This window comes from Eublepharis macularius, chromosome 5 (assembly GCF_028583425.1).
Source record: "Eublepharis macularius isolate TG4126 chromosome 5, MPM_Emac_v1.0, whole genome shotgun sequence".
Classification (NCBI taxonomy): domain Eukaryota; kingdom Metazoa; phylum Chordata; class Lepidosauria; order Squamata; family Eublepharidae; genus Eublepharis; species Eublepharis macularius.
Window position 1 is genome coordinate 22,079,556 of NC_072794.1, and position 144,179 is coordinate 22,223,734.

Here is a 144,179-nt window from a genome sequence, read left to right on the forward strand (position 1 = left end):
TGACATCAGAAATCATGCCATGAAGATGCCCTCGTTCCGTGAGTTTAGCGCTATGCCGAGACATGTGAAAAAGGTCGAACATGTGTCAAAAGTATTGCGTGGAGTCTGCTATATTTGCCAATGTGCAGCCACCCTCACAAGTGCCAGACAGCAACTAGTCGGCAGCCATCCCGAGGGCTTGGATGATGCTTCTTTAGATTGCCCAAGCATACCCTAAGTGGATAGGGACCCCTCAAGGCACCAGGTGCAACCAGAGTGATGTCTGTGAGAGGGTTAGCCCGTCTGGCTCAACCCCTGCTGGACACTGCCCTGGGCAGGCTTTGGCTTTCACTGGCCATTTTCCAACATGGATAATAGGGATGGTTATGGGCATCGGTGCCAGGCTGCAGCAGGGGAGCTCAAAGGGAGAGGGGCCCCAGGACCCCCACCAGTTGTGCACAACTGCACCAAACCAGGATCAGCTCTGCAGACAATCCTTTCCCTCCTCCTCACACCTTGGGAAGAGGCACGGCACTTGTCATAGTAAAGGGAACAGGAAACGGAAGGCAGACATCTGAATGGGAAGCACAGTGCCTTGGTGTTTAGGCTACCAATCAGGTTAATCCCCCCCCCTTTTTTTGAAATGCATTTAGAACAGGGGCAACAAGTAAGAGACGTAGGAGGTAAGCGACTTAAAAACAGGGTCTGTGGCATCTCCTGCCGCTTCATAAGGCGGGCTAATCATCTTAACTTACATGCTGCACAGCTGGCACTGATTTCTCTTCACATGGCAAGCTGCTTTTTGCTTTAGCAGATGCCAAAATGGTGCTCAGCTTATGCTCACTTACTTCTATGCAAAGGCACACGGTTCTTCTGCATTTTCATCCAGCACTCTCCTTTTGTAAATATTTTAAAATAGTCTTTTCCTGCAGATTTCCAAAACGCAGGAATGCATTTAGTAAATCTAAGACCGGGAGAGTATGCATCATGATTCATGAGCCGTTCTGGCTATATGTGGGCGACGAATAGTAAACTAGTAGTAAATTTGCAGGCAATTAATGCAATTGTGGGTAATTTTATGCACCTGGTAGGTGGCAAACTACAGGTAACAGAGATTTTAAAAACACCTGCTCTGATATCATTATACTGTATTAAAATGTGAAAAGATGCCTAGCAATCTTTGAAAATTATGGGCAAATCATGAGTTGAAATCCTGTGAATTTGAACTTCTTGCTTGCTCCCTGGCTGCCGTTCTTTTCAGCGCTCTTGTAAATTTCTTTTTCTGATATTCTATGAGAAATAAAAAAACCATACTATAGAGCCCAGGTTATTGAGACTGACAAGAGCCTGCAGAGAAATTCTTTGTGATCTTGGTGCAGCCTTCAAATGTGCATTTGCTAATGTAATTTTACTGTTCAGGGATAACAACTCTTTTTCTTCACAGGTGGTTTTTCAATATTTCAAGAAATGTAATTGGACTGGGTATAAAAAGAGCCTGGAAGCCTATTACCTAAAAACGATGTGACATTCCACACAGGCCGCACAAAATGAAACATCACTTGGCTTTCTGGTGCCTGGGGATTTGAGAGAACATCCTCCGCTGAACAGATCGGAAGAGTTGTTCAGGCTCCCAGCTCCAGATATGCGGTAATCAGCAACTGCATCCAGGATGCACGGCCAGCTACTGTGTGAGCAACAGACTTCTCTCGGGGAAGTCTCCAAGAGGCTGCAGCCCAGAGGCAGGGATAACACTGGATGTTTCTCACAATGCCACAATGCTGGTAGGGCTCAGAAAGCTGCTAAGGAGTGGCGGAGGGGGGTGGGGGAATCCCTTTCTGTCGCATCTGACTTGCTCGTTCTTGTAACGAACGAGCAAGTCAGATGCCACAGAAAGGGATTCTTGTAAAGAACTAGCATCTCTGGGGATGGTGATGGATCTGGGGTTGGTCATATCTGGGGAACCTATCGGGGGACTTATCTGAGCAAACCACTCTCACCCTTCTAGAGGGGAAAACTGGAGCCATGTTTGCTTCTAAATGACAAGTCAAACTCTAGGAGGGCTGTGCCATCAACAGGCAGAAAGGGGAGGGGGCAGAGTTAATCCCACTTGAAAAAATCTTCCCAGGGAAACGAATGCACCCAATGAGTCTTCTTCATTAAAAAAAGTTTGCCCAAAGCCAAAATAATTTTGTAACTTTTACGGCAGAGTTCCCTGGAGAAGAGTCATTCTGTGAGTTCATTTTCAGTTAAAGATCTTCTTTCTTCTAAGGAGCTCCTGCTGAGATTTATTCCCTTCCCCTCTGCTTTTCTGCATATTCTTTGTGCGGCTCATCTTGATCTGACTTCATGGCTCCCATCTTGCCCTCCTCCATATGGTGGTGGTTTCACTTACCCTTCAGATTGATCACTGAGTGGAAGCTACATGCTCTGAGTCACTTAATCGGTGCCAGCCATAGCTTTTCTCGCCCAAGACCCTGGCACTTCCTACAGCAGGGAAGCAAATGGAACCCAGCGATGCCCTTGAGCAAGAGTGTTTGCCAACCCCTTTGGATGCTCCCATCACAGTTCAAGTGCTTTGCCCTGGCTGCTTATCTAATCTGTGCTGCCCTTTCTGTTTATGGGGCTTTGAACACAGTGATGGATTTAGTCCCACTTATGAAAGCACCGCCTTAAAGGTAATGGTAGTATTTTTAGAGAGAAAAGGAATGGCACCAGCACTTCTGCCTCAGCCTAGATGTGATACTGGAATCATTGTCCTCCTTGGGGCTAAAAGACTATGCAGGATGTCGCAAATACTGAAGACTAAATTATGACTTCTCTTTGATAGCTGATTGGCAAGCCCTGAGGACTCTAAGGATAATCTGCAATTCAGTTTTGGCATTAGGCTTAGACTTCAGCAGTGCCACAAAGGAGTTTTCTCTGATAACCTAATGAGTAATAACAACATTCAATTTATATACTGCCCTTCAAGATAACTTAACGCCCACTCAGAGCAGTTTACAAAGTATGTTATTATTATCCTCACGACAATCACCCTGTGAGGTGGACTGGGCTGAGAGAGCTCAGAGAGAGCTGTGACCGACCCAAGGTCACCCAGCTGGCTACAAGTGGAGGAGTGGGGAATCAAACCCAGCTCTCCTGATTAAGAGTCCCGCCGCTCTTAACCACTACACCAAACTGGCTGAGGGTGGATTTCTAGACTGGAATGACCTTAGCACTTGGTTGCTTCCACACAGAGATGAAGTTTTTTGGGAGCAACCACATGACATCATCCCTTAATCATCCACTTTCCAGGTTTTCTCTTGCTTTGCTGTGGTCTTTCCTAAGCTTGGTTTGATACATTTTTTTTAAGGAGCCCCTTTGTGCGCTGTGTGGATGGGAAGGTGTGCCTTTTTTAAGGTCCCAGCCACACCGGTGCCATTTTCCTTGCCTCAGCCTCCACTCTGGGCTTCCATTTCATTTCACTGCAACGAAAAAGGCAAGAGACTTGCTTTTTTTTAAAAAAAAGAAAGGAAGCTGGGAATTCAGAGCATATAGCAAAAACTGCGGCAAAAGACCATGATAACATTATTGCGCAACAGCGATCTAGCGATTGCCAATTCAAAACAGAAAGAGAAGCCGGAAAAGCCTTCCAGTGGCATGGAGGAAAATGGCGGCTGCATGGGGCTGAATCGAGGGAAGTGCCGGGAACATGCTGGGTAGATGCTCCACTGCCACTGAGAAAGCTTCTGCAGTTGCAACATCAGCAAGAACTACACAGACAATCATAGCTGGGTAGAAGACCTTGAGGTCTGACCTGCCACCATTACTGATTATGTTTTGCCTAGTGCAGCTGAACTTTGTTTACTCCTACTCTTCTGGGGAATTTTCTAAATGTTTAAGAGCTTAGGTTTGCAAGAAGTCCTAGGATGTACCCAAAATGCTGCAGACTTGCTACCATTTGGCTCTGGGCTTGCACATACATATTCCTTTTTGCCATACTTTGGACCTTAAGACCGAGTGGTTTACCTGTAGAAAATAAAAAGCTCTTGTGTGTTCTCTTTTCGCCCCTGCATTGCTGTTTGTGAGCAAACTGGATTTCTCTCTAAGTGTCTGAAGGTAAGAGAAAGAAAGTTTGGGGAGATGACAGAGAAAGCAAGCAAAGAAAGGAGAAACAACAGAGAAGCTTTAGTAAAAAGAAAGATTTATTTAGCAAAAGCCAAGAAGCAAACACCACCACCCCGGAGGTTAAGTGCACTTACAGGGGAAGTCATTCTGTAACAGCAAGTGTTGAAGTCTGAGAAAGAACAAAATACAGAAAGCTCCAAAAGGCTTTGTGAAGAAAGAGTCTGAAGAGGAAATATACAGGAGTACCAGAGGGCCCAGGAAAGTGGAAAGTCAAAAACCTTCCCACGGACTACGGCTCAAACTGACAGGTCAGCCACCACTGCTGCTGGATCATGTGCGAGGGACACCGGACGAGCAACTAGCCCACAAGTTAAAGCAAATATGCACACATCCTGCATGTACATTTGTACATCTGTTCGTAAGAAAGAGCCAATGCATGTTTACTTTTGAAATAAAACCGGAGAGACCATTTGCCATGATACATATGGGATTTAAACCATGACTTCTGCCGTACATGCATTGAACATAAGAACTATGCATCGTGTGTACAAACAGAAATCATGTGTGCACTGTACATAGATTGTTATGCACATTCATTGCTAACGTGGATAGGGCTGCCGTCAGGTCATAATCTCAATTGAAACAGCAGCCTGTCCTGTGACTCCTAAACTGGGCATTTGCTGAGCTGCGTAGGTGGCTTTTCCCCCCACAACAAACCTTCTTTTGTCTGAGGCACTTGCCCAGAGTGCTGCAGACTAGGCCAAATTTCTAGACTATCATCTCTTGTGAGCCTCCTCCTGCTAAATCTCTAGCTTTTCTCAATATCGTAGACTTTTTTTGCCTATTCAGCCTGCACATACTTCCCCCTTTTTAGACACTCACTTCACATACGCTGCATCACTCTTACGCTCACCAAGGCCCCGGTCTTAAATTTTCAGAGTTGGGGCTCAGTGTGAGGGGTGTGTACAAAACATACCAGGGCCGTTTCCAGACGGCTTACCTGCCTCCGGAACGTCGCACCATCTTGCGGGGAAAACGCGAAATATCACGTTCTCTCGCGCGAGTTTTGCGCGACGTCGCGCAAAACTCGCGTGAGAAAACGCGATTATTTTGCGATTTCCCCGCAAGATGGCGCGACGTTCCGGAGGCAGGTAAGCCGTCTGGAAACGGCCCAGGAGTAAGCGGCTATCACATCTTGCACCAATTTAGTTATTTGCCACAAACTCCAGAGCATTCCTGTCACTCCTTTCTTAGCTTTGTTTAGATTAGCAGCGTAAAAGACACCAGTGGGGAAGGAAGCCCTCCCCTCAAATCGTTCCAAAGGCACTTTCTCCCTGAGTTGAGTCCCAGCCAGCCCTGCTGATCAGTAAACATTGCGCCTAGTTTTCTTCAGCTTCGCCCAGCCTGCTGTGTGGCAGACATTGCCTGGGGGTGGAGAACTGGGCTACTACAGATTAATTTTACCACAGATTCACCACAGATTAATTTTGTTTTAATGTCAGGCCTTAGCTTCAACCTCAAGCATCTTTCTCAGGTGACATTCTGTGACAGCCATTCAATAAAGGAAAGAATAAAACATGGGAATCCCTAAAGGGCTTTAAGGAAGTAGCCATCAGTCATGTGAATATACAAGGGATACAATCTGAGGGTCAAGATCCCAGAAACTTGAGCTCAAATGTCTCCTGCTGCTGTGAGGGCAGCAGCTGTCCAAGCACTTTCCGACTCCAACCATCAACAAGTGCGTATCACTCACTTAACTGCACAAAATCCACATGAAGAAGAAGAGTAAGAAGGAAAAAAAGGATTCGCTTCACGAGACAGAACTGCAGGACAGCCCACTTTGCAACAATAACGGCAATACTAAACGCCGCTCCTCCTCAAGTGATGGCATGGACACCACTGCAGGTGTGTCCTGCCACACATCCCATAATCAGTGCCTGCATGGGAAGGCCCTGGCAAGCGTTCGCAGCATGTGTTCCTTTGGTCTCCTTATTTCCCCCAATTTGGAGGATCGGCTACAATTGCTCCTTGCAATCTACTCATCTGTGAATTAAGGAACGGCAAATCCGTTTATCTAACTAGCACGTTTTTAGCCTGCTCTTTCTCCAAGGAGCACAGGGCAGGGTACACGGGTCTCCCTTCCTTGTCGTACCCTCACAAAACCACCCTGTGAAGTAGGTTAGGCTGAGAGCGGGGGACTGGTCTAATGTCACCTGCCGGGCTTCATGGCAGAGTGGGCATTTGAACCTGGGTCTCCCCGATCCTAGTTCGATACTCTAAACCACTATACCACAGCGGTGAAGTCCACATCAACAGCAGCAGAACAGCATGAAACAAGTCTAAGTTTCTAAAGAAAGATCAAAACATATTTGGGATCATTGTTTCACTCGAGAAAGTTCACTTGAGAAACGAAGTATTTACATGGAGGGCAGCACCTCCTACACCGCTCCTGCTCCAGTGATGGGCCTGATGATGGGGGTGGGGGCGGAAGCAGGGTACTTCTGCTGTCTGGCTATTGCCATGTGGTGTTCCACAGGCATATGAATGTTCCAAACCTCTCTGAAATCTTGCCCGAATGAGCGCTAGTTTGGTTTACGTCACACTAACATTATTTAGGAAGCTGCGCTCCCTCAAGCATCACCAATGCTAGTGGAAAACAAGCCCGCATGGCAAATTGTTGTGACTGAATTCTAGACACACTATGGATGGCGTTCACCTCCTCTTGGAAAGAAACAGGAGAGAAAGGCAAAGGAGGAAAGGCGAGCTCCCATGTAGGAGTGGAGGGAAAAAAGGCCTTAACAAGGAAAGGAACAGGGAAGAAGTGTGTGTGTATGACACTGCTTGAGGAGCCGTTAAAAACCGTTAAAAATGGTTGCCACCTCTGCCTTGAGGAGAAGTGTGTGTGTATGTGTGCGCGTGGCCAGAAGGATGGAGCCCTCCTATGGGACCTTTCTAGAAAATCAAAAGCACCCAAAAGGAAGGAACTGAAAGAAGCAAAATAAAAAAAAAATCAGATCAATCTAAGTTTGGTAAATATCTGAATACACATGAAGCTGCCTTGGTCTATCAAGGATGTGGTTGCCCACTGACTGGCAGTGGCTCTCCAAGGTCTCAGATAGAGGTTTCTCACATCACCTTTTAACTGGAGATGCTGGAGATTGAACCTGGGACCTTCTGCATACGAAGCAGATGCTCTCCCACTGACTCATGGCCTCTTGTTGGACCACCTCTCTGTCAAAGTCAGGACTGTCTACTCGGCTTGGTACCAGCTCTTCAGGATCTCAGGTAGGGGTGATTCATAACACTGACTACCGGGTCCCTTTAAATGGAGCTGCCGGGGATTGAACCTGAGGCCTTCTGCATTCCAAGCAAATGCTCTACCAATTAGCTATGCCTGATTAAGCCCTGTGGTACTGCCTGTGCCAGGACGTCACTGGGTCCTGCATAACAGAAGCATGGCAGACACGGCTTCTTAACATTGGATTCACTCTGGCCAGTGCTTTGCAAGGCAACAGCCTGCTCCTCTGTACCCAGTAGCCCCCATTGTATGTAGCTACAGAAGCATGGGAGTAGTTTTCCTGCGACTGCATGCAGCTGCCTGCGAAGCACATAGTGATGTGAATGGAGTCATTCCTGGGCAATCAGCACACAGCCAAAAGGGAAGATGCTGACCATGGGTAAAAGACCTGGGCAACTGTCTCTGCCCACAAGGATGTGTCATCACACACAGAGTGTGACTACAAGTGACTTCTTCACGTGGAGAACACTAGATTTTTCTTGCAAGGCTACCTGGGAAGTGAAGTCCGAGTGGTCCTTCCCCTCTCCGTTAGAATCGCTGCCTGAAGAGCCACAAGAGGGCTTTGTTTGGGGGCGGGCCGCTGCTACTTTCTCCCAGGGCGTCCTGCAGGCTGCCACCATGTTGGTGAAGCTCCAGCTGCAGCGACAGTGGAAGGATTTGCTGCAGATTCTTCTGCTGTCGCTGCGGCTGAAGCTTCACCAACGCTGCCGCTTCCAGAGCAGCTCCCTGGGAGCAGGCAGCCTGCAGGACGCCCTGGGAGAAAGTAGCAGCTGCTGGCCCCCAAACGAAGCCCTCTCGTGGCTCTTCAGGCAGCGATTCTAACAGAGAGGGGAAGGACCACTCGGATTTCACTTCCCAGGTAACCTTGCGAGAAAAATCTAGTGTTCTCGATGTGAAGAAAGTCACTTGTAGCTTTGCTCGCCATCTCAGCAGCATGGAGAGGCATTATGGGGAAGATGTTGCCTGTCTCTGTGGCTACATGTGAAAGGAGCCTTAAAGAATCTGGAAAATGTGATTGATAAATGATTACTTTGATACACACGCCTGCGCGCACACACAACGGAAGGCGATTGCCACAACAAATTAGTTGGTCTTTAAGGTGCCACAGTCACTACACAGCTGCTCTTCTGGAATCAAGGCTAAGGTTTCAAGGATTTAAATCCAGAGGAGTTAGCTGTGTTAGTCTGTAGTTGCAAAACAGTAAAGAGTTCAGTAGCACTTTTAAGACTAACCAACTCTATTGTAGCATAAGCTTTTGAGAACCACAGCTTTCATGAACCAGGTGCATCTGATGAAGAGAGCTGTGGTTCTCAAAAGCTTATGCTACAATAAAGTTGGTTAGTCTTAAAGGTGCTACTGGACTCTTTACTATTAAGGATTTAAATGGGACTGATGAATGATATGAGAAATGATGGCCATGTCTCCGGTTGCAAGAGAATTCCCAAAGCATGTTGGCAATTACTCCTGGCAACTCAGATCACAACAAAACTGTACCTTTCATGCAGCCTGGACAAACTTAAGGTCCAAACACACTTCCTTTGCCAAGCTCAACCTAATTCTCTACCAACAGAAGCAGAATTTAGCGACCTGTACACATCATACGCCTATCAAACTAATTTTGCATTTGCATTCTGCTTCTGTGAGTTCAAGGGAGGGGCCCTATGCATTCCATGTCCTTATGCAGAAGAAACTTCTGCATGTTTCCACCTCCCACTTTTGAGATCTCATCAGCCATTATCCACAGACTTTCAAGACCCTTTTAGCAGCCTTAAGGGTTGGCATTTCTGTCCATTTAAAAACAAATAGCTGAGATACTCACGATGCTTAGATTTGAACTGAACACCGATTTCTGCATTCAGTGTGATGGCAGACTCACAAAATATACACAGCCCTTACACTGACCCCTGGCCTATGGCTATTTTCACTTGATAGGAAAACAGGTACATTGAGACCTGCTACAAACAGGAGGCCGAAGAAAAGGGAGGAAAGGGCCCTTGTCACTGTAGCTGTGCTCCCCAAAGGGACCTTCTCCTTCCCCACTGGGGAAATCCATCCCCAGGCATAACACACAGCTCTGTGGCTACCTGCAACCAGCACAGGCTGGTTCAAGCCCTTTCACAAGGAGACCCAAACCCCAGGGATTCTCAGCTGTCACTTGCTGCAGACCCTAAGCTGTCTTTGCTGCCTCTTACACGGCAATCTCATCATTCAGGCTGTCTCCCAGCCCCTGCTTGTGCAAGACATTGAGCAGTCGGAGTGGCTCCTCCTGGGCCCACGAATCCCAGTCCTCGCTCTCATCCGTGTTGGACTCGTACTCAGAGGCGATCCCTGACTCACGGAACTTGATGAACTCCAAGCTGCCCAGTGGAGGTGTGGTGCTGGGGAGGAAGTGGAAGCGTTCCAGCTTGGCCAAGCAGTCACTCCTACCTAAAGGGCTGCCCAGGGAGTTGGCAGCGCCGGGGAAGCTGTGGTCCAGCTGAAGCAGATGGGTGTCCACAGGCATAGGGGTGGTAGGATCACACAGCATGGGCTGGGCGCCTGATCGGAACGTGATTTCCAGCAAACTGTCTTGAGAGCCCACTGCAAAGCAGAGACAGGGGGAGAAAGAGTTGTCAGATCATCGCTCTTAAGGGAGAAAAGAGAAGGTGACTCCCCCCCGCACCCTGATCCAGGAGTCCCCCACTTGAGCACTGCTCTCTCCTGAGCAAAAAACAGCCTCTCTCTAGTTTAGGTCCCAATAATATTTCTACCGCCCCCATTCCTCGCAGGGCCTGCTAGCACCACACCAATGAGGAGGCAGTTCATGTATATCTTATTGTTTTAGGCTGAGAAATGCTCAAAGATGAGACACATTCTGCAGAAGCAAAACAAATGAAGTGCAATTCAGCAAATTAAATATATTTGCTTCTCTACCCTAGTGCTGTCCCTTGAATCCAGTATTAGGGAGTGGGATGCTGAGACATTTTAAGGAGATCTAGCTAGCAACTGCATTTTCATTTGATTTACTAGATTCAGCATTATTCCATCTATCTATAGGTTGTCCCCAAACATCTGGGTTTTTTTAGTATGCATGCTCAGACCTTAAAACCTGAGGACTAGTTTTCGGGGCAGGACTTTTGGGGAACGATCTACCCATGGGCAAATGGCTTCTTGGCCACAAACCAGCATTATTTTTTAAAAAGAACTGAAGAAGAGCAAAGATGATGGTAAACGAAGAAGGAAAAAGTCAAGCCTCCTGTACACATAGACATGCACACGCATTTGAATTTGCATCCCAATATGGAAACACAGAAGATAACCAGAAATAATATTTGGTCTGGTCTAATACTGATCAAGGCCCATCCCAATAAGCATGCACAGTCCCAATGTGTGCCTGCACAGAAGATACTCGACGAACAACAGTTACAGGTAAGTGCAACACTGTTTTGACGGCAACTACCAACATTTATTCCGAGATTAAAAGCCAAAAGGAACACATTTTTAACAACAGATCTTACCTTTAACACCCTTACAGTGCAATCCTAAGGAGAGTTACTGCAGTCTAAGACCATTGAAATCAATGGGCTTAGACTGGAGTAACGCTGCTTAGGATTGCACTGCTAGTGTGCTGGACCGATACTTCAAGACAGTAGGGGGAGCATCTGCGGGGTACAGGGTGAGAAGTCATAACTCAGTGGCATGTTTTCAAGCTTCTCTCTGCACCCAAGAGGATTAGAATATAAAACTCAAGATTCTCAGGACCTGGCCTTGGACATCAAGATCCATGCTTACGAGGCACAACTGAAAATGCAAAGCATAACCAGAGTTCCAACCTTAGGTGATCTTAGCATGGCAAGATTCCTAAGAAGTAGGACAAATGACTTCAGGACCAAAGTCATGCGGTGATGTGCAAGAGTGTGGGCACGGCTATAATTTGTTCTGGAACTGAGAGTTACCGATGTTGATGTTGTCTAAATATGTGAATATAACATTACTGTTGGAATAAAAAATGTCATGCACTGTCAAGAATTAACTTACAGGAACCTAAATTTTATTCAAAATAAAAAGAAAGTAATCTAATTCGCCAAATCCTGTATTTTACTCTTTGCATTTCGAGGCTGCCTACAATACAACAATAGCTTAAGAAGTACCTTTGACTCTCTCTCAAAATGGTGGATGCCAGAGGTGTCATCCACTCACCCACTCAGCACCCTGACTTAGTGGTTTGCGTGTTGCTAATATTCAGTATCTTAAGTTTCCGTGTGATTCTGCTTTGGTAACATCCTTCACAGTGGATCTTTTAGACCAGCACAGCATATGATGTTGACTAGCTACTATGCCATACATTCAAATATTCTCTTATTTTCAAATAAAGTGTTTTAAAATTTTTTAAAAATGTATTCAAATGTTTGTAAGAGAATTCTAGTCATGAGGGCTTGCTAGAGAATTTTGGTCTCCCAGCTCAGTGTTCATTCCGCCAGTCACAGAATTCTCAAACTTACTTTGATGGGGTGTGGATTTCATCAGGCCAAAAGATCCTTTAATGGTACTATTGTCCCTAGAGGTACTTTGGGGGGTTAGAACAAGGCCAGCTAGAATGATGACAATTTCCAGAACTACTGCTCAGGTAAAGCAGCAGCAAGGATTTCCTGAAAAGCTAAAAGATATTTTTAGAAATAACTTTAGCAGAATTACTCGAGAGTAGCATGAAGTTCTGCACATGTCTAAATTGCCATGCACAATTTTGCCTTCAGCTTGGATGGTTCTGCGAGGGAAAGCAGCGTAGTATAGTCTGAGCTTGTCAGATCTCAGAAGCTAAGCAGGGTCGGTTCTTGGGTAGGGGACCACCAAGGAAGATTATACAGAGGAAGGGAGGCAACGACAAACCACCTCTGCTTCTCGCTTGCCTTGAAAGCCCCTTGCTGGGGTCACCATAATTTGGCAAAATACTTCTAAGGATTTCCAAGGAAGGAAATAGAATTCTAGTAAGATTAGCAGCATTTTTTCAAGGTTGTTTTCACACATCTCTCTCTGAAATGTAAAAAAGGCTCAGTTGAACCAGAAATGAAAGTCAATGCTGGAGTCTTCCCTGTATGCTCTTTCCCTCAGTTACCTCTCCATAAAATGACAGGTATAAACATCAAAAAGTTGCCTGATTCACCTCATACTACCCTTTGCCTGGTGATGCTAGGAACTGGAGTGGAAACCTGCACTCATCCACTGACATATCTGACAAAATTAATGTTGACTCAGGATGTCAGTTTAGCTAACCAGAGTAACGCCATCTTGGAGTTGATGTTTCTCAGTGTTTAACAGTTCTAAAGATTTCCAGTGTTTTTCTCCTGCAGGTTCGGCTGCTTTCCCAGACGGTTGTTATCTATCCGGACTAGACAATGACCTTGGGACTCCTGCTCCTTCCCAGGCCTCCGCAGACGAGCCGCAAGGGGGGAGGCAGGGAAGGGATGTTTGATGTATTGCTACTTCTAACTAACACGTCATTCTCAACCAAGGCTTTGTTCAGCCAGAAGCTATCCGGCTTCTGGAATACTCATGGACACCTGTACTCTGAATATAATCTTTCAATAAAACCTTTGAGCCAAGAAACCTTGACGTTCTTATAATCAAGGGGTGGGAGATGAAATCAAAGTAACTGGACTTTCATGATCTGACAGTTATGCCTGGGGAAATTTTGTTGGTTTTTAAGGTGCTCTGGACTCGAATTTTGTTCTACTGCTACAGACTAACAAGGCCCCCCACTTGAAACTCTACCACTGAGTGATGGTCCCATCCTCGTAACGATGTCCTACCATGCAGATGATGAAAGGGAGCAGCAGATGTCAGAGGAAATGTATGATATACAATGAGGAGCAGAATGAAGGTTCTACCACAGGGGCAGCAGCAGAGGGAAGCTCTTACTGGTCTGGGGTCCCAACAGCTTCGCCTCCAGTTCCTGCACCTGCTTCACTAAAAGGGAAATATGTTGGAGGAGGTCCTTATTCTGCAGCAGGAGTTGGTGCACCCGGGCTTGGGCTTCAAGGCGGGCAGCTGCCTCTGTCGCCAGCTGGTCCTTCAGCAAATGCACCTGTGGGACAGACACAGAAGAAGGCCACTGGCATGAAGGGAGTGCGGCGGCTGGTGCAGAGCTGGCAAACGAGACCTCTCACTAAAGGTAATGTTACATTTTTGCATGGACATGCGTGTGCATACTTATATGACTGGGCACATCTATAATTTGGTCCCATGGCCATCCGGGCCCAAACGCTCGGGGCTGGGGGCAATGACTGTATTTGAAACCAACGTTGCGATCTCTGAAGAAGCTGCCAAGAGCGGCATCAACTCCAAACATTCAACATTCATGAATCGGAACTAAGCAGCCAAAATATTGTTGTCATAAACTGCATGCCAAAAGAAAAAAAAAAGGAGGAGTGGGAAACAACAACAGAACTCTAAACCTGCAGACAAGGAATGAAGCCACGGCAATGGACCTAAGGGACCTCTTGGCTCAGTCAAAAGATGGGGAAAATATAATGATAGACAGCAACAGATAAGGAAATGGCTGAGGAAGATGCTCTGCTAAAGGGATAGGGACTGTAGATTATTCTACTGGATACTGCCTGTTGCTGTAAGTATGCTCCTACTAGCTAATTTCTGCATCATTTCACATCATGTTAAATTGCTTATGCTTTCTTTCACTACTGTTTTAGCTCTGTATCAGATTTCTGCTTGTTTTCGGATTTCTGTAAGCCAAATCCTAATGCATTATGAATCGGATGTTCCATCCTGTCGATCATATTGACTTATACTATGTAATCCACCTTGAGTCTCAGCAAGACAGGCAAATTATACTAATGTAAGCAAACAAACAGATCAAAACTGATCAATACTGAAGCACAAATCCAACACACATAATTGCAAAAAGACCTTTTTCTGTTCAAGTGCTAACAACTGGGTAAGGCCCCAGGGTGTGTGTGGAAGTTTAATAACCCCTACCTCCAGATCAGCCCTGATCTGAAGTGGAATAACGGAGGGCTGTCACTAGCTTTCCAAAACTGAGCAGAAATCTCTGATTTGTCTCCTGTCTCGCCTGACCCTCCAGTTCAGACCGCAACGTTACATATACTCATTCTGCTTTGTGCATTAGCATGGAGATTTCTCTGCACTCTGCTCTGCATTCTCAAGGTGTGGACAGTAACCTGGGCCACAGCAACTTCGGCCTGCTGCTGCTGCTGCTGCAAGAGCTGCTGCAGAAGCTGCATTTGATGGTGAGTCGACAGAGGGACCCCTGGCTTGGGTAAGTGGGAGGAGGAAGGCAGTAGCATCTTGGGAGAAGCCAGCAGGATATTCTCTGAATGAAGTAAGCCCTGAAAAATACAAACAGATGAATGGATGGCAAGAGTCCTTTGGCACCCATTGCCTCAGCCTCCCTACCCCTGAAAGTGAACATTTTTAATATTAACTACTCCCCCCTCCCATTCACACAAGCATGGAATGTGTGGGTGAAGTATAAGCAAGCCTGTCCTCCCCCCGCCCCCCCAACTACCAGACAGAATCCACAGCAGTTACCACAGCTACATCTACAGGGAGATCAGAGCACAGCCCGGTGAAGAAGGAACATCTGGCCTGCTTCAGACCAAATGGCCCAAATGGTTCTGATTCATATGTATGAGGGTCTGAGCCAATCTGACCTGCAGAAAATCCTGCATTGCCATTTCCCTGAATGAAAGCGCTCCCCTCCTGCCCAACATAGCTCTCATTCAGGCTGTGGCTGCCTTCCGGCCTCCTAAAAGCTGTCTTTAAGGGTAATAGATAATACAAGGACCTCTAAGCTAATGCTGGACCGCAATTTTTATTTTATTTATTAAAACACTTACATCCCGCCATTCCACACAGTTCAAGGCAGCTTACAGTAATAGGCAAAACAAACCCAAAGTCTGTCCCTTCTGGATTCTTTTTCTGAGTAACTGGTTACCATTCTTACAATACTAGAGTAATGCTTAAAGGAATGGAAATGTTAAGTTTGAACCTGAAGCTTCTATCGTTATGATCTGGACATTGTTTTTGGTTATACATCTACTCCTTTTTAATAAGTGAACAGATGTATTAGAACTATTTTGGCATTTTTTTGTTCTTTCTGTTATGTACTTTTATAAACCTTTATTTGTGTATTATACACACACATCCCAACTTCCCCTAGGGCAGCTACTAGTACCTCAATAATAAACAATACAAGAGGCAAATTTTCTCAAATACATCAGAAGCAGGAAACTGGCAGTAGGACCTTTGGATGAAAAAAGGGCAAAAGGCTTGCTAAAGGATGAGAGCACATGTCACAAAACCACTTCATTACGCCCTTTGAGAAATGTGTTCTAGGTTTGAATATGCCTGTTTAGAAGAGGTGCTGAGTTCCATTTGCTGGAATTGTAATATAATAGATGCCTGTTTAAAAAGAACTGGCGTATGATTGACTGATTTTAGAATGTTGGGCAGATGAGAAGCAGAAACTGACAGTTAGAGAATGACAGTTGGGGAATGACAGTTGGAGAGTCCACTGAAGGAAAGTATTAGGGACTTAGATTGATCCAAAATGGATTCAATGACCTTTCAAACAGTTCCTCTCCTGTTCTTGAAGCTACAGCAACGTCCCTTCATGTCTCTGTGAACGCTACAGCATCTGCAAACGAAACAAGCAAACCCGTAACCAGAGAAAATGATCCTAGCCCACAGATGCTGAGAAGAAATCAGGCACCAGCCAAGATTAAGTCATACCAAGTCATATAAAATCACGGATTCAAGGTTTAATTCATTCTTCAGAAGGTTTCACTCATAAGAACGGAGGTGCCCCGCTGGTTCAAGACCAGCGATCCTATTTGCATTGCGGAATCAATTTGTCATTTCTAAGGACTGAAAAGATCCCCCTCATCAGATCTGCTAGGGAGCCAAACACATTCTAGATCCCTAATGCTAGGATGACTTGAGTCATTTGACTGGGCTGTCTGAAGCCTTCTGCTCCGCTGATACCATGTTGGTATCTGCTGGTTGGGGCCAGCTGTCAGAAACATGTGACCCCAAAATGACTGAAATTACATTGTCTACCAATCCACTCTCGAGTCCAATTCAAGGTGTTAATTTTGTCCTTTAATGGTTTGGGACTGTGGTGCCTGAAGGACTGTGGGCCCCATATATTCCTGTCCAGGAATTAAGGTCACAAGGAGAGACCTGCCTGGTCAGTTAAAGAAGCTTCTCTGATGGCTACACAAGACACGCCCTTTCTAATGACAGTTCCACAATTATGCAACAACCTCCCCAGGGAGGTGGGCATGGCCCCCTCACGGTCGATTTTTAGAAGGCAAAGACAATTTGATTTAAAACTGCATTTGATTAATTTGGTTTTTCTCTTTAGTGATAGTCTTAAACTGTGGTTTTAAATTCTGGGTTTTAAAATGTATTTTTATAATTGTTTTTACACTGTAAGCTGCCTTGAGTGCTGTAAAGTAGAAATGCGGCTAATAAATATTTTAAATATAAATAGGTAAAATATTTGCTTCCGTTCTGTGTTTGTGGCACACTTTTATCCAGCTTTGGGTGCGGGAGCAGGTGTGTATGGTGGACATCCTTCCCAGCCTTCTGATTTTCAGAGCTGGCCAGCAGGGGGACATCTGCTCATTCTTCCCAAGGGCTTCTTTAGTTCAGGCTTGCTGCACGAGGACAAGCATACCTTGTTGCAGGGCAAGGTGGGTGACTCTCTACCAACAGCATCGAGATCTGTCACTCCCCTGTTGAACTCCAAGTGCTCAGTCCCAGGCAGCCCAACGTCCACAGCATCAATGTCCGTCTCCTCTGCCGTGCTGACGGGTGGAGCTTCCGGCATACTGCTGGCTGCAAGAGATTCAACAACGTTACCAATGGGACAACCTACGTTAACCTGTCTCTGTACTTTAGCATCCTTTTACAGTGATTTACACAAACAGGAAGGCCTTGGCAGAAAGTCAAAAGAGAAGCCCAGCAGCATCTTAAAGACTAACAACATTTATTCCAGTATGAAGGAGAACTAGATAGCTCAGGCTATCCTAACCTGAATAGCCCAGGCAAGCCTGATCTCCTCAGACCTTGGAAGCTAAGCAGGGTCAGCCTTGGTTTGTAAATAAATGGGAGACCACCAAAGACGACCAGGGTCGAATCCACATTCACCCATTACCCGCATGTTTATCGGATATCTTCCGTTTGCCTCCAATCCGCGATTTTTTTCCTCTTCGTTCACATTCCTGCTTCCAATCCGTCTTTCTTGCGCGTCCCTCCGGTCACACGGCTGCTCGAAAACCGCTTTTGGGGGCGGGACCTTTTTCCCCACCCATTTTTTTAAAATTTTTTGAGCGCACTTTTCCGTTATTTCGATCTTGCCTTATAAAGAAACATCATTGAAGATAATGATGCCTCTCTTTCCCCCACTGACAGCACTGATGGCTCTCTCCCGGGTTTTTTTTTGGAAATTTGGAATCATGTGGGAAGCTTTCGTGGGCATTTCCTATGCAGGACAGTTCAGTGCCTGAATTTTACTGAAGTTTCACTTCCTTGGAGTGTCATTATTTCGATATTTCATAATTTCGATATTACAGTAATATAAAATAAAAAAAATAAAAAACAGTTAAAAAGGAAGTTTTGCAAGTCCGTTCTGAGGATGGATTCACCCCAAAATGATTTTTCAAACTACCAGATTTGATTCAGAAACAGCATAATCAATAAATCCAATGCTATGAAGTCAAAAACAGTCTTTTGCAGATTACGGAGCACTTGCAAGTTGAATCAGCCAATAGGAACTCTCGGAACGGCCGGAGAGACAGGAAGGGGGGGTGGTTTTTAAAAAAAACCCGTAAATTGCGCAATGGCCAGTTCACGGCCACTGTGAAACTCCCGTTGAAAACCTGTGACCACATATTCGGGAGAAATGCGAATGAAATGCGTCTGTTTAATGAGGTAATGTGACCGGCACTCGGGATTGTGTGGGGAATGTGGGGAACATGCGACTTAGAATGAGTAATGTGGATTCGACCCAGGGTTGTTATGCAGAGGCAGGCAATGGCAAACCACCTCTGTTTCTCTCTTGCCTTGAAAGACCCAGCAGGGGTCTCCATAAGTCAGCTATGACTTGCTGGCACTTTTCACCACCACCCAGAGCTCTCTTCTTCAGCTACAAAAGCAGAAAGTAACAATAATCCAGTGAGAGGCTTTTCTGGAGCACTTTCATTGCTGTGGAGGGGGCAGCGGAGTCAGCAAGGGCACAGAAAGGGACGCACACCCATCGTTTTGTGTTGTTCAGGACTTGCATGTAGACTCCCCCATATCTGGTCTGCTGGAGACCATCTTTATAAGCATGTTGGGGATGAGTCATTCACCACTCCACAGCACTTTTTGACAATGCTTTCACAGGCAGAGCGTCCTCAGGGCTTGAATTCTGTTTATGTCAGGCATGTTTATGTCCCCCACTTATCTCCCCAGTGGGGACCTAAAGTGGCTTGCATCTTCTCCCCCTCCTCCATTTTATCCTCACACAAAACACCCCAAGAGGCAGGTTAGGTTGAGAGTGAATGATTGGCCTAAGATCATCCAGTGAGCTTTCATGGCAGAGTGAGGATTCAAAGCTGGGCCTCCCAGATCCTAGTCTGAAACTCTAACCACTACACCCGCTAAGGCTCGTATTAACCTCCCACCCATCCACATACCTGGTGCCCCCAAGTCCTCGCTGCCCTTCTCGCTTTGGCTGTCTTCCTGGCCGTCAGCATTTTGGTGAGTGTGCTGTAAGCTCAGCTTGTGGCAGACCTCAAAAGCTTGCCCCACAGTTCGGACAATGCGCATAGCCTGACTCTGTAGAAAAAGAAGGGAGAAGGACCCCCAGAATGACGGAATCTGAGGGAATCTCCCAGGATCTGAAGAATCAAGGCTGCTTGCCAACAAAGTCTGGGAGGACAACTACCCACTACCCACTTATACCCCCCTGCCGTGAGACAGGCAGAATGCCAAGGATCAGCTGTAACTAGGAGCACAACAGAGGTCAATAGCAAACAACACAAGGGCCAAGCAACATGGAAGAGAACATGCAGCTACCCTATCCCATCCATCTCAGCTTAAGACCTGCAGTGGACTTCTGGAGCTTTTTTGGGGCACATATTGAAATCAAAAGAATTCACAGCAAAATGGATATGGTAGGAAATAGACTGGCCTCTGCGCCTTTTCCCCCTTAGGACTATCATTCCTTGCCCTGGTTTTTGATGACAGGGCTACAAAGGATCCATATTTATCTTATCTGGAAGGCCGCTGGCACCCCAGAAGCAGAGGGGATGGGAGAAGGACATTATAGGGAAGAATCCTTTTTTTGAACTGGCCAGAAGGATCCAGAGCCATCAAACCCAGCTAATCAGGGCCCTGGTTGCCACTCCAGCTTTCAAAGTGCGTGAACAGCATAGACATCATTGCATTCAGAACCTTGTTAAACATTTTGCTTGTGTTCTGGACACTATCTACATTACAACAGACATTCATGGGTTCCCTCTACACCCACAAGAAAAATAATCCTTGCATTTCCTAAAGTTTGCTCACAAACCCCACCTAAGGCCTGTTCACACATGATAGCTGAAAGGACTGCACCACTTTAGATTTGTAGATAACAACTTCCTGATTAAAAGCTCTTTCGCCTAAAAAACTTGCTGCCAAAGAAACAGCATAGCAAGAGAGAAAACGTAAAACTTTGTCCTCCCATGTGCTTGCTTTCTAGTTGCATGGAGTTTTTATACCAAAAAGCATTCTAAGCTGGAATTTGTGCTTTGAAGTGGCTCAGACTATTCTATCATGTCAAAGATCTGCCACTTCCTTCTCTTGCCCAGGTGAAGCAGGCCTAAGTATTATTCCCACGTTGGGAGAGGATGTTGCTTAAGATAAAGAGGTGAAAAACCCCACAGGACTGCTCAGTTCACTATGGAGACACTCAAGGTGGGGCTAGATGTGTCCCTCTGTCAGCCAGCTTACCTTCTTCTTGGACTTAAAGACATTGCAGCGGAAGATATTGCTTGATCCATCCCTGGCAATGTAACTGAAGATCTTCAGGTCCTGGGAATCATGGGACACATAGAATATTCTGCAGGAACAACAAAAGCATGTACGAGTAGCCTTGTTCACAAGTGACAGTGAACGCACGTTCAATCAGTGGACAGTGGACACTTGATTTTTCTTTATACATACACTGAGTAATTCTCATGCTATACTCAATGCATGAATAGCTGAACATGTGACTGAAACCACACATTTATCCAGGTACTGGTACCTGGTTTCATTTGTAAAAAGAATGTATGTTGGCTCTTTGTTATGAACAGCTGTAGGCACCTACCTACATGCGGGGTGTACATGAGTTCATTGTAACATGAGAACAGGGCTAGTGTGAATGAGAGTGCTGCCAACTATGCTGTGTTGCCAGAAACTCTGAAGAAAGCAGGGATGTAAGGGGTTCATGTCTTGGGCACTGTTTTTTTGGTGTGATCCTTGCATGAAGGCATCTGGCAGCAATGGAGGAGGCCAGGATCCACATGCTACAGGAATTCCTGTTCAGAAGCAATGCTGAAGGATTTTTCATATTAAATGTTTTTGATGAATAATTATGCCACTCTTATGTAAAATAGCCTAGATCCCTCAAGATTGCTTGTCTTGGTCTGTAGTAGAAGAGCAAGATGTGGGTCCAGTAGCACCTTAAAGACTAACTAGATTTCCAGAATGTGAGCTTTTGAGAGTCAGAGTTCCCTTTGTCGGACTTCCCCCCCCCCACTTAATTTGTTTTTATTTCAGATAGTAAACTAAAACATATACACAAAAAGCATAACTACTCATATGATCATCCGAATCGTATCTTTACAGTCATCCACTACTTCAATCATCAATGATCATCTGGATTATATATGAATCTAAACACCAGATCTAAATTCTATAAGACAGAAACATAATGGATAAACTATTATCAATTAAATCAAATTGTCATTAATTAAATCATATACCTATATAGAACTTGCGTGTAGATATTCTTAATTTCTTAATATCTTCTATTCTTTCTGTCTATTATCATATCATATTTAATAATAGTTGTTCTTAATTATTCTTAGTTTTCAGCTATATAATCAAAAATATTTTCCATTATTCCTTGGAATTCTTGGATTGGCCTGTTTTGTATATAAGATATTAATTTTACCATGGATGTATATTCATATAACTTGTCATATCTGGACATCGTTCTGCCTTCCATATTGCTACAAATACTACTTTTGCCGCTATATATTCCTCTGTCAGACTCTTGAAAGCTCATATCTTGTTGGTCTCTAAGTTGCTACCATACCCAAATCTTGCACATTCTCTTAGCATGAAATGAACTATATTTTGATTACAAAAAATTTCCTCCTCAACAGTCCACATACCAGTGACCATGTGAAAATCTGAACGGGTGAATAGTACGGGCACCTGCTGGTTGTTATGTAAGCTGAGTGGTGACATTTTACAGTTCTTAATTTTTTAAAATGCTATTTTTTGTTTCAATGATTTAGAAACTCAGTACAAGAGTACCGCTGAGCGTCTCCATCCCTGCACTTAAAAAAACTGCAACACCAATTGCCTTCTTTTGCAACAACCTGCGCCATTTCATTAATAATTGTTTTTTCAACAATTATTGTTTCGTTCTCTGAGCACCGTAAATGTCGCCTTCTCCATCGTTTATTTAAAACCGTATTACCAAGCTTCTCAGTCTAAGAAGGCTTCCAAAACACAAGAGAATAATGTTAAAACACAACAGAACCACCAATAAGAAAAAAAGTTAATCACAGACAGCCATAAAATTACTTCCCTTCCTGCGCTTTCTTCCAGGCAGCTTCCTGTGATTGAATGACCTCATTTACTGTATATGCTTCATCTAATTTCCCTTCAAAAGCCTATTTTGCACACACACACAAGACTTGCCTGGCCCACCAAAAACTCACCTTCCCTGTGCAATCTACTACTTTTTAACCCTGTCCTTCTTAGCTAGAGGCCACCTCTGTGAAATCTTGCTTGCAAGCTCTCACCTGTAGATTGGATCATGCATCACCAGCAGCTTGGTCTCGTCCCAATCCCACTCTTTCTTCTGCAAAGAAAGACAACGGTGTGTAAGCAGGATGGAAACCTCTTTGAGTGAGTGCACGGAGACCAAAGCATCCCCAAGGAGGGTCGTATCCAGTGATCATCTGATATCAGCAATCCCTAACCCTTCTTAGGGCCCAAGAGTTTTCATAACATATGATACAATCCCAAGCATGTAAACAAATCTATCAGTAATCAGTATATTTATTACGGTCAGAGACCAAAAGTAATAACATACAACCTACAATCAAGGTAAGTCATATTATTTACAGAGCTGTCCAATAAAATTCCAGAGTTCGGATTCTTAAATATTTAAAACCTTAAGACCTGAGTTCCCTAAAACCAAATTATTAAATACTTAAATCCCTGAAGTTATAAAATATTTAAATATTTCCCCTTATAAAATACTTCCTGATCTGTATGGCCTGCCCAGCGAATTTTGCTGCCTTTAGAGTAATTTCTTGATCCTTGTCGGCTAAAAGTTTTTCTAGATAAAATCTATCATTTCTTCCCGGGAACTGATTGCAGATTGGAGTTATGAAGGTTGCTCTAATATTTTGATAAAGCTCGCACTCAAAAAGCACGTGTCTCCTTGTTTCTATCTTCCCAGCCCCACATACGCATACTCTTTTCTCGAGTGGTTGTTTTGTGTATTTAACCTCTATGACCGCTGATGGTAACATATCCATTATAAGGAGAGTAACTGCTCTCCTTTAGTCAGCTTTATCCAAATTTTGTATCCCAAGCATGTATATAAGTTCCATGGAGCTCAATGGGGTTTATGACCTAGTAAAGGTGCTTAGGTCTGCAGCCCAGCAGTGCTCTCCAAAGCCAAGTTACGTGCCTTCTAAATCTATTGAAGTCAGTGGACTAAGAAGGGTATCACTCTGCTTAGAACTGCACTCCTAGTTACCTTAGTGCAATATTTTGTCAGCTGACGAGAACAGAACAGTGGGTTCAGACTTGCAAAAAGCCACAGATGAAATGGTCAGGAATCCCTGCTCTCTGTTTCCCAGGCCAATTCTGGTCTGGGAAATTTGGGGAGATTCGGAGATGAAGCCTGAAGAGGGACCTCAGCAGGGTATAATGCCACAGAGTCCACCCTCCAAAGAAGCCATTTTTTCCAGGGGAACTGGTCTCTGCAGTCCAGAGATCAGCTGAAATGCCAGATGTTCAGGCCCTACCTGGAGACTGGCTACCCTAATCTATCCACGACACAAAAAAGGACCACCTAGGACTTAATCCAGGAAACACCCAGGCATCATTTTCTCAGAGCCAAACCAGATGCTACTTTTTTTGCAACTTTCCCACCGAGCCAACTTGTGTTCCCTGCAGCTACACAGCAGTTGCTGGGAATGGCTTCTTTTTAAAAAAGGAGAGCCCCCAAAAGCCACAGGATGGGAGAGGAAAGTCACCTGCCTTCTCTCCAGGCTGTTCCTGTGCACAGAAACAGTGTGGGGTGTTCTTTCCCCATTTTGTCTTGATGTGTACACATACACCACACGGAACAGCTAAAACAGGGAAATTACCCCTCCAAACAATGTTTTTGTTGGGGGAACAGTTTAGCAGGGAGGCAGGAGCTGTCCCCACCCCTGTGGCAGCATTCCAAGCCTGTTTTGGCTCTCCCCCTTTTTTTTAAACAAGCTATTCTAAAAAACCCGGACTTAACTCATTGAAAAGTAATGTCTAGTTTGGCTCTCAGGCTATATTCAATCCCTTTTTCACATCCCAGACAGACAAACCTCTGACAGGGAGATATGGGTCAAAAGTGCAAGAGACAGGTTTGAAGAAAAACCAGCACATCTTGCATGCTGGGAAAAGCAAAGTCTGCTCAAGCATGTTTGAACAGCATTCTGGGATAATGGAGATAAGAGCAGAACTCAATCCAAGTAAAACCTGCAAAATTCAATTAGAATGATCGCAAAGGCCTCAGAGCCACTAGACTGATGAGAACCGATAATATCTATCTCCTGTTCTTAAGATTATTTTGTAAACGGGATTTGAAAAGGGAAACTAAGTTGTGTTAGGTAAGAGGTTTTACTAGAGAGAAACTTCTTTCTCTTTTATTCCAGAAGTCTACAGTGGAGTTTTGGAGTCTGGATAAAGTCCAGAAAGAAACCAGCTCTCAGACCACAAAAGTGAGGATTACTAAAAGAGAGGAAGGCTCCAATTCAAGCTTATGAGGCTAAAATGTTAACATGTTGAATAATGATGGGCAACTGGATTTGCCTGCATGTTGAGGATCCACAAAAAAATTAACAATATGTAGTTTTAAACCCACAAGATCTGAGTCCAGTGGCACCTGAGAGATCAACAAGATTTTCAGATTGTTACTAGTTTTAAACCTGTATCATAATGGAGGGGCATAGTACAAATCTGTTTAGTCTGCCTGCACTTAGGAGACCAAGATTCATACTGAATGCACACACAAACTATTAGGGTTACTATATGTGTTCAGGAATAACTATTATAGAAATAAAAACCTTAAAGGAGAAAAAGTACATGACAGGGATTGTGTTATCTAAAACATCGAAGTAATATTAGATTATTTGAGTCTTATTACCGTAAACTGTCGATAAATAATTGCTGATTTTTAACTAGAGATGGGTATGAACCAAAATACGAACCAAAATTAAGCATGAACCAGGCCGATTTATAGTTCGTGAACCAGCGGTTTCTCAGATCCCATTTCTGATGAACCGCCATGAACTTTAGGCTGGTTTGTTTGGTTCATTTTTTGGTTCGTCATTGCAGACAGCCTGGTGCCAATCAATCAGTTTCCTAGGCAACAGGGGATGGACTTCCTGCAGACCTTCTGCGGACCCAGAAGTGATGATTTTCTGACCTGGATGTGACGTTTTCAAGAACCAAACAAGCCGGTTCGCAAACCAGGGGTAGGTTCATGAAAGTTCATGGTGCGTGAAATTTGACGAATCACGAACCATGATTCGGGTTTTTTTCTGGTTTGTGCCCATCTCTATTTTTAACAACTTAAAAAATTGGTGGGATGATTTAAAAAACCTGAACAATTAAAGAATGGGCTAAGAAGGTGTGGCAAATTGCAAAATGTGCCTAACAATGCAATCCTAAGCAGAATTACTCCAGTCTAAGCCCAATGAAGTCAATGGACTTAAACTGGAGTAACTCTATTTAGTATTGCACTGTAAGTTGAGTGACTTTGTTCACTTATGGGATGGCAGCCAAGGGAAACATATTTTTGTCAATGCATGGAAATGCTTCATAAATTATTGGTGAACAGAACTCAAATCTACAAACTGATCCTTATACCTACTTTCGTGTCATTATAGCCCCACAAATGGAAATATACTGGTTTATTTGTAACAGTATACCTTTATAATTTTTTCCTTGATTTTTGTAAAAGTCATACATTGTTTTTGTAAACATTTTAGGTTTTTTGTGGGGAAAAAACTCAAATAAATTGGGGCAAGTTGCTAAGATAGCCATAAATGCTATAACATGGGCAGTAATGGTCAGGCTACAAAATGAGGATGAAAGAGAGAGCTGGGGTCTCAGAAGCATGCAGGCACATACATACACACACACACACACACACACACAAAGGAAGGGATGCTAGGACAGCAGTTCAAAACACAGAATCCCCAAGCATGATCCCTAACCCTCCATTAAATCCACAGAAAGGATTCCACATGCAGGGTCTGGGGCAAGCTTCAATGTGAGAAACCAGGAACACACCTTCTTCTTTTTCTTTTTCAGCACTACCTTCACTCCATCCACAGACACCATAAGGTTCACCTTTTTCTTCTTTATGCTTTTGGCTTTGAATTCATACTGTGGGGGAGCAAAACACAGAAGAAATTAAGTGCCTTCTGTTCAGTTCAGTACAGCTCACTCTAACCCACCTGCCACTTTGGAAGCCATTCATTACCTGTTCTGGGCATGTCCTGGTGGCCCTGTCATGGCTACCACATTTCCTACTGGCATTGTGCATGCTCAGAGGAAGGCAGTTACCATGATCAGCCAAGAAAGGGACAAGGATAGGAAAAAGGCTTAGGGCACAAATCAGAGGTTTAGCAGCCTGGATATCTGCCTAATGAGGACAAGATTCTTTCCCGCCTCCTTGGGTTAGTGCATAGTAAAAAGAAAACATACTGCCTTGAGTACACGCAGTGGGTGGCGCACAATGCATACCTTTAACTTCCTACTCAATGGTAACTATTCCTAGCCCTTGTCATATAAAAACTGCCCTCACAATTATGTCGTACTTTGTTACCTCATGGCGTTTGTTTTGGTGCCATGGCTTGTTTTCTCTCCCCCCCCCCCACTCCATCCTTGGGGTCAAGACAACATGAGGTTGGCCTTTGCTTCAAAAACACACATCCTCGCTACCTGTAACATATCCTCTTGTCTGCCACTTTGGCTGAATCATTGTTACCATGTCTCTTACTTCACACAGCAGTCATTCCCAAATTTAGTATTAGCTACCTCCCAGTGCTGTTTCCTATGTTCCCCCTATGGCTTGCATTTCACTCATCCTTTTCTAAAGACAATCTACTTTTATCTCACCTGGCACAGTCTGGGCATAGAATGGGCCTCTGTCCTCCCCCCTTGTTTCTAAACCCAGAAATCATTTTTTTTCTTTATCTACCCCACTTGGTAGTCCTATAACTGGAGACAGAACATTACCCCAAAGTGAGATTTTGCATGTCCCAAGAATACTCTTCTCATGCAAGCCAACTGATGACTTCTTTGGTGCATGATATGCAGTCCTACTTGCCCCCCTTCTTAGGTTTCCTTGATGCTTAGTCACCTCGAGATCCACATTAAACCTATTGCAACTTTAGTTACTGATCTCAATCTCTCCCTCTCCCCACCTTCTTTCCCATACTCCATCGTCCCTGTTCTTCTCCTTCAAGCAGGTAAAGTACTCATGTTCTTGGTATCTGGATCAAAAAGAGTCCAGTAGCACCTTTAAGACTAACCAATAAAATTGGTTAGTCTTAAAGGTGCTACTGGACTCTTTTTGATTTTGCTACTACAGACTAACACGGCTAACTCCTCTGGATCTATGACCTTGGTATCTGGAATAATTTTCATCTAGACTTGTTCATTTCCCCCACCTTATTCCCCCACCTTATTCTCTTTTAAGAAAACTGTCTTTCTGATTTATATTCTGCTTGGGCTCTCTGTATATTACTTTTCACCTTCCAGAATTGTGGTAGCACTTCATAACCATCAAAAGACCCTTATTGTTAACTCAAGACTACCCACTCAGGGATGTTTTGCTTCAGCCAGCCTTAAAATCCAAGCCTAAAGCTCTAAATGAGAAGGTGTGGAGGTGAAGTAGCTTCTCTCAGCTGGGTTCCTCAGGCCAGAACGTAAAAGTGGGCTCCATCTGAGGACTAAGACCTGCCTCCCATTGGCACATGTTAAAGAGTACCCTTATGCCTGACGACATGCAATAACAACTCCCACAGCAAGATCAAACTGCACACATTTACCAATCTCAATCTGCAACACAGACTGAGTTACAACTCAAGATGAACAAATTCCATGTCTGGCAACAAACTCCAAACCTCCCACTGCCTTGTTGGAAACTGTCTGTTTGCTGAGGAATGTACGAAAGTGAAACTTCCTGTTGTCTACCACCTAGCAAAAGCTGCCACCCCCTTCTTGTGATACCTTAACTTCTCGAGTATTAAGCTTTGCTAGAGGAATCTTCCTTTTCCGGCCAGGCCAGACCACACCTAGGTGTGAAGTGGCCAATGGCAGTCGCTGTCAAAGGGATGGCTTTGGTCATTCGCAGGTGCTGGGTCTGAATTACCTTTGCATTACTCACTTGTTCTCTTATTCTGTCAAAGGAGACACATGCCAGCTAATCCTAATTTATAACCTGCCAGGAATCTTATATGGATCTTGTTAGAAGGAGGGGCTCGTTCTCTGAGTTTCCTGGAACCCATCACAATATTTAACTAATATGCTTGAACTTTCTACTCCTCCTTCATTCTGAGGAAGTGCATAGTGGGACACAGTTTTGACCAATGCCTTGAACAAAGAAAGAGATTGCAATATACTTCACTTTAGAGCCAGGTTTAATTATTTTTACATCAGGCATCAGTCCATGAATCCTTGTTTGCATTTTTTTATTCTGTTATCATTTGTCATTGTTTTTGCCCAATGAATTTTAATTTTCCTTTTCTAATACATCCCTTTGTTCATTTTATATATAAAGTATCAGGTAGGCGTGAAATTAGGTAGGCAAAGTGTGAAATGTGTATTCATGTTCAACATTAGCACAAGAGTTTATTTGGCTTTGGGGGTAAGAAGCTTTTAATAAGGGGATCTTGTTTGCTCAAAGAACCAGATTACTCATTGTTGATGGTTTTACAGGGCAGACCTTTGGTTTTTCAGTGAGAACTGGCTTGGGTGGTAGGGGTTTAGCTGGAAAGCATTCTGCACATTCCCCGAGGCTTGGGTTCTCCACAGCCATTAGTAGAGGCAGTGATGGAGATTATATACCTTACTGTCCACGGTATGCTCTTCGTTGCTGAACACTGGACTACCATACTGTATACACAGAGTTGGAGGAAAGAGAACACTGAAGAGGAACGGGGTCCCCTAACTGTGCAAGCCAGCTCACTGCTAGTAAAAAAATTTTTATAATTTACCCAGTGCCCTGCCTCCTCCAAAGGGCTCCAAAGGGCTCCTCCAAAGGGCTCTCCCAGGTGGAGTCTTAGAAGCACTGTGAAAGCAAGGACATGTTTCAGGGTTCCATGCATGTCTTTGACATTCAGCAGGATAGAAATGGCCTCCTGCTCCAAATTTGGAGGCAGTAAGTAATGCAGGAGTTTCATTTTGTAAGAGTGTTGTAAGTGGTTGAAAAACTCCACAACTTCCTTTTGGGGGAGGACAATGGCCAATGGCAAGCACCAATCAAAATATGTGGACTCTTTTCTCAAAGGAATGTAGTAAAGCCCCGTTTGATCTTTGCTTTGGAGCAGCAACTATTTTGGTAGGGATACAATCATGCCATATCCTCTTGAGACCCATTACTGGACAGGCACAAAAGTACAGTTAAGAGTTCAGGACTGGCACTGAATGGCGAGTAATAAGCAGGAATAAAATACTTTAATTCAATACCTTTTTTAAAGGAGACATTTTCCTTGTTAATTAGTGTGCGTAACTAGGGTGACTTATCCTCAGCTCTTGGGATGGAACAGACTAGAAATGTAATCAAAATAAGTCAGTAAGAAATGATTCACGTACATTTCATGTGAGCCCTCTCTCTTTTACACACAAAACTTGGCTCATGTGAAGCACAAACCTCAGTGACAGATTGGGTGTGAAGTACAGCTTAATCCTACATAGTAAGTTTGAGGGCAGCTCCAGATGGAATCCTTCTCTGGCTATGAATCTGCCAGCAGCAAGGCAACGTGTTTCACATGTTCTGGAGGAACAACCCTTGTAGGCAAGTAACTGTGGCTTGGCTCCTAAGTGCATTTCTGGTCATGGTAGACACTACTGCTCCTGGAAGACAATTCCCACATCTCACTGCAGCCCCTTTCTTTGACCTATGGTCACATAAGAGAAGACTTCAACAGAGCATGGGGAGTGGGAAAACCACCATTTATAAAGAACACCTCTGTCTGTACTTTACAGAATCCAAGCCTATACTCTGCCCAAACTTTACAGGCCATTTAAAAGGCATTACCACTACAGGATTCTGCACCACATGAAACATTTTTACCTAATTTCCAAAGCATTTATTCGTCCAGACAGCAACTCTATGAAGATGATTATTCTTAGGACTCTCATTCTGAAGTGAAGAACAGAGGGGGACCATCAGTGGTGTGCACACAAAGGAGAATTAGGATGCTACAGAAAGTGTGTGGGCAGTGCTACAGGCGGACATAATAATGGTGCCAAAATTTTAGAAGGTTCTGTTTTTCCTCAAAAGGACGAGCATGACAGGATTTATCAGTTTTAAAATGCTATATCCCCCATGTCTATGAAAAACATTCTTATCTCTGGTCTCCAAAGAGGTTTAATTTTCTTACAAAATACCAGTTGAATTTCATCTCCCATAATTTTCTGTCTTCGATACCCCTTCTTATTGTTCAGCTAATGCTGCCTATTAGGTTCACTTCAGTAAAGGATTTCACCACGTAGATGTACAGATATATTATAAAAAGCTTAGAAGTGAGATCAATACCTGTATGTTTGCTCTCGAAGGACAAACAGTGGTTTCAGCCCAGAAAAACAGCACAGGGGGTGGCTGTGGTCACAGCCAGAGGTGGGCCCCTGTTGCACTTTATTTTTAAAGAAAAAATGTTGAGAACTCTGTTCACAGAACTCTCAGTATCTCATGTAATTAATCCCTGAACCAGATAAGAAATTTCCTCTCAGACTCAGGAGTATTCGGCCTTGAGTCACAGACAGTTTGGTACGAAATCACCTTCAGTGCAGCCAAGATGGTTATGTGGGGGGTGGGGAGGTTGTCATACACCCCCAAGAGCTGCAAGCAGACACTACCTGAATCCATTGCTAAAATTTCCAACAGTTTTTTCCACAGATCATGAAGAGTATAACTTAAAAAAAAAAGTCGTAGGGGGCATACTTGCAAAACTGGCACCATCTGACCTGGGTCTAGAGTCTGAAAATGTGCAGTCTTAGGGCCAAGCTACAAGTGACGAATGACATAGGTTGGACACTTGTCAGCTTCCCTCAAGTTTTGATGGGAAATGTAGGCATCCTGGTCTTGCAGCTTGGCTCTCCGACTGCTGTCCAATGGACTTTTCAACTGTCACTTGTCCAACATTCCGCCAAGCTGCCTACATTTCCCATCAAAACTTGTGGGGAGCTGACAAGTGTCCATCCTGTGTCATTCGTCACTTTTAGTTTGGCCCTTATTGGAAGCACATGAGTCTAGGCCTGCCTCTCTTTCCTCTCCCATCCCCACCTGTGAGTCCTCCGAGCCTATTGTCCAAGGAACTGCTGGTCCTCAGAAGGCTATAAAATAGCAGCCTGAAACCCAAGTACAAAGAACCGCAGGAACATATTAACAGCCAGGAATGAGATTGCGATTTGTGATGGATGTTATGAAAAAAAACTTCTATGCACATGGGCAGAAGCTCATTCTCTAGCACCACACTCTGGTTTAGGAGAAATTTCTCAGAAAATAGCAGGGGGTGGAAATTACCATTTTCACACAGCACACTGAGATATGAAGATGATGTGTTTAGCTTTGGTTGTGATGTGCAGATGGGCAGTGGAGGGCACTGCAGGACCAGCATTAAATCTCAAGAGATTCATTTGTGAGGGACAGGTATTCAGAGTGAGCATGGAGCGCAAATGTCTCATAAGGGTTTGCCTGTGGTATCCAGATCTGGGCAAAAAAAGAAAGCCTCCAAGGTGTAGAAGGACACCTGATCCATGTCAATCATTCCTTCAACCCCAACTGATGCTACATTTCTTGAGCTAGATTCAAGTCCAGTAGAACCTTAAAAACCAACAAGATTGTCATCAGACTTCAAATGTTGATGGTTTTGAAGGTGCTACTGGACTCAAATCTTGCTCTTCTAATGCAGATCAATTCAGCTATCCACTCACAACTACATTTCTTGCGGTGATAATTTCTAAAAATTGTGCAATAACTGTTCCAATACTTTGGACCACAACTGTGCAATAGTGATGGGTAAAAGCCCTCAATTTGATTTAGAATTGGGTGAGAAATTACAAGATTTAGTGAAGAATGCTTTACCACCACCCCACCCCAGAGTTCTGAACTGGCCTATAAAATGAGCTACTGCCCATGTGCAGACTGCACTTTCAGTTTAAGCTTATTTTGTCCAAAACCACAGCTCAGTGAACATCTCCTGGAATGTTTTTTTTAAAAAATTCCCATTGGTACTATAGCCTCAGATGGACCTGGTCTGTGTTTTATGTTCAGGAATCGTAACTGAAAATGCAATCTTTGTATGTGCAGAATCTCAGGTTCCGTTCCAAGCAGAGGAGCTTTTCACAGAAATGATGCTTGATTCATGCGTTAGGGAGGTATGCCAATCCATATTCGAAACCCAAGTAATTACACATTTTGACAACATCGCCCACAACTCTCAGCTCTGCTCCTAGAAACCCTGCTCCTAGAAGCTGACCAAAGCAAGTTCCGCTTGCAATTCCTGGAAGACCTGGTCCTTCTATCTAATTAGACAAGCAGTAAAGGCACCTTTTGTGCTCTACGGAGAGATCAGGATCCAGAGAAATAGCTAGGATTGTTTCATCAGCGACCTCACAACACCTAAAGCTGAGAGATAATAACCATCTTGAAAACCACAATGCATTTAAGAGGTCACTTTATAGTCAAATGAAAAAAAAATACTGAGGAAAGTATAGCGTATAGCTGATGGGCGGAGGTAGACATAAACACAAGGCTCGGAAGTAGAAATAAAATACCATACACCCCACATATAATTTCAGAGAATCCCTCCTCAAAACTGGGGTTTCATCATTATGATGGCATTGTGTAAGAAGACTATATTAGTTGAACACACCTCTTCCCCAAAGGAGTGAACGAAGTGCAAAGATAATACATTATCTGAGTATTATAGGCACTCTGGGAAAATATGGATCTACCCCCCACCCAGCTGTGCTTTGTGGAGGGTAACAACAGTTTAATTTCTGTTCTAGGTTTGTTGGCTACCCCTAACCCCCCCCCCCCCGAGTTTGCTCTAAAAAAATCAAGACTTAATTCTGATTCTCTCACCAGCCACAGCTTTCTTTTTAGCCTTCCCTTCTTTGGAAAGGTTGCTGAGCAACTAGCTACCCCGCAGCGTCATGCATGGGACATGATCCCCTTTTTAGACTGCTGCTGGGCACATTTAACATGAGCCTGCACCAAGGTGGCCCTTGTGACTCGAGGTCACCTTTGAGACAGAAGATCACAAGACTGTGGTGAGCCATGCAGGAGCACTCACAGCAAGGGCCCTGTCTCAACGTTTCCATTTGCTTGTCAGGGAAGTTGGGGGGAAGAAGGGAAGTGACCATTATCTTCCAGGCACACTGTGGTTGCTTTCTGTTCCCCTTCCAGTTCAAAGACACCTAAGAGTTGAAATCAGGCACAGAACTGCAACCAAGACCAATATCACACAACTGCCAGCCCAAGGGTCTTCGGGATCAAAAAAAAGAGACCGAATTATCATTTATTAATGGTGTTCGTTTCTTGCATCGTTCAGGGTCTAACAATGTGTTCTGTATCTGGAGTACCCAGTTTTTTAAGCATTTTCTTACCAGGAACAATGAGGCCCGATGTGAACTGGAACCACATCACAGAGGTAGCTTTTAAGCATTCACTCATGCCATTTCCCTGTTCTAAAATGGCTGCAGGGGTAGTACTGCTTCCATGTGATTCCATGTGACATGTACTCAGGGAAAAGAAGTGGTGGAACTCAGTCGGTTGCCCTAGGAGAAAATGGTCACGTGGCTGGTGGCCCCGCCCCCTGATCTCCAGACAGAGGGGAGTTTAGATTGTCCTCCGCGCCACATGGTGCGGATGGCAATCTAAACTCCCCTCTGTCTGGAGAACGGGGGGGGGGGGGACCAGCCATGTGATCATTTTCAAGAGGTTCCGAAACTCCGTTCCACTGCGTTCCAGCTGAAAAAAAGCCCTGCATGTACTGATTCCATGTGACATGTGCATGCACATTTTTTTAAAAAAAAATCCCCCTATTTTTTTTAAATTTAAATATGCTTTGTAAACAGTTACAAAGTCAAGAAAAATAGCCAGTGGCACAAAATAAGTTTTTCACTACATACATTTAGAGTAACTTAGATATTGCTAACTCAAAAATATTTTTTTATACAAATATATCTTCATTGATTATAAGTAAAGTACTATAATTTGGCATCTCTAAGACAGGTAATAACTTATATCTTAACATTATTCCTAACTATTATCTAAACTACTATCTATTCATAAATGCTTATAATTCTACTTCTTTTCTGTGGTAATATTTAGATTAGTGAGAAACAAATTTAAATATGCTTTTAACATGTTAATGAATATCCAAGAATATTACAGTGAATAGCCTTTATAAATTGCTTGCATGCACACTTTTACAACAGGAAAAAAGAGTGCTGCTCGGGGGTCTGTTTGGCTATTGTAATATATGCCTCACTATTCTCCAAACTGGATTACTGCAATGTGCTCTCTGTGGGGCTCCCCTTGATGAGCACCTGGAGCCCTCAATTGCCTCCGAATTGCAACAGTAAAGAGGGATCTGCTGTGATGTGATTCTTATACCCAAACTCGAGTGTTAAAATAGCTCCCTGTGCATGTTCATCCCCAACTCAAGGTGCTGATTTGAGTGGGCAACCATGGCCGTCGTCACACAGGCTTTTATTTAGCACTAAAATGGCACTATTTCCCGGCAAACACCCACCTTATTCCAACACTGTAGCGATTTTCTCTCTTCTGCTTTGTGCTTGATAGTCGCGCTATTTTGTGCCTCAGCGTGAATGCCTCACATCGATGTATTTCGCCTCGCAACGTCCTATGCCCTCCCTTCAATCCCAGAATCCATTTCTTCCTGCGACTCTCCTTTTTTAATTTTATTATGTCCTTATAACGCCATAACACAATGCAAACTTTCTGCTGAAGTAAAAATGACTCAATCGCCATGGCAGAGTCTTCAGCGATGGGGATCATGCCAGACAGGGAGTTTTCTGCGGGCAAAGGGCTATTTATATAATTTCAAAGTTGGAAAGACAAAAGGGTCATAATGTTTTGCTCTAACGGAATGTTTATATGCTGTTATTCCATTATAGCGGAATTAAATGCCGGAATAATAAAAAAAGGGGGGGAAGAGCTGCTTCTGCGCGGTTAGAGAGAACAGAACAGAGTGCTTCGGTGTGGACAGCTGGTGGCGCGAAGAGCCGTTAGGTGACCCAAAGAACCGTTACTGTGCCAATAACAGGTAGGACACTATATGCTGTAAATATAACGGAAGAGATGCCCGTGTGACGACGGCCCATGTGGCCAATGAAGTTCAATGTAGGCAAGTGGCAGGCGATGAACATTGGAACAAAAAGATCTCAAGTTCAAGTATACGCTAAGACTGAGATGGAAAGAGATCCTGGGGTTGTAGTAGAATATTCAATGAAAATGTCAATTCAGTATGCCACAGCAGTGAAAAAAGCAAACTCTATGCAGTGGTTTATAAGGAAAAGGAAACGGTTACTGTTATAATGCCTCTGTGTGGCTTCATTTTGAATACTGTACGTAGTTCTGGTCACCGTATCTCACAAAAAGACACTGCGGAGCTGAAAAAAGTACTAGAGAGGGCAATCAAGATGATTAAGGGGTTGCAGCGCCTTTCCTATGAGTCTGGGACTTTTCAGTTTAGAAAAGAGACCACTAAAGGGTGGCGGGGGGGCGGGGGGACACGACAGAGGTTTTTACAATTCTGCACAGGATATGGGCAGGAGTGGGCAGAGAGAACTTTTCCTCCCTCTCCCAAAATACTAGTACTCAAAGGCATCCAACAAAGTTGATGGGCAATAGATTCAGGATGGACAAGAGGAAATTCTTTCCACAATGATTTGGAATTTGCTGCCAAAGGATGTAGTGATGGCCACAGATAAACAGCTTTAAAAGTGAATTGGACAAATACATGGAGGATAAGTCTATCAGTGGCTACTATCCATGGAGATTAACGGGAATTTGCACATTCAGAATTTGCACAAACCTCTGAATACCGCAGGATTCCCAGGTCCCTATGGGGAGGTGGGGGACCTTGGACTTATCCTTAGAAATCTCCTCGCACATGTGCAAAGTACGCATATGCTCCTGGAGAGGCATGATGACATCACTTCCGGGAAGTGACATCATCACCCCTGCCAAGGGAGTGCTCCCATACTGTGCGTGGGGATAATTCTGGCCCATTTGGGGCCAAAATTGACCCCAAGAAAGCATGGGGACATGCTTGCAGTCAGCGCAACATCACTTCAGGAAATGATGTCATTGCGCCCCTCAGGAGCACATGCACTGCACGTGTTCCTGGGGTGCCTGCCAGTGGCGGGCGGTCTCTAGGTGGCCCAAAACCTCCCACCAGTCACCAGTGACTGGTATGCAAGCAGGTAAACTGCTGGGAGACTGCCTACCACCAGCAAGCACCTGAGATCTGTAGAATACCCGTGGCAGGAGGCAGCATCAATGGAAGGCCTTGTCCTCTATGCCCTTCAGAGTAACTGGCTAGCCACTGTGTGAGATGCAGAGCTAAACTAGTGGACCAACTGGTCTGATTCAGAAGTGCTTTTCTTATGTTCTTAACACAGTTGAGGCCCAGGAGGCAATCAGAAGAAAAACACTCCCTCTTATCTTCTACCCTGTATGTAATCATCGCTGGATGAAGCCCGGTTTCGAATTTCTTTACTGTCTAACACGAACCACATGTAAGAAGTAAGACTATTGTATCATGGGGCCCTCCCTTCCGATGGAATTATGGAGGCATTTTTTAAGCAGCTAACCAGGGATCTCATCACTCCTTGCCTGTCCGCCTGTTTCTTTACAGCTGCCTCTCAGCTGTGAGAAGGTGGTTCTTCTCCTACATCCACAGTGCTTGAGAGGGAGATGAAATGAGAGAGCAGGGTACCATGGACAAGAGAGGCAGATATGAAGATAGAAATGTTTCTTTATTTTGTTGGAGTGCCACCCGTTTGAGGGAAAGGGGGTTGGCAGATGGGATTCAACTTTGCCCAGGCTCCTAGAGCTGGGTTTTAGGCTTCTCGTCTGTGCGTCTGGAAAGTCTCTTAAATACAGACGGAGGTGAAAGGTTACCACACACAGCAGCAATTCCAGGCATTCCAGGCAAATACCAGGGGCCTCCCTTCCTTGCAAGTTGTTCTTATATTTATTTATTTTAGTACTTTTTAATCCAGCCTTTCCTCCACCATGCTCAGGGCAGCATATGTGGCTCTTCCCTCCTCCACGTTATCCTCACAACCACGGTGAGGGAGTTATGCTGACTGCCCCATGGTCACCCAGTAAGTTTCATGGTAAGCAGAGCTCTGAGCCCTGGCCTCCCCAACACCAGTCTTGGCAGTTTAACTGCAGCACTAAGCTACTCTTGAAGAAAGCAGCACAGTCAACTGAGTGAAGGCTTCTATCAGTACAGTTAGGCAACTTACCCACTAAGGCAAAAAGGGTGTAAAATGAATAGATGGGTACCTTCTTCTCAACCAAGAACTATTTGATTGCAATGGCCTGAAGGAAAACCGGCAGTGTGGGAAATGGAGAGAGATAAAGGGCAGAGACACCTAGAGTTGCCAGCCTCCAGGTAGTGGCTGGAGATCTCCTGGAATTACAACTGGTCTCCAGGCCACAAAGATCAGTTCACCTGGAGAAAATGGCTACTTTGGGGGGTGGTCTCTATGGAATTATGTCATGCCAAGGTCCTTTCCCTCCCCAAACCCCATTTTCTCCAGGTTTCTCCAGGTTTCACCCCCCAGATCTCCAGGAATTTCCCAACTTGGAGCCGGCAACCCTAGAGACACCACTTATTGAACACAAGTTTGTTCAACAAGAGCTGCAACACTGCGAAGTCCAAAAGACTCTCACTATTTAACAGACCAGAACTGAAGGACAATGACTTCGACTTTTAAAAATTTGGTATTGCTGGCTCTTGTACGAGGGACTTTTTTTGGAGGGATGTTTTTACAATGAATTAGTTATACTGTTGTTACCCCTCTTAAGTTCTGGTTTCCTAGGAAAGGCAACTTTGTTTCAAATTAATCTATTGCTCACCCTTTCAACAGGTTCAGGAAGGTCAATGACGAAGTTTAAAATCAAGACAAAGTGTAAATGATAGCGAGCTAGGAGAACCAAGGTCCTCCCACTGCAGATTGTATTTTCCAGCCAGGGACTGAGCTAGGAGATAAGTATGCACAATTCTCTCTCATATTCAGTTTTCTAAGACAGGGTCCCCCAGCGTGGTAACCACCAGTAATCAATCTGGCACCTGCCCAAACCTTTTCTGAAAGTGGGCAGGACTAGTGTAAGGCAGGGCTTATTATTGGCTGCCCTCATTTAAATGTAAAGGAAATCCACAGATGCATTAGCAGGCACAACCACTGGAAGATTAGGAGGACTCATATGCAACCAGGTTTATGGTTCCATTCCACCTTCAGGCTTTCCTTCTTTTTATTCCCCGTTTCCTTGTCCCTGGAACCTGTCTTCAGTACCAGGGCTCATCTGCCTCCCTTTACACATTAGCTGGAACACTTTTGTTTGCAGCTGCCTGCTTCCTGGAGATCACCTGAGATCATGTGAAGATTGCCTTTCCCACCCACCCCTAAGTATCACAGCTGCTGTCCACATATTACGAGCAGCATGTCAGGACTGCAAGAAGGTCAGAGGCCCAGCCTCTGGACTGGCAGCAGTTACAACATAAATGGCACATGTCTGCTTAAGTGTAGGGAAAGGTGTTAATCCTCCGGGTGGTAGGAATGGTGGAGAATATAACTTAGGGAAGAAGTACACTTGAGTTTCAACTAGATGGGCTGTGGCTCACTGGTAGAGCACCTGTTTGCCATACAAAAGGTCCCAGGTTCAGTCCCCGGCATCTCCACTGGAAAGGACCAGGTAGCAGGTGATGTGAAAAGTCTGCCTGAGACTGTGGGGTGCCGCTGCCAGTATGAGAAGACAATACTGACCTTGATAAACCAATAGTTTGATTTACTATAAAGCAGCTTCATGGGACTCATAGCCAAGATCAGTCCCTCCATGGTTGACACACCAGAGTGATCACTGAGAGAAGATACCAACTGAGCTAAGAGAAATTTCCTATGAATGGCAACTTTGACTGTGTGCTCTTTGAGAAAGATGAAAATTGAAACGGGATTAACCATGATCTATACAACCTGTCAGAGGAAGAGGAGAGAAGCAAGAGGATTATTTTGATCATCTTGGAACTTTTCACAGCCACTTGGAGTAGTCTACTTTGGAGTAGATATTGCTTGGATTGTTTCTCCCTCACTACTTGGATACATAGTGCTTATATGACCCTTGAATATTATGTTTGAAGGACTTATTGTGCTGATTATGCATTTGCACTTTAATATGAATGTGCAATAATATAAGTTTGCCCAATAGCACTTTAGCACCAGCACTTTATGTATATTGACTGAATGTTGCAGGGTCTGTTGTAATATTGCACATGTGTGAATTATTATTCCTACTGTGAGTTGGAGTGCCTTAAGGTTCTCTCAATGTAAGTCTGAATTACTCACTGTGTATTTAAAGGATTTATGAATTGTAATTAAATAGTACTTAGATATTTATTACAACTTACATAAAAGGTTACTTAGTAAGTCTATGTGGGTCTTGTTTGCTTCTGAAAGGCCCAGGCTGTGTTGAGAACCATGTCTAAAAGTTGCATTCAGCATGACGGGACCAACTGGCTCTTTTCCAAGTGAATTAAAACGGATGGCAACTGAAGAGAAACAACTGCCAGCTCTATGAGAATACTCCCTTACGAGTGCCATTGACAAGGATGGACTCCTCATAAGCAAAGATCTGCAGGGACTGTTATCAGGACTGCGGCAAATGTTCTAGGTGATGAGGCAAGCCCAAATGGCACAATGCAGGACCACTAGGGCCCTCCATGACAGGCAACCCGGGAAACGAGCAAGGCCCTTGTCCTTCAAATGGACAAACTGAATAAACTCTTCAGGGGAGACTGCTACGGGGATGGACACAATAGTTTCCATCGTTCAATAATTCCAGATCAATAGCTGTGTTAGGCTGTGGCAAAAAGGTTACTTATGGCACCAACGGCACCTTAAAGAATAACAACATTTATTCCAATGTAAGTTTTTGAGTCAGAGCTCACATCATCAGATGCCATGGACTTGGAGAAACCTGTCAACTTTCCAGAGGTTGGGAATGGTTCTAATATCAACTCAGGGCAAAACTGTCCAGAGGTGCTATGCACGATCAACTCCGATGAGCTGAAGAGGAGTTTAATCTTAACCAAGCTAATTACTCCATTGGAAGGTAACATTATTGTTATCAAAATTAAATCTTCAGCGGGGGAAGGAAGCCTTGAAAGAGAGGATTAGTCTGCAAGCCTTCTCCTATCTCACTAATTTAAATCTAATGGGTGTCAAAGATAAGGAGAGATAAAGAGGCTGTAGAGGAGGAGGAGGACTGATGGCACTGTCTCTGTTTTGGGCCTCTCCCCCTCTCACTTCCTCACTAGCTCTGGGATAAAGATTCTTGCCCACAAAAGTCACGATTCCCAGAAATACATTAGTCAGGATAGCTCTCATCTTACAAATTAAGCATTGATCCTCAGATGCAAGAGAATATCATAATCAAAGTTCTTCCAAAAAATGCTAAAGCACCCGCCCCTTAAAAAAATCCTTAACCCAAGAAAAAACATTCTCTGTATATCCATATCCCCACTTCCCCAACACATTTTTTTAATAAAGACAATATCCATAGGCTGACCCTTAATTACAAGCTTTCAAAAAGTGACCATAGGTCAGATTTTAGTTCTCGCTTTTTTGCTGATTTGTTCGCCTGAATGCATCAGTCAAGAAGACTCAAAACACAGGATGAAATTAAGGCTGCAGTTCTATGTGCGAAACTCAAGAACAAGGGCCACCAATAAGACATGTTGCAACACTTCCATGCTGAATGCACGGGATTGGGCTGCAAAGGGAGGCAGTTCAGTCCTAACCTAGGATACAACACATCTTACCTTTATTCCTGTCTGCCAGGATGCCTCCTTTTATGGGGTAATAGTTTAACACCACCTAACCACCTCTCCAATTTTCCATGGCACGTTAGTGCAGGACCCCAAGAAATCACCATCATGCACTAGGAAGTTTCAGGAATCATTCCTTGCACCCCAAAAGAGGAAGAACATGAGGAGGGAATTATCACCTCCCTAACATCACTTATCAGGCACAGCAAGCCATGTACCCTTTAGATAGCCAGGCATGGCTTCTTGGTTGTTGCACATTAATCAATGATGAAGGAAACTCCAGAGGTTTCCACATATCTACTTGCTCAGTAGCCCTCGGTGTCTGTCCCTTCCTCTTCTGGGTAACTGCCCTGACCACCTCCCTCAACCAGAACCAAGAGCTCTCCCCGATGTTCTTGTGAGGTTGGGGGAGGGGAGTTTCATTCCATTTCAACTGGACTTTTAAAAACATGCAAAGTTGGAAAATGCAAGGTGGTAGCAAAAGAATCTTCTGCTCCCTCCAATGCACTCCCTCCCTGCATAACTTGTCCATCGGCTACTAGGTTGGCAGGTTGGGTCTTGAGCTCCTTTTGGCAGTACGAGCAGGTGGAGCGGGCTCCAGGGAGCAGCAGCAGCAAGCAACATGTGGGAGAAACAGACTAGAACAAAGCAGGGGTGCTCCGCTAGCTGTCCTTCTACCTTAACAAAAATGCACATCGTACCACCATGGTACTGTGTTCCTGCCCAGCATTGGCTGACAATGCAGAGAAAGGGCAGGGAAGCAAAGCAGGTGACGGAAAAAGGGAAGGAGCACAGTCGCTGATTATGTGCAGAATGTTCCTGGAGCTAGGCACGTTCGGCCTGAATTAGCCTGCTATATACTGAGCAGGCAGAGCCTTCATTCTGCTCACCCGGCTCTTTTGTATATAAACAAAACAGTATTTTTCTTCTATTTTTTTTTAAAAAATATTTACACTGTGAATTACACATGCTGCCCACCCCAATGAGGAATATGGAGCAGGGGAAATAAGATTTAGAAATCCCCCACCCCAAAGCAAATGAGTGTGGCAATTGAGTTAAAGGGCTTGGTAAGGGCTTCTCCCATCTTAAATTTATCCTAAAACAACAGGGTTCATTGAGAAACGGCTCCCATTTCTTAAGCACATTACCAAAGAGGATATCCTACCCCCACACCCAGTCTATCTGAAACTCTTATATCACTAAAATTTAGCTATCTTAACAGTATAAAATATTTAAGGTTGCTCTCTGTTGTGCACAATGTTCAGCCGTGGAGTACATACTGACATCATTAATAGAATGCTCTTATCTCTCTCATTTGCAGCTTATGTTAGCTTCAACTTAATATATTTAATTGGCTCTATGACTCGATATCCGTAATTCATTCTCAGTTATATTCAGGGCTTTTTTTCTCAGAAAAGAGGTGGTGGAACTCAGTGGTGAAACTCAGGACCACACTCTGACATCACTTTGGGTCAACTGAAACAAGGTGCAAGTTTTTTAAAGTTTAAATTGCCCTCGGCAAAAATGGTCACATGGCTGGTGGCCCCGCCCCCTGATCGCCAGACAGAAGGGAGTTTAGATTGCTGTGCGGAGGGCGATCTAAACTCCCCTCTGTCTGGAGATCAGGGGGCGGGGCTACCGGCCATGTGACCATTTTCAAGAGGTGCCAGAACTCCGTTCCACCACGTTCCAGCTGAAAAAAAGCCCTGGTTATATTGTAACTCATATGAAACGTCAATGTGATGTGTTGTAAATCTTAGAATCAAAAATAAAATTTGGGCTGGGGAAGCTTGGTAAGGGAATTTCTGCTCACTGGACCCAATCTCAGAAGTCCCTCCTTTTCTCCCTCCATTTAAGGCCAGTGGCTTACGGTACTGCTCTCTCTTCCACTCTCAGAACAACCAACCCGAGAGAAAGGTTAGGCTGAGAGAGGGAGTGACTGGCCCAAGGGTTAGGGTTAGCGGCAAGCTTCCAAGGCAGAGTGAGGATTCAAATCTGGTTGTCCCACATCCTAATCTGATACCTCTTACCACAACACTATGTTGGCTCTCATTTGGATTAGGTGCACTACAAGACTGCTTCCAACCTTATGATTCTATGATCACAGCCTAATAGGTAGTCAACGGACAGCATTTCTACAATTAATTGACCGGCATGCCAACCCATCAAGGAATGTGGCTTTTAGTAGCTAAAGAAGACCTGGTCCATTTGGTTTACAGGTGCAAAGCCTCTCCCCAACTCCTTACTAGACAGCTTGTGACTATTTACGGACTGCATAAGAATGATTTGTCTAGCACTCTGCAAGCCCAGGCTTTGAATTCCTTCCTTGTTTAAATATGGTGCCAATGGTAAGAATGTACCACTCCCCAAGTGCAACATAGCTAGCAGCCTTCTAAAGTGTTTGATCCAAAATTACTTTCTTATGCATCAGGTATCACACCTTGGCTGCATCCACCCATTGCCAGATATTGTACTTTTGTTACACAACAGCAACTTTTTGCACATAGATTATCCTGTGTGGACAAGGCAATGGAGTTGCAAATGATTGCTATAGCACAAGAAGAATGAAATATCCAGAAGGAGCGGATGCAGCCCTGGCTGGCAGCTCATCTAATGGGCAAGTTGGCTGTTTCCCCAGTTGGATAAGGAGCCTTTCACCAAACCCAAAGAGGAGGAACAATTCACGGGTTTTTTAATTCAGTAGCTCTTCCAATATGGAGGTCTGGGGAACTGAATAAATAAATAAAAATAAATAAATCCTGTAGAGAAATCCTGTTTCTTGACTCTGAAGAACCCCACTTCACTGCTTTCACCGCATTCTATGACAGAACCCCCACAGATGTACAGTCATGTCTGTCTGAGTATAAAAGATAAATTCTGAATTTTCACCTTGATCTTTATATACTGGAAAACTGAAGACTAACACACACTGAAACAAGTTTCTCAGGTCCTTTTCATTTGTTTCTTCATTGTGTGTGTGCACATCTCCAAACTCTGTTTCTTTCATATAATGCAGAAGATGGAAGACTATGAGGAAGATAAGTAATAAGGGTATTCTGTACACAGATGTTGCTGCTGTGTAGCAGGCAGAGTCCCGCAGTGCACTCCTGTACCGCAAAACTAAAGCTGCTGTGTCACATTTCAAAGTGTTTTTCTAATGTCAATTTAAATTTTGCTCCCAAAGTTTCAATTTTTGCTCCTTTCCTCCACCCCCCCCCTCCGTGTAGGTTGTCTTATTTCAAGTTACAACTGGCAATTTTTTGCACACAGTTTGAAACAGAATTAGTGAGGATATTACTGAAGTATGCATTTCAGAACTACATTAAAGGATTTATGTAACATCTGTACTAGATACGGAGCTGGAAAAAATCCCAGGCAGTTTTAAGCATTCTATTCCAGGAAGAATTAACCTCCCTCACCCCCCTCACTTCCATGATTTCTGACAGCCAGCTAGATCTCTCATTGCTTGTGACCTGGAATTAAGACAGGAATTCCAACTGCTCTCCATCCTTTCACCATCCCACAACTGAGGCTAGGTTTACCAACCTCAAGGGGGGGGGGGAGGGCTGGACTTCTCCCAGAATTACAATTGTTCTCCAGACTTCAGAGATCACTTCTCCTGAAAGGCAGTTTCAGAAGGCAGTCTCTATGGTATACCATAGAGTCTAGGAGAAAAAGGAAGTCCTAGAGTGGCATCATATCTTCACTGAGCTCCCTCTCCTATCCAAACTCTGCCGTCCTCAGCCACCAAATCTCCAGGAATTTCCTAAACTGGAGTTGACAACCCTAATTGGTTTGATTCTTCAATATTGTTGTACTATTATTGTTGAAATGAATTAAAAATTTTTTTAAAAATTGGTGTGATAAAGTATTAATTCTGATGCAGTTCAGGGCTGAGCTCAGGAATAACTGGAGCTGGACAAGAGGCTGGAGGTATTTGTGGGAAAGAAGGAACAGCCAACTCTTCCTTCGACCCAGGGACCTTCTTCTGCAGCAGGGGATACAACCACCTCTACCTACCCAACAATCAAGCCAGTTTGTACTCAACTGGGCAGAGTGGAAGACCAAACGAAAGTTAGAAGGAAGGTCAGAGCTCAAAAACAGACAGGTCCACCTTTCCATTTCTAAGCTATTATATGTTAAAGAGGGAAAGCCCTCAGCAACTGAGCCTCAGTACTTCCTTCAGGATTTACAGTATGATACATACCAGAAATGAGGGATTGTTTCTGTTGAGGAGTGCATTAAAATTTATTGAGACAGGGTGATAGCATAAAATTCTTTTTATTTTCTTCTCTAGACCTTTTAGGGAAGCTGCTTTATTTAAAGAGACATTCTCAAGAAGTGAATCAAAGAGACTTCAGAATGTGTTAATTGCTAAGACAGCACATAAAAAAGAAAAAAAGACTGATCTGTCTTGATCGATTGCTTTTTTTAAAAAAGTAGGGATAATAGTGAAAATTATTTAATACTTCCTTTTCAGAATACAAGAAGGAATGTGGTAAACAAGTATGGAAATTCTGGTTAAAGACTTTCAATGCCATCCTAAGCAAAGTTATCTACAGGCTCTTTCTATATCAGAATCTTAACCATAATTACATACTTCCTGTATTGTATGATTATTAGCAACCAGCCAGTAACGGATACTATAATCAGAGGTGGTGCTTCCCGCTTAGTGAAGACAATTGAGTCTAGGCTTGATAGGCATATCAAGGCCAAAATGTTTGCCAAGAGGAATTCTAAAGACCATCAAGTATACTGCAGTGCCAAGTATACTACAGTGCCAAGCAAGGACCCAGGACACCTGGGTGACTTTGGACCAGCCTCTCACTCAGTTTAAATAACCTCCTAATGTTGTCAGAACAAAATGTGTGAGGGGAGGAACCATGTAAACTGCCCTGAGCTCCATAAAGGAAGGGTGGGATAAAAACGTACTAGGTAGATAGAGAAAAAAAAGGCTTGGGACAAAAAGTACCAAATTGCCATGACAATATCTGTGCTTGGTTTCAGACAGGAATGAACTCTCAGAGTAGCGACTTGTTTTGTAGCGTATATGACAAGAACGGGGGCCCAGGGAGCAGGGGAGAGGAGGTTGCCAGAAACAAGATTAGCAGAACCCAAATAGTTGGAGCATGGAAGGCGGTAAAAAGGGAATGAGTGAGAATTGGCGCAGACGCACACCCTGTCATCCACATATTCTGTAGAATCCTTCCCACTCTTGAGAAAGAGACGGCTGTCTGTGTCTGTCAGGACATAGAAGACAACAGCCGCTGTGGTGCAGTGGTTAGAGTGTCAGACTAGGAATTGGGAGACCCAGGTTTGAATCCCCACTCTGCCATGCAGGCTTGCTTGGTGACCTTAGGCCGGTTGCATACTCCCAGCGTAACTGACCTCACATGGGGGTTGTTGTGAGACTAAAACAGAGGACAGGAAGACGATGTAAGCTGCTTTGGGTCTCCATTAGGGAGAAGGTGGGGTATAAATGAAGTTTTTTTAAAAAATAGGAAAGGACAGGGAAGAAACAGCTTCTCTCTTACCCCCTGCAGAGAGGATAGAGTGAAATGGCTTCACCTACCCATACGCCCACCCAAGTTTGGCTGGTGGGAAATAAACCCTCCCTTCCCTGTCTATCCTTGATCCTGCACCCCTACTTGAACTTCCAAAATCCTTTCTCTGTTTGTCCTAAGTGAGAGATCGATAAGTATAGAGTGAGGAAAACAGAATGCAGTGAGTGGCTGTATGAATTCATCAATAGAATGACTTTGACGATCATTCACTTTCCTCTTCTCATACATTATATATGTAAAATAATTTGAAAGACAAGTCTCATCTCCAAAGCACAGTTAAGTCATACACACACTTAAGACGTATATTTCAACGTGGCCTGTTAAAGTCAAAAGGTATGTACATCTTCTGTGGAAACACTGCACTTGTGGCACATATACAGACATCCCCCTATAACAGGACTCGAGGCAAAAATGATGTCTTTTTTCTGGTTTGATGAGATTTGCTGCGTTGATTTTATTTCTTTTTTTAAAAAACAGTTCTTTTTCTTCAAGGAGATCAGAGTGGCATGCGTGGCTCTTTCTCCCTCCCATTTTATCCTTGCAACAACCCTGTGAGATCGATCAGGCGGAGTGTGTGTGGCCAGCTGAATATCACTGACTGGGCTTTATGGGGAGGGGAGGGGGCCTTGAACCTAATTTTCCCTAGTCTGAATCCAATACCGCACTACATCGGCTTCATTCCTGGCCTTGTGCCCATCATGAAACTTCTCCTCCCTTCCTCAGAGAGCTGAATGGCTGGCCCTTGTTTCCTTTATTACAGCCATCTTTCTTGCTTCTGAAGAGATTTCAGTGTGGTTTTAAAAAAAAAAACGCAGGAAAACAATTTGATTGTGAAAAAACCAAAACAAAGCAGGTCGTTCCTGTGTGCACCTGAATACAGCAAAGGTTTTGTTGCCCTCGTGGTCAGGAACTGAAGAAAATACCCGCCCAGAAAAGTCCCACCCAGAACATTTGTGGGATGCCACCTCTCGTCTTTCTCCCAAATAGACTCTCTCCGCCCACCCCTTCCATGAAATCTGTTTCTTCATCCCAAATTAAAATGCAACTGAAACATACTCTTCTCCTGTTTTGTCTTATCGTCACCTCCCACACTGCTCTCTATTACTCTCCTTTTATAATTACCATGCCTGTGCCAACTAGAAAAGCAGAAAAAACAGGGTAAAGAAAAAAAAGAAAACAAGAGGCATGAGGCGGGCAGAGAAAACTCCGGGAGGCACAGAATTTTGAGAGCATTTGATTGTGAGTTAAGGGAAGGGGAAATGGCCAGCTGAAGCCCCTGAGAATTTACAGAATCCCACCAGCGTTGTATAGCGGTTGGAGTGCTGGATTAGGGTCTGCGAGATCCAGGTTCAAATCCTCACTCTGTCAGGGAAGCTCACTGGGTGAACTTGGGCCAGTCACATACTCCCAGCCTGACCTTCCTCACTGGACTGTCGTGAAGATAAAATGGAGGAGAGGAGAAGGATGTAAGCTGCTTTGGGTTCGCATGGGGGAGAAAGGTCGAGCATAAGAGAATAAATAAATAAATACACGGGGAGATTTGGATTTGTGTGTAGAGTAAAAAACTTCCTAACCATTCTGCTCATCTGCCAGGTAATTCCTGATGAGCCCCCAGCTTCTATAAAGTTAAACAAGAAAAAGAGAGATGTACGCACCCACCCTCAGGCAGACATAATGAATCATTTCCCCCCACCACCATCCCCGTCTCTTTAGGACACAACAGAGAGCCACAACAACGCCACATCGCTACTTGCCCTGATACGCCGCATAGCAGTCACGATTTCCACTCTGCTGTTGGGTCGGGGCACATCTAGGCTGCCAATATACTGCAATAGGGGGAAAAAAGAAGAAGAGAAGTTATGATGGAAACATTCTGGACGGAACAAAGTCAAAATTTCCTAGGAAATCAGCCTTCCAGGCAGCTTCCTCCTCTGCTGGACTACTCTTATTTCTCCTTTTTTTCCCTTTGTGCTCAGTGTAAAAATAATAACTCACTTAAGATGCCCATTTCATGCATTTGAGAAAGCTGGCTCTGGCCCAGGAAAGCTTCGATCACAGCACATTTGTTAGCCTTTCAGAAGATGCTGGAAGATTCTGTTTATATTTTGGTGTAGTGGTTAAGAACGCGGGACTCTAATCTGGAGAACTGGGTTTGATTCCCCACTCCTCCACTTGAAGCCAGCTGGGTGGCCTTGGGTCAGTCGCAGCTTCTAGGAGCTCTCTCAGCCCCACCCAGCTCACAGGGTGTTTGTTGTTGTGGGATAATAATATATTTTGTAAACCACTCTGAGCAGGTGTTAAGTTGTCCTGAAGGGCGGTATATAAATCGAATGTTGTTATTTTGTGGACTCTAAGAAAGGCTGGAAATGTGAGAGGCAGTACACTCCTGGCTACCACCACTCATCACATTGAAGCTTCACCTGCGCTGGCAGCAAGCATTCAACCCAAAGGCCCTGTCCTTTGGAGTCCACTTATGAATTACGATGCAGTCAAAATATCCTGTCTTTGCTGGAGAGTTCAGCTATCATGGTACACTGTTATTTTCATTCTGAATGACTCTGTGGAGAAAAGGCCTGGCCTGCTACCAGGTAACCAATAGGCCACTCAGGAGCAGCAGATGTGGTGAATTGCCTGTTTGGAGAGCAAGGAAAACTGGGGACCAGGAAAGGCCCAATATTCCAACAGGCAATAGACAAAGACTGGGAAAAGCGTACAGAGAAGAGGAAGGAATGGCAGAAAGACAAGGAAGAATTCCCAGTGTTTCTTACCATCCAGGTTCCAATGTTGGCAAGGCAGGGCCTTTATACTGAAAAGCCAGGAGTATAAGAGGGGGAAAGAGTGCCCTGGACACAGAGACAAGGTATTTCCCCAACAACATTTCCTCAATAAAGCACAGAAGGCTTTGGCTTCGATAATTGAGTTCTAGCTGTATGCTCCGTAGGGGCGGAGAGATTACCCAGCTCCCACAATAGGGTTGCCAGGTCCAGGCTGGGAAACTCCTGGAGATTTGGAGAGGTGGAGCCTGGAGAAGGTAGGGCTTGTGGAGGAGAAAGGTGGGATTTGTGGAGAGGAGGAGCCTCAGTGGGGTATAATGCCATAGAATTCACCCGTCAGAGCAGCCATTTTCTCCAGGAGAACTGGTCTCACCTGGAGATCAGTTGTAATTCCCGGAGATCTCCAGCTACCATCTGGAGGCTGGCAACCCTACCCACAACTATTGAAAAGCTCTAACCACCATCTATCTGCTTGTAAGGGATTTGAGAGTTTGGAACAGATCAAGCACAGTGAGCCCATCCACATCAGATTTTTCATGGCTGAGGGAAGGGGGAAAAAAACCTTCAATTTTTATTTATGTCGTTTATGGTCCGCCTTTCTCACTGAGACTCATGGGGGATTACATAGTGTGAGATTAGTACACTCAATATAAAGGACATTTCAAGGAAAGAATCACTTAGTAGATTTGAGTCTTGTAGCCAGAGTCATTCTGATAAAACAAAAATACAATAAAAAGATAAATATCTATTCTGGAGCTAATGTTCAAAGTACAGAATGACATACATGTAACTCATCGAGTTTAAGCTAAGCCTTTGAAACAAAGTCAGGACTTTAAAAATGACATACAAGTAGAGTTTTGAGGTCCATAAGAACAGTGGAGCCCTTAGGCTTAAAATGAGGGGTTTGGTTAGGCTTAAAATGAGGAGTTAGCCGTGTTAGTCTGTTCCATGCATCTGACGAAGAGAACTTGATTCTCGAAAGCTTATGCTACAATAAAATTGGTTAGTCTTAAAGGTGCTACTGGACTCTTTTTGATTTTGCTTAAAATGAGGGTTAGGTTTGGTATGGAGCCTGCTGGGCCAATGTTTGGCCTTTAGCTTTCTGCTGAAGAACCTCTTTTGGCCAAACAAAACTAACACCCCAATAGCCAGAATGGCAATGGCTGCCAGTGGGTGTATACAAACTGATCAGGTATTCAATTCCCTGCAGGTTTTAAATTAAAGAATTCTTCAGAGGGAAAACTGTTTTTAAACAATTCATGATTAAGAATCTCTTGACATGTTTAAAGCCAGTATTTACACAAAAATACCAAAAGTCTTAGTATTATCCAGGGCTCATTTCAAGGGGGAACACACAGGAACGCAGTTCTGGCAGTTCCCCAAAGAGGTCACATGTCAGGTGGCCCCACCCACCTGACTCTCGGCCATTTTGGGCCCGTTTCATCCTGGATTGGGGCCGAAACGGCTCAGATTGGGCCTCTGTCAGATGGTGGATAATCTTCTGTTCAGCAACGGCCCAATCTTGACCATTTTGGGCCCCTTTTCGGCCATTTTCAGCCACTTTTTGCTGTTTTGGGCCCCAATTTCGGCCCTGAATGGCCAGGATTGGGTCCAAAGCAGCCAGGATAGGTGACGAAAGGGGGTGTGGCATATGCAAATCAGTTATGCTAATGACACATTTCTGGTGCTGTCAAGGGGCGTGGCATATGCTAATGTGTTATGCTAATGAGTTCCTCCAGCTCTTTTTTTACGAAATGACCCCTGGTATTATCACATACTATAACATATTCTTCATGAGTTCTGGCCTGTAATTCTTTCAAACAATCAAATCACAACATTAATCATCAGATTTACTCACACAACATGCACAATTACAAACTTTGAAAAAAAGAATAATTAAACCCAACAAGATACTACACAAACTGCAGTATCTGAGATTCATTCTTGCTTTTTTTTAAAAAAGCCATCCATTGATTCTTTAGATATCTTCTGTGAATGCAGGGGCATATGTCTTCAGGAGAAAAGGAAGACAGCTTCCAATATATAAACTTCTGCATTCCTGACCTCATTTTCCCACAGATACACACACTCCTACTAGTCAAAAGGCCCATTAATTGGTTTTGTACATGCATTCCATTCGGTTTAGCATTAAGAGCTGCCTCTTCTGTCTCTCTTCACTTATATAATCCCACTGTTAATGCCACTTGAACCATCTTCTGAGGGAAGGTATCACCCAACTCTTTCCAAAATAGAAATAAAAGCTTCTTTGAATTTTGTTATATTCAACAGATGAGCAGCATTTCTGTTTGTTTGTTTTTTAAAGAAAATTTATTTAGATGCATTTGTGTGAAGTGAGAACTAGGCTCCGAGAACTCAGCAAGTTATTTTAGGGACATTACAGCTTTGATAGATTAATGCTCCCTCCCACAGTAAACGGGCTGTGCTTTCACAGTGGAGAAGAGGCTGGTGGTAATAGTCTGCTCGCTTCTGTGTTGAGAAAGTCAATCCTCTTCTAGGCCAACCTTGCCCAAAGGAAAGGGTACATTTTTAAAAGTTGCACATGCCCTTTTTTTTTTTAAGTTGCATTTTTCTTCTTCAGTTATAAGCACGTCTCTTGAAAATGGCTTGGTTTACAATGAAATCAGAGTTGAATACACACACAGTTATAGAATACATTTTATCTTTTAAAGCTGAATTCGTGACCTCCTATGAAACATGAAATTGAAGGCATAAGAAACAGTAAGTCATGTATCATTTAGGGAGCCAGTTTGGTATGGTGGTTAAGAGCATGGGACTCTGGAGAACTGGGTTTGATTCCCCACTCCTCCACTTGAAGCCAGCTGGGTGACCTTGGGTCAGTCACAGCTTCTAGGAGCTCTCAGCCCCACTCACCTCACAGGATATTTGTTGCTGAGGGGATAATAACAGCATACTTCGTAAACCGCTCTGAGTGGGTGTTAAGTCATCCTGAAGGGCGGTATATAAATTGAATGTTGTTGTTGTTGTTATTACTGTATCTTGCTGGGCCTAGGAACTGGGAAGTTATCACAGGGACTGTGATCAGGGGTGGACAGGTGGCAGTTATAGCCATCTAGCAAAGTTGTGGTGTGCTGATAATCTGCGTCCCTGTCACTTGCCATTTGGCAGGCTGGTTCGACACTGTATTCAGTTCTTAAATAATGAATACTTTCCTTTATGAACAGTAAGCTCTTTTGACCTGAGGTCTTGAACCAAACAATACCATATTATATAAACACAAATCATACATCAGTAACAAGCAAAGAACAACAACTAAAGGGAAACTATCCTAGCAATACATAATTATCCCATTAATACACAGCAAAGGAATGTCTCAAAGTTACTATAATAGATAAAAAATTGGCTACAGCTCGCATAACTGGAGAGTTGACATCAGCTAGCAAAAAAATTCTACTTGAGGTTCAATAACAAATTGGTACTTACTCAAAATAGAAAAGATCCCAAGGTCCCGAAATGAAGACCAACATTGACAAAATAACAAAACGTTATCAATGGTCTCAATCATGCCAAAAGCTCAGAGCAAAGGCAGCCCAAAATGGAATACAAGCAAATAATCCCTTCAGTTCAGCTGTTGGTAAAGTGTTCAATCGGCCAAGCATAAATGCACAGTGGTTGCTAAGAATAGTATGGTATTTTAAATATGGGGGTGGGGGGAGACTAACAAGGGGAGAAATTCCAAGAGCTAAGGTGGAACATACCCGGCGCGCTCGAAACTCAGTGCTAGTTCTATCAAGTTGAATTACCCTCTATTTGATCTCTCTCAATAGCCCATATTTTGGATCATAGTGAGAGAAAACTGGAGCAACTCAAGTTTGCTACCCACCAGCCTCTCCCATTTCAAGGCATGCAAGTATATGGGACTTCATTAAGATCCACCACTTTGACCTTGGAGCTGTGTCTAGCGTGGTTGACCAAAACCTGGACTGGACAAATTAGATCATGGAATGACAAATCCCAGGCACCCAGCATTTTCAACAATGGGGTGGAATTCAGACATCCTCCAATGAATCTTCCTCCAGTCTAAGGAAGAGCCTTAGAACCACTCTAGCCAATGGAAAAGCCACTTAAGTTGGAGCAAAGACCCATAGGTTAGAGGAAGCTTTACACTTGGAATGGTAGAACAGGGACATGATCCACTGCAAAGTTTTTATTGTAGTGATCCTCAGTGATCCTTAGTGATCCTCAGTGGAAACACAAAGCTTTACATCAACATTTGTCCTGCTGCGCAATACAAAAATAAATGCATATGACGTTTTTGTCTCTGTAAGTTTTAATTCACATCCTTGAATGGCAGCAGATGAATTCATTTCTTAACCAGTTGCTGGCCCTTTCCACGTGTCCTTAAAGGGACATCCCACTCACTGAACGCTGGCGAATTTTCCCCTTGACTCCAGACGTCTCCATTTTCAAAACAGTTGCAGGCAGTTTAGCTTCTGTTTTTTCGGCACCTTTTCTGGGACCACAGAAAAGTACGCTCCTAGAAAAGGTGCCGAAAAAACCGAAGCCAAACAGCCTGCAATTGTTTTGGAAACAGAGACATCTGGAGTCAAGAGGAAAAGCCGCCAGCGTTCAGCGAGTGGGCTGTCCCTTTAAGGACATGTGGCAAGGGCTGCTATCTGTACTGGCTCCAGTACTAAAACTGAATTTTAAAAAAAGCAATAACAGAATTGGGGAGAAGTAGGTAGCTGTTTTTCTATGGCGATGGCAAACACCTTTATATTTATTTATACACTAAAACACTTCTGTCATAGCATGAATTTTTAATTTTATTTTTTAATTTACAGTCCAGCTTTCTCTCTGAGACTCAAGGCAGATTACACAGCGCAAGTCAATACGATCAGCCACAGGGACATCCAATAAACAGTACGAGAAGGATAGCAGACATTTGAAAACAAGCAGAAATCTGACACAAAGATGGAAAAAATGCCAAAACAAATCCTAAGTGGATTGATATGATATTATTAAATCACACGGAACTATTCAGTAGGATCATACCTGCAGCAACAGGCAGTACGTGTCCTGTGTTCTGCAGTCTGGCCTTGTCTCGACTCGTCTGGAGTAGGGCCAATGGTTTGGACCGCTAGTCTGAGGGGGAAAAAACAGCAGCAGCAGGCCTTTGCTGGGAGCTAGAGCACAGGACTTGCAACTAGTAGACCAGTTGATCCAGCAACGCAGCCTTCTCAAACCTCAGCCTAAATAGGCTGAGTGGGGATCTGGCTCTGCTAAATCGGCAGGCAGATGTTGAGACTCTTGAGGCTGTGCTGGGTTCTGGGCAGGATCCTATAAGGAATTGCCACTCTCAGTGTTCTGGTCTGGATCTACAGGGAAGTGCCGTGCAGCCAGCCTGCCGCTTCGCCTTCTTTATGCCACCACAGCCTGGGCCCTATGCCACTGCCGTTCTTGCAAAGTGGAAGAGGGTCCTTGGAGAGGGGCTGTGGGCCTGGGTTCGTGTCCTGCCTGGCAGAGACCTACTGGTTATCTCGGGGACCAGCAGCAAGGGGCTTATTTAAGGGCTCTGGCAGGGTTGTCTCTGGCGCTGCTGGAATATGATCAAGCAGGTGCCTCTGCAGCAGCAGGGCACCAACCCTGCTGGTCCTCCTGGTTCCCCAGTTTTGGCTGTTTAGGCTCTTCCTCCAAGCCTTCCAGGTCAGATTCACTGGTCTGATCAGGAGCTCATGACAGCACACAGTGGTATACTACAGACAGTACATAGTAATCCCTTACCAAAATACGTCTTTTTGAATCATTTCCTTACAATACAGCCCTCTTATCTATGTAAAAAAAAACCCTCCTGAATAATTCGGTTTTGTATAGTTTGCAGAAAGTCAGGAGAGAGGGTGTTTTCCTGACCTCTTCAGGCAAGCTGTTCCATAAGGTGGGGGCCAACATAAAGAAGGCACATGTGCAGGCAGCAGTCGATTTTCTCAACTGCAGGGTAGCACCTGCAGAAGGCCCTGTTCAGACGAGCAAAGCTGCCATGGCAGAGCACAGGGAGGTAGTCGGTCCTGCCGATATCAAGGATCACAGACACAGAGGGCTTTACATACGATTAAATTATAAGAAACTTTGAAAAGATTAGAATGAGGCTTAGTGACATTAGAAAATATGGTCATAAATGTTTGTTGTGGGTTTTCCGGGCTGTATTGCCGTGGTCTTGGCATTGCAGTTCCTGACGTTTCGCCAGCAGCTGTGGCTGGCATCTTCAGAGGTGTAGCACCAAAAGACAGAGATCTCTCAGTGTCTCACACTGAGAGATCTCTGTCTTTTGGTGCTACACCTCTGAAGATGCCAGCCACAGCTGCTGGCGAAACGTCAGGAACTACAATGCCAAGACCACGGCAATACAGCCCGGAAAACCCACAACAACCATCGTTCTCCGGCCGTGAAAGCCTTCGACAATACATATGGTCATAAAAGTCTACCTCCTCAGTTACATCATCACAGAGACAGATCAGACTGGCAATGTGTTGTTGTGATGTGACTAAACCAGAAAGCTGGGGTAGCTCAGGTAGGAAACCCCCCTTGACCTGAAGGACTCATGAACCCCCAAGCTCAATGGCAGGGCTGACAATGCTAACAAGATTACATCTCTGCACACCTTTAACATGTGCAGGGAACAAAAGGTAAGGAACAGTACGTTTACTGATCCAAGGCTTGGAGCAAACCCTGGTGTTGCCCAAACAAGGTGAGTGGCATATCAATACCCATGCCGAGGTACAGGGAAGTTTGCTAAATTTTTCTAAGCAAGTTGCAGATCAGACAATCAAGTGTTAGCGTTAGTTTAATCCAGACAGGGCATCTTTTGCCTTCATTCCACGGGTATATGTTGGGGGCTAGGACACAAGTAAATATAAGGAACATGCAAATAACACATTCCTAAGAAATAGGGCAAGCAATGTAATTCTAAGCGAATTCTCCAGCTCTATGAAGAGAAAACTTCTGAGAGATGTCTCATCTAGATACGAGGGGGAAAACTGCCTCGATAGCAATAACTTCAGGCCACATTTTGGTCCCAGGCTATGCCAAGAACTGGAAAATGGATGCTCCACAGCAAATTTTAGGCTCCTGTCAAATTAGTGACTTGCTGAATCATTCCTTCTCGTTACTTGAATCGTTTTCCATGCCCCTGGCAAAGCAGCCTAAAATATTCCCTTAATGCATAAATCATAATGTTAAAATGAATGAAGATGACACTAGGGTATCAGATACGTGACCCAGTGCCTGAGCAGCAAAGCATCCATTGCTATGAGGTTATTTGGTTAGTACAGGATTTTCAAGAGCTCTGGCTGGCATATACCATTCATAATGGATGTTCTTATTAATTACAAAAAATGTTCAAGAAGCAAGTGAACATCACCTGCAAGTAACCTTTTTGGTCAGAGTGCAAACAGAAAGAAAAGTCTGTATTCCCATTAGAAAGTAAAGCAAAGGCATCAAATAACATCGAACGAGCAAGCTACGCCATCCCCATCTGCATCTATTTGTCTATCGCTTTCCAGCTCAAACAATCTGTGCAGAAATTTATTCCTTTTATATTCTTTTTGAAGGCTTTTGTGAAAGCTGCTTAAGCTATGATTACAGCAGAGGGAACCAACAGCCAACCAACATGTTTCTCACAGAATTTAAAAAAAAAGGATGGGAGAGGATTTAGCATTTTGGCAACACACCAAGGACACCCATATTTAAAAGCATCCAGAGAACATCTGGATTTGCGGTGATGAAGCCAAACTAGGTTTGCATTTGGTTACGGATCTAATAGGATATTGTGCTGGAAGATCTGTTCATAGATCTCCTATGGGATCATGACTCAGAGCGGGGCCACAAGTGACGCCTGACACAGGTTGGACACTTGCCAGCTTCCCTCAAGTTTTGGCGGGAAATGTAGGCAGCTTGGTGGAATGTTGGACAAGTGACAGTTGAAAAGTCCATTGGACAGCAGTCGGAGAGTCAAGCTGCAAGACCAGGATGCCTACATTTCCCATCAAAACTTGAGGGAAGCTGACAAGTGTCCAATCTGTGTCAGGCATCACTTGTGGTCCCGCTCTCAGTTGATAGAGCACCAGCTTGGCATGCACCAGGTTCCATGATCAATTCTTTGGCACCTCGTTTTTTTTAAAGGATCAGGTACCAGGTGATGTGAAAGGCCTCAGCCTGAAAACCTGGAAAGCTGCTGCTAGTCAGTATAGACCATACTAACCTGGAGAGACCAAGAGACTGACTCAGTATAAGGGAGCTTTGCATGTTTGCATGTGCAAGGTTTTTTATAACAAGAGTGTGAAAAGAAGCTGTAGAGGGCCTTTATTCAAATTGTGTGCATGGGTGCAAGAGAAGTGAGTAATTATTTCCGTTACCCCCAAGGAAACTGCTATTTGAGGGGGAACATACAAGCACAATGGGAAGGTTTAACTTCCCCAGTTAACCCCACCAGCCCAGCTATTATTTAATTTTTTTAAAAAATCTTATCTGGTTTACCTCTGAGATTTCAAACTCATCTACGAGCACAGGCCTTAACTGGCTATTAGTGTTACACTTTTTAAAAACAGATGCAGGGAGGGGGGGAAAGCCCTCTCAGGAAGAATCTACAATGTCCTCTCTGAAAGCGTGTCTGCCCAAAGACCAAATGTTTAAAAGAACTCCAGGACATTGGGTATGAGTATGACAAACATGCGTTTGCAAGCACTTGAATTACTCAGATACATCAGCTGGGTTACAGGATTCCAACTCTTGACTGAGCTTACACTTGGTAGTAACTAGGGGAGATTACAGTCAGGTAATAATTATATGAATGCCTCTGTGAAGAATTCCTCACAGAACAAGGATTTATACACAAGTTCGGTAGGAATATGAAGACTGCACGGAGGTTAAAAACATGGACAGCTGCTAAACGTTTGTGAAGAATTCTTTGATAAGAGCTAAAAAAATGCAAAAATATTTTTTAAAAACTGAACTGGATTCAAGAGACTACTAGCACCCTAGTATCAAAGATCCACCCTTACTTTAAAATTATCAGAACTCTGGAAAATTGTAAAAACTAAAAAAAAACAACCCTAAAATTCTTGGCATGACCTGTGGCCAAAATGTGTCCAGTCTCTAAAACTCAGAAGAAGAAAACAAACCAGTCCCTCTATATGGAAGGGGAGAAGAAGAAGGATGTATAATTTTGAACTTTGAAAAAAAAAACCCTTGCATGTCTCTTCAAGGGGTTATCTGTCCAGTCACATTAATAGGAATTGGACTGTGGAGAATGGAGAGCTGGGCAAACCCCATCTGCTGAATTTCACTCAGGGCTGTGTCTGCACTGTTCTCCAACAGTCAACACTTGTGTATTTTGCTCTTGAATAACACGTTACACTGAATGTTGCGCTGATCTGTGGATAACAGACTGGGGCGGGGAGAGAGTTTTACTGTTCCTGCACCAATCTAAGGAGGATCAGAGGTGAAGTCCCACACCCATTACTTCCAACATGCCTAAGAACAAACCTCTTGGACAACAAAGTCACTGTTGCTGTCCCTACTTTATACTGCACACCTTATAATCTGCTGCCATCATTTACAACTAAAGAGAAAATACTCTTTATTATTATACCATGGTAGCTTGGCACAGGAGAGACAGATACTGAGACCATGTGTTGACAAGAACCAAAAATATTAAAAAAATGTTTATTCAAGAATTAATTACGAAGATTACATGAATGATCTGTGGTTGCTTAACTGGACATTTGTAACACTGGTACGACTTCTTGTTGCTATAATTAAAAGAGATTTCTGTAGTAGTTTACTCCCCTAATTAAATTAAAATAGCCAGTCTCCCTCAATACCAATCTCCACCCCAAGTTAGCACTTGTAGAGGCCAACGTGCTCTGCTCTGAAGTAATCTTTCTTCTCAGACTCTTCATTGACTGTTTTGTCAACTGGATACTTCCAGTTCTTCCCAGGGCCAAACTACAAGTGATGAATGACACAGGTTGGACACTTGTCAGCTTCCCTCAAGTTTTGATGGGAAATGTAGGCAGCTTGGTGGAATGTTGGACAAGTGACAGTTGAAAAGTCCATTGGACAGCAGTCGGAGAACCAAGCTGCAAGACCAGGATGCCTATATTTCCCATCAAAACTTGAGGGAAGTTGACAAGTGTCCAACCTGTATCATTCATCATTTGTAGCTTGGCCCTCAGTCAAGACCATTATCTGAAGGTGCTGGAACAATGATGCTAAGGATCTGCTTCCAGAAGTTTCCATTACTTCCCCAGCTGACACTTTTTAGGTTCCTCTCCCATCTGCCTCCATCCTCTTCTCAATCTCTATTCCATTTGGCTTCTATTCTTCATACAGGTCTTTTCTTGCTGTCCTTTCTTCTTCAGTTCTAACAAGCATTACCCCAATAAAAATAACTGTGCTTAGATACAGCACAAGGACCTTGTGAGGCCTGCCCAAGGATCCCTGATCTTTCTGAATCCTGGCTTTCCCTTCTCCAAAGCAACCATTTCCCCTCCTGGAGAAAGTCAATTTCCAGGGTTGCAAGATCTGTGGAGAGTAACAGCTGGAAGGCTGTGGCGGACTGGAGGCTGTGGTGGGGAGGCAAAAGGGAGCACAATCTCTCCCTTCTTCTGTCAGTTGGTCCTGCAACTCATATAAGTAGCATAAAAGTCTCATTTCTGTTCGTTGCTTATCTTGCACTTCCCCAATTAAATGCCTGCTTTCCCCCCACAGGCCAAAGTTTGTAACAACAATACAGAAAAGAAAAGCTGTGTATAGTAAAAGGGCATGGTTTTAGATCAGTACACAATAAAAAGCAAGATTCACCAGTGAATTATAGCCACCTATCCCATGACAATATATGCATTTTTAAAGAAGTTATCCTGTTTTGAATATAGTTTCTTTTAATTAAGCTGTTATTTAAATGTTTCATAATTTTGATTTTACTGCTATTTTATTGTATTCTTCTTGTTCTTGTCTATCCTGGCCATTTTATTGGAAAGGCAGAATAAAAGCCTTTCAAATAAATTAACCGAAACAGCCTTTGGCTTAAACGAAGCTGACAAAAACACTTGTAGGGGAAAAGCAAAAAAAACCCCTTAGGACTCTACACAAACCAGCACAGAAAGACAGGCCAGCGAAAGTGACCGTATTGTTCACCGGAATTCCCTCACTCTGACTTTTTGAAAAACAGATCGATGCGCAGAGAACAGATTTTTCCAGAAGGTTCTGCTGCACTGACCCAACCATCTCCCCCTCCCCCACCACACGTATCAGCAAAACAAGACAATGACAGAAAGACATACCCCATCTGTTTTCTATCAGAAAGTCTGAATAGAACCTGAACCTCCATATGCCTAAACTCTTACAATCACCATCTAAAAAACATGATAATCTTCATTTGTAAAATAGCTCTTCCCACCCCCCACATGCGGACAAGCCATGCATGGAGTTGAAATGAGGAGGGTGAAGGTAAGCTAGATGCACTCTCCTACTCAACGGCAGAAAAATATCAGGGGATCAGAAGGATCCTATGTCTCCCAAGTCTCCTCCCTACCAATGATTCTGTCAGTGAGAGGCATCTAATGCCATGTTGAAACTAGCACTTAGGAGGGTTCAGAGATTACTGCACTGGTGAAAGGAAGCAAGTACAGTTCACATCCTTCGGTCGCCGGCAAACACACGTAGTTGCTTCAGAGGTGGAGGAAGGCCACAGCTAGTGCCAGGAAGGGACAGAAATTCTTCTCAAAAACAGAATCTCTTCAGCATCTGGTTTACACCGATTTCAGTCCATGCTTAGGATGGGGAACTGGGAGCTCAGCCTCCCTCTGGCCCACACAACTGTGCGTGCGCGTGCGCGTGCGCGTGCACGTGCGCGTGCGCGTGTGAGAGAGAGCATTATTTCTACCACTGTACACTCTCGGACTGCATAGTTTCACAGAATGCCCCGCAGCTTGTGGTCTCCCATACCCAAACCTTGCTTCAGCTCCACGTTTTCTAGAAATCCTTCAACGGAAACTGTGTGACCTCCTTAAACAGCACATTCTAGTTCCGAATTCCTCTTTCAAGCAAGTTCTTCCTGGCGTTTAATTCAAAACAGTCGTCCCTGGAATTTAAAAAGAAGGAACTCAAGAACCTTGGCTCCAAGGCAATCCATCTCGCTCAAGATGCGAACCTTGAATTACCAATACCAATTTTGCATCAAACGCATCAGTACACACATGGGAAGGGATCACCTGCTCTACAGAGAAGTTTGCCTTGTCATCTTCAATTATATAGAAGCCTTATTTAAAGGGACTGTTCAAGCAAGGAGGACAAAAATGCACTTCTACCCCTTGAGACAGTTTCTCTAGAGCCACTTGCCTTCATGATACTTATTGAGGAGTTCAGGGAGAAATGTATGTCTGCGCATATGCGTATACATAAAAGAATGCCCATTATATTTTTTAAAAAACCTCTCTTTCTCTCAAAAGAACTTTATACAAATGCTGCTTGTTGCCCCTCCCCCTTTTCTTTGTAAACATTTGGTAAACTCTTACGTAAAAATGAACAACACTCCAAATCCAGAGGAAAAAGGAAAAGCGTTCAGATAGACCCTTTCTTTTCACTTCACTAATTCCTCACCTTTTTCTCCAGTAAGGGCCCAATACAGCTTACATCATTCTCCCCTCCTCCATTTTATCCCCACAACAGCCCTGTGAGGTTAGTGAGGCTGTGTGTGTGTGACTGGTCTAAGATCATCCAGTGAACTTCCGCAGAAGAGTGGGAATTCACACCTGGGTCTCCCTAGTCCAGCAGGGCTTCTGACTGGCCCCTGGAGATTCAATTCGCTGGGCAGATTAAAATAACATTATTTCAGAGACAGCTGCCACCAGTATTCGTTTTATTCTCTCTCACTCCACTTTCCCAGGGAGAAGAGGTATAATCTTTTAAAAATTATACCTCTTCTCCCCTGCACTTAAGCTTCCTCTGAGTGTGTGGCTCCATCTCCTGTGACAGCCATTTTGTGTTTGGCTCCACCTCCTGTGGCAGCAGTTTTGCTGTTGCACCCACCACCCTGTGTCAGAATTCACAAGGCATCCACAGATTCAAAAAGGTTGAGGACCCCTTTCTTAGAGCCAAACTACAAGTGACGCCTGACACAGGTTCCCTCAAGTTTTGATGGGAAATGTAGGCAGCTTGGTGGAATGTTGGACAAATGAAAGTTGAAAAGTCCATTGGACAGCAGTCAGAAAGCCAAGCTGCAAGACCAGGACACCTAACCACACTGGCTCTCCAATTAACATGTAGTATGTTGTTTTGCCAAATATTTTTTTTCTAAAACGCTTCAAACAATGGCCTTCAACTCATTGATGTATGGTGCCCTGGATCCAAAGGATACACAACTGTGCTGGGATATTGGAGGCCTGGGTTCAAATTTGACCTGTGATGAAATCATTGTGAGATCTCCTTTAGACTTAGGAGTCTCTCTACACGAGTCACCTCAGTGCGTGTTCATCAAATATAGGGTGATGCAATGTTAGCTGGGAAGTGTAGTTTAAAAAGACAGAGCTGATGGAGATCGCTCCTCAGAGGATTTGTTAATTTCATCTTTGCCTCCCTGAAGGCTGTGTCAATTTCACCTCTCCAGTCTAAAACTGTGTGGGACTGCAACCAGAAGGCAGTGAGCAATGGAAATGAGCTGCCTTCCAGAGCTGGGCTTAGACCTGGACAGGTTATAATGGACCTGGACAGGGTATAGCAAAGCCTTTGTCCTGCTGCTGGATCTGTCTTCTTAAACTACCCTTCCCGGCTAACATTGCATCTCCTGATGCGTGTTCTTCTTGTGTCAGATGTCTCATGTAGAGAGACTCTTACTCACCCGATACATAACAGGAATTATAGCAACCTATCATATTGCCTGTTTCAAGGAACACTTTACAAATTAATAATGTTAGAAAACAATAAATAGTAATATTCAGGCCTCATTTTGAGGGGGAACATGCAGGAACACAGTGGGCTCTGCCCACCTGACTCTCGGCCATTTGGGCCCATTTCGGCCTGGATTGGGGCTGAAACGGCCCGGATCAGGCCTCTGAAGGGTGGTAGATCACTCTCCCACTCAGCAGTGGCCTGATCCTGACCATTTTGGGCCCCTTTTGGCCATTTTCAGCCCCTTTTTGCCATTTTGGGCCCAATTTTCAGCCCTGAATGGCCAGGATTGGGTCCAAAACAGCCAGGATAGGTGATGTCAGGGATTCTGGCATATGCAAATCAGCTATGCTAATGACACACTTCTGGTGATGTCAAGAGGCGTGGCATATGCTAATGAGTTATGCTAATCCATTATGCTAATGAGTTCCTCCAGCTCTTTTTCTACGAAATGACCCTTGGTAATATTAATACCAGGCAGAAATGTACTCTTTGCTCATGCTTGTTCCCCTTATCCAATGGGAAGCCCATAGATGCTCCATGTTTCTAGACTGTAGCCAGGCCTCTGCTGAAGACTGAATGGGGATAGGATCTCTGAACATTTCCTCAATATGAGACAAGCAGGCCAGAAAGACGAGATACTGCAGGAAAGATGGTCTATCTACACCCATTTCCACCATTTTTCTCTCTTGAAAATTAAAACAAATTTCCAGTTCTTCAGACAAGCTTCAGGCAGGGGCCATAGCAAAGTGCCCGGCTACCTTCTTTGCATGAAAATGGTCCCAGAATGAACTCCTGCAAGTTCTGGGAAAGACTGAAACTGTAAGAGAGCTGCTTCCCGTCAGAGTTGACAATACTGAACTAGATAGATCAATGGTGTGATAGTATATGGAAGTACCATGTGTTAGCATTTTCAGTGACATTATCCTTTGGACCACAGAACACTGATTCTGACAAACTCCTCAGCACAAGAGACCCAGCATCAGTGGTTTGTGCTCCTTCAGCTCAGACACTCAGACGGAGGTCATACAATTAGTCCCTAAAGCCTTAATAAAGGTTAGACAAAAAGATGCAGGCAGCCTAGTTAAGAATTTCTGGAAAAAACCACCCATTTAGGAATGCAGACCTCAGAGGGACTCTGCATAAGATGGCATGGGACAATCTGCAAGTGAGAGAGGTCAGCTAAGACAGCAAACATGCATCATCCTGGGGAAGCAGGGAAACCAGGCATTGTGCAAACAAAGACATCTGAAAGACAGAATCCCAGCACACACTGTTCCTACACGTGACATCTCAAGCCTAGCCAGAGGGGACAGCAGATTCAATAGGGGACTCCACCTTAAAGTGATTTATACATGACAACATTCTGTACAGGGATTGATCCTCCAAGCAAGGCGATATGTGAACGCAGTATGGAAATGGTTTATAAACATAATACATGGTGTTCCCAAGAAACAGCAGTCCCACGTCTAGAATAGCAAACTGGCAGCTTTCAAATCGATTTGAAGGATTCTCTTCCACTGTCTTCCAGTTTGGTACCTTCAGGCCAGGAACGTAAGAAAGGCAAGGAGACCCAACCACACACAGCTCAGGAGCACATCTCAGACTCCTTTAGCTATAACTTTTGAGCGATGCCACTGTTCTGTGTGCTGTTCACAAGCCAGAGAACACCTGGAGCAGATTTTTCCCAACTCACACATGACGGGCTCTTAGGTGATTGCTAGTTAAACAGACCAAAGATTTCAGGACTGAAATAATACTGGAGAAAGCAACACATGTAAACCAGGCTAAGAAAACAACCTGGATCAACATGAACTAATGCCTAACAGAAGTCCTAGAGGACCAGGATCTGGGATACCAAGGTTTGAATTCCTACTCAGCCACGGAAGATCGTGGAGTGACCTTGGGCCAGTCCCACGCTCTCAGTCTAACCTATCTCACAGGGTTGTTGTGAGGATAAAATGGAGGAGAGAAGGATGTGAGCCTCTTGGGATCCCCACTGGAGAAAAAGGTAGGGCATAAATAAATAGTGGCACCTTAAAAGACCAACATTTTTTATTCCAAAGTCTGAGCTCACTTTACCAGATGCACGGAGTATACATCCATAGGACACTGACACATAAAAGTATTTTAAGGTGCACTGGAATTTTGCTTCATTTTGCCACAACAGACTTAACATTGTGTGATGGAATGCACTTTAAATAAGATTTCCTAAGTGCAGCACTCAGAGAGCTTGAAGAAAAGCAGTTAACAATTGCCTGGAATAAGAGCTTGATTGACAGGTTGTTCCCTTCTCTCTGACTGGCCAGTCAGAACCAGCCTTCAGGATGAGAGTTGGTTGCTGACAGGATTCGAGGAGAGAGTATGTGTGAGAGTCTGACAGGGATGGTCAGACAGGTTCTCCTCTGCAGTGAGGGAAGAGAAATCTTTTGCCCTAATTGTAACAATATTGTTTCAAGGGAGAATTCTTGTTAAAAATTCCAAGTATATTCAGTTTACTGGCCCACCTCCAACCCACTGCTTCGACACCTGTTCAGAATGTCCCCTGTGTCACTTGACTCTGCTCAAAAAGGAGAAGGGGAGTTGTACAGTATTAGCTTGCTGATAACATTTTATTTGAAGATTCCATATGGCCTCTCCCAGAGCTGTCACACAGATATTAAACAGCACTAGAGCAGAGACAGAGCCTTGCAGAATTTTATGCCAGAAATGTAAAGGATATGAGCCACTGTCCCCTGCGCCATTGTTTGGTTCTGGTCTGGTCTGGAACAGAGCTGGTGGAACATGATGGTCCCACTACCCATCTCAGGCACTGGATAAGGATTACCATAGCTGATGGCTTGAAGAACCACCAACAGGTCCAGGAAAATCAACAGGGTCACACTCTTGCTAACCCCATCTCTATCCAGCTGAAGGTCTTCCATCACAGCAACCCAGATAGCTTCAGTTCCAAAACCAGGTTGAGAACTCTATCAAGAAGGGTCTAGGTAATCTGTCACATGCAAGGTAACTTGAAGTTGTAAGGGATCACCTCCACAGGGAATATTTGTAATTGTATGATAGCACTGTCCCTTAAACCAGCCAAGCATAGAAACATGAAAGCCTGAAGGGGGCAAAAATAACATTTTTCTAGGAGCACGGGGGGGGGGGGGTATTCTCTCTTTTGTAATGAATGAAATGCAGTAAATGTCTGAAATCCAGTGCAAGAAGGCAAAATTAGGGGAAAGTTCCCTGCTTGTTGGCCTTCCAGGACAATTAGTTGGCTACCAAGTGAAACAGGATGGCAGGTAAGATGGACCACTGGTCTAATTCAGCACGACCCTTACCTTCCTGTGCTAGACAAGATTTTATTCCCCAGGAATGTGGAGCATGAAGATTTTTATATAAAGTCCGTGAGGACTTGTTGAGTAGATCCCACCATTGCTGGCCCTGACTTCCTGGTCTCTCAACCTGCCCACTGCATGCTTCCCCTCTCCCCCAACTGATCCCAACATTCAGGAGAAGCCAGCACTTTCAGACTTGATTACCCGGGACACCAGCTGCATCTTAAAAGAATAACAAAACCTTTAAATCCAGAGGAGTTAGCTGTGTTAGTCTGTAGTAGCAAAATCAAAAAGAGTCCAGTAGCACCTTTAAGACTAACCAATTTTATTGTAGCATAAGCTTTCGAGAATCACAGTTCTCTTCGTCAGATGCATGATCCGAACCTTTAAAGAGCTTTAAAAATAACCTTTCAAGTATTGCTGGGCTCCTGAGCATCATTGCTACAAAAGTCTAACATGGCTGCCATTTGAGGAGTGTTATTATTATTTTAGATTTACTGGTACTGTTATGTCTGAGGCAAATGTTGAGGGGGGGCTTTTTTTTACTCTGCTATCTTATTTGGCTAGTCCTCATCATCACTGTATCCCCGTACCTATAAATAGAACAAACAAGGGTGCTTCTTTCCCACTCACAGTACAAAATCCCAAGGCCATAAATCGCAAGCCAGCTCAGCTCACCCCACCCTCCCCGTCTTCAACGCCTGCTCTCTCCAACGTCTCATCCAGTCTCACATTTCAAACCACAGCTAAGCAGCGGTGTTAAAATAAATCACTAGGAAGAGTTAACTAACCCACACAAACCACTTAGTACACCCTGGGAAAAACTAACAGAGGGATCAATGAGAGAAACAACTTATGATGCAACGACATTTTTTTTTTAAGAAGAGAGTGCTCTTTGTTTTCTATCCAACTGCCAAATGACTAGGATCTGAGGTTGAAACACAGTTTTTCCTTCTGATAGAAACGCCTGGATTAAACAGTAAAGTTCTGTGGCTTGGCTTGGTGCCTCACAACAATGGCCCAGTCAAACACTCATAAGAGACTGTGGGCAACCCAGGTTGCTGGGTGGCCATGGGCCAGTCACACACTCTCAGCCTCACCTACCTCACAGGGGTTTTGAGAGGATAAAATGGAAGACAGGAAAATAAAACAAGCTGCTGTCAATACCCACTAGGGAGAAAAGCAGGGTAAAAACAAAGTAAAACAAATAAAATCAGGCGCATCTATCTTTGAAGGGTCTTCAAACATGGCTTGGAGGGGCCGACTGAGTCGGGATACATTTTCAATTCTCTTGTTTTCTATGCCAATTATTACAGTTTCCTAATAAACAAACTTGATTTAAGTATCTAGAATTCTTCCTTAGGGGTTCTAAGATTCCACAATCTATGTTTTAAAATGTCGCTCCCCTTTACACAGCTATGGAGCTGTACAACAACAAAGAGTTTGGATGGGTCCGGGAGGGAAGACAGGCCAAGAAATCTCAGCAAGAGTCATGATGACAGTTTCTGCCAATCCCCCTGGATATTAACCAAGAGGTCATTTGGTGTCAATGAATAGCTCAGAGGGGAGAGCCAAAAAAGATTCACTTGATCAGACCTCGGCTCTGTTGCAGTTCCAAGCCTTTAAAATAATAATAATAACAACATTCGATTTATATACCGCCCTTTAGGACAACTTAATGCCCACTCAGAGCAGTTTACAAAGGATGCCATTATTATCCCCACAACAAAACACCCTGTGAGGTGGGTGGGGCTGAGAGAGCTCCAGAGAACTGTGACTAGCCCAAGGTCACCCAGCTGGCTTCAAGTGGAGGAGTGGGGAATCAAACCCGGCTCTCCAGATTAGATTCCTGCGCTTTTAACCACTACACTAAACTGGCTCATACCAAAGGTATGAACAAACTTCTTTTTAATTAATCTAAGACCAGTAATGTGTGTGTGGGGGATCCCCCAAACACACACATCCTTCTCAACTCAAGGTACATTTCCTCCTCAAATTTCAGCATTGTCTTTTGGCTACTTCCCAGAGCTCCTCTTTCCCTTCAGAAAACAGCAAATATCTTTCAGGTATGAGTGCCCAGTGAATAATTGCCACATCGTCTATCAGATGAATTTATTTCATTTCCTTAATGCACTTCTACACTACCTCTCCAGATTTTCTGAGGTAATGTCCCAAAAAACAAAGCACATAAAAAGAACTCTAAATAAACTGCGACAGTACAAGTAACAAATAGCAACCTAAACCAGCAGCACAAAGGAAAGAAGAGAAGAGGAGGGAGGGAAGGAGGGAGAAAAAGAGAGAGAGAGAGAGAGAGAGAGAACACGCAAAACTGCAGAATATATTTTTAAAAGCCAGAAACACAAAAGTTCAAAATTAAGACAGCCCAACTGCAGTATTAATCCCGTCTGTGCTATGAAAACTCACTGGGTGACCTTAAGCCAGTCATACACATGCAGCCTAACCTACCTCACAGGGTTGCTGTGGGGATAAAATGGAAGCGAGGAGAATGGTGTAAGCTGTTTTGCCTCCCACCGAGGGTATAAATGAGATAAATAAGTAAATAAAAGCCTGGATAAACTAAAAAGAGCTTTGGCTTGTTGCCAGAAAGCTAGCAGATTTGGTGCCGGGCAGAAGGTTCAAAGATGAATGGAGGGCATACCACAAGAAATAAGTTGCCCCTGAATGTTGAGGACATAAAGAACAGGGCCTCAGTTGATGCTCTTAAAATATGGAACTGGGTGGGAGGAGATTCATGTAGGATCTGTTGAGCCTTCAGAGATATGGAAAGCCCTAAAAGTTTGGTCATAGATCCAGAGGATCAGGCATCTGATGAAGAGAACTTGATTCTCGAAAGCTTATGCTACAATAAAATAAAATTGGTTAGTCTTAAAGGTGCTACTGGACTCTTTTTGATTTTGCTAAAAGTTTGGGACATTGAGTAAAGGATCCAGCCCAGAAATGGACAAGGAGGCAGTGAAGTTCCTTCCTTCTTCCATTTTTATTCATATTAATTTTTTATATCATCCATTCTCCCAAGGAGTTCAGCATGGCATAGATAGTACTCTCCTGTAGAGATGGGCACGAACCGCATTACGAACTTCAAAAACCCACGAAATTGGCAATTGCACGATTGCGATTCAGTGGTTCGTGATTGTCCATGGCCAACGAACCAGCGTTCGGGAGAGGCCTGGTTTGGTGCGTTCAGCCGCGGTTCGGGAAGCCAGACACTCAGGCGCCAGCAATCTATTCCCCTGGCAACGGAGCCAGGGGAATGCCTGAACTCTGTCTGCGCTCCTTCTGTCGCCCTGGTAACCCGAATGGAAGCCCAGCTTACATTGATTGGCAGGTCTTCCTTCCAACCATGGAGCTACAAAGTGGTTACAAGTTGGGAGAAGACACCCAGGGGAGGGAGGGGGAAGGGGGTGTTCTGTAGCCATGGGCACACCAATCTCATCCCAGCAAACCCTGATAGTCAGCTCTGACGGCCAAACACAGACCTCCTGCGTTGCTCAATGGGACCTGTGCTTATAAATAGCCGTGGGCTCCCAGGCTGGGTTTCACTTTCAGCGAGCAGTGGAGTGGGACAGAACTCTTGCTTGCCACTTGCTAGCCTTTGGGGAGAAAGACTGAGAGTATAATTGAGCTTGGATTTTTATGGGAGTTTCCTGGGGGCCTTGGATTGGAGAGGGTATAACTCCAAGATCCCTTTTGCAATCTTGTCCAAACTTGGGTGATGGCTGTAGGAGAGCTTGAAAAACACTCCCCGGGAATATGGGCTGTGTAAGTGTCCCGGGGGCCGTTCCGCACCCCACGAACTGCGAACCAGTTCGGCAATGGAAAATGTTCATTGCGGTTTGCGATCTCGAGATCGTCGGCGGCACCGAACTGTGAACCGCTGGTTCTTTAAATTTTTTTGGTTCGTGCCCATGTCTACTCTCCTGCTACTTTACCTTCACAACAACCCTTTGAGGCTGCATGACTAGCCCAACGTCACCCAATAAACTTCTCTACAGAATGGAGATTTGTACTCAGGTATCCACGCCGGTGATAGTCTGACATTCTAACTTCATATTGGCTCTTGCTGACAGAACAGGTTGCCTGTCTGTCTTGCTCATGCATCCGAAGTTCCCAAACCACATGCAAACTTAGTACTTCTTGCAACTGCAGGATTTCAAATTCGCAGGGAAAAGTGTTTATCAAGAACACATAATCTCTTGGAGTAAACCTGTTTAGGATTGCGCTTTAAAAAGCCTGTCATGGAAACTGGAACATGTTCTTCACTACAAAGCAGCTGTGGCTGTTACCCTGAGGCAACCCCCTCAGAAAATAAAGAGACGGAGAAGAAATAACAATATCCTGTTGCTCACTCTCTTGGAACTTTGAGATTACTGTAGATATCCACATAAGCAGCTGTGTCACTCCATTAGGAAAAGAAATCTCAAAAGCCGCTGTATAATAATACTTTTTATTAAGATCCGTGATAAGCAAACAGCCCTGTGTTTGAATTCCCCCGTGGACCGCAAACTGCAAACAAAACCCTCGCTCAAAAAGTATGCTTTTTAATCAAACGCTTGCTCTAAATCGTACTACACATTTTTGAGAACCCGTATTTTCTCGCTGTCTCCTTCCATCCTCTGCCATTCACCCAACCTATCAAATGAATATATAAAATAATTTAACCCAGGAAAAAGCACCAGTCTTGTACATCAGTCCTGTTGGGATGGTGGTTGAGGGAGCTGCATGTCAAATCTGAACCAGAAAATCATGAGCACGGGCTGAATGCTGCTAACTGCATGAACTATGCGAAGTACTTCTCATTATAAATGAGCACCTCATCAATGTATCAATACAAGGTGCTTAACACAAGAGGAAAAGGCCATGACAAGCAAGATCCATTCAATTTTCATACCTCTTATTTACAAAATATTGAACCTTCTCTAATTTCCTCCCCATATCTACAGGGCCTCCTCTCTCCCTATGCTCTTTCATGGCATCTCTGCTTATCTGAACAGGGCCTTATGCAATTAGCTTTCCTGCAAATGAGCAAGATCAACAGCTGTCTGTACACAGACAGTCTCTACAGTGGCCTCCACTTATGGAACTGAAGAGGTCAGAAAAGTTTCCAGTCTCCTAGCTTTCTGTAAACTATGAAAAAATAAATTATTCAGGAGGGCTTTTTTACACAGGGCTATGCTGTAAAGAAATTGTTCGGCGAGATACTTTGGTTAAAGGGACAGGACCTGTAGAATATACTAAAGTTTGCTCCTACTGGGTAGTTTCCACGTCCTTTAACATGTCATGTCAAGTTGCTTACGTTTTGTTTCAGCATTCTTTCAGCTCTGTATCGGATTTCTGCTTGTTTTCAAATTTCTGTTACCCATACCCTATTATTTTATTTATTGAATATCCCAGCTGTTGATCGTATTGATTTATACTGTGCAATCCACTTTGATTCTCAATGAGGACGGCAGACTATAAATAAATAAATAAATAAATAAATAAATAAATAAATAAATAAATAAAATGAAAACAATTAGGACCAGTAACTCTGGATTTCTTCAGTTAGCCCAAATAAGGGTTATGGTTGGTTTTGTGCAGGGCTTTTTTTCCGGGAAAAGAGGTGGTGGAACTCAAGACAGCACAATGACATCACTTTGGGTCAGCTGGAAGAAGGGGGTAGTTTTTTAAAGTTTAAATTGCCCTTGGCGAAAATGGTCACATGGGCAGTGGCCCCGCCTCCTGATTTCCAGACAGAGGGGGTGGGGAGTTTAGATTGCCCTCCATGCTGAGCAGCACGGAGGGCAATCTAAACTCCCCTCTGTCTGGAGATCAGGGGGCAAGGCCACCTCCCATGTGACCATTTTTAAGAGGTGCCGGAACTCTGTTCCACTGCGTCCCCGCTGAAAAAAAAGCCCTGGTTTTGTGTTTACCCTTAAATTCAATATCCACCACATTGAATCCTGCCATGATAATTTCCCCCCCAGGTTGAGAAAAAGAGTCACTGAAATACCACAGAGCTCAAGCTTTTGAGTTCTCCAGAACTCTGCATCAGGTTTAATGTGTAAACAAAAAGGGGAGAGGAATCTCTGGCCACAATTTTAGGGAATCCATCAGCATTCTGTGTAGGATGCTCTGTGGGTTTCAGTGGTCACAGGATATAGCTATTATCAGACTTCACCCTTGGCATACTTGGAGCAGGAAGCAAAAAATGGAAGCTGTCCAACAGAAAGCATAACAACCAAAAGTTGACCGGATGGACGCATCCCTGACACCAGTTGGAACACGGAGAGCAAAGAAACATTGCTACCTTTACATTAACAATACTGGAGATTAATTTTAGTTGAGGCACTAAGTAAAATGTAAGCCAAAATAAGATCATGTTACCTAATGAAGCTTCCCCAGTTCTTTTTTCCTCCAGTTAAAACATCCCTTTCCTTATCAGCTAACTTCATACATCAAGAGGTGCCAACTGGACAAAACTCATTGTATAAACAGGCCCTGAAGCAGAAGCAAACAGTCCTAAACACAGAGCTCCGAGGTCCCTGCAGAGAAATTGTTTCTCTCCCCAACGTGCCACTTACCTAAGCAAGAGTTACAAGTCTGGAAAAGTTACTTTCTCAGCTTTCTCCTCGGGACAATATTTGCTGCCCAAAGAGTCTCCTTTTTATACTTTGGCACTCACTTCTCCCTCTGCGTACCCAACATGGCAGCGTTATCTGCCCTTTCCCCAAGAAATTCAGAATGGCATGCATGTGTGGGGGAGGGCAGGGAACCCCCACCTTGTCAATAAGTTATTAGCCCATTTCACTTTATTTATTAGGCCACCGATACAGACTTGTATCAGTATTTAATTGTGTATAAAACCAGAGCCCCCTTTGTCTGGACTAGTCCCCAGAAAGTCAACACAGGCTACCTGCTGCAAAATCCGCTTAGCCTCTGGGAACTTCTTTCCTCGTATGATTAAAATGTGGACGTGGCTGCTGGAGGATGTAGTGATGACCACAGACTTTTTATAGAGGGTTTTAAAAGGGGATTAAATAGATTTATGAAGGGCAGGCCTATCAGAGGTTGCTAGCCATGGTGACTAAAGGGAACCTGCAAGTCCGGAGGCAGCAAAACTCTCGATACCAGTGCCAGGAGGCGACATCAAGGGAAGGACTTGACCTCTACATCCTGTTGTGAATCACTGTGTGAAACAGGATACTGGACTAGACAGACCACTGGTCTGATCCAGCAGGGCTTTTCTTATGTTCTTACGAGCGACTGCTGTATCTCATATGCTTGAATGCTGCAAAAACATAGACCGCTGCATAAAGGCAAGCTCATCACGTGTACAGGGAACCATTACCTTCTAAGAGAACAGTTGCTTACTGGGACTCAGGCAAAGTTAAAAACACCACCAGAGAAACCAAGACTGGGTGGCGACAATAAGCAAGTCAGTGGAAAGACACACAAGCCAGTAGCATTTATAAAAGAAAAAACCTGCGGGAGCAGTGATTGGAGGGGAGGGCACAATAAATACACGGCTGGCACATCTGGCAGCAGCTGCAGCATAGGGGCAAAAAGAACACACAGATCTATAAGGCTCAAATCTCGGTGCGAAATGTCTGAGAAATAGATAGCCCAGCATTGGGGAGGGGGGGGCTCCTATAACCTGCAACCTCAAGAAGAGATCTGTGATCCCTTTGAGACGGTTAGCCGTGTCAGTTGGTAGCAGCAAAGCCCTATGATAGGCTGGTGGCACTTAAAAACTATTCCAGCATAAGTTTTCCATGAGACAAACTTATATCACTGGCACATGAAACATTTGGCCATCAGCAGATTTATACAGACTCAAAGAAGGGAGCTTTGACTCTCGTAAGCTTATACCCTTAATCTTGTTGATCTCTAAGGTGCCAATGGACTCAAAGCTGCAGATGACAGAAGGAAGGGATGTTTGACTGGATATTGTTTTAAACCTGCACCGATGCAAACCTTCTTGGGCAGATTATGAGAAGGCATTCAGCAGTCCATTCAAAGAAGAATCTGCCAGGGAGAATTTAAGCAGTAACGAGTGCAGTAGCACCTTTAAGACTCGAAAACTTATGCTACAGTAAAGTTGGTTAGTCTTAAAGGTGCTACTGGACTCTTTACTATTTTGCTACTACAGACTAACACGGCTAACTCCTCTGGAGAATTTAAGTGCATTGGAGAATCTGATCATCCTTCATTTGATAGCTCTCCATCAATCATTAGCATAAATTGCTCGATGTTCTCCTAATATTCTTGTGGGACCTATTAGCCTAACTGACACAGGGTTGGCTCAAGATATGACCCTTGGGGAGCAAACACTCTTAGCCAGCCTTTGCTCGCTAAGAGATCTGAAGGTATCCGTTTAATTTTTAGAGTCAGGGCTTTTTTGGTGGTGGCCTTCAAAATGCCCCTTGCCCAACTGAGTCTTGCCTAGTCCTGCCCTCCCTTACCCTCTTTTAAGTATCAAGCCAAAACCTCTCTCTTTACCCCAGGCTTTTAATTGAGAAGTCCCATCTTTTGTGTGTGTGTGATGTGCCATCAAGTCGCCTCTGAGTTATGGTGACCCTATGAAGGAAAGACCTCCAAAACATCCTATCATTAACAGACTTGCTCAGATCCTGCAAACTGGAGGACGTGGCTTCTTTTAGTGAATCAAGCCATTTCATTTGGGGTCTTCCTCTTTTCCTACTGCCTTCCACTTTTCCTAGCATTATTGACTTTTCCAGAGAATCTTGTCTTCTCGTGATGTGACCAAAGTACGATCGCATGCATTTGAGTTGTCATTTTAGGGCTGCATTTTTTTTGGTCCACTTCTAGTCCAATGTCTTTTTAGACAGCTGACTATTGTTTCGCGCAGTTTTTATGCCTCTGGTTTGTATTTTATATCAATTGCACTTCTGAGTTGTTCCCATTACTGTTTTACAGTGTTTTTTAAAAAAATTTTGCAAGCTGCCTCAGACAGGTCTCTGAGACACAACATACCAATCCTCTAAATAAAGGAACAATTGAAGAGAGCCATTTCATCGTTATGGACATATAGTGGGGAATCCAGGGGGAAGGGAGGGAGATCCCTAGCGGCCATGGGCCAGCACCTTCTTGTTTCTGATCCAAAACAAGCCACAAGATTTTTTTTAAAAAACTCCCCCACATCGTGTAATTACAATACTGTTTATTGACATGCCCGAAAAAGAACGAGCACCTGCTCCCGGAACAAAGGCAAGGGCCGGGCGAGCACCTGCTCCTGGAACTTTCAGAGGAGGAAGCCAAGCGAGAAAATCCCCACTAAGAACACACCGATCCCAGCCACCCCCAGCAGTTACAGCCTTCCAAATCCATTTAAATCAGTGGGCTTAGAAAGGTGCAATTCCGCTTAGAATACACATCGCGAATCCCCAGAATACAAGCAGAAGCGCTCGGCCGCCCACGGGAAGAAGACAAAGCCCAGATGGCTGGGGAGGATCGGGGCCCCGGCCGCGCTTCCTGCAACAGCAACCCGGAGCGGAGCCTCTCCTTCTCGGGAGGCATTTTTCTCCCATCCTTTCCTGGATCAGAGGAGAGCAGGGATTTGCCTCCCTTCGGCTTATTCCACCGTCCCGGGCCCGAGAAGCGATCCTCGCCAGCGAAGTGTCTCCAAGCCGGCGTGGGAGCCGCTCTTCTCGGCCGCCGGGGAGTTGCGCGCTCGGAGCCCGAAAGCATGCGTCTGCCTAAGCCCGATCGCGGCGCACGCGAGGACGGCAACGGGGCTCCGGTGCATGTGCAGAGGGCACCGTCTTGAGCGCCGGAGCGCTTCCCGGCAGGGGCCAGCCCAGCAGGGCTCTCCAAGCGCCGCGCGGCCAGAAGAAGCGAACGCGCCCCGACCCCTACCTTGGCCTCGAAGCTGATGCCGTGCTGGAAGGCGTCGTCGTTGTGCAGCGGCAGGCGCAGGTCGTGCCGGTCGTCCACCAGGCTGTAGCGGGACTTGGCGGCCGGGGAGGCGCCCACTGGCATGGCGAAGCCGAGCGGCGCGACCGGAGCGCGGGTGGCCGCGGCGGCACTGGCCGCCACCTCTGCCTGACCCCAGCGAGGGAGGCCGGGCTGGGCTGAGCGGGCGCTGCCCACGAAAGCCAGGCAGAGCCCCGGCGCCGGGCATGCGCCGAGCCGGAGGAGGAGCCGGGCGAGACTGCCCGCGGGGGAGCCGACGGACGGCCGCGCTCCCACTCCCGCTCCCGCCTGGCCGGGATTGGAGGAGGCGCCTCGGCGCAGACTTCCTTCTCCCGCGGCTCGCCCCTTCCTGGCGGCCGCTCCCAGACTCGCCGAGCCGGTCCCCTCTCCCCGGGTCCTGTTCCGCTCCGGCAGGGCTTAGTCCATCCCGGCACTGGGGGCTGCTCGCCGCTGATCGGATCGGATGTTTGGCCGGAGCCACAGGTAGGCTGGAAAGAAGGTTGCCAACTCTGAGTGGGCGAATTCCTGGAGATCTGGGCAATGGAGCCTACGGTATACTCGGTGGGGTATAATGCCGCGGAGTTCGCCCTCTAAAGCAGTCGGAATCGATCTTTGTCATCTGGAGATCAGTTGCAATTCTGAGAGATCTCCAGTCACCACCTGGAGGTTGGCAACCGTAGCTGGGAGTGTTGAGAGCAGCCCAGAGCATGCACACAGGGCTGTTCTCTCCACTCCCCTTGAGGCAGCCAGAAGACTCTTGTGCCCAGTAAAATCCATTCAGGAATATGATTTACCTTGATTGTAGGTTGTATGTTATTACTTTTGGTCTCTGACCGTAATAAAATACTGAATCCATTCAGGCCTTTGTGATGTCTACAAGACAACAGTTCATTCCAAAGCATGTTTGCTCAGAAGTACGTGCCATAGAGCTTAGGAAGCACACTTACTAGGGAATAAGTCAGTGGGCCTTATAAGAACAACCTTGTGCTTATATATATCACTGCTCTGGACAGATTAGTGCCACACTCCTAGCGGTTTACAAAGTCAATGTCATTATTATCCTCACAAATGGACACCCTGTGAGAGACCTGGGACTGACCCAAGGTCACTGAGCTAGAGTCCTGCCACTCCTAACCACTACAACCAAACTGGCTCCACCATTTGTTGGTGTAGGAAAGTGCAATCAAGTCATAGCTGACTTAGGGTGATCCCTGCTGGGGTTTTCAAAGCAGGAGACTAGCAGAGGTGGTTTGCCATTGCCTGCCTCTGTACCCCTGGCCTTGGGAGGTCTCCCATCCAATTACTAACCAAGGTCGACCCTGCTTAGCTTCCAAGAACTGATGAAGTTGGGTTTGCCTGGGCTGCTTGGGCAGAGCCAGTGGGTCTCCCTGCAAGGTATATGTGGTTAGGATTGCACCGTAGAGCTGGTCGTGGTTAGATTTTCTGACTAGGATGTGGAAGACCCAGGTTTAAGTCCCCACTCTGCCATGGAAGCTTGCTGGGTGACCTTAGGCCAGTCATGCACTCTCAGCCAAGCCTACTTCACAAGGTTGTTGTAAGGCTAAAATGGTGGAGAACAATGTAAGATGCTTTAAGTATATAAAAATGAAATAAAGTATTTAAAAAAATAAGTAAATGAGGAACAAAACCAGCATCTCTTCCTGTTGTAGAGTAACACAGCAAAGTTACCTATAACTAACTGGTGAGTACATTAATTGCCAGAAACGTGCCATTGATTATTGTGGTTCAATTATACAACATTGAGTACACTAGAAGCTGCCTTAAAAGTCAGTCCCTTGGACTATCAAGTTCCATGTTGTCCATTCCGGTTTTGTATCACCTACCAACTGATTGATTTAACTAGAGATGGAACCGCAACCCTTTATTTGAGCTTTCTTACACAGAGTGATGGGAGGGAAGGCAGCATGGTATAGCCCAATCTCATCAGATGTCAAAAGCTAAGCAGGTTTGGTACTTGGATGGGACCCCGCTGAGGAAGACTTTGTTGAGGAAGGCGATGGCAACCTGCCTCTGCTTCTCACTTGCCTCAAAAGACCCTTGCTGCGGTCATGAGATAAGTCAGTTGTCACTTGATGGCACATACATATATGTACAGAGTGAGACCATTGGTCTTTTGAGGTTAGTATTACCCACTCTTACCGGCACGGGCTCTCTAGGGTCTCAGGTCTTTCACATCACCTGCTACCTGCCCCTTTTAACTGGAGACGCTAGGGATCGAACCTGGGACCTTCTGCACACAAAACAGATGTTCTACCACTGAGCTTTTAGTCTGGATCTCTGAAAGTTTCTATTTTGCAATGCCTGCCATAGCCAAAGCCCGAGCTACTTCCCGTACTCGCTTCTTGGAAAAGCAACGCTGTTCCAGCAAAAATTTGAAAACTTGGTAGACTAGAATTTGCTGCTTAAAAAACCACAGCCTTTACAAAAGGCGAGAAAGAGCTCCGGAGATCTTATTCAGCTCCCCAGCAAAAGAGACTGACTCCTGCTAACTCTCCATTCAGTGACTTCACCAGTGACACCACCAGTGACTTCACCAGTGACTTCAGCAATTCATTCAGTGACTTCAGCAATTCTGGATCCTTGGCTAGAAATGTGGGAAGCCTCTCTGGGGGCAGCCCTCTCGAGGACATCTGAGCCACTTTGAGAAAAACAGGACACAATCCTTGGGATGATCCCTTGGAGGCTGGGCGGGGAATTCTTTCACTCCTGCCTGTTCAGGAGTGGTGACTTCCAGGCTGGGCTTTGATCCCAAGGTGCTAGCAGGTGAAAGATTCTTGCCCACAGCTTACATGAACACCCAGCTGCAGCCTATTGATGCTGTGCGTGATAAGCTGCTACTTGATTGACAGCGACTTCAAAGAGTGTCTTGCAGCTGGGGACCGGCCCATCAGGGACCTCATGCCATAGACAGGACATCCAAGTGGCTTCAAAGGCAAAGGAGAGAAAGCGATGCTTATTCATTTTGTAAATCTATGAGGAAAGGCGCTCCAACTCCAATCATCTTGTTTGCCTTCTTTTCTCCAAGGAAGCTTTCTTTATTATAATAAGCATCCCTAATGCCCCATTTTAATTATTCTGTTTAAAAAAAAACTTTTCCGGACGCAAGGTTGCTAACAATACTGCTATCAGATCTCGAAAACAGAAATTGTAAACAGTGCGATTAAGATTAAAACAGATTAAAATACACGTCCTCCAGTTTGCAGGGTATATGAGAGGTCTTTCATTCATAGGGTAGCCATAGGTCAGAGGTGACATGATGGCACATAACACAAAATACATGAATTTCGCATTAAAAGCATGTGAAATCTAAAGCACACAATATTACAGAAAAACCCCGTACCATTAGAATGAATGTAGCTGTATCTACTGAATCGATTCACCGTCTACCAAATCGTCTCTGAAATGTGCCTGTCTTACATTCCTTCTTAACTGTACCTAGTAAATGCACCCTTCGCACCCTCTGTGGAAAGCCAGTTCCAAAGGACTGGGTCCTCTACAAAGAAAGCCTGTGATCTTGTTGTAACGGGATAGACGGTCCCGAGGGAGGGCACCTTCACGAGGAGGCTGTCTGAGGAACGTAGCTGGCACAGGGCAGCGTCACGGGAAATGCCGTTCGGGAAGGGCTTTGAAGGTCAGAACCGGCACTATGAATTGAGCCACGAAGCAAATGGATAGCCAGGGCAGCGGATGCAGCACTTGAGTTCTGTGTTGCAAGGAGCAGATACCCAGAGAGGAGAGTCACTGCCACATTGCTGCCCAAATATATTGCTAGTGTATTTTATGATTTCAATGCTGTTTTTATTGTAATTTATTCATGTTGTAATCTGCTCTGAGCCCATTTATGGGGAGGGCAGATTTTTAAAAATCTAATAAATAAATAATTTTGTGCCAATCAGAGCTACTGGGATGTCTTTACTACTACAGCAACAACTGCGCTTATATTCCACTCTTCTAGACAGATTAGTGCCCCACTCAGCAGTGAATAAAATCAGTGTTATTATCCTCACAATACAGCTGGGGAGCTGGGGCTGAGAGGAGTGGCTTATCCAAGGCCATCTGCTAAGCTCATGGCAGCAGTGAGATTTGAACCAGCAGAGTGCTGATTCGCAACCCAACCCCTTAACCACAGTGCTACAGCAGTCCCACATACAATGCACTCAGTAGTCCAATCTAGGGGTTATAGTGGCATGGATCAGGTCAGCAAAGTCTAGATAAAGAGCCAGTTTATGTAGCTGAAAGAAGGCACTCCTCACAAAAACATTATCAGTTCTCTGGAAGGCTTTGACATTGGTTTATATTATTTAATTTATTTATATCCTACCTTTCCAGGGGGACCCAAAGTGGCTCACATTATCCTCCTCTCCTCCATTTTATCCTCACAACAACCTGAGAGGTAGGCTAGACTGAGAGGGTGTGACTAGTACAAGATCATGTAACAAATTTCTGTGCCACAGTGGGGATTCAAACCTGGATCTCCCAGATCCTAGTCCAGCACTCTAACCACTATACCACACTGGCTGTCTCATCTGATCGCCCGTCTTTTAGTGGCTGTGCTAGCTGTTGCTTAAGCATTTAACAGTGCAATCCTATGGAGTGTTACTCCAGTCTAAGTCCATTAACTTCAATGGGCTTAGATTGGAGTAACTCACTATAGGATTACACTGTAAGGTAACCTTCTGCACTCTTACCTGGAACACCTCTCATTGAATATAGCAGAGGTTTCTTATACATTGAATTGAACTTTCGGGAGCTTTGCAGGGAGGGGGGGGTAGTACTTGAAATCCTATCTTGCAAATGTGCCCTTTTGATTGGTAGACACACAAAGAAAGGGAGCTAAATACCTCTCTCTTTTATCTGAATGAAGAAACAGAATAAACTCTCCCAGGGAAAGAGCAAGAGTCCAACAGCACCTATAAGACTAACAAAATTTGTGGTAGGTATGAGCTTTCGTGAGTCACAGATACCTGAAGAAGTGAGCTGTGACCCACGAAAGCTCATACCCTACCGGCTAACCCTCTTGATCTATCTCCCAGGCAAAGGGTGTATCGGAGTGGGGGTGAAGAGATGGGCCAAGGAACAGCTTGTTGCAAGACAAATGGGACAGGACAGCAGACAGACTAATTTTTGTGTGTGCTGCACATATGATCTTCTGCCTAGTGCCCAGCCCAACATAATCTCACCCAGTAGCCATTCAGTAGCCCTGTAATCCCTGCTAAACAGTTTCTTTCCCCCTTTTCACATTCCTTGTGCTGCCTGGCTTCATTAATCATATGCTTAGCTGCTCCACTGCACTTCAGAATCCTTTCCCCCCCCCACCTTTTCGATTGCAATACCTGCCACACAAATTCACCAGCAGGTTATGATGAAGTTCAAAGGGATTACGATGGGCCATTAGCCGGAGGCCCTACCATGCAACAATAATGCACCTAAAAGAAACATGGAATTATAGTTGTTTCACTAATGAGCAGGGGAACGCAGGAGGCAAAACCTAAAACACTCACCTCCGTTTAAATAATGCCCCAATTGTAATTTGACATGGCTGTGTACAGAGGCAGTCTCTGAACATTAATGCTGGGCTAGGAACAAGGAAGGAGCATGAGGACTGAGCATATGATTTCTTTTCCTCTCCCCTGTGGTTCATTGGAAATGTGCAGCATATTTGTAGCTGCTTAAGTCTAAGTAATCCATCAGATTTCCCTCTCATTAGCTGCGGTGGTGTCTGTGATGCTCGAGCAGACAGTTGACTGGTGGCATGGATAGGTAATAGACGCTTAATCCAGAGCGGTTTTCTTAAATGCCTTAAACTGTATTCAAAACAAAGTTGTATTCAAAACATATTTAAAAACCCTCTTTTAATGTAAAAAAACCCCAGTATACATACCCACGTTTTCTCCATTTCCCCACTTCTAGGACCTCTTCCAATAGTTTCATTTCATCAATGGACAGTTCAGTCCTAAGTAGGGTTTCCTGCTTCCCATTGGGACAGGGGATCTCTTGCCCCCCAGCTCTCATTGCAAACAACTGCTCAGCTGGGTGGCAGGAGGAAATGCCCAGGTAAAATGGGGTGTGTTTGTGTGTGTGTGATTGGTGTCCCTGGCATGATGTTGTTGGTTCCGGCAAGAGCTGGAAGTGGCATCGTTATGCCAGGTAATGCTCTAGCATTCACCCCAAACTCTATGGTTAAACCAAAAGTCTACGATTTGGGGTGAATACTGGACAAAACATCACCCTCCCCCCACCCAGCACACTGACACCACTTCTAGGTCATGGCAGCGGGGCCGCTGGTCAACCCCCACAGCAAGTCCCCACCCTTCTCTCCTCTAGTTCTAAACCCCTCACACCTAGATCCAGCCTGTCCATTAAGCAGACATAGGGCACCAGGGAAGCTGAAGGCAGCCCTCACAAGGGCAGAACCAGCCAAAGTAAGTGTTAGATCTGGGGCAGTGCCCACTAGCCTGCAGTGCACTGCCATCCACATGCACTGTATAATCAGCAACGGCTCACTCTACCTGCTTTCCCCCTGCCCCAGTCCTATCTCCCAAATGGAGGGGGAGGAGGGAAGAGTGGGTGGCCAGTGGCTTCACGCCACCCAGCAAGCATCTGCTATATTATCTCTTTATTTGTTCAGCTCTGTGTTGGAGTGGTTTTAGTGCAGAGCTAAATACAACAAATCAGTGAGTTCTGTCACTTATAGGAAGGGGGGGGGCACTGCACCGTAGCCAGCTAGTTCAAGGTTCCAATCTGAAAAAGGTGGCACGGATCCAGACTCACGTTTCCCTGGATGCAAGGACTTCCACCTATGGAGAATGATTTCCCTGTCTCCTCCTGCTAGAGGCAGCACCAAATGTCCTCCCAATTTCCATTCTTAGGGATCCCTGTCTCCTTTTGAACAGAAACTTTGGTAGGGCGTTTCAGGCTGCTGAAGGAAGGGGTCTGTGTGTGTGAGAATTGATTGCGATGGTAAGAAAACCTGCTGTAAATCTTGCCCTGGGATTCTGCTGCGGGGCTTGGAATGTAACTCTTGCACTCCAGTAGCATTTCCTCCTGTCGTCATGCTGCTATTCGTTTTTAAAACTCCTTTCTGGCTTTTGCTGCCATGTCGTCACATGACTGACAGTCTGGAATCCTTTAGGGTGCATTTCCATCTAAGCAGACTTGGACCCAGTTAACAGAAAGACGGCCTTCTCCAATAGAAGTATGCCCATATGTTAAGGTCATCCACCAGCGGAGGCCCTGCTCATCTTTAGAGATTAGACATGTGATTACAAGGCCTTCTCTGTTGTGGCACCACAGCTCAGAGACACCTCATTTATTTATTTAGATCCTTATTCCTGTAAGTCCTTGGCAAGTAAATCCCCAGGTTCTCCACAGCAATCACACAGGTGGTTTGGTTGAAGTAACTTTTATTAGAGCTCTATCAGGTTCAAGGTGCTCAGACAGTGGAATTGGCAGAAGTGACGTGTTGAGGGAAAGCATGGTTAAAGTCCCACCCTAGGTTAGTAGCCTGTTGAGATTGTGGCATGAACACCAGAGACAAAAAGTATCAGAGTTTAGGCAACAATAGCAAGTTGGAAATGAAACCATCCCTGTTCTCAGGGAAGATACAATTCCGACTAGCTGCATCTGTCCTCAAGGCCGTTGGCTACGGAAGTGAGTTTAACTTCAAAGAGGAGATAACACACTGAACTTCAGTACTGCACCACAATGGCTTTATTTGCAACATAAGTTCACTTAATGCCTTTAACATCTTTAAAACATCAGAAGAAAATTCACTGAAGCCTTTGGTGGGATGTAATTGATGAATGCATTGAATTTCCTCTGCAGTGATTTTTCTTTTAGGTTGATACTGGATTAGTGTTAGATTTGGGTTTTTTTTAAGTTCTTATGTTTATGTAATCCATCTTGGACATTAATTTAATGGAAAGGCAGAACATAAATCTTCTAAATAAATAAATATTGACTTGGGCATAAAACACTGGAGGGAGTTATAATTACTCTGCCATGTGTTTGAGACATGGTGAACTGATGCCATCTGCTGGGCATTGTTGGAAAATTGGTGTGGCATCACCTGTGCGGAGGCAATTGGGAAAGGCCTTCCTTACTCCAAGACACTTGTCTCACTCTTAACTGGGGAGAAAAGATAAGGAACTGAGAAAAGTTTTCAACATTTCTGATTTACTACAAATAATTACTTGTTAACAAAATACAGTGTTGTCATTTTCTTGACATTCTAAAGATGGAATTGAGAAAGGAAGAAAACTTCTTTCATAGAAATGAAAATATGACAGGCGGTTGCTTGTGTGTTTCATTGGCATTGGGGGTAGGGTTGCCAACATCAGAGAGGAAAATTCCTGGAGATACGGGGGCAATTGAGAAGACTGAGACTTGGAAGGGCAACTGTGAGGAATAGAGATGTCTCTCTGGGGACCAAGATCAAGATAATCCAAACTATGGTATTCCCATTATTATGTATGGATGTGAAAGTTAGATAGTGAAGAAAGCTGCCAGGAAGAAAACAGATTCGTTTGAAATCTTGTGCTGAAAGAGAGTTTTGAGGATACCATGGATGGCCAAAAAGACAAATAAGTGGGTACTAGATCATATCAAGTTTGAGTTCTACCTAGAAGCTAAAATGACAAAACTGAGGCTATCTTACTTTGGTCACATCATGAGAAGACAAGATTCTCTGGAAAAGTCAATAATGCTAGGAAAAGAGGAAGACCTAAAACAAGATGGCTGAACTCAATCAAAGAAGCCATGTCCTCCAGTTTGCACGATCTGAGCAAGTCTGTTAATGATCAGACATTTGGGAGGTCTTTCGTTCATAGGGTTGCCATAGGTCTGAGGCAACCTGACAGCACATCACGCACACACACGGGGGCAATGCCTGTGATAGGGGAATCTGGGGAGAAATCTCACCTGGAATCTATGGTATACCAAAGAGTCAACGTATTGCCTTTATTGTCAGGGAATAACCTAATACAAACCCAGTAAGCTGCATCGTGTAATCCATCAGCAGAAAGAACTGATAGCTGTTACGACCCCCTTTCTTTTTCAGTTAGATTTTTTCTTTAACCTTCTTACACCCTCTGGGTAGATTGCTGCCACCAGGAATTATATTCCAAAATAGTTAATTTAAATTTCCCCTTTAATAATGTGCCCAAGCTTCAGGCTCCTTCGTGGGACTATGTGGACCTGAGGAAAGGAATGGGATATAGGAATAACATATACTCTAGGATAAAAAACCACAAATGTTTATTTTCACAAGAAGCATATTGATTCCACACTATTACTTAAGCTTGATGGTTTAAGAGAGAGTTCTCAGTTCTCAAAGTTTCTTTTCATAGGCTCAGTCACACATATATATAACTTTCTCTTTCAAGCACACACACAATTTACCTGCTTCAGATAGATCAATCACTCAAGTATACATAGACTTTCTCTCTCAGGTGCACACACAGTTTGCCTGCTTTAGACAGAATTAATATTCTCTCACCGACACACACAGTTCAGGCTTCCACACAGGTTGCCTAACTGAACCAGAATGCAAATCCCCTCAGGCTTCCACACAGGTTGCCTGCTTTGCCCAGACTCAATATTTCTCTCAGAAATGCATAGACACCCTCAGGCTGCACACAACCTGCCTACTTTGCCCAGATTGAATGTTCTCTCTCTGCTCAGTAATGAAAAACAGCAGTTCACTTTGCCCACTCTCTCAGTCATCAACCAGTCATCTTACTCACTCATCCCTTTCTTTCACCTCCACTCTTCATCTGTACCACACCAAGCATTTAAAGACACACACACACTTAAAATCATCACAATAGCCATGCGTCTTCTCAGCTCTCCCTCCACCCAAAAGCCATTTCCAACCCTGGGAAAGTTTATTCCAGTGGTTGGGGGACCAGAATGGAATAATAACTCTATGTGGGTTGAAAGGCTATAGTGAGGAGGAGGAGAAATGGGTCAGACTTCTCCCCATGCCTCTGACATAAGCAACATTCCACTGATTAAAGATGCAGAAGGGACTGATTTTGTTCTCTTGCTCTCCCAACCCACATGGCTATTATTCTGCACAGGTCTCATTATCAAGGTTTCCAGCCCAGCAGCAATCCCACCTCCTACTAGTGCTCCTTTGCCAACAGGAGAAAAATCTGTTTTAAAATTGTTATTGGGCATGTCATGATGACCCTTTTAGAGAAAACCTGCAAGAGATATCATGCTACTCTAGGAATCACTGGATACTCTACCGTTTTACCATAGAGTTACTGTCCATTCCTAGCGTGGCATGGCATCACTTCCGGGTTTCCCCCAGAAGTGATATCATGCTGTCATGTTGATGGTGCCCCCCCCATGTCTCTGTCCCCTTTTTCCTGCTGGGTACTCATCATTGCCTGGCACCCGTACCCATAACCCTAGGAATAAACTTTTCATAGGGTTGGAAATGGCTGCTGGATGGTGAGAAGAGGCAAGAAAATCAGGGATCCTTGTGTGGACCTTGCAAAGTCCTTGTGCTGGATCCAGCCCAGTGTCTAACAAAGTGCTGCGAAGTCAAAGAATATAGCTTCATTGCTCTTTTCATCCCTAGAAAGCAACTTTTTAGAAGAATATGTTCTATAGGGCCCAAACTACAGATCTAAACTGATATTCCTTGTTCTAAATGCAAAATTATGCAAAGAATTTTCAGGTATGCATGCCCCCATTTTAGAGTTCTGGCAAAGTAGCCAACTAAATGCAAAAGAGGAAAATATTTTTTTACTTGCAGTCTGAATAATGTAGCAAGTGGTGTTTCTGACTGACAGTTACCACTTAGTGATCATTGATGCATTGAGGATTATATCTGTCACTGCTTTCAAGGCTGGAAATAATACCCATCAGTATTGCTTAAATCTGCTGCACATTTCAGGGTGGGTGGGGAATCAGTATTTCAAAGACTGGAAATGGAAATGCCTCCTACGTTGATCTAGAAAAAACAGTTTGATATTGAGAATGATCCTCTTTGTGTACATGTCATTTTATACAAAACTCTGCATTTATTAAGCATTGGCAGCATTCCTAGAGAAACACTCATTGCTGTTCATTGAATTATTAAAACATTATACTGATAATTGAATATTTTGTTTTGTTACAAAAAATTAGGGATGCTCAGACACCCACTAGTTTAGAAGCAGCATATGTTTTGCCTGCCGGTTATGAGCAAGTAGCCAATTTTTTGTCAGGCAGTTCAGCTGTTCATGAGCAACTTGAGCCAGTTTGCTGAATGACATTCCATGTATTCAAACATTCTCACACAGCCCAAGTTAGTCCTAGTTTCCCCTCACAGACCTATTGTCAGTGTGCATCACTCCCCAACCAATTGTTTAAATACAGACTAAGTCAATCAGTTACATATAAACCAATTTATAAACCAACACCAAAGTCTTTTCATTTGGTATTTTTAAAACTCCCTTTTACTTGTAGGTCATGATTAGACTGGGTACTCACTCACATTCATACAGACGAGGTATGTGTTCAAAATAACATCTATTTATTAATAAGGAAATATAGGGATAAGAACAACTGGTTTTAGAACAAAGAACCATGTAAACAAAACTGACTGATAAGAACACCTATCTAGAAGAAAGTTTTATTTATTTAATTAATTAATTTATATTCAATTTATATTCCGCTCTCCCCACACCAGCAGGCTCAGGGCGGATTACAACCAACAGACACATTAAAAAACTTAAAACAATTATTATAGGTTAAAAGCCATAAAAGGCCATAAAACTTCAAAAATTACGCAGTTAAAATACATATTTATACATGTAAAATGTTATAAAACAGGATTCTGCGGGGGTACCATAAAGGTTTAACAAAATTACACCAGAGTAAGGTTTTATGAGTCAAAGTTCACTTCATCCAACACTTTGGAGTAAAATACACGTCTTCTATGATTTCCTTGTTTATGAATACAACAATTGGGAGCCAGATTTTTTCCGCGTTGCTGACTGTGGTTTTTTGTACCAGAAAACCAAATCCTTTCTTCCTTGTTATCTCTCTGGGCGGTACCTTGCATATTTCTCTGTGTTTACATTTTAAAAATCATACAAAGGGCATAAAGGAAGTAAAATTAATGAACTTTTTCACCAGTGGCCTTCAAAACCCTCCAGGGCTGGGACGTAGATTTAACCACCAGGTGGCAGAATGGGATACACTGAGCTGCAAGCATGTGACAGGAAGTCAGGTAACACTATGGTCACATGACAGGAAAAGGCAGAGCCAAAGTTGTGACCTTATCAGGGGAGGGGCTTTGCACTTTGGAGTCCCATGGTCCACAGTTGGGTAGAAGACTACTGTGTTATCTGAATTGTATGATCCTCTGTCCCTGCATTACTAAGTGAGTTGGTTGGTATCACTTAGTATTACATTTGTTGATTTCCTTAGACATGTGAGGTTATCCGTTTTTTTAAATATCCTGTCTGGACAACCATAAACTTGCCTTGTACTGCCATCCTAAGCAAAGTTACTCCCTTCTAAGCCCAATGACTTCAGTGGACTTCGATGGGTATAACTCCATTTAGAATGGCACTGGTTCCCTGGTTCATACCGTGCTTTTTCGCTGGTTGCCTGCCAAGCTTTCCTGTAAGGATAGAGGCAGGTTTGTTATCAGATTGTCTGCTGTTGGTTGCTAGCAAAGGTATACATCCTGGTTTCCATTCTGGACTTTTTGCCAAACAGGCAGAGAGGGACTGATTTCAAATTCAGATTGCCAACTCTGGCTTGGGAAATTCCTGGAGATTTGAAGGTGGAGCTTGGGAAGGACAGGGTTCAGGGACGCAAGGGTCTTCTGCAATGGTATAATGCCACAGAGCATCCTCTCAAGCACCTGTCTTCTGTAGGGGAGTTGATATCCGTGATCCGGTGATTAGTTGAAATTCTGGGAGAATTCCAGGCCCCACCTGGAGTTTGACAACCCTGTGGAGTTCAAGTCACCAAGTCAGTTCTAAATGCCATCAAGTCGCCTTCGACCTAAGGCGACCCTATGAATGAAAGACCTCCCAAACATCCTATCATTAAAAGACTTGCTCAGATCATGCAAACTGCAGGACATGGCTTCTTTGACTGAGTCAAGCCATCTCGTTTTAGGTCTTCCTCTTTTCCTACTTCCTTTCACTTTTCCTAGTATTATTGACTTTTCCAGAGAATCTTGTACGATAGCCTCAGTTTTGTCATTTTAGCATCTAGGGAGAATTCAGGCTTGATTTGATCCAGTACCCACTTATTTGTCTTTTTGGCTGTCCATGGTATCCTCAAAACTCTCCTCCAGCACCACATTTCAAACGAATCTATTTTCTTCCTGTCAGCTTTCTTCACCATCCAACTTTCACATCCATACATAGTCATCAAGAATACCATAGTTTGGATTATCTTGATCTTTGTTCCCAGAGAGACATCTTTATCTTTAAGGATCTTTTCTAGTTCCCTCACAGCTAGTCTTCCAAGTCTCAATCTTCTTTTGATTTCTTCATTGCAGTCTCCCTTTGGGTTGATAATTGAGCCAAGGAATAGAAAATCTTGAACAATTTCGATTCCCTCAGTTCTAAGTATGTCTGGATAATCTTCAGAGAGAACATAGACTGGGTCATGGCGGCGGTGATGGTGACTGATTCAATGTTATGCTCTTCCTTTTGCAGAAAGTGCAGATTTGATAATATGGGGCTTCAGTGGTCTCCCGTGCATAGAGTAGCCATGTGCAGCCTGGAGTTTTCCCAGAATTATAACTGATCTCCAGACTGTAGAGATCAGTTCCCTCGGACAAAATCTAGATGGGTAGCCATTTTAGTCTGTTTGTAGCATTGGAAAAGAGCAAGAGTCCAGTAGCACCTATAAGACTAACAAAATTTGTCTGAAGAAGTATCTGAAGAAGTGAGCTATGGCTCACGAAAGCTCATGCCCTACCACTAATTTTGTTAGTCTTATAGATGCGCTGTATCAAGAGGGAATGGTCTTCAGTCGATTAACATCAAAGAAAAGGAGAAACCACTCCAAGAAGACCATATAAGATAATTTATATCAACCTCGTTTCCTTTGCAAAAGAGGACGCATTGAATTTGAAAGGAAACGAGGATACTACACACAGTAAAGGCTGGTGAAGAAGCAAGGTGCTGCAAAACGGGAAAACACCAAGGCCGGCAAACCCGTTGCCATCTTCCTGCCAAGAGCTCACCCCCTCGGGGGTAGCTCGACGGTTGGGAAACCGCGCCGAAGGGGTGTTGCGGTAATGAAGATCGTGTGCACACCACAAAACTAGAATGGAATACAATGTAATTTCTAGTGCTGCAATTTAATCGTTGAGAAAGATTCTCAGACTGTACATTGGTTGATATAAATTATCTTATATGGTTTCTCCTTTTCTTTGATTTTAGTCTTATAGGTGCTACTGGACTCTTGCGCCTGGACAAAATGGCAACTTCAGAGAGCATCACATCTATGTTCACCTCCCTCCCCTCCCCAAACCCCATCCTCCCCAGCCACCATTTCCAAATCATCTTGAATTTCCCAAGCTGGAGTTGGCAAGTCTACCCATATAGCACTTAAGTGTAACAGTGCTATAGGAATGGGCACACTTATTGCAAGTCAGAGCAAGCAGTTTGTTTCCTTTCTTTGAAAAGCTGTAAGAGCCCCATAAATTACAATAATGCACCAGGATTTTCTTTAGTGGCCTGCAGGAAAGAAAAGTGCTGAGTTACTGGAGTGGGAGGGAGGTCAAGGAGAGGAACGCAAGGAGAATGTGTCCGGTGAATTAATGGCAGAGTAGGAGGATGGATTTTTAAACAAATTGCAATGCTGCATTTTGGAAAGGGACTCTCCCCAGGCTAGGCTAGCATGTATTGTCCCATTTGAACCGTTCCGCAGCTGCGTCCAGTGTATCACGCACAGATCGCCTGCAATGCACATTTTCTGGCAGGCTTCCCCTGGCGTTCCAAGCAGCCAATTAAGCCACAGTCCCTCTTGTCAGCCGGGAAGGAAGTTTCCTCGCCCCCACGCTGCAGTGGCAATGAGCCATCAGTCATGGCAATTTTGTTCCTTGTTGGCAAACTGACATTCTCAATTCCTTCTCATTTCGAGACAGGGACACGACTCTGCTTTACTTCGAGAAGGAAGCATCTGGAGAGAGGGAGGGAGAGGAAAAGCAATCCGACCAGCCCGCTCAGAGGTTTCTTGGGGAGAATACATCAGTCTGAAGGTGTGTCTGTGATGCCTAATGCCTACAATTAAAAGCAAAGTCCTCTCTGGATAGCTGCAGTCTACAATTTAGTTTCTCAAAAGGCATCCCACATATGAAATAACTTGTGTGTTGCAGTATAGATCTCTGTGTTCCCTCAGCCTACCCCTAGACGATGTTGTGAGAATAAAGGAAATATGGAGCATAAACTGCACATTAAGTGTGCTGTCAATGATATGGTAAAAATGCCAAGGATTGTGGAGGTACCACATCCTATTGGAGGTTGTTGGCTTTGAGTCTAAGGCAGAGGCCCCTAAGCCTTGTTTATCCTGTGGGCAAAAGCTCCTTGGTATAAAACAAGGGGCTTGTGCCCCTTGGCAGAATGGTAAGCGGCAGTACTGTAGCCCAAGCTCTGCTCACGACCTAAGTTCAATCCTGGCGGAAGCTGAGTTCAACTAGCCTATTCAAGATTGACTCAGCCTTCCATCTTTTTGAGGTCAGTAAAATAAGTACCCAGTTTCCTGGGGGTAAAGTGTAGATGACTGGGGAAGGCAATGGCAAACCATCCCGTAACAAAAAGTCTGCCAAGAAAATATCGTGATGCGAAGTCCCCCCATCAGTCAGTAATGACTCGGTGCTTGCACAGGGGACTACTTTTACTTTTACCTACTGGCTCGATGATTTGATTGATTCTCCCACAACAACTGTAAACATGATAGCATGACACACACTGGAGCTGTCTGTGTGGTCCTTGGTCCCACACACAGAGAGACACATCCTAACCCCAACCCCTTGAGCACAGGGCCTGTGTGTTTCCAGCCACCCAGAGAGCAATGGACCAAAACCTGATCTTTGACCCCATTTCCCAAGCCCAGCTCACAATATGGAGGAACCCTTTCTGTGGCCAACCTGAACACAAGGAGAAATCTACACCTGAAATAAGCTGAAGTCAGAATCAGGCAGTTATCCTAACCCAGTGTTTCCCAGCCTGTAAGTCCTGACCCAAAAGTGGGTCACAAAGCCTATGAAAGTGGGTCCCAGACTTTTGCAATTTTAATTATTTGTGTACAATGTTTTTTCAAGTGGTTCCCCAGTCTGAGGAAATTTGGACTTGTGGGGCACCATACCAACAACATTGGGGAACGCTGCCCTAACCAACTTGTTTGTTTTGTTTGTTTACTTATTTATTTCATTTATAGTCTGCCTTTCTCTTTGAGACTCAAGGAATTGGGGAGCATGTTTGGGCAAATAACTGATGTTATGCCTTTCACGACAGGCACCCACACTTTTAAATAAGATTTAAAATATTCTCTGTATACTGGTTCTATGTATTTTGTATTAATAATTTTTTAAAAAATAAAAGATTGTCTTGTGGTGATTCTCTGACTCAGTGCTGCTTGGAACCAGATCAATCTTATTCACAACTGGGCTCAGCTAAGGTATGAACTTTATTTCCTTGTTCTCAGATGCTGGAGAGGCTTTTTGATTCACTTCATGCTGTTTTTAGATTGCTACCTTTTGCTGATCGTCACAAGAGAGAAAGCAGGACTTTGCTTTCTGGCTTTCCTGTTGGAGACAGCAGTCGTTAGGATTTAATGCATCGCAGCATCCTTCGTGTGACGCCTCAGGACTGCGCTCCAGGCAAAGCATCAGCTTCCTGGAAACGGACAGATATGTTGCTGAGATAATCTCGAGAGTAAGCCCACAGACTCCTTTACTCTCATCACTGAAAGAGTTCAACAATTGAGAAAAGAAGGAGAAAGAGAAGGAGATGTCGTCTTACTTGGTCCCTTCTTTGTTCCAAAACTTGAGTATGAACTAACTACCGTATTGAAAATATTGCTCAAAGAATGTATTTGTTTAAATATATAACACACACTCTCTATCTCATGTCTATTTATATACTGAAACCTTCTGTGAGAGCCTGATCTCATCAGATCTCAAAAGCTAAACATGGTCAGCCTTGATTAGTAATTGGATGGGAGACCTCCAGTGAAGACCATTGTGACAGAGGCAGGCAATGGCAAACCACCTCTGTTAGTCTCTTGCCATGGAATCCCCACCAGGGGTCGCCATAAGTCAGCTATGACTTGAGGGCAATCTTCTCCACCAGTATGTTTTCAAGAAAACAAGCTACCCTTGACAACTAGCAACTGTTGATAGACCTGTCCCTGCCTCTCTTGGTTGGTTAATGTTTCTAAGGGAAAGGCAAAGGATCTAATTCTGAAGTCTATTCATGCTTCCAATAGAAACTTTCCAATGGGGATTTGGACAGATGTGGTTTTCCAGTTAAGAGCAGCAGGACTCTAATCTGGAGAACTGGGTTTGATTCCTCACTCCTCCACTTGAAGCCAGCTGGGTGACCTTGGGTCAGTCACAGCTTCTAGGAGCTCTCTCAGCCCCACCCAGCTCACAGGGTGATTGCCATGAGGATGATAATAACACACTTTGTAAACCACTCTGAGTGGGTGTTAAGTTGTCTTGAAAGGCAGTATATAAATTGAATGCTGTTGTCATCATCATCATCATCCATTGTTAAAGAAGTCTTCATTGGCTTGCAGCCAATTACAGACCAATCCTAATCTGTGTTCCTTAAGGAATGGGACTGAGCAAGTGACTCCAGGGTTTCCTGAAGGACTCACCTGCCCTTGATCTTTTTCATTCTGCCTTTTGGGCCAGACTTCTCTGGCACATTAAATCTCTTGGACTTTTCAGCCGCCTTTGATATGGTTGACGGTATTGTGTCATTGAAGCATTCAGAAATAGAATTGGGGATAAAGGGATATGTTTGAACAGATTGTGTCTTTTTTATCAGATCAAGTGCAAAAAGTTGCTATTTGGAGTCATGGAATCTGCTTCATGGGAAGTATCCTATGGGGATCACAGGGTTCAGAAAGGCACTAACTCACATAACCTTCTAGAAGCTATGTAAAAATGTACTCAGACCATGTGATTGTCTTGTATACAAAGGTTGTCCTTTGTCAGTTCAGACGATTTTGTATTTATTTTGAAGTATACTTTTTTACTTTTTCGTATGCCACCTTGGACCTTCTTGGGGCTGGTTAGAAAATTTTAAAACAAATACATTTTTTAAAAACCTTTCTTTAATTTTAAAAATGTAAACATAGAGAAACATGGAGGGCTCGCAAAGTATAGCTTAGAGAGATAACAAGGAACAATGAAATAAGGATTGTTAACAAGTTTTTCTGGTACGAAAACAGTCAGAAATAGTAGTTTGATGCTGGAAAAATCTGGCTCCCCAACTGTTGTATTGATAAACAAGGAAGTTGCAGCAGATGTGTCATTAATATTTTACCCCAATGTGTTGGATGAAGTGAGCTCTGAGTCTCAAAAGCTTACACTGGAATAAATTTTGTTAGCCTTTACAATGCCACTGGAATCCTATTTTATAACATTTCACAAGCTTTCTTCTAGATGGGTATTATATCTGTTAGTTTTGTTAACATGGCTCCTTGAGATAACGATGTCTATCGAGAATACACATTCTGCATTCTTCCAATCATCCATTTTATAAACAGTTCCCTGCAGAGCAGAAATTCTGATTTGATGGCTACACTCACTGTTCTTACCAGGCATAGGCTATCTCCATTCCCTGAGGTCTCTTCTGTTTCCGTCTTCACTGCTGAATGTTGTCCTTCACATGAGGCCCTCATGTAAGCTCATTGCTGTGATCTGTATCTGGAATGAATGTGTGTTCCGCCCACACAAGGAAGGAGGGAGGAGGCACACTGCACGTCAACTTATTGGGTTGGTTTCAGAAGACTGAGCAATTTATTAAGCTGCTGGATTATAAACACCGATTTGCACAAACCTCGTGCACAGTATATCTTTTTTAAAATTAATTTTTTATTATTCTACGACATGATTATTCTACACTTCCTACAAGAGAGAGCTTTCTGACCATCTTGCTATGGGTTTCAGCTTTCATACTAGATATCTAAATACCAATGTTTTTTTTTCTGGGAAAAGAGGTGGTGGAACTCAGCGGGTTGCCCTTGGAGAAAATGGTCACATGGTTGGTGGCCCCGCCCCCTGATCTCCAGACAGAGGGGAGTTTAGATTGCCCTCCGTGCCGTGCCACAAAATAGTAGCAGGCTGTTTTCCCCCTCTTCCGTTGAAAAAGCACTTTTTTTGTATTTCTTATCATTCCTGAACAGCTTTAGCACATTTTCAGCTTCAGCTTTCCTGCTCCTGAGCAACCCATCCCCTTTTCTGTTTCTTTCACATATCCTTTTCTATTTTCTACTTAGGTTTTTATGCAGCCCCATAAGCTTTTGGAAACATTTCCTATTTTTCTTTGAATTCAGCAGTAATAATAACAATAATATTTTATTTATATTCTGCCGTTCAGGACAACTTAACACCCACTCCGAGTGGTTTACAAAGTGTGTTGTTATTATTATCCTCATGACAATCATGCTGTGAGGTGGGTGGGGCTGAGAGAGCTGTGACTGACCCAAGGTCACCCACCTGGCTTCTAGCAGAGGGAATCAAACCCGGTTCTCCTGATGAGTCTCGTAATCACTACACCAAACTGGTATTTGTGATTTTGTCTTTAGCAACTCCCTTTTTGGGAACTCTCAGCCATCTGGGACTCCTTTGATATGGAATCTAGCTACAGAATCTTACCTAAGATTTCTCCAATTTATTAAAATCAGCTCTCCCAAACTCCCATCTACAGAGATGCAGACGTTTGCTGCCTACTGCATAAACCATAGATCTCCAGGAAGCTGGGGGCATTGTGTTGTCTTTGTCCCCCTCCCTCCTGTGGGCAGATAGATACCATCATGGAGGCTTGTAGTGTTGCCCTTTGTTGATTGGTTCCTTTCATGTATGACATCATTACATGCTGCTTCATGACTGGTTGGTGTTGGTGGTGTTGCTATAGTCTACAGCGCTGTTGCTATGTTCTCAGTTCCTTGCAGCTGGTCTTTTAAAAATGTCATTTCTCTGCTGGCAGAGCATCAGATACCAATTAACTCCAACTGTGTCATGCCGGCAACAGTAGCATACTGGTGGATCCAAGTTTCAGCTTGGCCACCCACTGAAGAAGCAAAAATTTAGTTAATGGCTCAAGTACAGATAGAATTGGATTCTAATAAAATGGGTCTACCTAGAGGTCTTCTAAGCAGTAAACAATCAGGGTGGAATACAGAAAAACTAGATTAATAAGTATTCGTTGAAGCATGTTGATTTACATTTTGGAAAGTGTTCTTTGAGGCAAGCCGGGCTATTCCTGGTGGACTTTGTACAGTCCCGGTGGACTGTATAAGGAACATTTTGTTCCTTATAACCAGAAAGCTTTATTTTTAACATGCACGGGTTCTGGGAGTCTCCTACCACAGAAGCACAGAACAAATCACCTCATAAACTTCTATACCTTTTACATAAAAAAGAGCGGGAACAAGGAACCAATAGAACGTTACAACACAACTATCTCCTTATATGGGAGAATTGACAGTTGTCTCAGTGTTGCCAATACACCCTTGGGCCTACTGTACGTGACCGTCAGGACTTTAGTCAGATCTCCCAGGACAATCACTCCTTTTATTGCTGTGAAGCCTTGACCTCATTGCAACAAAAACCATGACCAAAACTTTTTCGACTCCTCAAGAGCCATGGTTAGGCCAACTGGATTCAAATGCTTCAGATCAATGAGGTTGTACAGGTAGTAAATTATTCAGATTAGGGTATTTTTTTCAAATTGCAGTTTGACTTGGGTTATTTCTGTTCTAACATGTCTGACACTTAAAAGTTAGGATCTCTGACTGTTGTCATCTCTGACCAAGGAAAACATGGAGACTCCTTTGGTAGTTCACTTTTTGGAAAAAGAATACAGGGTAGCTGTTTTTTCTTTCTTTTTTCATTGATAAACTGTATCACATCCTTTATAATAGCCTTGCTAGCTGTACATTATTAGTTCAGCAAGAGGCATTCTGGTTTTATACTTCAATACAACACGTTCTATCTGGCTAAATGATCAATTAAATTTAACCCCATTCATTTAATATGATTTTGTATTAAGATGTAATTCTTTTTCTTGTTTGTGTGCCTTAAATCTGCAAATGTTGCCGGTTATTCATATTTCTTTGATCACTACCAATATTGGAGGGTTTGTCATGGATCTGGACTTACAAGAGTGAGGTGCTGATTAGTGTAGCTTTATAATAATAATAATAATGATGATGATAATAACATTCAATGTATATACTGTCCTTCAGGACAACTTAATGCCCACTCAGAGCAGTTTACAAAGTATGCCATTATTATCCCCACAACAGCAATCACCCTTTGAGGCGAGTGGGGCTGCGAGAGCTCCAGAGAGCTATGACTGACCCCAGGTCACCCAGCTGGCTTCAAGTGGAGGACTGGGGAATCAAACCCAGCTCTCCAGATTAGAGTCCCGCGCTCTTAACCACTACACCAAACTGGCTTTCCTTTTTAGCCTCTTCCAGGAAAAATGCAAGACTATTCTGGGTTCTCTCCACCCGCCCCATCTTGGCTTTGGGAATGGCTTTTCATTTTGACATTTTGAATCCCTTTTGTTATAGTTGTTGGGTTGGATCCAGACTTACAGTGAAATCCTAAGCAGGGTTACTCCAGTCTAAGCCCATTGATTTCAATGAGCTTAGACTGGAGTATCTCTGCTTAGGATTTTACCGTAAGTTTTCCAGTGGTGGAATGGAGTTTTCCTGCTTTCACTCTCCCTCTGCAGCCCATCAATCTCCACAAAATGCTGGTCCTTCGTGACACGGGATTCTGAAAAATGACACAAGGGAGCCTGCAGCAGGAAAGAGGAATTGGTGGAGATCACCAGTTTAGATCCAATCGATTGTGTGTGTTCAAATCCAGACACTGCAAATGGAACAAAAGACTCCTTTCTCAGTCTGACCTTTTCAACAGGAGTTCTCTATGGCTTAGTCTGAGTATTTTTCAGTTTTAAGCACAATTTCTTTGTCAGTGACCCATCCTCAGGGTCCACACACCAAAGTGGCAACACATGCGGCCTCTTTAAGGCAAAGACCGCTGCTCCAGTGATTGACAGGGAGTGGCTCCTTAGCAGCCCACTGCCTGGTCATATTCTGGGATGCAGTCTTGAGCCAGGGATGCGGAAACAAGGAAAGGAGTCACTGCTGGGATGGGGGGGGCAGGAAGAGGAGGCAGAGCAGCTTCCCACAGGAATTGCTCAGATCCCATGAGACTTCCAGAGAGGTGGAGCCTCCAAAAGGGCTGGCATTGTGATGGGCCAGGCCCTCCATAAGACAAAGGGAAATTGGCCAAGGGGGACAGGCACACTGTTGCTTCTCAGGTTGAAAGGAGCAGGGTCAAGAGAGAGATGGAGAATGAGGGTGAAGGAGATTCTCTGTACACGAGACATCAGGGCATGTGTCCATCAAGTGTAAGAAGACACAATGTTAGTTAGGAAGTGTACCTTTGAAAGACAGAGCCAGCAGAGATTGCTCCGGAGGGGACAGATTCTCTCACAGCCCTCTGCCATCTCTGGCATGCTGGTAGGGATGCCAGTCTGCTGCCAGGGGCAGGGGATCCCCCTCCCCCACACACCACCCTTGCTTACCTGGCTGGTGGAGGGGAACGCGCCTCCTGAATTGGGCTGCAGCAGGGCGTGGGAGTGCTCCTGTGCTCTGCAATGGGCTGATTTAGCCAATTCGGGCCCAAATGGGGCTGAATCAGCCTGGATTTGGGCTGAATTGTGGCCGAATCAGGCCGCTGTGATTCGGCCCCCTGGGGAGCACGGGAGCGCTTCCAGGATGGCCCATAACCTGCATGATGACATCACTTTCTGGAAGTGATGTCACTGAGCAAGCCAGGAGCGTGCGCTCATGCAAAAGGGAAAAGTACAAGGGGAGAGCTGGGTCCCACATCTCCCGCCAGAGGGAGCTAGGGGAAACTGGCAACCCTACGTGCTGGACTGTCTCCCCTTCTGGAGCTTTTACCTTGCCGCCCTCGCTGCTTAAAACTTTTAATTAACTGAGCCTTTGCAGGGCAAGGGGTCCAGAAGGGGAGATGCCAGAGGTGGCGGCAGGGCAAAAGTTCCGGAAGGGGAGACGCCAGAAGGGGCGGAGGGCTGTGAGAGAATCCATCCCCTCTGAAGAACGTGTCAAAAATATTGTGTAGAAAGACTCGGAATCTGCCTTCTCTCTCAATCTGAGGCCTGTGGGAGGGTTCACAGCGCCCCCTGCTCTCAAGGATTTGCCAGACTTAGGCAGGATTTCTACACCTATATTGCGCTGCTTAATTTTAACACATTTTATGTTTTGCTTGCTAAGGAATATCAAAAGTGTGCAAGGCGTTGGATCCATACTGATTTTCCAGTGGCAGAATGGATCTTTCCTGCCTCATTGCTCCCCTCTGATCTCCAAGAAATGCTGCTCCTGGGCAACAGAGACCTCTGAGGAATGACATGGCGGGGTGGGGAGGTTTGGAGCAGGAAAGGAAAATGTGGAACGTGAAGATTTAGTCTGGATCCAACCAGCAGTTTGGTTCAGGAAGGGTTTTTTTTTTGGTATGGATTATCACTGTTGGTTTCATTTCAGAAGAAGATATTGATTAATAATTAATTTTGGCTAGCTTGAGTACATGGATCACGTCGGCTTTAGTTATTTATTCTTCTTATTGACTCATGATATTGTGTCCTTTTGTGACTGTTATTGATGCAGGAGTATCCCACAATTAGACAGTTCACATTTTATTATCAATACATAACGTTTACATCCGATCCTACTGATACCTTTGTATTTTCCCCCTATCTGGGAGAGGCTTCTGTGTATTTGTTCCTGTCTGTGTGTGTTTGTTTATCTTTGTTTATCTGAAGAGTTTGCATACATTTCTCTTCCATTTTATCCTCACAATAACCCTGTGAGGTAGGTTAGACTGTGAGTGTGAGAAAACGGCTTCTTGGCTGTGTGAGGATATGGACTTAGGTCTCTCCGGTCTGTTTCAGACACTTTAATCAGTATAACCCTGTGAGGTAGGTTAGACCCTGTGAGGTAGGTTAATGGGAGAAAAAATGGCTTTTTGGATATGAGGATATAGGCCCAGGTGTCTCCAGCATGAGTCAGACACTTTAATCAGTATATTACCACCATGGCCTCTCTCACACATGCTGGGCAGCCAAGCAAGTAGTGGAGCATTGTAGGATCAGTAGAAATTCTCCTTGCACCCAAACATAGCCCCTGGCTAGCTCTAGTTAAGGTTATCAAAAAACAACTGGAGCTTAGAGTTCTTCTAGAATTACAACTGATTTCCAGGTTACCGAGATCTGTTCCCTTGGAGAAAATGGCGGTGTCAGATGGCATCACGTCCCTTCCAAGTCCCCTGCCTTCCGCCAATTCCTAGGCACAATCCCAAAATCCCAAGGAATTGCCCAAGTTGGGGTTGCAACCCTAACACTAGTGCATTTGCCTCAGAAGCAGAGGGTCGCATGTAGGCAATCTATGAGCAGGGATGGCGGGGGGGGGGGCACTTTACATATGCTTGAATCCATCAGCCAACAGAAGGTGCTGCAATCTTTTCATCCCACCAATGCTTGCTGTGGGGTGATGGGATAACTTTGTGACTTCAGAGGGAAAGGAATAAGGTTATTGGGCCCTTGCCTGGCACCTCTGGGATCTTTGGGAGGCAAGACATGGGAAGGGGAGCATCATACGCCATGTTGACATCACTTCCAGGTGAAACCTGGCAGTGATATCACTGTGTTGCATGATGCTCTAGGAATCCTTCCAATCTCTACAGTAAATACCATAGAGAGATTGAGGGACTTCCTATAGAGTCTCTGAATGCAGTGATGTCCCTTCCAGGTTTTCACCCAGAAGTCAGGTCAACACATTGCACAATGCTGTGTCCCTCCCATCCCTGCCCCCCTACTGCCCCAGTGAGTGGGCGTGGGGGACAAGAAACATTGGTGGGAGGTTGCCTGCCCATGTTGAGTAAGTGGAAATTCTAGAAGGGAAATAAACTCAGGATCTGTTGCATTGAGAGCAGCTTGTACACCTTGTCTGTAAGCCTTGTTTCAGAATGAAGGTTATGCGATCTTAGGGCAAGTCCTCAAACGACCAGTTCCCTGACAGAAGGGAGTGTCTCTAAATTATCAATTCTAGGGGATCCCAAGACAGCAGAAGTGTATCTGCAGCCCATGTGCTGAATACCATGAGCTGAGGCATTTATGCCCCTTCTGTGAGTTGAACCAGGTAACCTCAGTGCCAAGCGGTTCACTGGACCAGTCTTTGTGAGCGTAGGAAAAACAAGAGTAGCAACATAACTCAAGGGACAGCAAATAAGGAGATGCACAGACAGCAAAAAGAACTGTTTGGTGGTTGTCTAGAACCATTTATTACATAAAAACAGAACTCTCTTCAAACAAGTTAAGAACCGAAAGCCCCAGTACTGTGACCAAACTCTCCACTGGACTCAGGCCCCTCTGTGAGCAGGTGACAAAATGATCCGAATGTGCCGCCTGGTAGCCAGGGCTCAGCATTTGGATGTACCTTCAATTCAGAGATAGCCAATGCTCGATTACCCCTAGATCTTTTGCTTCTTGGACCTGATAGCTCTGAGAGGTGTTCAAGGAAGGGATAGGGGTCTGGGACAAGACACAGCTGTCTGCTTTCAGACTTGAAATCTTCAAAAGTGAAACTGCACACTGTCCCCTTCAGAGAGTTACCTACATTCTGTATCCAATTCAGATTGATCTGTGCCTTCCCATCTCTTCCTGATCCTTCTGTTCCAGCCATTTAGATGGGAATGGCTGGTTCATGGAACAGAAAGGTTCTCTCCCTTCTCTATCTGGAACGAGGAAAAAAAACAATGCAGAACTGGACATAGTCTGCCAGCAAGGAGGTATATGAAAATGCACTGTGCCACCTGGGCATTCTCTTCTTTCGCCTTTCTCGTTCTCTTACAGAATGCAATGCTCAGCTCCTTGGGGGAAGGGGCATGTCATTGTTTAGTAGTGCACACATGTCCGTGTTAGATTCTTGTTGTGTAACTCTGAGGCTGAGCTTTAAAACACAGTCTAAAAATATGGCCAACAGCAGCCCTAAACTGGGATTCTGATCCTGATGTATGGCAGCAGGAGCCAGACTGGATCGACTATCGTTATCAATGGGGATTGAGCTGCAAAGCTTAAGAAAGTTGGGAGGAAGTTATGAGAACATTGTCTTGTCAGCCCTCCAACATGTGTGGTTAGCCAAAGACACTGTTGGAGAGATTGTGGTGCATGGGATGAACAGGAACAAGCACATGGTGTAGCAATGGGAGAAGGTCACAAAGAGGGAGCTGCTGACATGCCAACTCTGAATTAGGTCTCATACACCCTTACCAACAACAAGGAAAAAAATGGAGTTTCCACCCTACCCTAGGCCTCCTATTTACCTGCCTGGGTCGGGGATTTACATGCCCCCAGACCCAATATCCTGCCCCCAAAGAATTGAAGAGTAGGAGGGAAATGGCTTCCACATAGTGACACACTAAGAATTTCCCCTAATCTCTACGGTAAAGACCATAGTGACTGGTGGAGGAAGCCTAGAGTGTCACCCAGGAGTGACATCACATCATCCCCAAACTCTACCCTCTCCAGGCACATCCTCCCAAATCTCCTGCCTTTTGCTGAGACAGTGTTGAGAACCCTAACCTACCACCACGCCACCAGAGAGGAATCCTTGCTTGACGATTTTTTAATGCTTCTATCTGGCTGCTCCCCGCCGCCATCCCCTAGCAGCTCCTATGAGCTGCAAACAGGGCTTGGCCTATCCAAACCAGTATGTGGTTTACCACAACCGTCACCATCCTTTTGAGAATCTGGATCCCCTGAGCATGCGACCCATTGAGCTACAAGCATGTGACAGGAAGTTACATGCCCTCGGAGCTGTGAGATTAGAGAAGCCAGAGTCATCATGACCGCACTGGTATCAAGGCACAGGCAACCCACAGGCAACAGACCAAAAAAGCTGGGGATGGGAAACACAAGCCGAGCACCAGGGTGCGTACCATCGCAAAGCCCGAGCCAATGGTCGGAGCCATGGAGGAGTCCCCGCCCCCCCTCCGAGAGACTTCACCTTGTCTTCCTGCCCCTCTTCTTAGCATGCATGCGGAGAGAGGCAGGAAGCGTGGCACCTCTGCTCTGTACACACAGCAAGTCCTTCCAAAAGGCAGCAGAAAAGTTTGGCACTCATGATACAATTGGCAGGGTTCCCTGACCCACCTGAAGGACCCCCCCCCCCTCTGGATTACAGTTTCCTGATTTATAGAAAAGTAGTCTCATCATAATTCCAGCTATTGCTGGGATAAAACGAATCTGTGTTATCCTGAAGGCTGCAAGTTCTATTGGTAACCACACCCAGCAACTGCCCTGACCGCCCATCCCCGCACTCACGCCACCAGGAATGGGGTTTGGGAAGGCAATCGAGAGAGACCCTTCTAAAAACAGGAAGATTCTTCAGAATCATGTGAGAAAGCACCAGAGTGATTCTTTTACATTAATTTGTCAAACGATGTTCCCACTGGAGCTGGCTGGCATAATGCTTTGGAGCTCCTCCCTTCCCAAACTTCTTGCCGGGAGTTTGCTGGGCGCCAGTGAATAGAACAGTCCAGGGATCAAACGGTTAAAGACTTTTTAAAAAAAATCATCCAAACTCACCAGAATTCCTAGCAATGATTCCACAGGTGGTTTTTCATTTTTTAAAAATATCCAGAAACTGTAAACTCAGCTATTTTTAAGGAGGACATCTAAGGTCATGGGGTCCACTGGTTCAAGCTCCAGTCCCATCCCTACCCCTCCCTGTCCACACACACGCTTTTAAAAAAGACTCTGCTAACAAAAATTGTCATTCCTGGCATATTGAAGCCCAGGGAAGTGATATAAAAGATAAGATTCTGGGGCAAGGTTCTTCTCTGAAGGTTCATTTGGTTTTCTTTTGTTTTTGTTTCTTGAGGGCCCCTAGGAAATACCTGAGATTTAGGGGACGTTCCACCTCTTGATCAAAAGCTTGTGCCGGGTGCAGCTCTCAATGCTGGGATGAGAGCCAAATCCCCCTCCTGCCCCCTCCTCCCCCTCCCCAAGAAAACGTGAGCAAGCGCTGGTGTCTGCGGAACCCCGTCATGTGTCCAAGATCTCCCTGGTGGGCGATTGCTCGTGAGCCATGCCTTGCGTACTGTGGACAGTCTGGTTGTGGGCCACCGAGTTCTGTTGCAGCTCAAGAGCGATGGCGTTCTGTGGGAATTCCTTCACCTGCTTCTTGTACTCGAGGAAAGTGCAGGCTTTGGTGGCGATGGCAATGATGTTCTTGCCGATAAAGATGGTGGAGACCCGGCTGTCTTGGAACAAGACCATGTTGATGGCACGGATGAATATGGTAACAATGTTGATGGTCACCAGGCTCAGGACTGGGTAGAGCATCATTTTCTGGGGCGCAATGTGCTCCCCTTGCATGCTGATCTCACTGAGAGAAACACAAGGCAAGATGAGGAGAAGGATGTAGCAGTAGAAGAACATCAGGCCTTCTGCCCAGATCGGCAGGCCAGTTTTGTGCGGTTCCCACAGGTTGGCTTGGATGTCTAAGATATCCAGGAGGTCTAAGGCTACCCAGAAGAGACGGCCCCGCAAATCCTCTTTCTTCCGGAAGGTGCGTATGTACTCCATGCTATCCAAGGCCACTAGCACCAGGTACAGACCCGGTACGCAGATGGAGAGCAACAACGTTAGGGCCTTCCTGGCCACCGTCTCCAGATTTCTCTTATCAGCCTTGTAATTCTGGAATATAAAATACAGTTTTATCTCCAGCACAAAGATGTAGAGGAACCAGAGGATCATGGCATAGCCACGCTTTGCCGTCTTCACCTCGGCCCCGACCCACACGGCCACATAGCGTAGCACAATCAGAAAACAGATGTCTCCCACCAGAACAATAATGCAGACTCCAATTTTACGGGGTCCTTGGTTCTGTTCCACCAGGTAGGCATCCATGAATGCCATGCTGGTCATGATCACGATGGTGGTGAGACACACATGACGCTTGTCTGGAGGAGGAAGCACCATGGTGAGATGATGGAACTGCTTCTCTCTTTTTCCAGCCTCCTGGTTTTGCTACAAGGGCAGCCCTATGTTCATTACTAACAGAGTCCCTCCTGGTCGGCAACAGGCTTTTCCCTTGTTTATTTGCAGGGGGCAAGTTTTTATCCTGCCCTTCCTTCAAAGAGCTTAGGAAGAAAAGAAGTCCTCGCAAGGCAATGACAGATGATCGTGACGGGGGACACTGTCAAGCTACAGTAACAGAACTACAACACACTTGGCACAATCATTAATCCAAAAATCTTTGCTGTCCGTGCAGTGAGGTTGCCACATGCAAAAGTCTCAGACATATACTCCACCAGACCCCATAGGGACTGATTGCTTTCTTAGGACTACCCCCAGTACCTCTTTTGAAAAACCTCTCTTTCTTTCACTTGTGATTCCTTTTGGTGGATTCCATCGGACTTTTCACTACAGACTTTTCCCACAGGGATAGTTCCTCAGCGGACCGTAGATAATCCTTTTATGGGCTTTCTAGCAGCAACTTATCCAAAACCTCTGCAATTACAGAACTGATTGGGCATCCACATCAGCGTGAAAGAGGAGAAGCGGGTCAAAATGAGTTGTTCCCCAAATGAGCGATTCAGATTTCCCCCGAGCTGCAGATAGGATTGCCAGCTTCCTGGTGTATCCTTTCACGTACAATTCCCTCTCCTCCTGCTACAACCCCGTCTAGAGCTGTATCCATGATGAACAAGGCTTGCATTTCCCAGTGAGAGGCCCGATCCACCATCTCATCAACGGTGATCTGAAACAGAACATAGAAAAATACAAGTGAGGGGGTGTCATGCCAGGAACCTGCATCCTTCTGGTTGTGTTATTTTATTTATTCGGCCAAAACTAGCCCAAGCTTGTCAGAGCTCAAAAGATAAGCAGGCGGTGGCCATGGTTACTACTTGGATAGGATACCTCCAAGGAAGACCAGGGCCATTTCCACATGTCTTACCTGCCTGCGGAACATTGCATGAAAGACCCGGAAGACATCGTCTTCTCGCTCAAAATTGCGCCAGGAAGACGCTGTTATCCAGTTTTGCGCGATTTCGCAGAAAAATCCTGGATAACAGCACCTTCCCGGTGCGATTTCGTGCAAGAAGATGGTGTCTTCCGGATCTTTCATGCGATGTTCTGCATGCAGGTAAGACGTGTGGAAATGGCCCAGGATTGCAACTCAGAGGAAGGCAATGGCAAGCCATCTTTGTTCATCTCTTGCCTTGAAAACCACTTGAAGGGTCGCTATAAGTCCGTTGCAATTTGATGGCATCTCTCTCTCTCATTGGTCTTTCCCACTGAGATTCAAGGCAGACAGCACAGTTTGTCAATGCAATCAACAGGATGAGACATCTAATTAGCAATTCTAGAAAGGACTAGGATTGTCCCAGTCCTAGGATTGTCCTAGTCTATTGTGCCCTGCACAGTGAATGATAGAAGGATTTTCCCTGGCTTGATTCAGAATGGGGTCGTCTAAAGTGACCTTGGTTCATTATATCCCTTATACTTTTGCACTATTTCTCTTATTTTAAAATCCAAGTTTGTTTCACAGTTTGTTGCATGTATTACCCTGGTTTATTGTATGTAGTATGTAGTATACTACTGATCTTAGTGCACAGTTGTCTAATTGTGTTTATTGCATTGTATACTGTTTTAATTGTATCATCCTTCTTGAGTGTCAGTGACAAATTGTTCCTCGTGTTGAGGAAGCCTTGGAACATGACACATGCCAAAACCCCAAGGAACATTTCCACGCTGCTCAGAAGCACGTTAAGCTGCCTTGAGTCTGTCAGGGACAGTCTTGTCTACTCTGTCCGGCATCAGGTCTCCATGGTCTCAGGCCAGAGTTGACAGGTCCCCTTGCCCTCCCAGCAGGAGTGGGGGGACCTGGCACTCACCTTTCTGGACATCTTTGGGTTGGTGCAATGATGTCACTTCTGGGAAGTAACGTCAGCGTGCAGGGGCCGGGAGTGCTCCTGCGCTTTGCAGCGAGCCGAATCGGGTCCCAAATGGACTCGATTTGGCCATTTGGGGCCCAAATCAGCCCACTGGGAAGCACAGGAGCACTCCCGGGGCGGTGCAATGGTGTCATGATATGGGAATTTTTGTAATAGTACCCTGCTGCAAATTATGTTCCCCTATTAACACTTACCCAAATATATTCAAGACACCAATCACAGTGATACAAAGAGATATGAGCTTTATTTTCCAATAAATCTCAGATGCATATCTTTTCTAGAATATATGCATAAAGATCAGTTACATCAGAGGATCTTATATACCTTTAGTGCTCATTGTTTACAGAATAAAAGATCAAAAAAAGTTAATACAAACAGTTCTTAAGAATTATATTTCCCAGGATACATGGCACCCAACAAACCTGATTGACAGGACAGTCAGATCATCTCACTGTAATGTAAACATCTTAAATGCTTGGAGTCACACTTCTGCTATGGGTTCGAGCGAGACCTCTCTGGGAAACTGTTCTCCCAAGGCTAAAACTTAGTTGCAAAGTAAAAACAAGAGAAAATGTTGATAGTTAAAAAGGAACTTTCTTGCCTCACTGCAAGATAGAGCTGACCTGTAGTTCAATCTCTACAGTTAAGGAGAAAGAATCTGCCTACCAAAGCAAATTTGCCTTTTATGATGTCACTTCTTGGAAGTGACATCATCGCCCAGGGTGTGACATCATCACGCCACCCTGGGAGCACACCCAGAAGGCCTATTCCCTCGCCTTTTCCTCCTGCCAGCCAAGTGAGTGGTGGCAGAGGGTGGAAGGTGGGAGCAGGGGATCCCCCTACTGGGGGGATCCCCCTACCGTAGGACCTGGGATTCCCCCTACTGTGGGACTTGGGATTCCTATCCATCCCATCACCGACTACCTGATCCTTTTAACTGGAGAACCTGGGGATTGAACCTGGGACCTTTTGCCTGCCAAGCGGATGCTCTTCCTCTGAGCCACAATCCCTCTAGTACACACTGCAGGGGAATGACATCAAGTCCATCTGTGTTTCCATGCAGTTGCTTGCCTATCAACTCCCAGCAAGGGGCCAGGAGCTCCCACAGCAGCTGCTTCTTTCTCCCTTCCCTTTAGTGTGACAATTAGTTATTATAGGATACTTCAGTTACAAGAAAGAGCCATTACAGCTACACCATATGATGCCAGGCTGGGTAATTATAGATGAGGGAACGCTTTTGATAGGAACTGGCACTATCATAATTATTTCTTCCTGCCCAGGGTGCTAGGTTTTCAGAGTGCTGCATAACCTTTCATAATGTTGGCTGCTTAAATTGAGTCCAGCACCTGCATTTGAAACCCAGCACCAGCAGCCTTCTGGGCACAATGAAAGAGTCACTAAGGGAGAGACAAAAAGTACTTTTGGGAAGTTAGAAGAACTCATGGAAGAACTGAATAATCCTAAACCACTGAACTCTGATGACAACTCTTCAGTACTGCTAAAACTTGCAGAGCCCCTCACCGACAGCAACAGATAGCCTAAAAGGCATTCCATGTGGCACTTCTTTGCTGATTCTTAAGGCACCAAACAGTAAATAAGTGGATGGTCCTTTCACAATGTCCTACTTCCTGAGGCAAAAAGGCATGCTTCAAATTCAAATGAATTTCAGAAATGTAGTCCTAGATGGTTGTGACATTGGAAACCAGTTTCTACTCCTGTGATTCCCAGCTAGGCCTCCCATTTGCCCACACCTCAAATTCCCACACTCAGGGAATTTAGGAGCGGAAGAAAAGTGGCCTCCACAGAGTGACGCTCTAGGAATTTCCCCTGGACTCTGTGCTAAAGACACCCTTCCCCTATATATTTATTAGGATTTCTTCTAGTTTGTGATACCTTTCTGGTAGCAGCAGAGTTACTTAGTCAGAAGCTTTTAACCCCCAATGTGCATTAATTAGTCTTCAGACAAATCCAAGAAAGATATAAGTTACAGTTTTATTGAGGTAGATTCCAGCCATAGCAATATCTTGGAGAAAAGAGAAAGATTCTAATCTAGAGTCAGTTTCCCTGTGACTAAACCATGGCCTGAGATAGGCAGCGAGGCTGAACGGTGCGGGTTTGTGGGTAAGGCCTTCATGGCGGGGAGCACACAGGGATCACGTCCTCCCCCTGGAAGACCCAGAGGCAAGAGAGAGAAATCTCCCAAGAGGCATAGAGACAAGAGGAGGAGTCAGGACTCGGCGTCCCCACCTTAGACAAAAGAGTAGCAGCTTACTTGGCTAGAGTTACACAAACATACAGAGAGACATGCCGTGCCGCCCCCCCCCCCCATGTCCAAGGCATGCTTAGTCGCCTGTTCCAACAATATTATGCTTTAGAAAGATTGGTTGTAAGTAAGGTTGCCAGTCCCTTTACCCTCCTGGGGAGAGGCAGAACCTGGCACTCGCCTTCCTCAATGTCTTTGTGCACACAGGCTCCTTGGATGGTGCGATGATGTCACTTCCAGGAAATTACTTGTGCAGGGAGCAGGCGTGTTCTTGCACTTCTGGGGTGCTGCGATGGTGTCACTCCCAGGGGTGATGTCATCACACTACTCCAAGAGCACCTATTCCCCTGCCTTCCCCCCTCTCACTGGCCAGGTAAGTGGTGGTGGGAACAGAGGGTGGGAACAGGGGATCCCCCATCCCCACCGGGGAGCCTAGGATCCCTCGTTGTAAAGTTGAAAGGTCTGTATGTGTCTATCTGCATATGTACACATGAATGTCTTCCATTCTAGTTTAGAAAGATTGACTCAAGGGAAGCAAAATCCATCCTTTGCTTGAAATCCTATCTGCCTCCATGAATAACATAATTTTATTTTGCCTTGAAATACATAATTTTTGTGTGCATGTTAAACTATCCCACTACTTTTGGCACCGCTAACTAGCTCCATTTATCATTTGTCTCCATGATTTATGGATGGTTAGTCCCCTGCTCTGACTATGAATTATATGTAATATGTTCCATTTCTCTCCCTGGATAATCTCCCACATCCTTTTGTAGACCAGAAACGTGCAGATCCCTCATTAGCCCCACTCCACTCACCCACTGAGCTAAGCTAGACATTATTTTTTTTTGCCCAGGTTTTTACTGTCTGAACTCTACTTTTTTTACGAGCAGTTTCCCATAACTGCTTTGTGCTGTGGGGCTCAAGTAAAAACCGGTGCTAATCCATGCAAAAAAGTAACATCTCATTTGGTCCACAGACACAGCATACCAGAACCATTTCTCATGCAACAGAGGAGGCAGCCATGCTCCAGCAGAGGTCAAACCTATCCCCCCCCCCATTTTGGGAGGAAGCCCCCTCTCAGTTCCTCCAAACCACAGGGAGAGAAACTCATCCGAACTGACTTCACCTGCAGCCCAATGAAAATCAAAGTGTTAGGATTTAAACCAGTTTAGTTTCATCGAGTTAAACAAGTTGATATCAAAAGTATTTCAAATTAACTAGATTTTGCATTTGATTATTTGGATAGGAAGTAGATGGAAACTATATTAAAAAGCAATGATCCTTGACTCATTTACCCTGGTGGAGTGCTGTTTTAGAGTTAATTATTAATGCTAATGCCTCACAGTCTGAAGCCATTTTCACAGGAGAATGTCTGGCTTCAGTCGCTTTGTACTGCAAATGTAAAACCCACTCATATAACATTGTGAAGGCCCTTCTTGCGGCTTTCTCTCCTGCATGAATCAGGCACTTGCATAAATAACACCACAGAGGCTCAAAGGCGATTTAAGCCTGTCGTGAAAACTGGGGTGTATTTTGTAGAAGAGTAAATGGAAAGTCCTGTGTTGCAGTGGGTATTATTAGATTATTAAAACTGGGATAAGCTCTGGGAAGAGCTAATTTGTTTCCGCATGCTTTCCCAAATCTATTTAGATATTTATACTCTGCTTGTCTCCCCAACAGAGACCCAAGGTGGCTTACAAGACTGTTCTTCCTTCGTTTCATTTTATCCTCACAACAAGCATCCTATCAGGTAGGTTAGGCAGAGAGAGAGTGACTGGTCCAGGGTCATTCTTGAGTTTCCATGGCTCAGTTGAGATACCTAGAACTCTGAAGTCTTAAAGTGGAACCACACAAGACACATGGGCACATTTCAGATCCTGCAAGGATCCCTGGGAAATGTAGTCTTTGGGGGGGGGGGAAACCAGCCGCTCAATGTGATTCTCAGCGGGGGAGAATCGCAACTGGAAGGACTTTCTCTTTCACACACACACACTCTCTTTTTCTCTTTCAAAAATCCTCTGGGAGCTCGGGATGGGGGTGGGAGAGAGTGGGGAATGATGTAAAAAGAGGCAGGAAAAATGCTGAGGTGTTTTGCGAGTGAGAGAGAAACCAAGTCCTTCCCATTCTTCTTCTCCCAGCAAGAAATCGCAGCACGGATTCCCCCCTCCACCCTGTCCCTGAGCTCCTGAAGGAAAACTGAAGTGAGTGAATTTTTGAAAGAGAGAATCTTTCCAGTCAAGCAGCTGTTCTTTGTAAGAAAATCCACTCGGCTCAGTTTTCCTCCAGGAGCTTGGAGACAGGGGAAGGTAAAACTACCGCTCCCAGGTAGGGCTGCCAGACCCCCGGTGAGGGTGGGGGATCCCCCGCCCCCACCCACCCACCCCTGCCCCTACTTACCTGGCCAGCAGGGGGGGCCCACACTTTCCATGCATGCCCCCCTACGGTGCTGCGCGCCCCCGCACTCAGCCACGCCCCCGCACTCAGCCGCTGCCAGGATGCCTGTTTTGGCCTGGATCGAGGCCACTGCAGAGCGCGGGAACATTCCTGCACTTTGCAAGGGCCCACAACAGGCCCGATCCGTGCCAAAACGGACCCAATCTGCGCCAAAACGGGCCCGGATTGGGCCCATTTTGGCACAGATCGGGCCCGTTGTGGGCCCCTGCAGAGCGCAGGAACGCTCCCACACTCTGCAGGAGCCCAAAACGGGCCCAATCTGCGCCAAAATGGGCCCGATCCGCACGCATTTTTGGCACGGATCAGGCCTGTTTTGATGCAGATCAGGTCCGTTGTGGGCCCTTGTGGAGCGCGGGAGCATTCCTGTGCTCCGCAGCAGCCCCCAATGGCGCAAGCCAGGGGGCTGCATGATGACATCACTTCAAAGTGACGTCACCATGCTTGGAGGAGCGCGTGCGCCCCCCCCCCCCCACGTAAGAGCCAATCTCCCACTGGGAGATTGCGGGGGCCTGGCAACCCTACTCCCAGGGAAGCTCACGAGACCCAACATGTGCTCTTCACGTGTAATTTGTCTCATGTATTTCAGCTCTTAGACTAACCCCACACCATGCAGTAACCAATCCATTTGATCTGGGTCCAGTTGATGGAATCTTATGAGCAGGTTTTCAGAGAAGCAACAAAATTCCTAAAAGTGCCCATTCAGGGTCTAGGGTGATGTGGTCGGTTGGTACATTTCCAGGGGGTCCTGCTGGTTTAATGTGGGACATCACAGGCCTAGTTCCCACCACCTGTATCGCTTCAGACAGCAGATGGTGTTACCAGAACTGCTCTTTTAAAGGGGAAATTAGCTCAGCAATCTGGAACTAAAATTAGCGCAGATCTAACCAACGTTTACGGAGGTCCCGATTCTAGACACTCTAGTGATAAAGAGGCAGACTACAAATAGATTCAATAAACACGTGTATTTACTAATAGTGTGGCGTAAGCCTGAACTTGCACATACATACAAGAAAGCATACAAGAACTAGGAAATGCAGAATAAGAAATACAGAGACGGTCGCATGAGCAGGTACCCACGTTGATAAAGGGAATACTCACAATCCTGAAGCGGAGCAGAGACACAACAGCGAGGTGGTCCAATGCCAGCAATGGATCCACAGAGGGACAGCAAGGGGGTCTGGATAGGAATGGCACACGCCCCATGCGGTCTGAGGGACCCGCTTAAATACCCCAAAACGTACCCTGGGGCTGGTGCTGTACTTGGTGGTTCTCATGGGTTAAAACAAAGGCTTTAATGGGCTACTGAATGGCTTGGATGGGCCACTTTAGTAATCTGATTGTGATAAGTGACACCTCAGGAAGAGGGGACAGAGGAGGGAGGGGGAGATCTGAGCGTGTTGAAAGGATGTTCCAGCTGACAGGGCTTGCCCTGATGTCATCAGCTCTGGAATGTGGAGGTTTCTTTGAGATGCATTCTCTAAGTGCTTGGGATGGTCAGCACTTAGCTTCTTCTCTGGGGCGGCTCCTAAGATACGCAGAGCGGGGCGAGGTTCTCTCTCTGCGGACGTGGTGTGTCCGCTTCTCCGAAATGGCTTCCCAAAGCAGGCTTTTCCTCTAGGTCTTCTGGCTGCCTAAGAACATGGTCGCCGGCTGGGCATGGCGGGGGCTGGTTAGCAGGCTGCCCGGTAGCGAGGGCAAGCTCGGGGACCGGCACGCGGGAGGCTCCAGGCGGGAACTGACCAGGGAGTGCCTGGCCAGGCTTGCTGGAGGTTTCTCCGGCAGGCGCCCAGCTGCTAACAGCGGCTTGGGCCCAGATGAGGCAGGCTTCCATGGAGTATAGGGGGAACAGCACGTAAAACACAGTCCAAAGCAGGGAACAGGCGCGGTCCGTGGCGGATGGCAATGCAGGCACGGGGCACACTTGTAATAAAGTCCAAACACACACTGGGAGGTACAGGTACAGGTCTGGGCAGGGTTGCCCAGGAAGAAAGTCCTTTGTGGAGTCACCCAGACATGGAGTCAGGAAACTAACACAGTCTATTGCAGCAGCAAGGTAATTAACAAGCAAGCAGGAAACTGACACGTGTATCAGAGCACACACGTGCAGGGCAATCTTGGTGCGGCAGTAAAGCAGCAACGCAGGAAACTTTAACACAGTCCATGGCAGGCCTTAAAGCAGGAGAGGGGGCCTACTTGGCAACAATGGGCAGTACTTTTGAACAAATGTGGAAGGGAAGGTTTTGGTCTTGTAGGTCTTCATCCCTTTATCACAGAGTACAAGTGAATGATGATGAAGCAGCCCTCTGCATGTGCTCAGAGGCACTCTTCCTTCCTAGTATTTCACATGTCCACTGAGGACCAGTATTCTCATGCTATCATGATGAGCTCAGACTGAATTCCTGCTGATCCCGGATTAGGAAAAATATGCCCTCAATATATTTAATTCTCAACATGGCCAAATCTGTGGATAATTAAATCAGGCAAGACAGATTTTTCTACAAACCTGAAAAAAGCCTCATGTTTGCAGAAAAATCTGAAATCTAAGAAAAACAACAGCAGCATTTTTTTTAAAAAAAAAACCCTCCCAAATATTAGAAAAAACACCTGTAGCTTTAAGAAATGTCCTCTCAGTGGGCAGAGTTTGCCCCAATAGAGACTGCCAGGGAAAGGGAAGGAGGTAAAGCTGAAGATGTGGGCAGATAAAGGTAGGTTGGTGAGTGGGTGGGAATGAGAGAAGCAGGAAGGAAGGAGAGGCTGTAGGGACTTTCCGGGAAGGGAAAGAGTTAATAGTGAGGGAGGGGAATATGAGTAGCAACCCATAAGATCCCATCATCCCATTCTATAATCAGTGAGGGCCAATTTTCCTGCCTGCACTTGCCTAACATCAGATCAGAATATCCGATCTTTTGGTTAATATTCACCAACAGAAGAACATTTCATTCCAAGTTAATCTGCAGTATTTATGAGTTAACGCAATGCTCAGAGGCACCCCAAATGATGTACAACATTAAAACTCATTGCCATTCGTATTAATATTTAATAAATTGTTCCCTGGAACTTCAAGTAAGAGACGTGACATTAAAGATCTAAAGATGTACAGGATGGGAAGGGGAGGTGTCCCAGAAGGTCCTAGCTTGTTGAGAAACCAGATGCTCAGAAATATAAGAGGGGCTTCTGAGCCCATGCCCTAACAAGTGAACACTTCACTGGGTCCAGGCTAAATTGGCCATTCACACAGAGAACGTTTCCACACACTCTTAAAGGGACAGTCCACTCACCGAACGCTGGCGGCTTTCCCCCAGGAATCCACAAGGCTTCGTTTGCAAAACGGCTGTAGGCGGTTTGGCTTACCCTTTTTCAGCACCTTTTCTAGGAATGCACTTTCTACACTCCCCAAAAAGCGTGCTGAAAAAACGAAAGCCAAACAGAAGCCAAATGAACCACAGCCGTTTTGCAAACAGAGCTGTGTAGATTCCTGGGGAAAATCCACCAGCGTTTGGTGAGTGGGCCGTCCCTTTAAGAGCGTGTGGAAACGGCCCAGTTCTCCCTTGCTGCTGTAGGTCCCTCATGTTGCTCCTCAAGGTCCCCCATCCCTCGCAGCAGCATTTCATGAAGATCAGAGGGACACAACAGACGGACACATGAACATGCCTTATCCTCAATCAGACCCTTGGTCCATCGAGGTCAGTCTTATCTACTCAGACTGGCCGTGGCTTTCCAGAGTCTTAAATAAAGGCCTTTCGCATCACCTAGCACCTGATCTTTTTAACGGAAGATGCTGTGGATTGAATCTGGGACTTTCTGAATGCCCGGCGGATGCTCTACTGCTGTGCCACAGAAAGGCAGGAGACTTTGGTTCCACTGATGGAAAATTTATCCTGAATCCGTCTCACTTGTTGCATTAATTGTGCCAGAGGAGTGCGTTCGTACTACATTTTTGTTTGTGCCCAAATGTCTCTTGCATTGTTCTTGAATGGCTGAACCACTGATTTTTGACTCGCACTGCGTAATCTGCCTTGAGTCTCAGTGAGAAAAGGGGACTATAAATAACACAAATAAATACAGGAAGACTCTGAAATCCTCAAGGTGGTCCCTGCATACTCGAACACCACTGTGTCAGCTTGGAGGCGCCCAAACCCGGACAGATGCTGGGTCAGTGGCCCCAAACAATTCCAAGAGTTCTTTTCTTCAGCGAGTAGATGCAAATCCTGCCCTCTTTGTGCTCTGCTTCCTGCTCTCGCAACGCTCAGCCCTGCTGTCTCTGTGAGAACTCCTACTGGCATGCACCTGCTGCTTTAATGAAACTGCATTTCCTCATAAGCAGCTGTAGCTGCAGGCCCCATACTGCGGATCGTCAAATGCTCCATTACATTTGATCCACACCACCACCGTCGTGGGTGTCGAGGCTCCACACCCTCATCACGTTTGGTAACCCTCTGCTCCTTTCTTTCACGGCGTCTCTGGTGAGTTGTTATGACTGAGATTCTGAGAGCAAGAAATTGTGCTTCTGACCAGCTGTTTTGCTCATCTCCATAGGGATCCGACTGAAGACTCCTTGTTCTTCTTTCTATTCCTCTTTGCAGGCTCTGCAGGAAATCCCGCACTGCTCACTGACAGTGGAAACACCCCACTGAATCGGATCTGCCGTAACACCAGTTAGAAACGGCAGCTTGAGAGCTCAGCTGATGCCATTATTTTAAAACAACAGGGTTTTCTTCAGTTCTTCTAGCCCTTTTCAGTCATTACAATTTTGGCGTTCCTACTTAGTGTACCAGTAGAGCACTCTATGCACTATTAGCATGATATATGCTGTCCTCATGTCGTGTGAACTGTGTTTTTTCCTACTTCTGTATACATGATAGGAAACCCAGTTTTTTTGGTGGGCATGCTATCACACCGAAGCAGGAAAATATGTCCTGCTGCCTCAAAATAGCGACCACATATACCAAGAGAATCATACACAGTATGTTCTTCTGGTACGTGAGGTAGCTATGGTAAAACCATAGCAGCTGAAAAGGGTTACTCTCTCTCACCAGAAGGGGAGGTAGCAGAATCCACCCTGGATGACCCTGAGTAACTGCCGTAATAAGGCCTTGAGTTTTCCTGAATATGATGGGTTGAGTTCAATTATACCAATTTAAGTATTTCTCCTTGGGGGGAAAATAATAAGAAGTGAAAGGTGGTGAAAGTCCAAAGTGCCTAACAGGAACCTTGCCACATGCATACTGAGAAAACTCGGTTGATTGAATGCGTGCAAGAGAAGGTCCACATTTTAAGAAGTTCTCCTCCATTCTACATGGCACACTTAACAAATTACTACTAGTACTTCAGTTCTTGGCTGTCTTTTGCTTTGACCACACAGTACAAGAATGGTCCATAAAAACATATAGACAGTTCAGGAAAGATAAAGCCAGTGTGGAGTGGTAGTTGCAGCCCTGTGCTAAGATCTGGAAGACTCAGGTTCAAGTCCCCGCTCTGCCATGAACAGACCTCCCAATTACCAATACAGAGTGGGAAATTACCAGCCACCAGCTCCAGTTTCCTGCCCTGAGGAACTGAAAAGCAGCAGGAAAAAAATGCCCCCACATAGTAACACTCTAGGAATTTCCCATCGTTTATATGGTAAAGATCATAGATATTGGGGTGGGGGCAGCCTAGAGCATCACAAGTAACATCACATCCCCCCCCAATTCCACCCTCCCCTGGCAGTACTCTTAAAATCTCCTAACATTTGCCAAGATGTGTTGGGAACCCTAGCCATAAAGCTCACCGGCAGTGCCATCTTTTTACACCCTTGTAAATCCCTGAGCTCAGAAGGGTGTAATGAATGCTTAAGGTGGCACTGTGAGTGACCTTGACCTAATCATTTCCCCTCACCCTGACCTACCTCACAGGATTTTTGGGAGGAGTACCATATACGCTACCCTCAGCTCTTGGAGGAAGGGTGTGATAGATTCATTTAAAATCCTGTCCGTTTTTGAAATTGGTGATTCAATCTATCATGCATTTTACCTTACCATTTCCTAATGTGCCTACCTTATATAGGCTAGGCATTTTTTTTAATGAGCAGATTTCTTCAAAAACTAGCCTGTTTTAAAGTTTGAATAAATCTGCTCATTTTCTTAAAAGTGAATTAATTTTTTTTCCTGAACACCACATCATGCTTGCCCAAATCATTCTTGCACTCTCCTCGTATCCTGGGCTTCCCTTTTTGCTAAACCAGGCCTGGAAATATCAGATAGACTCATTAGGAAAGCAAACACGCAGATGTGGCATCTTCCTGGACTCCCCCTGGGATCCCATACCAAACAAAAGAGGAACCCCCAAAGCAATAAGCCAGCCAACCAACTCTGCCTCTCCCTTCGTTCGATCGCAACAATCACCCCTTGCCAGAGCTCTGATTTCCGTGAAGGCTTTTGCTTGCTGCCTGGGAAATGAATACGAACACAAGGACTGTATGTTGGGGGAGATGAATGATCCCTCTTGCTGAGAATTCTGACTCTGGCTGGCCAGATGCCTCGAGGGAAGCTGCAGGCATTACAAGACAACAAAATCCCACCCTTCCGTATTGCTAATCCTCAACATCTGCAGACTAGAAGTATCATGACAATAAGCAGCTCCGGAGAGATTTCTCATCCAAGACCTGGCATAAGGGCTTTACAGGAGAATCCCTGCAAATTGGGTGAGATTAGAATCTTCATGGCCATCTATTGTTAAGGACTAAAAATAACTGGAATTTTTATAGAGTTACGATTAAGGTTTCTTTTTTTTAAAGGTCTAAGTAGGGTTCTTTTCAAGCCAAGACACCAGACCCCCAGTAAAAGATTTGTTTATAACTGACAATACACAGGTTGGGTCTGAAGTCCCCACCTTGTCTTGTCATAATCATACATGAGATGCAAGTTCCCTTCCATTCTTGCGCATTTGATGTCTGATTTGAATCAGGGCCATAGGGCATGTGAACAAGGGACCTCAGCTGCCCCATCCCGTTCTGCTTTCCTGACCTGCAGAGGTCCCCGGGAAGCATAATTTGGCCTGTTGAGATAAACCCACAACTATCCCCAGCAGTATATAGCTTTCCCTCAGATAGCACCCTCTGGGACAGTTTCTTGTTAGGAAAATGATGCAGGGCTGCAGGTTGAAGATCCTTCTCCACACTTACCATAGTTCATATCCAAAATGGGCAATGCACACATGGAAATTAAAGAGAACCCATAATTCTCATCTGACTGGGTTACATCTGACACTCCGTGGGGATTAGGGATGCCAGACCCTTGCCAGGAGCAGGGGATCCTCTGCCCCCCCACCCCCACTTACCTGGTCAGTGGAGGGGGAGCGCACCTTCTGTGCATGTGCCCCTGCAGCACTGTGCGCTCCCATGCGTTGCAGCTGCCTGGATTGGGCCCATTTTGGCCCAGATCAGACCTGGATTGGGGCTGCTGCAGAGCACAGGAGTGCTCCTGCCCTCCACAGCAGCCCAAAATGCACCCGTTTCAGCCCAGATTGGGTTCGTTTGGGGCCTATTTTGGCATGGATTTGGCCCATTTTGAGCCGCTGCGGAGCGTGCGAGTGCTCCTGCGCTCTAGATTGGCCAGAAAGGGCCCCGTTTTTGCCTAGATGGGGCCCATTTTGGGCTGCTGCAGAGCTCAAAACGGGCCCGATCTGTGCCAAAACGGGCCTGAAACAAGCCCGATCTGGGTCAAAATGGATGCGTTTGGGGCCGCTATGGAGGGCAAGAGAGCTTCTGCGCTTTGCAGCGTCCCCAATCCGGGCCCCTGTGAATCATGGGCGTGCTCCCAGGGGCCATGTGATGACGTCACTTCCCGGACCCCCCTCCCCACCCCCACAGGTAAGTGCCAGGCCCCAATCCCCCACTGGGAGGTTGAGGGGGCCTGGCAACCCTAGTGGGGATCCAGGCCCAACCAGTGTTCTTTGCAATACATGAATTATTGAGTTTGACTCTCCTCTGGCAGATTTTTGAAGCCGTGAAGGGCATGGGTCTGGACTTTATAGAACAACAAGAAAAAAATGAAAAATCTAATTCCAGATAGTCTTAAGATTATCACTTTATATTAAGCCACTACCCCTCATTTCGGTTTCTCTATATAGATGTATTATTAACTTATGTTCCCTCATTTTAACTGTTTTGCGTTTGTATACTTATTTGTAGTTTGGAAAACTTTAACATAAAAAAATTAAAAATGGGGGGGGGAGTCTCACAGTCAGGTGGTCAGGCTTCACATCTCTCCCCATCTTGTCCACCTCCTTCTGTAGCGCTAGTATTACTGCCTGGGGAGGCCAGAGTTTAGGGAATGGAGGGAGCTCAATGGAGATGAGAGTCCAACCTCCAAAGGGGAACTGACCGCTCTGGTCTGAAGATTAATTATAATTCTGGCAGAACCCAACTCTGAGTTCGGTATCCCTATCATCTACAACTCTGCAGCTGCTGACTGTGCTGAAAACACTCTGCTGTGTAGCAGGATTGACCTTTTGTATCTTTTATTTGTCTCAATGTAAATTTTTCTGATCCTTCAATTTGTACAGGTCATTGAACGAATAAATCTGAATCTGACTGTCTCTCAGGTGACAGACTGCTTCCAGCCAGGGCTGAGGAAGACCGTCTGTTCTGCTCTGTCCTCCTCTGTGCCTGAGAGATTGGCCGTTTCCACACGGCTTACCTTATTCTGCAAAATAGCGAAATCTCGCGCGAAATCTCACGAGAAGATGCTGTTATCGCATCTTCTCACGCGATAACAGCGTCTTCTCGTGCGATAACAGCGTCTTCTTGCGCGATAACAGCATCTTCTCGCGCGATTTTGCTATTTTGCAGAATAAGGTAAGCCGTGTGGAAACAGCCATTATGAGAATCTCACCTGGAAAAAGGTCTGGGATCTTCTGAAGCTGCTATTTCCTCCAGGACAACTGATTGCAGTTGTCTGGAGATCAGCTGCAGTTCTGAGGGTCAAGCAACAAGTAACGAATGACACTTGCCTGGCAAGTGAACAGGCTCATGTGTATTCCCTATTCACTTGCCATTCACTTGCTCTCCACTTGATCAAGTGGAGCGCAAGTGAATGGCAAGTGAATAGGGAGGAATACACGTGAGTCTGTTCACTTGCCATGCAAGTGTCATTTGTCACTTGAAGCTTGACCCTGAGAGAACTCTCGGCCACATATGGAAGCTGCTAGTGGAACAGAGGAGACCCAGCATGCTTGGATACTGGGGGGCACTATTATTCCCTTTTGCACTAGAACCGGACTGTGTATATCTGTAGTGCTTTTCGTTGTTCAAGATAGAAGCTTCTCTCTGATTCTTCCTTCTTTTTCTGTGCCTTTGCTTTCTCTCTCCTTGTGATCTTACAAGAAGCAAGGTGCTTCTGCAGATCTCTCCTGTGCAAGCACGCCACAGACACTCCAACGCTGTCATATTCCCACTCATGTGCAGCCAGATTAGCTGGCCACTTGGAATAGGGAATAGTGTTGTTTAGTTTAGGTTTCTATGTTTCTTCGGCTACTACAAAAATGCAAGTGAATGTGAGTCAGCTTCAATAAAAGTAAGTTTTATCTACTACAATATACTGGCTTTGGAGGGTGCTTCACCACATGTGATTCCATGCTTTTCTGGCTAACGGTCTAACAAATATCCCCAAAACTTGGCAAATCTAAACTCGACCACCTGAAATGTGATATCTGAGGCATGAATTTATGTTTCTATTTTATTGTACTGTTGGGTGTGTTTTACAGTGTAAGCCATGTGCAGTCCTACTTGGCAAGAGAAAAGTGGAGTAGAAATATTTTAAAGCAAAGAAACAAAGTATAAGATCCAAGCCAATGGGCATAGAAGGGTGTGGCTTTTCTTCAGCTGGCATTGTAAGACCTGTTAGTTACACATCTCAATCTTCAATCTAAGTCTCCTCCCTCACACCCTGTTCAGCAACTTCTACCTCATGAAAAACTGAGGAGAGGTAGTTGTAGAGTAAACTGTGGCTCCTGTAAAATGTACCAAACAAAAGACAAGACAGGAATAGAATTTCTCAAAGAATATTTAGCTACAGGTCAGCAAGACCTGACAAACTGCACTGCAAAACCCAAAAGGCTGAAGACAGACAACAGTTTTCAAAAGACCAGCAAAGGGCAAATAAATCCATTAGATCAAGTTCCAACCCTGGGAAGCAATTACTGCAAAACATAAAACAATCAATTTTTCCATCAAGAAGAAAACGGACTGATACATTTGCAATCAGCATTGATTTATTAAGAACAAATTAGACCAAACCAACCGTAGCAATTTTGTTTCAGGAACGATTCGGATGAATGAATGATTTGGATCGAACGCCCCCACTTATCTGCCCTAAGCAAGGCTATCCAAAGAGATACATGTGCATACACTCCGTTCACCAACAAAAAAGGCACTACGTCAACTTCATGCTTGTCTCAGTTCATTCATACAAGAGCTGGTATAACATAGAGGCTAAGGTAATGAAGCCTTGGTCCCTGATTCAAATTCTGTCCCTGCCATGACTTCACCAGAATGAGTCTGTCTCTGACTTTAGCATTAATTTGTTGATCTTTAAGTAAATAGTGGGTTCAACCCTGGCTGCTGTACTGAAACTTTAGGTATAAACACCAGAGTATTAAGTGTGGGAGTCCCCAGCCAAAGGCAAATAGTCCAACTGCTGTAGCAAAGTGGTTAAGTGGCCGAGTTGCAAGCCAGCACTCTGCTGGGTCACATCCGAGTACTGCCACACGCTCAACTGGTGGCCTTGGGTAAGCCACTCTTTCAGCCCCAGCTCCCCAGCTGTATTGTGGGTTAATAATAACTTTGTTCACCACTCTGAGTGAGGCACTAATCTGTCCAGCAGTATAAACACAAGTATGGTGATGGTGATGGTGATGGTGATGGTGATGGTGATGGTGATGGTGATGGTGATGGTGATGGTGATGGTGATGGTGATGGTGATGGTGATGGTGCAGGGCCGAGCAAGCAAGAGGCCTCTTGCAGTGTGAGAATCTGCAAAAGGCCCCATAGTCCAATGTGACTCAAGACACTGATATATTGGTTGGATAAATATCCCAAGTGTGTAGATACAGAATTTTTAGCAGAAGCGAGGGGGGTTCGGAATGGTTTTTTTGTATGGCCTTGGAGGCTGTTGAAGGTTGGCAGGCTGGCATTTGAGATCAATGAATCATTCAGTGCAGGAAGTAAAAGATAAAGCAGGAAAAGGAACAGAGAGAGAACTACATGTCTAATTAGGACATTTATATCCTACTTTTTGACTATGAAGACCTCAAAGCAGCTTACAATACTTTAAAAAATACATTTATCTTCTTTCTCTCACACTCACACCTCAGTCTGTTAGTCAGGTGTGACTTTTGCTTTTTCCCATAGGTGATGTCACGCTGTCACTGATAAATCCACCCTGCTGAGAGGGCGTCTCATTAAGGACCACTGTTGTCAGGAGCTAGCACTTGATTCTGGGTTCACTTTAACAGTTGAAAAACAGAGTCCTTTGCAACAGCTGCCTTTTTGAGGCGTTGAACTTGATACTCAGCAAGAATCATGCCACGAGCTGCTTGATAAATCAGAGAGATGTAAGCAGCTATAAGAGGGTTTGCAAGCGGGTCAGAAGGTAACGTTAAAGCATTTTAATTTTGCCCCTAGAATGGTGGGTCCTGGCAGAGCCTTTTTGAGATGCATGTCTGAACTTACAAAATGACCTCACATCACAATATGATGGGCACACGTCAACCAGGTGATTTCCAACTTTCGTGTGACTGATGAATTTCACCTTGGATTTCACCTTGAGAAGAACATCATGACTTGTTTTTGATCCTTGATATCACCAAGACCCCCTCCCTCTTTTAACTCTGAATTCTCTATTGGGAGTCAAGACTAGAAGTGTCCGGGTGTTATGGGATGCTGCTGAAAAAAGATCATGATGAACTTCCTAACTGAAGATGAAAAGAGGCAGAGAAAGAACGGATGAACTGCAACTGGGTAGACAGAGAGTTTTAAGCAGGTAGCTGTGTTGGTCTGCAGTAGAACAGCAGGATTGGACTCCTGTGGCACCTTACAGACTAACAAGGGCAGACAGAGTGGCTGATGCTCAAAGGCTACATATATGTGCTCATATATATATGAAAATAAATAAAGAAGCCTACCTTGACCCATTTTTTTTAAAAAATGTTGCAACAAGCATTCAGATTAGAATACTGCTTCTCCATGGGATGCTGAAGCAGATACAGCCGAGATGACGGCAACTTTTATAAAGGGACTCTAGCAGTCTGTGACTGCTCAGAAGGACTACATGTGACAATAAGGTTCGGGTGCTGGGTCATGTAAAAGTGGATTGGCTCAGCTTTCTGGAACATTTTTACAGGATTTCATTTTAGAGGATGGGGCACTTATTTATTAATTTTAAAAGTTGTACCTTATCTTTCCTTGTGGCTCAAAGTTGCTTCTCTCTGTGTGTGTATGCATGTGCAAGTCACAACTGAGCGATGGCACCCCCAGCAAAAGGCTTTCAAGGCATGTGAGAAGCAGAAGTGGTTTGCCATTGCCTTTCTCTTCAAGGTCTTCCTTGGTAGTCCCCCATTCAACTACCGACCTTGCTTGGCTTCCTAGATCTGATGAGATCATGCTATACTATGCCACCTTCCCTCCCCAAAGTAGTTTACAAATCAGAAGCTAAAAGCATACAGAACAAATTAATCTGCCCTCCCACCAAAAGTTCTAGTAAATAGAATGGCCTTACAGCGGCATAGCTCATATATGTTCAAAAATGGAAGTGCAAGTATCTACCTTCATTGGAAGAATGGATGGGAAAGATGATGGACTTTGCTGAGATGGCCAAACTTACAGCGTTAATTAGAGACAAAACACTCTCTACATTCATGGCAAATTGGAAACCCTTTATGGGCTATCTGTGGGAGATGAAGAAAAATGAATTAATTATTGGTGTTTTTGATTTTTAAGAATAAGGATCTGAGATATCAAGATTAGACATGGGCACGAGCCGAAAAAAACCCCAACCATGAGATTTGTGGTTCGTTGCATTTCCACGAACCAGGAACCACGAACTTCTACAACCTTTTCCCAGGTCATGAATCGGTTTGTGGAATTTCAAATGCCAGCGCCTGCTGCTCAGGGCGGCAGAAGAAGGGGGGCTGTCAGCTTCACTCACCCCGTGCCAGCCTCAGCCCATGGGCTGAACCCGGTACGGGGTCTGTCAAACTGACAGCCCCTGTTCTCTTGCCGCCCAGGGCAGAAGGAGAACGGGGGCTATCAGCTTCACTCACCCTGCGCTGGATTCAGCCTATGGGCTGAACCCGGCACAGGGTGTGTGAAACCGACAGCCTTGTTCTCCTGCCACTTGCTGGAGGCAGGAGAACGGGGCTGTCAGTTTCACATGCCCCTCGGCAGTGCCAGCCTGGCTTCTCGAACTGCTCACGACTCTCACGAACTGGGCAGAAAAGTCATGGAGTCAGCCTGGTTCGTGGGTTTTTTTGCTTCGTATTGCAATTCGTGCCTACCTCTAATCAAGATGAGACACAGAAAAACGATATTAATTAGACCACAAACTGACAAAGAACTCCTAAAGATGGCATAACCTTCTTCATTTCTTCAGGGAGCCTATTCCACAGAGTGTAACAATTAAAAAAGCACAGGTTCTGGTTGAATCTGGGTGACTACTCAGAACACAGTAGCATGTGCCAAAGTAGGCTTGCCAACTCTGGCTTGGAACATTCCTGGTAATGTAGGGGCAATGCCTAGGGGAAAAGAGCCCAGTAGCAGCACCTGTTGTCTGCAATAACTTATGGCTAGAACAAGTCCAGCATCCTTTAAAGTCTTACAGTTAGGGTTGCCAACCTCCAGGTGAGGCCTGGGAATCACCTAGAATTATAACCGATCTCCAGCTGGGCAGATTGGGGAGGGGTCATCTGCAGTGCTGAGCATCATCAACCAAACTCTTTGCTGGGGTAGGGGAATGTTGCTTTATCTCCTGTCAGCAGAGTTAATGGACAGGCTAGGATAAAACAAAGCCAGTCTGCAGTCAGGGTGGAGCGGCTCAGAATTCTGGTAGCCTGTTGGCAGAATAATAGTTACAACAACCTACATAAAAAGTAAGGATGTTTGATGATGGAGATCGGTCATTAATAAAGCCCAATTTTACCACATATTGGTGTTTTGGTATCTTAATTTGGTGGTTGATGGGTACAAAGAGTTTGAGAAATGCTGGCATCTGGAAAAGGTAGGAATGGAAACCAGGTTTGCCTGAAAAAAAATGTATTGGGAGATAGGGGAAAGCAGCCGCTTCGAGGGACTTGCTGCTCTTGCAGAAGGTTTGAAGGTTACAGAGCCGCACTGGCACATCTTGCCCGCAAGCTTCCTTCTCATCATACAACAGATATCCCATAATACATGCACAACCTCTGTATTTCCAAATAAATTGATAATTATGAACACACTACAAGCCTCGGCAGTCTCGCTTCTGAAGGAAATGGATCTTGTCAAGGCTTCCTAGACCATTTGGCTGCTTGAGGAAGGATTTGCAGGAGCTAAGCTACAGCTTAAGTTGTACAGCCCTGTAGCTTTCAAAATCCTTTGTGTTTATTTCCTGGAGATCTTGTTCTCCGAGTTTTCATCAATGGACCATTTTCAGGGTCTAAATTCTATTCCTTGCCAAGGTGAATGAATGGGTTGCATTGTACTGCTGGTGGAGCAAATTTCTGATGAAGTTGGATTTAAAAAGGTAGCCGGACACCTGCTTTCGTTGCAAGATTACTTCAGCTCTAACACACTGTGAAAGGCAGGAGCCTAGCAATGAGGTCCCTGAGGCTAGAGCAACTGGATTAAAAAGATTTGCCCAAGAGAAGTGAGGTTTTCCTTGGAAACCTCCTAAAGAAGGAATGCCAATGACAGATGGTGCTAAAGTGACATTCACTACAATATTTATTTTTGCATGTTTGAAACCTCCAAAGAGACCCCTTAGTGGCTATCACCATGACTTGGGTGGGAGTTTATTCAGTAAGTTATTCAGGCTTGATGTAAAGAAGGTATTTTGTCCACAATGATCCTACAGCCAATCTGTGCCTTATGCCCTGCAGTAAATATTCATCAACAGAAGACAGACATTTTGTCCAATTCCAACCTCCCACTACCAATCTCTAGTTCCTCCCTTGTGCTCTTCCTGGGGGTGGGGGTGTCTCTTATCCCCTAGGAGCAACATTTTGGGGAGCAGTTCAGGCTATAGCTGGAGGTGGGGTAGCAAGGAAGTCCCATCCTGCTAACAAAAGTGCCTTCCATGATCAGAGATTCACAACATCCAAGTCTATGTCTACAGGTGACTTGTGGATCAGTAACTGAGTCACAGTTTTGATAATGTGTTTCATTATAGGAAAGGTCACCTTGGCTGGTTCTTTCTGATACTCTCCCCTAAAAAACATGAGGGAAACTCAGGGCTCATTTCAAGGGGGAATGCACAGGAACGCAGTTCCAGCAGTTCCCCAAAGAGGTCACATGTCAGGTGGCCCCGCCCACCTGACTCTTGGCCATTTTGGGTCCATTTGGATTGGGCCTCTGAAGGGTGGTGGATCACTCTCCCACTCAGCAGTGGCCCGGTCTTGGCCATTTTGGGCCCCTTTTTGGCTATTTTCAGCCCCTTTTTGCCATTTTGGGCCCAATTTCAGCCCTGAATGGCCAGGATTGGGTCCAAAACAGCCAGGATAGGTGATGTCAGGGGGTGTGGCATATGCAAATCAGTTATGCTAATTACACACTTCCGGTGATGGCAAGGGGTGTGGCATATGCTAATAGGTTATGCTAATGAGTTATGCTAATGAGTTCCTCCAGCTGTTTTTCTATGAAATGACCCTTGGGGAAACTATAGTGAAAAACTGCTAGTTTTCAGTGGCTAACAATACTAGTTGGGCTTTTTGTGAAGAGCAGAAAAAGCAGATCATCCCATTATATTTCCAGCTACCGCACATTGGCCATTAAGACTTAATGGTGTATGCTTTGTTTGAATCTGAGCAATATGGCTATTCCTGGAGAGAGCAGACTTAGCTATAGTAAACACGTGCCTTAGTATTGTCCAGTTTTAGATGCCTGTGATGCAATATGCTTAACTTTGAAGAATGTCTTTCATTTGGTTCAAAATTCAGCAACTAGAATTTCAACAAGGACCCACCGTGAGGTTCATATAATGCTAGATAACCACTACGGTGTAAAGACATTTAGCTACCAGATGGTTGTTTGCAAACTGACGGCAGGTTTTGATCAGCATTGTTGAATGTTTGACAAACTGTATTTGAACAGTTTGCATATGTTCTTGATTGTGAAAAAAGCTGATTGTGAAAGCACATTCTCATACTGCCGTCCTCTGTCCACCACTGCCATCTCCACCATGCCCCCATCTTTTAATGGCTACATTCATTAAGGACATAAAACATATAATTTCACAAGGTCATCCTGTTATAATCCACCATCAAATGAAGTTCTGAGAGCAGAGCGGAATCTACACATGAATGGATATTGCACATTTGTTGTGCAATAGCAATCAATCACAACTGGATCGGCTTGTCCACACAGAAAAATCCAGTTATGAATTATTACTACGGCACAATAACAAAACCCAGCTATGTGTGGATGCAGCCCTGGATGCATCCATTCCTATCCCAAGGCTTTTCTTTCAAGATAAAATAGTGAGACTGGAAGTGAGCGAATCTTAACATGCCACATCAGGGACAGGTCGATCTAAATGTAGCTTTGGCACATTTGTCCTCAAATTGAGACCATTGTTAATTCTTAATGGACAATGTGTGATAGCAGGAAATATACAGCCTCTTAAGTTGAAGGAAGGCTCCTTAGAAGCGAGGAACTTTGCTTGGTGGAGTGGTAGGATGACAGTGATGATAATAATAGGACAGTTGCAAACAGCCATACTACTTGGAGCATGCCACATACTAAAGTAATACTTCACTGACTCCTAGATTCTTAGATAAAATCTGAGTTGATGTGTGACAGACTGCACTTGAAAGCAGATTTTGTAAGTGCAGCAATGAGAGAGCTGGGAGGAAAAGAATTAACTCTTGCTTGGAATAGAGAGCTCAAGTGACAGGCTGCTTCCTCCTCTCTGACTGATCTGTTAGAACCCGGCTGAAGTTGGTCTCTGACAGGATTGTTCAGAGTGTGTTTGTGAGTAAGTCTGACAGGGAAGGTTCCCCTCTGGAGTGAGGGAAGAGGAAATTTTTGCTTTTACTCATTGTCCAGAAGAAGAATTCAATTTAAGAATTCTTAGTATAAGTGTCAGCAGAAGCTGAAGCCCATGTGACACAGACATCCTAGAACTGGGAGAGTGTTTTGGCAAGAGTGATTGGGTAGTAGGTTAGACTCCCTTTCAAACCAAAATAAGAATGGTTATATCTTCTTAGGAGGAAAGATTAATTCCTGCCCAGTTTCTAAAGGAGGTTTGGCTCTGAGGAGGACCTCAGGTCTGTTGTGAAGGGAAAACAGTTTTAAAATAACTTCAGGAAACCTGAGCAGTCATAGAAAACTCTGTGAAGAAATATTGTTGCTGTAACTAAAGTATTAAGTATAACACCTCTCACTGCTAAGAACCAAGAATATAAGAAACTAAGCTTCAAGGAAACTATTTTGCCTGTTACTCAAAGTGTATTCTGTACTACCAACAAAATTTTACCTCAGCACTTTCATTCCCTGACTACACTTATTTAATCCCTGCCTGTTAAATAAAGTTGTTATTTCCTTTTGAATGTTATACAATCTCTAGTGCCATTTCCAGCACAGAGGAAGAGATCTCCTGCTTTCCCCCCATCAAATTCCTGAGCTGGGCTAAAAAGCCAAATTATATCCGACCACCACGGTGGGACAAACAGACTTTCAAATCACAAATAGAGACATGCTACCTGGGGCTGCTCAGCCAAAGCAGGCAAGCTGAATTTTAGCAGGAAGAGGGGTCTGTCATATGGTGACAGACAAAAAATATCCATCATCATCATCTAGTGCTATCATTGCAACTAACTTGTGGCAACCCCTCAAGGCAAGAGATGAGCAGAGGGGGTTTGCTAGTGCTTCTTCTGCCCAGCAAACCCAGCTGAGAACTGATCAAGCCAACTCTACTTAACTCCCGAGTTTGGATAAGATCAGGCTAGTCTGGGTTATTCAGGCTGTTAGTGGTAGGATACAGGCCACTATTTGGGCACAGCCACCTCAAGGGGCTACTCCAATTCTTTTGCAGCATCTAGAGATTCTGCACAATTCCAAAGCACCTGAGCCTGGCATAGCCACCACCATCCAGAACTGGCTGGTGCTCTGGACTTCCCCTTCCTAAATAAAAAGTCCCCCTTCCACCCCTGCCTAAGTTCCTTGGGCATTTGGTTCACCACAGCCTCAAGACCAACCTGCTTTCCAGAGGCCAAGTTAACAGCTCAGCAGCAACATACTGCATTAGGATTAATAAGACTACCTCCAAACACGTGCAGGAACTTAGGATCCACCAGACTTTTGTTAGCAGGGAGATTGCCTGGAGTGGCCTAATCTCTGATGGTTGTATGATGTCGTGAAAGACAGCAGGATCCAACACCATCATTTAAGATCCACAGAACATGAGGAGGGACTAGGATCTGAGAGACCCAGGTTCAAATCCCCACTCTGCTGAGGAAGCTTATTGGATGGCCGTGGGCAGGAACCATACTCTTAGCCTCACCTACCTCACAGGGTTGTTGTGAGGATAAAATGGAGGCAAAGTGATTTTAAAATACATGCACTCACACTGTTTTTAAAACTGATTTTAATGACTTTTAACAACAACAACATTCGATTTATATACCACCCTTCAGGATGACCTAACACCCACTCAGAGCGATTTAAAAAGTATGTTATTATTAGCCCCACAACAATAATCACCCTGTGAGGTGGGTGGGGCTGAGAGAGCTCCTAGAAGCTGTAACTGACCCAAGGTCACCCAGCTGGCTTCAAGTGAAGGAGTGGAGAATCAAACCCAATTCTCCATATTAGAGTCCCGCGATCTTAACTACTACACCAAAATGGCTCTCAATTGTTTGCCACCTTGAGGCCCATAATTGGGTGGAGAAGTGGGGGGAAATGTTTCAAATAAAAAAATAAAAGGGATGTGCTCTTCTTACTTTTATTTAATCCTTTGTGTGCTTGCTGTAAATAGACCATCTCATTGCTCAACCTGCTGACCCCTCCCCCCCTTGAGTATTCAGTAAATTTTACATTCTTAGTAAAAGCTCATTTATTTTCTTCATTCAATTGGTGTCATTCTGTGGTCTTTCCATCTCTACATAAAAGCCTTCCTGTCTGTTCTAATCACTGAGTTAAGGAAAGGTTACAGAAATCCTTCCCAGACATATGATAACCAAGAAAAGCCTGATTCCCCGGGATTTGCTTACCCAGCACAGATGTGGGTAAGAAATTAGCAGGGTGCCTGGAGGACCAATTTAGAAGTAATCTTTAAAAAAAAGAAAGAGTGGTTTAGTTATTAGAGGGATGACAGATCTCTGTTTTCTCCTATGATGGCAGTGGGGAAAGCAGTTGAAGGAGGAGGAAAGGGCTAGGAGTGGAACTTCCTTACTGAGGTCTGGTAACCTGGGACCTTTGCCACCTGCATAATTCCTCACCAGGTAAAATGTGGAATTGTATAGAGAAGTGCTCTCCACTGTATTTCTTGGTGCCCACTCCTCCTTTCCCAAAGCATCCTTTCCCCTAAACAAAAGAGCCAATTCTAGCTTTCCTCCTTCTCATTGGGACAGGAGGGGCTTCAGAAGACCCCAAGAAGGGGTTTGCGGAAAGGACTTACTCAGAAATAGCTATTCCCTCATAAGAGGACACTTAGCTTGGAACCACCCAACATTCTGTGATTGGCTGTATGGCAGCCATTTTGTGGCCAGTTGCACTCCATAGATGGCAGCCATTTTGTGGGGGTGCTCACAGACTATTTTCAAAATCTAAAAGTGCCCACAGGCTCAACCAAGTTGATGTACAGCTGCTTGACAGCAGGGATACTTAAGGGCAGTGAAGAAATAATTTGATCCAGAAGAGAATACTTCTAGCCTAAGCTAGCATTTGGGGACCTTACTTTCTCAAGCATGGGGAAATAAAAACGATAACATCAATAAAAAACAGGCCAGCCAGATGGGGGGAAATGTGTCAGTATATCAAGGGACAGCATTCAGTTCAGGCACTGCAGGATTTAATATATAGCAGGAGCAAAGGAGTAGTTTGCCTTTTTAAGCACCAGAATAATATGCCTTTGACACATTTCCAGTTCTAGTCATTCATCTGGTGCACATTACATGCAGCCAGCTGGGCATCTGGGACTTTGGTTCCCATTCACACTGAAGAGAGGTCATGAGTTCAGCGGTGAGTTCCGGGGTCAAATACCCAAGAGGTACAGAACATAAGGAGGTGGAACTTACAAGAGCTACATTTGACCCGAGGCTAGGCACAGGATGGGGTGAGGAGGAATTACATGACTAACTCAAAGGACAAGACAAGACTAGTTGGCGAAACTGACTTATTTATTATTAAAGTTACCCCCTCCTCTCTGTATTACACTTTGGACCCACTTGGGTTGCCCAAGGTCTATGACCAAGATAGAAAGCTTGGAGAAGGAATGGAGAGGGAGAGGGGTGTCTCCTCTTGGGAGTAATCCATTGTGAGGAACATCTTGTAGGTAGTATGGAACCCTTAAGAAGTCAATGACTGGTGATGATTAGAGATGGGCACGAACCGAAATACGAACCAAAATTAAGCATGAACCAGGCTGGTTCGTGATTCGCGAACCACAGTTCGTCAGATCCCATTTCTGACAAACTGCCATGAACTTTTAGGCTGGTTCATTTGGTTCGTTTTTTGGTTTGTCACTACAGACAACCTGGTGCCAATCAATCCATTTCCTAGGCAATAGAGGATGGACTTCCTGCAGACCTTCTGCTGAGCCGGAAGTGACCTTCTGCTGGCCTGGAAGTGATGGTTTTTTGATCCAGATGGGACATTTTCACGAACCAAATGAACCAGTTCGCGAATCAGGGGCAGGTTCGTGAAAGTTTGTAGTTTGTGAAATTTGACGAACCACGAACCACATGGTTTGATTTTTCCCCAGTTTGTGCCCATCTCTAGTGATGATCTTCTGGGCATTCAGAAAGGCAAGCAGCAGCAATACTAGAATGCAGCCAGGTATGAAGTTGTTGACATCGGGTCAACATTTGATTCAGTAAACAAAGGAGTTTTTGAAACTAGCTGATGCCTTTTCTCGTTCCACATCTGGATTCTGACCATACATTCCACCTCCACCCAAGCCCTGGTGATACATTTGGGCAGATTACTGCCTTCTTTGAGCCTCCAGGTAAGGAGAGGTATAGATTTGATTAAGGGAAAGATGTCTCTGAGGTCACCATTTTATTATCTAAGCTTCGGCAGTGTAAAATTTGGAGGGGAGCTGCTAACGCCACCAAAAGGCTTTTCAAGGATTCTGATGCTATTGGGGGATGCTTCTAAAACCTATTCAGATATTAAACGCTTGCTAGCTCAACTTCCAGGGATAAAGGTGAACATGTTTAACCTGATGAGCTGCTTTCTTGGCAACAGATTGGGTGACTGAAAGTCAACTGGTGGGGTGAAGGATGCTAAACGTGGCTAGCTCCCTCTAGTGGCAGGTTCCGTGAATGGTGAAGGGGCCTTTCTCAAACCTTGTAGCTCATTGGCTCAACAGAACACGGGGTTAGGAGACCCCTTGGGCCTGGATGACCTTGCTAACCCCAAGGTTCACTGGCAGGAAGCTAATGATGCCTTCCTGGAATGTCAGCTTTGAAGGCAAAGAACAGTGAGTGGTATCCTACCTTAAGCAAGGGGAAGATCCTGTAGTCTAAGGAGTCTTCCTCGAACTTAATTGGCTCTTCTGGTAGAAGAAGAGCTATTTAAGTTGGAGAGTGGCTCCTGAAAATAGACTAGAGGAAGGCTTTAAATGTTGCTTAGTTGAGTGGTGGGATACAGGTCAGTGAAATTACTAACTGAATCAAGGCTAATGTGGGGACAAGTAGTTATGGCTTAATTTACAATTAAATTGTTTGACAGCTGAACTTACCTTCCTTGCAACGTGGCATCTCTTTTTTAGTTAGGTACCCCTTATGCTTGTATTGAAGATTGCTTTACAATTTTAAAATAAGCTCTATTTTGAGTTGTTTTATGTCAGTGTAGTTGTTGGGTTGTTTCGGACCAGCTTTTTCATTGCTGAAAGATGGAGGAGGGATCCTGCTGAAGATCTTGGGACCCATGTAACCAAAAGCCCCATGGGACAATGGTTACAATGAGGACCAGAGGTTTTTTTCAGCAGGAACGCGGTGGTACGGAGTTCCGGCACCTCTTGAATATGGTCACATACCACCACCTCTTTTCCTAGAAAAAAAGCTCTGACGAGGACAGCGATCAGAAGAGATCAAAAGGAAAATCTAGTAGGATACAACTCAATAACATTCAGTATTGTGGCTACTTAGAGGGACATATTCACAATTTACTGGCTTGCTTGGATTGCTCATGCCCCAGGGTTCTTGTGGGTAGGTTATGCATCATTTAAAATCAACTACAGCCCAAATGCATGCACTGTTTTTGTGTCTGCACAGTCAGCGGCATTAATCAGTTGGTGGCATGCATCATGCTGGCATGTGCTCAGAACTTAATGGATTGAACTACAGATCCCAGGTGGCAATGCAAGCATGCACAAAGTATTTCAGTCCAATACTCAAATGGGCACTCAATTAACACAAACACTCTTGGCTTTGGGAATCACGCAAACAAAATGGGCAGGGCTGGAATACTAATGTTGCAGGACACAGTGACCTACCACCATCCTAGAAGGATTAAGACGACCAAGTGGAGCACCACTTTTGAGAGTTAATATTTATTTTTCTGTTGGGCAGAGAGGGAAGGAGGGCAGGAACAGGCAATGCAATTGAGAAGAACCATTTTGAGCGCTTGATTGAAAGTGGCGATCAGGGGGTTGAAGCATCTTTCCTATAAGGAGAGTCCGGGACTTTTCAGTCTAGAAAAAGGTAGCTAAGAGGAGACATGACAGAGGATTGTAAAATTATGCACGGGGTGGATAAAGGGAGATTTTTCTTCCACTTCCATGATACTTAGGGGCAACCAGGGGTCATTTTGCAGAAAAAGAGCTGGAGAAACTCATTAGCATAGCTCATTAGCATATGCCACTCCCCTTGACATCAACTATCCTGGCTGTTTTGGACCCAATCCAGGTCTTTCAGGGCCAAAATTGGGCCCAAAATGGCAAAAAGGGGTGAAAATAGCCGAAAAGGGGCCCAAAATGGCCAAGATCAGACCTCTGCTGAGTGGGAGAGTGATCTACCACCTGTCAGAAGACCGATCCAGGCTGTTTTGGCCTCAAGCCAGGTTGAAACGGGCCCAAAATGGCCGAGGGTCAGGTGGGCGGGGCCACCTGACCTGTGACCTCTTTGGGGAACTGCCGAAACTACGTTCCTGCACGTTCCCCCTTGAAATGAGCCCTGGGGGCACCCAATGAAACCGTTGGCAAATAGGTTCAAGAAGAACAAAAGGAAATAGGGCTTTTTCCCCGCTGGAATGCAGTGGAACGGAGTTCCAGAACCTCTTGAAAATGGTCACATGGCTGGTGGCCCCGCCCCCTGATCTCCAGGGGCAGGGTCACCAGCCATGTGACCATTTTCTCCGAGGGCAACCCACTGAGTTCCACCACATCTTTTCCCAGAAAAAAAAGCCCTGGAAATACTTATTTACTCAACGAATAATTAAACTGTGGAATTCGCTGCTGACGGAAGTACTGATGGCCACAAGCACAGCTTTAAAGCAGGGGGAGGGGGAGCTAGACAGATTCGTGGGGGAGAAGGCCATGAATGGCTCCTAGCCTTGCTGACGAAGGGAGCCTCCTTATACAGAGGCAGCAAATCCCTGAATACCAGTGTTGGGAGGCAGCAGCAGGGAAGGGCCTTGGCTTCTATGCCTTGTTTATTTAGCCCCCCAGGGCAACTGGTTAGCTGCTTTGCGAAACAGGATGCTGGACTAGGGGGACTACTGGTCTGATCCAGCAGGCTGTACTTACGTTCTTACATTCTTATGAAGATTATGAATGGGCAAAGGTGCTCCTCTTAACTGGCAATCAAACTGTGTCCCCAACAGAGGAATGATTGTGCGTCCCCTGGTAGCCTCGTTGGTAGCAGCCAAATAAAACAGTGGCACTTGCATAAACTGTCATGAGTCAGAGCTCTGTTCATCACATGGGTGAAGTGTACATCTGTTAGGTAGATATGTTTATGCCCTGCCTTTCCATCGTTTGCATCTTTTAGTATAAACACATCTGCCTGATGTACATTTCATGCATCGGATGAAGTGAGCTCTGACTCGCAAAAGCTTATGTGGAGTAAATGGGCTAGTGTTTAAAGCGTCACTGGGCTCCAGGTTGGTTTGGCTGCTAAATGTCAGTGGATGATCTGAACAAAGTGGGGCATATTCTCCAATGGGTTTGGAATTCTCCAAATTCCAATGAGTTTCCCCTCCTCCAAAGAGGGGGGGGGAATATATCCCGTCAATGACACCTCCTCATTTTGCATTGACTCACGCATCCCTAGGCCATGTCTCTGTACTGATTTCTGGGGCACCTGTGGTTCGAAAGAAATAACCCAGAGAATGGGTTCTTTCTAATGGAATAGGCTTAAAGGAAGGGGGAAAGTGCTTAGGGAAAAGGTGTAGCAGCAACAAGCTCCTTTGCACTTGCACAAAGGCCAACCTCTGCAAAGAAAGACAACATCTGGTAGGTCGAAATGTATCTGTCTAATGGATGCGCATGTTATGTATCTGATGAAGTCAGCTGTGACTTACAAAAGCTGGAAGAAATTCTGTTAGTCTCTATCATGCCACTGGGCTCCTGTTTTATTTTGCTGCTACAGACTAACATTGCCACTCTTCTAGAATGCAAGCTTGGCAACCTAACTCTGCGGCACGTACATCTGTGGGTGGGTGGAGGGCTGTATCTTACCGCTCTACTCAGCAGAGTTTGAAATCTTCCTCCGGCCTAAGGTCCCTTCTTCCAGCTTTCTCCAGCGGAAGTCAGCAAAAGGCTCCTTAGCGGTCGGACACATGTCTGTATTCTAATCAATTGCCACAACATCCGGACACAGGAATAGCAGCCAGGCAGAGCAACTATGCTGGGAAGACCTTGAAGGCTGAGAGGACACTAAAACATCTGTATAACAGCTGTGTATGTGAGCATGTGTATTGCTAATTTGTCACATTTGGGGTGATTTCTCTAAGCCTCAGTGAGGGCTATAGAGGGTGGAAAGGAATTTTTTTTAAAAAAGAGAACAAATGAAAGGCACAGAAGAAGGAAATACAGGCTAGGAAAGGAAATGCAGATAAAGCTGCTGCCAAGGGAAGCTAGGCTTGTTTGGGCAGGGCCAGGTGTGGAAGGAGAAAGGGGCCTTAGAAAGCTTGGCCAAGCGATCCTCAGGCATCTGCGTAAAGCCAGCTGGGATCCAGAACAGGGTCTTGGGTCTAACATTTCTCTGATCTATTCAGACATTGCTGAGTTTTTATAGCTCTGGTTTAAGTCACATTCCCACCATCTGTTGGAAATAGCAATGTCTGGTGTACAACAGCAGCAAGAAGGAAGAAGAGCCTTCTATGCAGGGGGCAGCAAGGATCACTTAGTTAGGACAGTGAGAGCAGCACCTCTCTTGTTGCCTGGGGGTCATTTCCTTGTCTTGTCTCCTATTGGGCCAAACAGGGCAATATCCTGCTTCTTCTCTCTCCTGCCACACTTCTTCTCTCTCTCTGCAAGATGTATTCAGATAGCAAGGAATCTCTCTCTCCTCTTTACTCTCAAGTATGTAACTTCCTCAAATAAAACTTTTTGCCTCTCTAATCAGCACAGCGTAATTCCGCTGCATTATTTGCACTCACACCATCACCATCTAACGTGGATCTCACCAGTTCTGCCTCCTAGATTCTAAACGTTCTTTATTGCTACTATCAGTTTAACACGTGAGCTACCTGCTCCCCTAAATGTCACAATCACCATAGGACCATCGCTTTCATTCTCTTTCACTGAGGACCAATTCACACACTTCTGGGGGGGACCAAATGCCCGCTTCGTAACGGCCACAATGAACATTAGTCCCTATCATCAGAAACTTTGCCGGGAAATCTGTAAGCCTTCAAGATTTTTTCCCCCTGCCTGTGAGTAAAATACGTTTTTGTAGCAAGATGTAGCCAGTGACCTTGGCAGGGCTTTAGATTCTATACAAGAGCCACTCCTGTTTATGTAAGCTAATTTATTATTTGAGCTGCCACCTGCTGAACTGGGGAAAAAGTTTGTTTGTACCTACTGCATGGCAGGCAGGGCTACACAGACTGAAGGAGCTCTACAGGCAGTGTGCCAGCCTTTCAGAGGATGACCAAAGCAAACACTCCGCTTGCAATAGCTGGCAGGTAAACAGGGATGTGCAGATTAAAGGGGATGTAGGTGAAGACGAAAACTCTCCCGCCCCACAGGCAGCTCACTGGCTTTGTAGAGTGAAGAAGGGAGCTCTGACTCTCAAAAGCTTATATTCTAAAAATCTTGTTGGTCTCTAAAGTGCCGCTGGACTCCAATCCTAGACCAACATGGCTACCCACCTAAAACTAACCTGCAGGGAGCAAAGGCAAGAGGATTCGCCACACAATCAACATGCATACAGCTGAGACAAAACATGACAGAAGATCGGTGATGCAGATGGATCAGATCTCACTGTGTGAGACAACGACTGATTTATGATCTGAGATCTCTTTTGATGTCTTTGATCTGAACCCTAAAAGCATCCATGCCATTGTCTGTTACAAAGCTCCCTCCAGTTGCTGGTAGTCCTGCTAAGAAAAAAGACAGGAAACTTGTTCCCTTGTAAAGAAAGATAGGAACCTTTCTGTTCAGAAGGAAAAAGGAACTATTTTAAAAACGAAACCTTAAGTGTGCACTGCAGGTGAGGGGAATTAAACCCTGCCTTCTTCTGTTCCCTGTCGTGGTGCTTAAGGCATGTTCCCCTCTCCGTTCTGACAAATCTAAATCTGGTGGACTTCAAGCAAGATTGCAGAGACATAAGGGACAGGAAAGGACAAGAGTCAGCTGCCCTTACAACCAGACCCCCTATCTCTACCTGAAGATCATGGGAAAGCTCAATCGTACATTGCTTCACCTCTATGTTCTCTGTGAAGGCAAAAATGTAATTCTTTCTCAAATGTGGATGTGTTCTCCTTATCTGCATGAGATTTAGTAGGGAGGATCCCTTGGGTAAGGGACACAACACCTTCAAATGTCATCCTGATTGGGAGGATAATACGCACACACAAAATGTTCCAGGCATAATGCGTTTCTTATATTTTCTATTAGAAAAAATACAAATGTATGTGATAACTATAATAAGGGAAGCAAACACAAGAGTATTTTTTAATGAAAAAAAAGTCCTAGCAAATTTTCTTTGCATGTCGTCAATACTGAGCCTGTCAGAGGCAAAGTTTAATATTTCACATTCTCACAGCTGTGCTCTGCATCATGGGTGGGAGCAATTCACACACCCCCTTTGATCACTCTTGTTCATTTCAATGTGCTGTTTCCTGCCAGCCAGCGATGAATCTGGAGGGAATCTACTGGATTCCAACCCTTTCATGTCTCCTACCTGGAGGTAGTCACATCTACGTATTTTGTGCAAATCTCAAATGTAATTAAAATGCTTTGCGATTAGCTGAACGTCACGTGATTCATATCTAAACTGCACATTCCTCTGTAGGAGATAGACTTTTCCTTGATGCAGGCAGCGATTTGGGTGGTAAGAAATTCAGTTTGCCAGATTTTCTATATGAAAGAGGCATGTGTTTTTCTCTCTGCTCGAGAGAATACATTAGGCCTTGATCAAACTGCACACACATGGTGCTGTTTATAGGCTGTCCTATTAGAAAATCAAGAATTATGCCTGGATATTTGATGGAGAATAGAGGGCAACTTACCTCCTGTTAATCACTGCTAAAGGCAACAAAGAATGCCCATATGAAGGCGTGCCCCCTACCTGGATTTGGGGTGCAAAAATTTTAACCAAGTTATCTGATGCTTATTCTATTGTGTCCCTGATTTTATGCTGCGTTGTTTTTCCTAATTAAATAGGTCCCCCTCCCTAATTAAAGATACCCATTTTGCTCCTAAACCCCAGACTAACCAGATTAGCATTTGAGTCCGCCCTGCATGGAAATGGTCCAATTGAAAGCCCCCCTAGATTAAACAGCAAAAAGGTGCAGAGATTTCGTATCAAGAATTTGGCAGACAAGATTTAAATGTAGGGTAGAATACTCAACTATCTGCACAAAACAGTCATCAAAGCAGCCAATGCGAAAACGGGTCAGCTTTGGATGTCTTAAGCGTTAAAAGTCAACCTGCTCTGTGCAAAAGGTGCAACCAAGTCAGTCCCAGGGGCTGGGCAAACAGACATGCCATTTGCAATATCTAGTGTAGAGTTAATTTCATCACTGCCTATTCAATGTACTTACAGCAAGCACGATCTCCTATATACTATGCTCTGAAATAACAGATAAGCAGCAAACAGTTCAACATTTCAACATCAGATTACAGTACTGGAAGCAGGTAGGGTTGGGGTTTTTTTTGCGAGATCTGAGCTCCCTTTCGTTAGGTCATCGGCACCAGGAAGCTTCTCATGCTAGTTTCTGGCATGAGGACAGTCTAGCAGGAGGCAGTACATGGATTGTTCCAAAACAGAGTGTGGTAAAAAGCATACTATCAGATCCCACTCCAGCTCCATCCTTAACAGAGCGCTGAAGGAGAGCCAGCCTGCCTGGATGCCCGTCCTACTCTCATCCCCTGGAAGCCCTTAAGCTACCTCCTTCTTTTCCAGATCTGTATCAAGAGCATTTTGGTTATTCAGAGAACAGAGGGAAAGCACCTGGCAGAATAGCCCCATTGAGCCATTGCCTGGAAACGCTTCTCAAGCAATGGGCATGTTGTTGGGGAAGCCTTAGCCTTTCCCCAAGCATTATGGAGGTCTTGCACAGTCACAATTTAACAGGTTCTCAGCACCATCACAGTCTACCGGCATCCAGGAAAGACAACATTTCCCACCCAGCCCACCCCGAGAACTGCAGCAAATCTTTCTCCAGCTGCAGTCCACAACGGCAAGGATGGAAATGTGGGACAGAACTGCTTCTTTTTGTTTCACAACAGGACATCCAACCATCTTGCCTAACCATGCTTGGAATGAGACCGGACTTGGGGACCAAAGTATGATTTGGCCCATGGAACCTCTCTGGGGACCGAAAAGAGAGCGCACTAAAGATGAAGCAGGATTGGGAAGGGAGAACACCCTCTGTGCCCTGTGATTTTCCTCCCAGGAAGAGGTTCTCCAGTTGTATCAAGATGGCCCAATCTGGCCCCAGTACTTATTCATGGTGTTATGTCCAAAGCAGCAGAGCATTTAGAGTGGCAGACGGAGCTTTTCCACTCCTCTCTCTTACATTTCTCCAAAACTACCCTAGCAGGAATCTGAGTGTGTCAAGCTAAAGATTCCCAGCATTGGCCCAAGAGAATGGAGGGGCCCCTCCACTTGGTTGTTGGAGTGAGGGTTTTCCCTTATCCTATACCAGCTCCATGCCAGGAATGGCCACCTGTTTCAAGTGTCCTGATGGTGATTTGGGGTCTCTTGTCCTTGGAGCTGTTGGGTGTCAATTGGGCAGGAACCCAGGCTAGAGAAAGGGGCAGGGCCAGCATCCCTAATGGGCATCTCATCTCAAACACTCATGTTGGCGGAGAGTGGCGTTAGGAATATCACTGCTATGGTGGAATAAACCACTCGGAAATCTCCAGGTATTCCCAGATCTTGATGCAGCTGCATTCCACGTATTATCCTAAGGTTGCAGGAGGAACCCCCCCCAAATCTCTCCTTCTCTCCTTCCCTTCCTCTCATGTTTTCCATTTCCCATTGTTGCCTGCTGTTCTGGGAAAAAGTGCTCTACAACTCGAAATCACCAACCAATATCTCTAGATTTCCAAAAAATGAGCAACGCTACGGCTATCCTGGGGGGGGGGGAAGGGTCTCACCCTCCCACCTTTCCAGACGTTGTGCCTCTCAGAGGAGGGGGGAAGTACTCTGCACATGCTTGAAGAGACCTCTCGGGTCAGCCACTTTCCCCACCTGCCTAATCGCGACTGCGGGCACCCCAACCGCGGTTCCCGGGACGGAGGCCGGCTCTTCCCGAGAAGCGACCTCCCCGAGGGATCGTGGCTCGCTAGGCCAGGCCTTCGCGTCTCAGCCGGACACTCCCTGAAGCCGGCGCGGGGGACACACGCTCGGGAAGGCTGCCCAAGCCCGCCGCCCCCGCTCGCCCGCCCGCCCGCCTGCAGCCCGGCCGCGCGAAGGGCGCCCGGGGGCCGCGCCTGCCGCTTACCTGGGAGCTGTCCAGGTGCTGAACGTGCCGCCGCCGCCGCGCTGGCCCCGGCCTTGGGCGCTGGAGTCCGGCGCGGGGGAGGGAGGGAGAGGAGCCCGCAGGGAGCCGTCCTCGCCCCCGCCTCCCTCCCCGGCCGCCTGCGCTGGGCGGGTGGCTTCTGGGCGCCCGACGCCCCCCGAGCAGCCGCCGCCGCAGCTCCCGCGGCTCGCCGTTCCAGGCAGGCGGGCGGGCGGGCGGGGCGGAGGGCGGGAGCCGGCTGGTGACGGCGCGGCGAGGAGGGGGCGGCGGGTCGGTGCAGAAGGAGCCCCCCAGCCCAGCCCGGCCCGCCTCCCTCCGGTCGCCAGCGCTTGCCTGATTGGCAGAGGCGCCGGGGAAACTGACAGGCGCCGCTTCTGCCGGAGGCCGGCCGCACGGGAAGCCCTTGGGGGGCTGCCGCGGGCTGGAAAAGGGGGACTCGCAGCCGGGGATGCCCCAGACGGGACGGATTCTCGCATCGCCTGGCAGCGGCGGGCAGGGGGCGCTCTAGGGAGAGGGCGAGGGGGCTGCAGCCGGGACGCCGCCGCCTGTTAGGGAGCGAGAGGCGCGCGTCTGGGCGGCAGCGAGGCCCCGGCAGCGGCGCATCTGGGCTGGGAGCCCCTGGCGCACCTTCCCGCTTCGGCCGCCTTAGAGGCTCGCGCACCCAATGCCGAGGGGAAAGGCATGCGGGCCTCCCGCCCCACCGGCAACAATCGTCCCCCAGCCTCAGTAGCACCGAGTCTTGGGCAGTGACAACGTTAGGAAGACACGTGGCCGCCATTCAGATGACCTGCTGCCCAGGGACATTGGAATGAACCATGTGGGCCAGCAAACGCTTGGCACAGGCTTGGACACACAGACAAAGAGAGAGAGAGAGTCAGACAGAC

General features: G+C 45.1%; 2 protein-coding genes and 1 long non-coding RNA gene across 4 annotated transcripts; 1 reads left to right on the forward strand and 2 right to left on the reverse strand.

Moving 5' to 3' along the window:
- Window positions 1-8,924: 8,924 nt before the first annotated feature.
- On the reverse strand, window positions 8,925-77,026 carry NOS1AP (nitric oxide synthase 1 adaptor protein). The gene is made up of 10 exons (XM_054979927.1): window positions 76,708-77,026; window positions 48,566-48,637; window positions 26,219-26,314; window positions 22,450-22,508; window positions 20,381-20,489; window positions 19,081-19,222; window positions 17,079-17,239; window positions 14,557-14,724; window positions 13,280-13,445; window positions 8,925-9,964 (listed from the first exon to the last, which is right to left on the reverse strand). The coding sequence occupies exons 1-10, from the start codon at window positions 76,828-76,830 to the stop codon at window positions 9,573-9,575; spliced, it is 1,488 nt and encodes a 495-aa protein (XP_054835902.1). The 5' UTR covers window positions 76,831-77,026; the 3' UTR covers window positions 8,925-9,572.
- Window positions 77,027-77,034: 8 nt separating this feature from the next.
- On the forward strand, window positions 77,035-93,991 carry LOC129330065 (uncharacterized). Of its 2 annotated transcripts, none has more exons than XR_008597049.1 (3): window positions 77,035-77,247; window positions 91,897-92,014; window positions 93,501-93,991. It is a non-coding gene; the product is annotated as an uncharacterized LOC129330065 (long non-coding RNA). The 2 variants fall into 2 exon arrangements; XR_008597050.1 differs by having other exon boundaries at window positions 91,901-92,014.
- Window positions 93,992-105,128: 11,137 nt separating this feature from the next.
- TMEM121 (transmembrane protein 121) lies at window positions 105,129-106,067 on the reverse strand. The gene has a single exon (XM_054982014.1). It carries the CDS (start codon window positions 106,065-106,067, stop codon window positions 105,129-105,131), a length of 939 nt encoding a protein of 312 aa, XP_054837989.1.
- Window positions 106,068-144,179: the final 38,112 nt, after the last annotated feature.

What these genes read in the sequence shown, in the direction of transcription:
- NOS1AP (XM_054979927.1), bottom strand. Translation starts at nt 76,830, where the DNA reads ATGCCAGTGGGCGCCTCCCCGGCCGCCAAGTCCCGCTACAGCCTGGTG. An exon ending in TCTTTAAGTCCAAGAAGAAG is followed by an intron (nt 19,223 to 20,380) that starts GTAAGCTGGCTG and finishes CTTTTTCTACAG; the next exon opens with AGTCAGGCTATGCGCATTGT. An exon ending in CCACCTTGCCCTGCAACAAG is followed by an intron (nt 14,725 to 17,078) that starts GTATGCTTGTCC and finishes TGTATTTTTCAG; the next exon opens with GGCTTACTTCATTCAGAGAA.
- TMEM121 (XM_054982014.1), bottom strand. Translation starts at nt 106,067, where the DNA reads ATGGTGCTTCCTCCTCCAGACAAGCGTCATGTGTGTCTCACCACCATC.